Raw genomic sequence first — 144179 nt, 5'->3', positions numbered from 1 at the left:
AGGCTGGTCTTGAACCCCTGAACTCAAGTGATCCACCCACCTCGGCCTCCCAAAGTGCTGGAATTACAGGCATGAGCCACCATGCCCAGCCATGCCATTACTTTTAAATAGCAAAAACCACAATTACTTTTGCACCAACCAAATAGATTTTTCCCATGTCAGTAAAGTTTTATTGAGAAAGAGGTCAGTAAGAAATGATTAGAGAGATCAGAATTTACTTTCTTCATATGATCTAACATTTTAATGTCCATGTAGTTTTTCCCAGACAGCAAGAATAATTCAGGGTTGGTTTTTATCCCAAAGTTTCCCCATACTTAAGAGAAAAACCATTCATACGTGGCGATGGGGGCCCCTGAACTGAAAACACTTCTGATGCAAAAGAGTAAGAGACTAAATCGTTACGGAAGAGTTCGGGTCCTATTTCAATGACACTCTCTCTCTCAGATTCACCACAGTCAGCACTTCCAAAATGTCTTTCAAACATTTAAAAAACATGTATTAATGGCATTTGCATTTTAAGCTACAATTAAAACAAATGTTAAGATTTAATGACATATTTTAATATTTCCAAATATCACACTGGGCGCAATGGCTCGTGCCTGTCATCCCAGCCCTTTGGGAGGTCGAGGCAGGTAGATTGCTTGAGCTCAGGAGTTTGGAAGCAGCCTGGGCAACGTGGCAAAACCCCATCTCTACAAAAATTAGCTGGGAGTGGTGGCATGTGCCTATAATCCCAGCAGCTTGCGGGGCTGAGGCAGGAGACCTGCTGGAGCCCAGGAGGTCGAGGCTGCACAGACCCACGTTCGCACCACTGCACTCCAGCCTGGGTTACAGAGCGATACTTTGTTTCAAAAAAAAAAAAAAAAAATCATTTAAAAGGCTACATTTGGCCGGGCGCGGTGTCTCAAGCCTGTAATCCCAGCACTTTGGGAGGCCGAGACGGGCGGATCACGACGAGGTCAGGAGATCGAGACCATCCTGGCTAACACGGTGAAACCCCGTCTCTACTAAAAACTACAAAAAACTAGCCGGACGAGGTGGCGGGCGCCTGTAGTCCCAGCTACTCGGGAGGCTGAGGCAGGAGAATGGCGTGAGCCCGGGAGGCAGAGCTTGCAGTGAGCTGAGATTTGGCCACTGAACTCCAGCCTGGGCGACAGAGCGAGACTCGGTCTCAAAAAAAAAGGCTACATTTAGTCAGGCGCAGTGGCTCACGCCTGTAATTCTAACACATTAGGAGACTGAAACAGGAGAATGACTTGAGGCTGGTAGTTTGAGACCAGCCTGGGCAACAAAGCAATATCCTCTCTCTACAAAAAAAAGTTTTAAAAATGAGCTGGGCACAGTGACACATACCAGTTGACCTAGCTACTAGGGAGGCTGAGAAGGAGGGATCACTTGAGCCCAGGAGGTCGAGGCTACAGTGAGTTATGATTTTGCCACTCTACCCCAGAGCGAGACACTGTCACTAAAATAAATGAATATTTTTAAAGGCTTTATTTAATTTTATGATTTTCTCTTTGGGTTTTTTTTTTTTTTTTTTGTCATCAACTTTTTAGTTTGAAGCTTAAAAAATGAATTAAAATAAGCAAAATCTGAGACATCATACATACAGAAAATGAATAAAACAAACGGAAGACTGAATTAAAATGTACTACATTATATATTTATAAAGCAAATGCTGTATAACCACAAATCAGGTTCTGTGGTTCTATAGATTTCCTCTATTTTCATCTAAATTACACGTGTGCCGCTGGTAACCGTAACTGCAATGCAGCACATAAGGTACCTAGGCTGCTTCCTGATATACATTCAGTACTCAGTAGGTATTTATCCTAATTGTGAGTCCGTGATTCATTCAACAAACATTCACTGAGTTTATATTATATGCCAGCTTTGTATCAAGCACTGGAGAAAGAAAAATGGCTAGACATAGTGTCCCATTACAGCACCACCAGGGAGATAGACGTGTGCAACTGAAAGTGACTACAGCTCAAGTTAGTGGGGCCCCAGTGGCCCCAGGGCATAGAAGAAGGAGTGATTTTTCTACAGAAGGAAACGGAGTTTGCCAGTGAGCACGGTGGGAAGAGAGCTGTTGTTCCACCACAAGTAATGACATGAGCCGAGGTACAGAGACCTGGGTGAGCAGGCTCATCCCTGTGTGTGCACAGTGGGGCGGGAAGGATAGGGGTTGGGGGATGGATCAGGGGAAAGCTGAACTTTTTCTTTGGGAACAGGGGAACTAATAGAATCATGTAAGTGCATCAAACCTATGGCGAAGATTTTTCTCACAATGGAGTGGAAGTTTTGAGCTTATGTGGAAATATCATTTACCTCCACATAGTAATAATAATAATTACTGATATTATTATTAGCAATTATACTACTGCCGCTGAGCCTCCTGGGCATTGCATATGTATTATGCCATTTATCACCACAAAAAGCCCCTGAGGTGTCTACTATTATTACTGAGAGGCAGTAGAATTTAATTATTATGAATGCATGCTCTGAAGCTAGATTATTTGTGTTAAGGTCCTGGCTCCACATTTAGGCAAGTAGCTTAACCTCCCCATGACCCAGTTTTCTTATCTTTATAATGAGGTAATAAAAATGCCAAGCTGATGAGGTTGTGGGAAGGATTTAATACGATTCTACCTGTGAAATGTTTAAAAGAAGTTAACATTTAATACATTGTGTTAAATGAAGGTTGCCTTTTATTGACCCATTTCACAGAGGAGAAAAGTGAGGCTTGAGGAGAAGAGGTCACATTTCAAAGGTCACCTAGCCAGTAAGTTGAAAGTTCTGGATTCAAACCGAGGAATTCTCAACACAGAGCCCCATCCCTCCACCATCTAACAAGCCAGGTTTAGTTGCTAAAGTTGGGGTTTTCTCTGGCAAATTTTGACATGCTTAACTCTGTTTTAAGGACTTTCTTTCTTTTTTAAATTAAAAAAAAAGTTAAGAGACAGGATCTGGCTCTGTTGTCCAGGCAGGAGTGCAGTGGCTATTCATAGGAATGATCATAGCACACTGCAGCCTGGAACTCCTGGGCTCAGATTCTCCTGCCTCAGCCTCCTGACTAGCTGGGACTACAGGCATGCACCACCATGCCTGATTCAAGGACTTTCCTAAGTCATCCCCTGCCAAAAGGTCCAGCCAGAAGGGGATGAGGAAATGTACCTCTATTTGCTTCTTGCTACCTGAAGGAAACATTAATTAATGGATTTTATCAAACATTTATTCACTTATGGATATAGTTTCAATGTTTGCCACCTCCAAATCTCATGTTGAAACGTGATCTCCAATGTAGGACATGGGGCCTAGTGGGAGCGGGAGGTGTTTGAATCCTGTGGGCAGATCTCTCAAGAATGGCTTGGTGTCCTCCCTGCAATAATGAGCTCACTGGAGATCTGGTTGCTTAAAGGAGACTGGCATCTCCTCCTCTCCTTCTTGCTCCCGCTCTTGCCATGTGACACCACCTGCTCCACCTGCATCTTCTGCCATAATGGTGAGATTCCTGAGGCCCTCACCAGAAGCAGATGCCACCAGCATGCTTCTTGCATAGTCTGTAGAACCGTGAGCCAAATAAACCTCTGTTCTCTGTAAATTACCTGGTCTCAGGGAATCCTTTATGGCAATGTAAAGTGAACTAACACACTTACTCATCCTCTAAGTGTTCAGCATCGAATTTTGTCATTTCACATAAATTATCTCAGATACTGTCCACCACCAAAACTGTCTGACTATTCCCATTTTCTAAGTGGGGACATTGATGCTCAGAAGAGTTAAATAACCTGTTCAAGGCCAGACAATTGCTATTGACTTTGCAATGTCTACCCCACATCATCTGCACTGGTGGGGCCTAATTAATGTGAGCTAGTCACAGAAATCACATCTCCATTTCCAATGGGAGGATTCAGGCCTAAGCCAATTAGTGCAGAGCATCCTGCCAGCTGTAGGGATTAGTTCAGAAATGAGCACACATTTGAGTAAAAAAGGTGCAAGGGGAACGTTTCTGGGGCTTCTGCAGATATTGTCCTGTTTCTCTGGAGAAAGCATCAGCAGGAGACAGTTTGATCCTTTGACATTGCTGTATGTGGATTGGAGGTCTGGGGATGCTGCAGCCACCTCACAATAAGCTTGTGCATGACACTGGTGCAGGGGTGGGAATGGCCAGGTGAATCACAGCTACCACTGGATAAAGCCAATCCTGAAGCTTCCTGCTATGTGGGCCAACAGATGTCCTTATTGTTCCAACAGTCTGAGTAAGAATTTCTGCACAGTTTGCACAGCGCGGAACTTGGTTCCAAGTCCAAGTCCAAACTGGGGCTACTCCCCAATCTGCGCCTTCCTACCATGCACGGCTGCAGACACGGTTCTTCTACTTAAGTTGTTTACCATCTGGCAGGAGGTTTTTGGCATTCTGCTACAGTGGCAGATTTGGTCATCAGTCACAATGCCAAGCTGGTGGTGGTTTGAGTCATTGCTTTTCTGTTGGCCTATTTCTTTCATAATAAATATGTATTGCTTAGATAATAAAAACAACAAAGGGGAAAATTCCATGTGAGGCAGAGGTAAACAAAAACGCTGTGCTTTTAGGAGGCTTATATAAAGATCAAGCTGTATGATGTGCGTTAGCATGATTTAAAGAATGCTAAACTGGGTGGAGCCCAAGACAGATAAAAGATGCTAAGCCTTTTATCGTACCACTAGGCACTAGTGACTTTTGAGACCTGACCATTAATTAGGAAGAGCTCGTTGTAGTTATTATCAAACCTCCCTAATTTCCCCAAGTGAACGGATGAGGGCTGGGTTGAGGATAGATGGGGGAGAGGTGGTAAGAATCCTCTGAAGCCCATTTCTGGAACCTTGGTGTCTCAGCATCACTGCTTCCTTGGTGGATTTCCTTTCTGCTCTCCTGCAAGTGACCCTTGTGAGCCTCTGACTCCGTAGGACTGGCCCCAGCTACCCTTTTTGCTAAGGATGTATCATCTTGCTGGGCTTTACCAAGGGCATTACTAAACCAGCTTCTATGATTGTAGCCACACAAAGGTAGGCAAGGAAAAGACCCTAATTTGGAAAGCAGAAACCCACTCTCCAGCTGGAGCCCAACTCCTGATCTTTCCACCCCCAAAGGCATAGGCTAAGATTCCTTTCCCCTCACTGACTGGATTAATTTCAGCCTCATTAACAATTCCCCCCACCTCCAGACTCATTTACCTACTGTTGTTTTTAACCTCAAAAAACGTCATGGCAACAAAGATCAGAGGAAAGATCACAGTGTCTGGAGTCAGAGAGACATACGCATTTGCATCCCAACTCTGCCTCTTGCTAGAACTCTGATTTTGAGCAGGTTATTTGAGGTCAGCTCCCTCATCTGTAGGGGTTTCCGATGAAATAAATGATGCAATAGAAATCTTATAAATGCATGAAATTACTGAGGAATTTATGTGCTTTTGCAGAAATTATGAGGCAGGGAAGCAAGAGAGATGCCTTTATTTTCTCCCAGGGATGAGAGTGGAAGGCAAGGAAGAGTGTTACAGCTGAGGGAACAGACGGTGGAAGGCCTGGGGACAAATAAAGTCCAATATAGCTGGAACGTAGAATATAGGAAATAAATTAAGCCTGGAGAGCTAAGGGTAATCCAGATAGTTCAAAGCCATATAAGGAGTTTGCACATTATCCTAAGAGAAGGGAGGAGCCATAGAAGGGTCTTAAGCCAGAGAATAGCTTGACATGTGTTTTTAAAACTTTACTGTGCCTGTGTAGAGAATAGTTTGCAGGGGGTCAAGGCTGGAACTGGCAACCCAGTTAGGAAGCTGATGACCTAGTCCAGAGGATGGGTGGCAGCTTGAACCAGAGAGACAAAAGTGGAGTCGAGAAAGCTGGATGGCTGTGCCACTTGCTATGGCTTCAAGGAAGTTAACCTCAGTTGAGTTACTTAACCTTCACTGAGTTAAGTCTCAGGTTTTCTTCCCCATTGTTTATAGAGGACAGTAATAGCATCTGTATCCTGGAGTTTTTAGGGGATTAAACGAGAGAATGCATATAGAGCACATTACACAGCATCTGCCACATCATATGCACTGGCAAGATGGAAGCGACTATTACCATTGTTAGTAGTGGAAGTCATGTGGGCAAATATCACAGGGTGCATTCGGGGCATGCTGCTTAAATGAATGAAATAAGTGAATAGACAGTGAGTGCCAGAAAATGCCCTTTTCAAGACTGAAATCTTGTTTAAAAGGTATAAATAGTCCTGGTGAGGAAGGACAGAGAGAGGTAGGGAGGCTTGTTGTCTAAAGAGGTCAATGTGCTCTCTTGGTGAGCTCTTCTAAGAGTTAGGACACAAAGAGAATGTGTCCAAATGGTGAACAGGTGGGGCAACCAAGCTGGAGTCCTTTTGAAGAGGGTCAGGAAACAAAAGCCTGCAAGCAGCACAGATGTGTGAAAAAGCTATTTTTAGTCTGCTATAAGAAGCCCACAGGAGAAGTACCACCCCTAACCCTAGTCCTCTTTGTCTGTGTCTTCTCTGCCGGGAAAATCAATCATCATGTCAGGAGGGCAGGTGTTAAAATTGGTCAGAGGAAATAAAAATCCAAGAGAGATGAAGATATAGTGAGAGAATGTCATGCTCTGTTAAATGCATTCAAGTCTCATTGCTCAGAGAAATGACATGTTAGGGTTCAACTGAAAATACAAATGTTTTGTTGTTTTTGCAGATTTTAAAGGAATATATGCTCATTTTAAGACTCCAACTATCAACAGAAACTATTTTGAGCACCAACTGTGTGGCAGGAAGTAAGCCTAGAGCTTTATGTATATTTATGTCACTTTATTATTATTATTATTATTATTATTATTATTATTATTATTATTTTGAGATGGAGTTTTACTCTTGTTGCCCAGGCTGGGGTGCAATGGCATGATCTCAGCTCACCACAACTTCTGCCTCCTAGGTTCAAGTGATTCTACTGCCTCAGCCTCCTGAGTAGCTGGGATTACAGGCACGCACCAGCACACCCGACTAATTTTGTATTTTTAGTAGGGACGGGGTTTCTCCATGTTGGTCAGGCTGGTCTCGAATTCCCAACCTCAGGTGATCTGCCCGCCTTGACCTCCCAACGTGCTGGGATTACAGGTGTGAGCCACTGCACCCAGCCTGTCATTTAATTATCACCCAAATTTATTGTATGCCTAGTATCACTTACCCATTCTACAACTAACGAGCCCAAGATCAAGAGAGCTTAAGTGACTTGCCCAGAGTCACACAGCTAGTTCTATGACTTGCTCATTTGGACAAGTTACTTAATCTCCCTATGCCTCAGTTGGTTCAACTGTTACAGAGGATAAGGACTCCCAGTAGACTGAAGTGTGCTTAGACATTAGAACCACACTCTCGTTCAAAATCTTCTTTTATAACTTACTAACTTTATGTCTTTGGGCAAGCCATATAGCCGTGTGCCTCAGTTCCTCTTCTGAAAACTGGGAATCTTAATAGTGACAATGGGCTGTTGCAAGGATTAAATTAGCTAATACAGGCTAAATGCTTATAAAAGTACCTGCTCTCTCATAGCTAATAGCTCGTATTAATATAATTGGTAGCAGTAGTATTTCTATCCTGTCTTGTTAGGACAACATAACTTATTCCAGCAAGGCTCATTAGAAGAAAAAGAATGGACTTTCCAGGGCAGGCAGATCTCTTCTGAGAATTCAAGGAGCTCACCCTGTGAAACATTCAGAATAGTGCCGGGAAAATAGTCGCGCTTATGCCCATGTTTTGTTATTATTATCTATAAATTCCACAACACAAGCGCTTAACTTCTGTTTGCTACTTCTTCACACTGCATTATCCAATCTAAAAAAATCTCATCATCCAGAGACAAATAATAGTTTCTTTTTTTTTTTTTTTTGGACAGGAAGTAGAATTTATTGGTATTAAGTGGGGGCAGCATATTGGAAGCCCTCATGAGTGCAGGGCCCACCATTTGTCCAGAGGACCACGATTGGGGATGTACTTGACCCCACAGCCATCTGGGATGAGCCGCTTTTCAGCCACCATGTCTTCAAATTCATCAGCATTGAACTTGGTGAAGCCCCACTTCTTTGAGATGTGGATCTTCTGGCGGCCAGGAAACTTGAACTTGGCCCTGCGCAGGGCCTCAATCACATGCTCCTTGTTCTGCAGCTTGGTGCGGATGGACATGATAACTTGGCCAATGTGAACCCTGGCCACAGTGCCCTGGGGCTTTCCAAAAGCACCTCGCATGCCTGTTTGGAGCCTGTCAGCCCCAGCACAGGACAACATCTTGTTGATGCGGATGACGTGGAAGGGGTGGAGCCGCACGCGGATATGGAAGCCATCCTTGCCACAACTTTTTACCATGTACTTATTGGCACAAATTCGGGCAGCCTCCAGGGCTTCAGAGGACAGCTGCTCATATTCATCTGACACCATGTGGCCACAGAGCGGAAACTCATCCACTTTTGCCTTCTTCCGCCCCAGGTCAAAGATGCGAATCTTGGCATCAGGGACACCTCGGCAGAAGCGAGACTTTGGGTACGGCTTGTTCTTACAATACCGGTAACAACGGGCGGGGCGGCGGCCCATGGCGACACCAGGATCTTCAGTGGCGCGCCGAAGGGAAAGAGAGACAAATAATAGTTTCTAGTGTATCTTCGTTACTTTTGAAGCAACAGCATAAATGTGTTTCTATGCCATGTTCACATTTAACTGAGTTGAACATAGTGGGTGTGAACTCTGGCATCGGCAGATACTAGCTCTCCGACCTTAGGGAGGTAACTTCACTTGCCTGAATCATCGTTTCTTTATCTGCAAAACGAGGATAATAATCATAGTTTCCTTACCTGCAAAATGAGGATAGTAATCTCATAGAGTGGTAGTGAGGACAAAATAGAGCATTTTAAGGCACTTAGAACAGAGCCTTGTCACATAGGCTTGAAAAAAGACTTAGTAATTTAAAATAGGTGTTCTACACAATGGCCAGAGTAATCCTTATAAATCAGACTGTTACTTTTCTGCTTAAACTCTGAAATTTTCTTATTGTATTTGGAATTAAATTCATATGCCTTACCTTGGTCTATGTGAAGGATCTTGGTGTTCTGAAAATTGTTCCTTTCATTTCCTACCTTGTTCAGAACTGAGGGACATACAGATGAATGTTTGGTGTGTGTCGTTTAAATCTGTAGGATAGTGGGTATTATGAACTAAACTGTGCCCCCCACCTGCCCAAATTAACATGTTGAAGCTCTGAACCCCCAATGTGACCATATTTGGAGATAGAGCCTTTAAACAGCTCCAAAATATTCCAGTTGCAGTCCTAGCATACGGAGACACGAGAAGTGGGGGATGGGAATTTTCCTACTAAGAATCTGCAAAGCCAGGCTGGGCGCGGTGGCTCATGCCTGTAATCCCAGCACTTTGGGAGAACAAGGAGGGTGGATCACGAGGTCAGGAGTTCAAGACCAGCCCGGCCAAGATGGTGAAACCCATTCTCCATTGCTCCTGCCTGGGCGATAGAGTGAGACTCCCTCTCAAAGAAAAAAAAAAGAATGTACAAGGCCATGAAGGAGAGGCCCTAATTCAATATGACTGGTGTCCCTCTAAAGAAGAGAAGAGGCCAGGCACGGTGGCTCATGCCTATAATCCCAGCACTTTGGGAGGTCAAGGTGGATGGATCACGAGGTCAGGAGATTGAGGCCATCCTGGCGAACATGGTGAAACCCCGTCTCTACTAAAAATACAAAAAAAACTAGCTGGGCATGGCAGCACACACCTGTAGTCCCAGCTACTCAGGACACTGAGGCAGGAGAATTGCTTGAACCAGGAGGCAGAGGTTGCAGTGAGCTGAGATCGCATCACTGACTCCAGCCTGGCAACAGAGCAAGACTCCTTCTCAAAAAAAAAGAGATACCAGGGATGCACCTATAGAGAAAAGGCCGTGTGATAACACAGCATGAATGTGACCATCTGTAAGCCATAAAGAGAGGCCTCAAGAGAAACCAAACCTACTGACACCTCCATCATGGACTTCCAGTCTCTAGAACTGTGAGCGAACAAACCTCTGTTGTTTAAGTCATGCAGTCTGTGGTATTTTGTTATGGCATCCCTAGAAAACTAATACACTAGGCGTCCTAGGACAGCACCCAAAAAACAATCTTATATTCCAGATCACAGGCAAAGGTGGACATTGACAAGGGTGGACCTAGGGACTTAAACAATGGCAGGACAGCGTCTTTCTCTTCATATTTCAGATCCATCCACCTTCGTCTCCCGCAGGAGCTCTTACTGTAGCGGGTCAATGGCGACTGGCACTCTTTTTTTTTTTTTTTTTTTTTTTGAGACGGAGTCTCGCTCTGTTGCCCAGGCTGGAGTGCAGTGGCGCAATCTCGGCTCACTGCAAGCTCCATCTCCCGGGTTCCCGCCATTCTCCTGCCTCAGCCTCCCGAGTAGCTGGGACTACAGGCGCCCGCCACCACGCCCGGCTAGTTTTTTGTATTTTTAGTAGAGACGGGGTTTCACCGTGTTAGCCAGGATGGTCTCGATCTCCTGACCTCGTGATCCGCCCGTCTCGGCCTCCCAAAGTGCTGGGATTACAGGCTTGAGCCACCGCGCCTGGCCGCGACTGGCACTCTTAACCCTCCACCCTTAACAGGCCGTTTTGCAAAAGGAGGGGAGATTTGTTGTTTTCCAGCCACCTAAGATCAAACCTTAAGGTACTCTTTTGCCTTTCCCTGATTGGTTTCAATGATTATTTCTGGGCCAATCACTGACTGGCCAGACAGCCTCATGCTCTGGGTGGAAACAAAAGGGAACATGATTTTTAGCACGCTGTGAGGTTTTCATAAAGTGGGGATGGAGTTGGTTGTTGAGGGGAGGCGGGGATTCCTATGTAAGTCAGAGCTTAGGAAAATAGAGCATACTCCATGTTTTACAAGTAGCACGGGATTTAAAACAGAGCATTAGATGCTTCTAAAACTACAGTAAGGGGCAGAGGGAAATAAGAAAGGTCACAACTAATCTTCGTATGCTGCTTGTTTTCAAGGAAACAGGAAGATGGAGGGCCCTAGGAAACTGCTGGCAATGACAGATATCTTCAGTACTGTGGTGGGTGAGTCACAGGAAAATGCCTAGAGGCCTCTCAAAGTCTCACGTCTACTGAAGTTCATTATATCTTCTTGCTGTTTCCAAAGGAGCAGTGATTCTCTGTCTCTCTATCAATCATCTAGCTACCTAGTTACCTTCCTACTTACCTATCTAATTCTGGTCTTCCAAAACTTGTGTAAATTCCTCACAGTGGCAGACTCTAGTTTTCAGAGATTCTGGGATATGTGGCTCACAATCACAGGTTTCTGGCCCCTTTGATACATGGAAGGGCATAGACGGGAGGATGGCATTGAGTTGCTAACACACTCTGGTGTAGATCCTCAGAGAAAAGGATGCTGGACAAACAGCACCTATGCTACCCTGAGTCATAGATACTGTAAGTATTTCTCTCACATTATTAACTTTTTTTTTTTAACATGTAAGGGTTCTAAGGGAGCTTAATCTGTTTGAACAGCTTAGGGGGTCTTGGAGACATTAAGGAGAGTGGGGAGGGTCAGGTTACAGGAAAATATTTTCATTTCCAAATAGAGAAAGAAAATCGAAGTCATAAGCTATAAGGTGGTGGAAATTCTGGGAGAGTTTCTAGATGGGAACATCAAGAAGATGGTACATGAGGACTTGGAAAATAAAACAGTACTTACGAAAAGGCATCAGACATTTACAAAGAACAGATTGTACCAAAATCATCTTACTTATTTGTTTGTTTATTTATGAATGACTGAGGGAATTACTGGACCCATGGAGCATATGGATTTTCACGAGGCATTTACCAAAATCTCATTATGTCTCTGTGAACAAATGGCAAAATGCTGGTGGCACTACTGCTAAGTGCAATCATAACTGAAGGACTGTATCCTGAGAATGTTGACTAATGGACCCATGTCAGCCTGGAAAAATGGTCTCAGTTAAGGAGTCCTGGCTTTGGTTTTGTCCGGTTCAAACTTTTTATCATTGTTTTCTTTCAGAGCAACGATGGCTCTCTAATCAAATCTGAGGATGCACCAAGGCAGAGAGAAAGGATACATGGATTGTATAATAAAATTAGGATTCACCAAACTATCAATAGCCTGGCATGAAGGGCAGAAGGAGCAAGTTGAACTGTACTAGAAATAAATCTAGAACATTGCTTCTAGACCTCCAAACGGTACAATGAGGGGAAGAGGGGGTTGGCTTGAGAGCAGACTCTGGAAAAAGAATTGTTACTATTGTAAACCACCTTAGACTGTCGGGTCATATTAAACTGTCAAAATAATGAGGTGACATTTTGGGTTGCATTTATAGTATTGCTTTAAATAGAATAATACCAGGCACATAGTATATGCTCAACAGATACTATGTAAAATAGCGTATGAATTAATGTCTTTTCTGGAATATTATGTTTGATGCAGGGCAGGTTCTCAGCTTCACTCAGGAAAGGATTCGAGAGAGAGCCAGTGATGGAAGAAAGCAGCTTTACTGAGGCGGCCGCAGTGTTACAGCCCTTTGTGACTGCTCCTTGCACGGCAGGGCTAGCCCGTAGGCAGTGCATCAAGAGTAGCAGCATACGGGTGATTTGCAGTCATATTTATGCCCACTTTTAGTGACCTGCTAATTAAGGAGTGAATTATTCAGAAAAAACTAGAAAATTAGTGGTGACTTCAGGGTGTTGCCATGGGATTGATGGGAGTGTCTGACGCTGCTGGGCAGTGAGAACAACTGGAGGTGCTTCCGGCGCCTCTTCCCGGTTTCTGCCAGTCTTCAACCTGGTGCAGTCCTGCCTGCTTCCTACCTCATTCCCCACTTAGAGAACAGAACTTCTCCTTAATCTTCAGAGGGCTGCAGAAAGGCAGAGGTCCATCTTCCGTAACTGCTTCCTGCGGATTTATGGGCATAGGCCCTGCCTGGCATTGGAGAAGTAAAAATTTCTGGATTCCTGATTTAAGAGGCCTAAAGGCAAGATGCTTTTATGCTTTGGGTTGGAAGACAGGATAGCGTGGAAGCCTTGTGCCAGCATTTTCCTCACGTTGAACTGTTGTAACTTGGAAGACACAAACTTTACTAAGACGTTAAACAAGCAAGGGCCTAAAATTAGTAGTAACAAGACAACTTTCAAAGGTCCTAGGAGAGATAAAAACCAGGTGAGACTTGGGAGGGCATTCCTGTTGATCAACCAGATAGAGTTGGGGTTAGTTAGTGCCCTGTTACATGTATGTAACCAGGTATCTTGCTCATAGATCATTTGAATGTTAACCTCAACCTTTCTGGGGTTGTTCATTTGTGTGCAGCAGGTTTTATTAATACCTACATAGATTCCACCTTTTTCAGCTAGTAAACAATCCGATGCTAGTCTGTTTTTAAGAACTATATTTTCCAAAGAGTCTAAGGACTCTTGAATTTCCTTCAATACCTGCCCTGTGTTGGTGGCTTATGATTCTAATGATTCTAAAGTGTGAGTGAAGTTCTTTAGGGTTGACTTGTGGTAGGCGAAGCCACCCCAGGGGGCTGCTAGTCCTACTGCTGCCCTGATTTCTGCCAGAAGGAACCCCTTTGATCATTTATTTCTGGTATTCTTTGGTCTTATGGAATATAGATAGTGACGCCTGGAGGGGAAAGGGTGACCAATGTACATTCAGTGTACATTCCAAGTGTTTGTTATACAAGGAAAAACAACTTCTAAAATAACAGGTGGCTCCCCAGGGAGTCAGGAGTGGTTATGGGTTATGACATTTTCTCACTCATGACCACAAAGAAAATGAGCCCAGGTGGGGTGCAAACAGAGGCCCTATGGGGTAGGACGTCTATATTTTGCTGCTAAGTTGGGTCTATAGAGATATTCTTTTCCTGCTCCAATGGAGGTGGTCGAACAACTCCTGTTTTCCAGAAGTGGGCTGTACGCCCACTTTTCAGAGTAGGCCGTTGTTTTTCCTCCTGTATGTTCTGATCTGGGAGGAGGCACCATCTATGCTTTTCTTGCTCACATCTAGAGTAGGCTCAAAGCATTACAGGGAAAATTCTGCCTTTGTGTCATTAACACCACAGTGAGTGTGAAAGGTAGACTCATTAGTGCACTGGAGATACAGATACCCACCTTCCCACGTCCAGGTAACGGTGGTGGTGGCACGGGGACAGGTGGAATCCATTAAATTGGGAAAAGTTCCACCCAACATGTAGGGGTCTAGGTATTTTGGGATTGCTATGGTTAGTTAGGAGGTCTGGGGAGATGGCTGTGAGATTTTCCAGATAGCCAGCAAATGGAACCATCTATCCTGGGGTGTTGATGACAAATCCAGCATCCATGAAGATGATTTCCTGATGCTATAATTTTTGAAATATTTACTATAGAGTTTTGTTCCTACCTGCACTGGATTAGGTTAATTGGGAGAGTAAACAGGATTAACAGTGGCAGCGTGCTGTCCAGTTGGGCTTTGGAGTAACCTTTACACCTAGTGTATTAGGCTGTTCTCACATTGCTATAAAGAAATACCTGAGGCTAGGTAATTTATAAAGAAAAGAGGTTTTTGGCTCACAGTTCTGCAGGCTGTACAGAAAGCATGACCCCGGTATCTGCTCAACTTCTGGGGAGACTTCAGAAAACTTACAACCAGGTTGAAGGCAAAGGGAGAGCAGATACATCACACGGCAAAAGCAGGAGCAAGAGTGCAAAGAGGAAGGTGCCACACACTTTTAAATGACCAGATCTTACGAGAACTCACCATGTCAAGGACTGTCCCAAAAGGGTGGTATTAAACCATTTATGGGAAACCACCCCCATGATCCAATCGTCTTCCACTAGGCCCTGTCTCCAACATTGGGAATTATGATTCAACATGAGATTTGGGTGGGGAGCCACATCCAAACTATATCCTAGCAAGGGAAAAAGACATGTTTCCCAGGAGGAGGCAGTTGGACAAAGCATTACAAAAGAAGTATTATGGCTGGGCACAGTGGCTCATGCCTATAATTCCAGCACTTTGGGAGGCCAGGGTGGGAGGATCACTTGAGCCCAGGAGTTCAAGACCAACCTGGGCAACATAATGGAACCCCATCTCTACAAAATAAAAATAAAAATAAAAAATTAGCTGGACATGGTGGGATGCACCTGCAGTCCCAGCTACACAGAAATTTGAGGTGGGAAGATTGCTTGGACCTGGGAGGTCAAGGCTGCAGTGAGCCATGATTGTGCCACTGCACTCCAGCCTGGGTGACAGAGAGGGACCCTACCTCAGAAAGAAAAAAGAAAAGAAAAGAAGTATTACAATCAGGAAGAAGAGAGACAAAAAAGGACAATTCCCACCCACAGTATCTCATTACCACTTCTGGCTGAGTGTTGATTCTTTTAAATAGGTAGCGGCGGTCCTCCAAAAGTTCACAGATGTAGGCTGTGGTATCCTCCTTTTGCACATGTGACTCATAAGTAACAGGTCTAATCTTGGTACCCAACCAGTTATTTCCTGGAGTTTAACAGTAGTGCGGGTACTCATTACCACCTGATAATGACCTTTCTCTTTTGGTTGTAATTGATCTTCAGAGGATCCATCTTTATAAGGTTTCAGTAAGATTAAGTCTCCTAGTTGAATGGGAGAGTTTATTTTTTTCTCCTGTGGGAAGAGGCAATACTACATTTCCATATTCTTGAAGGGCCTTTTGAACCTGGTCTAAGTTGATAATGTGGGTGAACAATCTATGTGTCTCTTCATCAAACAGGAGGTCTAAAGTTAACAAGGGCCTTCCATTAAGTCATTTCAAATGGACTAAGCTTTAAGGTTTCCTTTGGAGCAAAAAGCGCTATGGGTAGGAGAGAAACTGGGCCTCTGAGGTCTCTTAAGAGTTTTGCTAATGTCCTTTTAAAAATATGACTGGCTTTTTCTACCTTCCTAGGGTATTGAAGACTCCAGGAGGAGTGAAGATGATAGGTAATGTCCAAGCTAAGGAAAACTGCTGGGTCACCTTAGCTGTGAAGGAAGGTCCGTTATGACTTTGCAAATATTTAGGTAACCCAAATGTTGGAATGATCTCTTTAAGTAAGAATCTGGACATTTCTAATGCTTTTTTTTTTTAATCTTTCTAGGGAAAGCTTTATCCACCCAGTGAACTGCATATGAACACTAGCAAATATTTTAGTTCCCTATAAAGTGGCATCTGGGTGAAATCTATTTGCCAGTTTTCCCCAGGGTATGTTTCTCAGTGTTCTATAGGTTTGAGTAGGGCGGGGGACATGGGGTGGCTTCCTGGGCTGTTATGGGCACAAAGTCCCCAGGCCCTGATGACTTTTCCCCCCTATGGTCCAGAACAGTTTCCCAAGATTTGAGAAGCCAATTTGAATAGATTCCTGTCCCAAACGTGAATACTCATGGAAATATTTAATTATTTTCAATTACTTAGCTCCAGGCAGAAAGAGTTTCTTGCTTTCTAGCAACCACCCTGAGGGGTCTTTTTGTAAGCCTTTCTGTTCTGCCCATTTAATTTTTTCAAGGGTATTGTAGGGTGCCACATGTAGAGTACCTGGTGTTAGTGCAGTGACCTGTAATGCTGGTATTTTTTCAGTTGTGGCCTTGGCTGCCATGTCTGCCAGAGCATTTTCTCTGATAATCGAGGTGTCTCCTTTTGATGTCCCTTGCAGTGGATAGCTGCTGTCTCCTTTGGGAGCTGAACAGCAGCTAAAAGTTCCAAGCTGTCAGAGAGATGTTGTATGGGGGATACCCTGGCTGTTAGTAGTCTCCTTTTTTTTTTTCATATGGTCACATGAGCATGGTGCACCAGGAACCCATATTTGAAATTAGTAAATATATTGACTCTTGCAGTAAAAAAAGTATGTATTTTTATATACTTAAGAGCAAATATGTATATATATATATATATATATATATATATATATACACATATTTGCTCTTAAGTCTCTCTATACACACATATATGCGAATAGTCATGGAAATATTTAATTATTTTCAATTGCTTAGCTCCAGGCAGAAAGAGTTCGCTGCTTTCTAGCAACCACCCTGAGGGGTCTTTTTGTAAGCCTTTCTGTTCTGCCCATTTAATTTTTTCAAGGGTATTGTAGGGTGCCACTGACACATGTGGAATACCTGGTATTAGTGCATATATATATGTGTGTGTATATATATCACTCTTAAGTCTTTTCCCAATTGGAGGACCTAATTAGAGTAATTAATTCTGCTTTTTGAGTGGAAATCTGGAAAGGTAAGTCTTTGGCTACCACCATGACTTCTTGCTGGATAACCACATCATAGCCTGCCTTTCTTTCCTTTCTTTCGTTCTTTTTTTTTTTTTTTTTTTTTTTGAGATGGAGTCTCATTCTGTCACCCAGGCTGGGGTGCAGTGGCGTGATCTTGGTTCACTGCAGCCTCCGCCTCCTGGGTTCAAGTGATTCAGAGTCGCTGCCTCAACCTCCAGGGTAGCTGAGATTACAGGCTCCTAATTTTTGTAATTTTAGTAGAGACAGGGTTTCACCATGTTGGCCAGGCTGGTCTTGAACTCCTGACTTCAGGTGATCTGCCTGCCTCAGCCTCCCAAAGTATTGGGATTACAGGTGTGAGCCACCACACCCAGCCATAACCTGCCTTTCTTACTCCCTCATGAATAAAGCTACTCCTGCCTGTAAACCACTCAATATCAGTATTATGCAGGGGCTCATCTTTGAGGTCAGGCCTGCTAGAAGAGGTCTGTTCTGTGGTTTCCACACAGGAATGAATGAGTTGGGGATCTGCTTTTTGGGATGTGAAGTTTGGCAACAGAGTAGCAGGGTTTAAAACTTGACATACTTTACGGGTAACATCTGTGGTGTCAAACAGAAGGGCCTGATATTTAAGCAACTGACTACCTGTTAGCCATTGATGTCCTTTTGCCTCTAGGACCCCCTGTACTTGGTTAGGGGAAGGGTAATGACATCTAATTGTTGTTCCAAGGTAAATTTACTGCCTTTTTTTTTTTCTCCCCAACAGAGCAGTTGTGGGCACAGCTCAAAAGCATCCTGGCCACCCAGCTGCCGACTGGTCTAGCTGTTTAGAAAAGTAAGCCACTGGTTTAGGATTATTCTTGAGCCTTTGCGCTAGAACTCCCAAAGATATCCTTTGCTTTTTTAGTCACACAGAGAGTGAAAGGTTTGGGACCTGTTCCCAGTGTTTCTTTTAGGGTTAAGAATGCCTGTTGTGAGGTTCTGTTCTAATTCAAAAGGCTTGTGATCACTCTCTTTTAGAGCTTTATAGAGTGGTTTTGATATGATCCCAAATCTGGGAATCCAAATCTAGCAGAATCTGGCCATTCCCAAAAAGACACTTAACTGTTTCTTAGTCTGAGTGGGCTGCAGTGCCAGGATGGTCCTTTCTATTCCTGGGCTAAGGTCTTTGTCCTAGGAGTAAACACACATCTCAGATACTTCACCCTTTAGGCAGAAATTTGGGCCTTGTGGGGGGATACCCAGTACCCTTGTGTATTAGTCTGTTCTCACACTGCTAATAAAGACATATTTGAGACTGGGTAATTTATAAAGAAAAGAGGTTTAATTGACTCATGGTTCCACATGGCTGGGGAGGCCTCACAATCATGGCAGAAGGCAAATGAGAAGCAAAGTCATGTCTTACATGGCAGTAGGCAAGAGAGCTTGTATAGGGACCTCCTTTTTATAAAACCATCAGATCTCATGAGACTTATTCATTATCACGAAAACAGCATGGGAAAACAACTCCCATGATTCAATTACTTCCCACCAGGTCCTTCCCATGACACATGGGAATTATGGGAGCTACAGTTCAAGATGAGATTTGGGTGGGGACACAGCCAAACCATATCACCTTGTTTTCCCAGAAAATTAAGAATCTGGATTTTGTTTCTGTTAGAGGATTTTAATCTTTCCCCTGAGTTATTTCTCTAATCTTGTCATAATAACTGGCTTGACCACACACTTTTTCATGCCTTCTTTTTTTTTTTTTTTGAGACGGAGTCTCACTGTGTCGCCCAGGCTGGAGTGCAGTGGCCGGATCTCAGCTCACTGCAAGCTCCGCCTCCCGGGTTTATGCCATTCTCCTGCCTCAGCCTCCCGAGTAGCTGGGACTACAGGCGCCCGCCACCTCATCCGGCTAGTTTTCTGTATTTTTTTAAGTAGAGACGGGGTTTCACCGTGTTAGCCAGGATGGTCTCGATCTCCTGACCTCGTGATCTGCCCATCTCGGCCTCCCAAAGTGCTGGGATTACAGGCTTGAGCCACCGCGCCCGGCCCATGCCTTCTATTAAACAAGTTAGCATGTGATTTCTGCATTCAAGATCTTAGGAACTGATCTGGACCTGCCTAACCCCCACCACACAATAAATGGTGTGGCCTTGGTTATGAGTAGCCACTCCATCTGCATGTTCATGGACAGTATCTAGAGTCTTTTTTTCTTTTCTTTCCTTTTTCTTTTTTTTTAGACTGAGTTTCACTCTTGTCACCCAGGCTGGAGTGCAATGGCACTGTCTTGGCTCACTGCAACCTCCGCCTCCAGGGTTCAAGCGATTCTCCTGCTTCAGCCTCCTGAATAGCTGGGATTACAGGTGCCTACCACCATGCCCAGCTAATTATTATGTTTTTAGTAGAGATGGGGTTTCTCCATGTTGGTCAGGTTGGTCTTGAACTCCTGACCTCAGATGATCCACCTGTCTCGGCCTCCAAAAGTGCTGGGATTACAGGCGTGAGCCACCGCGCCCAGCCTCTTTTGTTTTTTTCTATGGCATAACAAGTGAATATTTGCATGTCATGCCATTTTAAATCAAAGGACATGGCCTATTTAACAAACTCCTGTACAAACTTCCCTGGATCCTCTGAAAATTGGCCACATTTTCTTGCATAAAGCCAAATTGGACATGGAAATGGTACATATATTCTGATTTTTTCACCATCTCTGTCAGCTACCTCCTGATATGGACACAGGTTTGATTTGAGGGGCTGATATGGGGCCCTACTCCTGGTGGTACTGGTTGGGCTTACTTCCTTGGGTAGCAGGGGGCATAGGCTGGGATCTGTTGGATAAGGTGGAGAAGTTCTTGATGACCTTGGAGTGGAATTCTATGCTACAGAACTGGTGGGAACCTTCTTAGAACTGAAGGACTGAGGAAGTTCCAAGGCGAGCATGCAGGCGTTCTAGCTGGAGCAGCTAAGAAAGGGTAATCTAGGATATCTGGAGTAGCTTCTTGGTGCCAGAGGTGTTATGAGCCAGACACATTCTATAGCTATCTCTGAGGTTAGGATCTTGGTAGAAGGCCATAAAAACCTGCATATAAGGAACTTACCCCCATTTTCCTTTCTTTTTACAGAATAAATCTAATGGTAAAATAGCATTATAACATAAAGAGCCATTTGTAGGCCAAATTTGTTGATTCCCCAATTTGTTCTTGACCCAAACAGTGTTGCCTTTGAAAACAAGGGGTTTTTTCCTCTTTAAATCATCCGATTTGAATTTACTCCACTTGCCTAAAAGACATCCCAGTGGCAAGGCCTATGGGATATTCACTGCTGTTCCCATGTCTAGTAAGGATTTCTACAGGAGCTTTTTAGTTAGTCTAAGTCTAGCAAAAGCTTAGTCACATTTTCCTTTCGAATTTTCACTTTTGGCAAAGAAGGTGTAAGTATAGGTAGGAAAGCGTTACAAAAGTCAATTATGAGCTATAAATGAGTAGCAGAATGATGAGATTGAATTCTACAGAGAGCAATGAAAGCATCTTAGTTTGGGTAGAGAGGGGCTAAGCAGAAAGTAACCACAGAAGGGAGGAAGGGAAGGGGTGACCAGCATTTCTCAAGGAGAGACCTTGGGAGCCCTGATTCACGAGAGAACGTACTCGGCAATGGAGACACCTGTGTGCACGAGCCAAAATGGTGCCAGCCAGGCTTGTGGAACTGGGCGAAGGCCTGCTTAGGTGACCCCCAGCTTGGGTGGGCTTGGCTGCTGGAGGGGAACAAGTGTGGAGACCAGCAACCTGCCAGCTGAAGCGGCAGGTCCCACATGAGGCAGTGCTATGGCCACTTGACTGTCCTCTTGGCTCCACTGCCTGCCAGGATAAATGACGGCTCCGGCCAGGTGCGGTGGCTTATGTCTGTAATCCCAACACTTTGAGAAGCCGAGCGGGGCGGATCACTTGAAGTCAGGAGCTCTAGACTAGCCTGGCCAACATGGTGGAACCCTGTCTCCACTAAAAATACAAAAATTAGCAGGGCATGGTGGTGGGTGCCTGTAATACCAGCTACTCAAGAGGCTGAGGCAGGAGAATCCCTTGAAGCAGGAGAATCTAGGAGGCAGAGGTTGCAGGTTGCAGTGAGCCAAGATCACACCACTGCACTCCAGACTAAGGCTCCAGAACAAGACTCCATCTTGAAAGAAAAGAAAGAAAGAGAGAAAGAGACAAAGAGACAAAGAGAGGAAAAAGGAAGGAAGGAGGGAAGGAAGGAAGGAAGGAAGGGAGGGAGGGAAAATGATGGCTCTGAAAAAAGCTTTTGGTTAATGTTACATCTCTCTGCAGTGTTAGCAGCTCTTTGGTATTACAGTCTTAGTGGTACTGCTCTTGCAGTTTTGATCACCAGTTTCTTCACCATCTCTCGCTGTCTCACTGATGGTTGCCTCTGGCTGTCTCTCTCACTGCTTGCTGTCTCTTGCCATCTCTCACTGTCTCACCAACCATTATCTCTCACTATTGCCTCATCAATCACTGGCCACCATCTTCTCTTCGCTCCCGGCTGACTCATCACTGATGCAGGGCAGATTCTTGGCTTTGCTCAGGAAATAACTCAAGACCAAGGCTGGGCGTGATGGCTCACACCTGTAATCCCAGCCCTTTGGGAAGCTGAGGCAGGAAGATCTCTTGAGCCCAGCAGTTTGAGACCAGCCTGGGCAACATAGCAAGACCCTGTCCCTATTTAAAGAATTCAAGAGCAAGCTGGTGATGAAAGAAAGCAACTTTATTGAAGTGGCAGCAGTGTCACTTCTCTGTGACCGCTTCTTGTGAAGCAAAGCTAGCACATAGGCAGTGAGCTGAGTAACAATATATGGGTGGTTTGTGGTCATATTTATATCTACTTCTAATGACATGCTAATTAAGGGCAGTTCTATTCAGAAATAGCTAGAAAATGGGTGATAACTCTCTGGGTATTGCCGTGGCAAACGGTAGTAACTTCAGTCATCTCCAGGCATCGGTAAACTGTGGTAGTGTCTTAGGGGATGGGCAGCAAGAGCAATTGGAGGTTCTTTCAGCAACTCTTCCTGGTTTCTACCAGTCTTCAGTCTGGTCCAGAGATGAGTCCTGCCTGCCTCCTACCTCATGTGGAGTTACTCACTCAGGCATTCATTCAACAAATATTTTTTGAGGACTATAGTCAGAATTTGGTTAGGTGCTGGGTACACATACATGAAAAAAAACAGACAAGATCTCTACCATGGAGGAATGGGGACATTTATTGAGCATTCTATATGTATCATGCACTGTATTGAGACTGTGAAGACGAGTACAGTTCCCGCTTTCAATTTTTTTTTTTTTCTTTTTTTGAGACAGAGTTTCACTCTTGTTGCCCAGACTGGAGTGCAATGGCATGATCTCGGCTCACCACAATCTCTGCCACCCAGGTTCAAGCGATTCTCCCGCCTCAGCCTCCCAAGTAGCTGGGATTACAGGCATGAGGCACCACACCTGGCTAATTTTGTATTTATAGTAGAGACGGGGTTTCTCTATGTTGGTCAGTTTGGTCTCAAACTCCCGACCTCAGGTGATCTGCCCACCTCAGCCTCCCAAAATGCTGGGATTACAGGTGTGAGCCACCGTGCCCGGGCTTTGCTTATGGGGATGGGCAGCTTTGCTTTCAAATTCTTGTTAAAGAAACAGATATAAACAGCCACAGCCCAGAAATTTTACATGCCATTACTAGAAAGAGGAAGGGTTCCAAGAGTTGGGTACAATGAACTCATTACAGAGGGTGTCTGGGAAAGACTTGCAAACTATACCAGTATCACCTTGTTTGTAGGTTTGTTTATGAATGGGACATAAGCAGGTTGTTTTTTGTGCATGTGATGAAGAGGTATTTGATCATAATCGGGACCCACCTTTACAAGTTTGTTCAGAGTAAGGCAAGTAGAATTGTGAGTAAGCCTGAAACCTGTATCACGTAAAGTAAGAGTAGTAAAGAATTTGGATTAGGATTTTTTTTTTTTTTTTTTGATACAGAGTCTCGCTCTGTCGCCAGGCTGGAGTGCAGTGGTGCAATCTCAGCTCACCTCCACCCCCCAGGTTCAAGCAATTCTCGTGCTTCAGCCTCCTGAATAGCTGGGACCATAGGCGCACGCCACCATGTCCAGCTAATTTTTGCGTTTTTAGTAGAGATGGAGTTTCACCATGTTGGCCAAGATGATCTCGATCTCCTGACATCGTGATCCACCCGCCTTGGTCTCCCAAAGTACTGGGATTATAGGCATGAGTCACTGTGCCAGGCCTATTTCTTTTTTAAATACATTTTTTAAAATTTTATTTTATTTTATTTAGTCACCCAGGCTGGAGTGCAGTGGTGCAATCTTGACTTGCTGTAACTTCCGCTTCCTGGGTTCAAGCTATTCTCATGCCTCAGCCTCCCAAGCAGCTAGGACCACAGGTGCCTGCCACCATGCTCAGCAAATTTTTGTATTTTTTGTAGAGACGGGGTTTCACCGTGTTGGCGAAGCTGGTCTCGAATTCCTGACTTCAGGTGATCCACCCGATTCAGCCTCTCAAAGTGTTGGGATTACAGGCATGAGTCACAGTGCCCGGCCGGAATTTGGATTATTTCTATAACCTTGAGATGAGAAATCCTAGGGGTGGGGTTTGCTTAATGGGCACACAACATATGAAGAGCTGTTATATAAAATGAAGAATGGTCTTGTACTATGTGGCTGCAAAGGATGGCTTTAGGACATGGCTGGAAGTTCCAGGGAACACACTTAGGGTTAGATGAGGAAAACCTTTCTAACAGAGCAGTTTATCAGTGGAAAGATATATTTCTGAAGTAGGAGTTTCTGTGTGATTGAAGACATTCAAACCAAAACTGGACAGGCCACTTCTAACATGTGATGAAGACTTACTGGCTGATTTGTGTTTTGGACTAAATGGCCACTGAGGTCACAGTTAGCCCTGAAATTCTTCGATTTTATAAACCTTTATAGGTTGCATTTAAAAATTTTTATCATGCATTGCTATTTTGCTTTGTGTATGTAAATCAATATTTGCTTAATTAAATTGTGAACTTCCCCAGAGTCTAAAAAAAAAAAAGACTGGGTGGTGTATTGAAGATATCATGGATTTGAAATCTGTTCTAATACCAAAAAGTTGCATTCTTTGTGGGCAGGGTGCTCCCCTTCTGTGCAACCCAACTTTCACATCTCTAAGATGTATGTAGTCAAACTTAATTTATTCTGTTGCATTGCTATGGGACAAGATATAACGTGTGGTAAAGCACTTTGAACAGAGTGACACACAAAATGCATGCACATTTAATGGAAGTTCTATTTGCTTCACTTCATTCTCATATACTGCTACCCCACTGGCACCTGACGCTGTGAAATTCACAGATAAATTCTGTCCCCAAAGATATTGGAAGATGAAGGCCAAATACTGGTTGCAATACTGTGGCCCAAGCCAGAGAATCCAGGATGGCTGATTCTTTCCCCAAAGGTAGGGAGATGTTGCTCTGTATTCTGTTCTTTCATAACTCTCTCTTCTCCTTCTTTGCACTATTCCTTCCTGGGATCTTCAGTGTTCCTCACTTTAGGTACTGAAGCTGCTTGTGTCTGGATCAGTGGTTTCTGAGCACCCTCTAGAGACAACAGAGGGATTTGTTCCATTTGAGAGAATAGATTTTTCTCATCATGTAGTTGCTAGATCAAACGGAATGCATAGGAGCAAGTGAGGAGGACCCAGCTTTCTTCAGCCCAGCCCTCCCTAGCACTCCAGAGGGACTGCCTTCTCCTATATATCCAATCCCCAGGTGTCCCTGAGACAATGAGCAACTAGGATTAATAAAAAGGTTCCCTTCTCTTCCTAAGCACAAGTGGTCATTTAAGAGTGTGTCTCAATGGGAACATAACTGAATCTCTAGTGAATTCTGAACAAGCCAGTGACTCAAGTCCAGAGTTAAACTCACTAAATATGATGCATAAATTACCTCTTCTGACCATTCAGGAGGCATGTCTTGCTCAATCCTCAGGAAAAAGAAAAGAAAAACTTACTCAAGTACTGTAAACCACAGAAAGCAATATGAACTCTTATTCTTCTTTAAATATTTCATCTCTAGTTCTTTCTCATATTCAGTTCTTTTAAAGATCCACATCATTCCTGTCCCGAAACAAACTTAAAGAACAACGTTCCTGTTTCTAGGATAGTGGGGAAGACAGTGAGGGGTACGAGAACAAGGACCTGGGATAGGTAATAATAAGGAAGGTGTAATTAAAAAAAACCCTTCAGGATTGTCATGCCTTGAATAAGTAGCAAAAGTGATGGACTTACTGAGAAATCAGACCACATATCCCTTTCTGAAAGAAAACGATGAAATAAATTTCCTAGAGTCTCAGAGTGAGATATTGGGAGATAGAATTTCTGACATCTATCTTGGAATTCATTGAGTTTCTTGGCACTGTAAGTTAATGTTGTTCATCAAATCTGGAACATTTTGTCCATTCTCTCTTCATGTGCTTTGTACCCCTTTTCTTTCTCTTCTCTTTCTAGGATTCCCCTCGTGCATATATTAGTATGCTTGATGATGTTCCACAGATGTTTGAGGTTCTGTTCAGAGGAAAACCATTTTTAAATTATTTTTCTTTATTCTGTCTTTTTAAAAATAATTGCTAGCTTTGATGAGGCTGCGGAGAAATAGGAACGCTTTTACACTGTTGGTGGGAATGCAAGTTTGTTCAGCCATCATTGTGGCTCATTATGGAAAACAGTATGGAGATTTGTCAAAGAAATCCCTTTGACCCAGCAATCCCATTGCTGGGTATATAACCAAAGGAATATAAATCATTTTTTATAAAGACACATGCATGAGTATGTTCACTGCAGCACTATTCACAATAACAAAGACATAGAATCAACCCAAATGCTCATCAGTGATAGCTTGGATAAAGAAAATGTGGTAGGCCGGGCACGGTGGCTCACGCCTGTAATCCCAGTACTTTGGGAGGCCGAGACGGGTGGATTACCTGAGGTCAGGAGTTCGAGACCAGCCTGGCTAACATGGTGAAACCGTGTCTCTACTAAAAAATTAGCTGGGCATGGTGGCAGGCACCTTTAATCCTAGCTACTCGGGAGGCTGAGGCAGGAGAATCTCTTGAACCCGGGAGGCGGAGGTTGCAGTGAGCTGAGATTATTCCATTCCAGCCTGGGGGACAAGAGCGAGACTTCATCTCAAAAAAAAAAAAGAAAGAAAGAAAATGTGGTACATATACACCATGGAATACTATGCAGCCATAAAAAGGAATGAGATCATGTACTTTGCAGGGGCATGGATAGAGATGGAAGCCATTATCCTCAGCAAACTAGTGCAGGAACAGAAAAGCAAACACCACATGTTCGCACTTATAAGTGGGAACTGAACAATGAGGACACATGGATACAAGGAGGGGAACAACAATGAGGAGACTTGGAGGAGGGAGAACATCAAGAAAAATAGCTAATGTGTGCTGGGCTTAATAACTAGCTGATGGGTTGATAGGTGCAGCAAATCACCATGGCACACGTTTACCTATGTAGCAAACCTGCATATCCTGCACATGTACCCCAGAAATTAAATAAAAATTTTAAAAATTGCTAGCTTTTAATTGATATTTTCTATTTGGTGAGTCATAACCTCAAAAGACTATATATTCTATTATTCCATTTATGTAACCTAAGTAAATGATCAAATTTAGTGATGGAAAACAGATCAAGGATTGACAGGAATTAGGGATGGAGAGGTGAGACTACAAAGGGGTAGCATGAGGGAGTTTCTCTGGGATGAAGAATCAGGCTTTTATCTTAATTTTGGTTGTGGTTACATGCATGTATACTCTAATGCATTTTCATAGAATACTTAACAACAACAACAACAAGAAAACAAAAGAAAAATACAAAAGCATATGAAAACTGGTGAAATCGCAATAAGGTTTTATACTTGATTATTATACCAAGGTCAATCTCGTGGTTTTGATCATTGTATTAGAGTAATGTAAAAAGTCATCTGTATTAGTCCATTCTCACACTGCTAGGAAGAAATGCCCAAGACTGGGTAATTTATAAAGGAAACAGGTTTAATTGACTCACAGTTCTTCATGGCTGGGGAGGCCTCAGGAAACTTACAATCATGGTGGAAGGCAAAGGAGAAGCAGGCACCTTCTTGACAGGGCAGCAGGATGGATTGAGTGCAAGCAGAGGAAGTGCCAGATACTTAAAATCATCAGATCTCATGAGACTCACTATCACTAGAACAGCATGGGGCAAACCGCCCCTGTGATCCAATTACCTCCACCTGGTCCAACCCTTGACATGTGATTATGGGAATTACAATTCAAGATAAGATTTTGGGTGGGGACACACACAGCCAAACCGTATCATCATTGTGGGAAGGTGAGTGAAAAGCACACATGAGTGTCCCAACCCGCAGGACAGTCGAACGGGCCCTGGAAGGGGGAGTGGGAATGGAGGAGACAAGAAAACACGAGAAATGGGGACAAGACAAATAGCCTGATCAAGTCTCGTTTATTGAATGCAGTGTCATGCCTTATATAGGCTGGCAGAGGAAGAGGTTGAGCCAGGGCGGTGACGGGGGGCCGGGTCTTCTCAAATTACAATTGCGCACGCGCCGTGGGTTTGTAATTTTCCCGGGCGCGGGATCACGCCTGCGCCATAGGCTGCATATCTTCCTGGGCGGGAAAAATGCGCGCCGGAAAGGTTTGGGCGCAAGCGCGGGAAAGGTTTGGGCGTGTGCGGGAAAGGTTTAGGCACGCGCGGGAAAGGTTTAGGCGCGAGCGGGAACAGTTTATAATGAAGAACCCGGAAATGTGCCATTTTGTCTCCGCTTTGCGGAGTTCAAGCAACAGAGGTCAGCTAACTCCGGGCCTCATGGCTCCGGACAGGTAAGAAGGCACCAAGGACTATAAAGTTCACTGCTGATGTCCCCACATTTAAAACAAAAGGTCCATTTCTTAAAAATTATATACTTGATTTCATCTTTCACTTTCCTTTCCCTCAAAACTAAAAGTCTTTTAGCACATGTACCACCCCTAGAATTTCCGGTAAACCAGCGCCAGCCTGAAGATCATGTTCTCATCAAAGGGTAGAAAGGAAAACTCGAGCTGTATAAACATGTGGCTGCTGGGCCATTGCATGGTGGCTGTTGTGATGAGGTTCTGAATTTTTAATTGTATATATTTAAATTTATTTAACCATGAAGAGGCACATATTTGACTGAGAACCACACTAGACGGGACAGCTCCAGAGATCCAGAAATGAGGAAGACATGACTCCCTTATCCTGGAGTTTTTTTTTTTTTTTTTTTTTTTTTTTTTGCAGAATCATTTGCTGCTCTGATTCTAGCCTACATTTAAGGTTACTTCCTGGGCATCTGCACAAGGGTCAGTCACTCTGTGGGGCTGGGGAGATGATCATGAGGACAATATCCAGGTCCAGAGGGATTCCAGCAGGGGGCGCTCTTGCACCCAGTGGACGAGCATGGCTCTGCACGCCCTGTTTAGACAAGATCAGAGCAGCAGGAGCAGAGGGGTAGGGGCATCTCGTCCTCAGGAGCTCACCCTCATCTCCAGGGACCCTGACGCAGAAGCTGAGCAGGCTCCAGGATGAGTGTGGGGCTCAACAGGCTGAGAAGAAAACCCTTCCACACCTGCACTAGATCCCAGCCTGGGTGCGACCTAGAACTCATCCTAGGGGTGTGTTCATTAAAACATCCATTGGGCCTAACATGTCTACCCCAGGACTGAACTCTGGGATAAGGACAAACGAGGAAGAGACAGTCGCTGCCCTGGCAGTAAACACCCATGGCCAGGGTTCCTCTTCCATCTGCGGGAAGACCCCGAGTGTGATACTGATGATGTTAAACCATCTCCAAAGTAAGTGGAAACTGAGGTGTTGCGGATTCCACAGAAGAGTTGCAAGGATGACCTGGACTCTAGGGTCAGTCCCCACCCCTTTGCCGAGCTCACCCTCTGCTGGATCTCATGTCTCTCCCCACCTCCCCTGCTACTCGGGAGCGCTGTCACTGCCCTGGCCAAGAACTGGGGGGCTACGTCTAGTTGAAACACATTTCCGGCCCAGAAATGTGATTATGTTATACATAATATCATATATATTATATATTTGTATTATATGTAATATCATATATATTATATATGTATATTATATAGTATATATACAATATATAGCATATATAATGTTATATATTATATATAAATATATTATATATTTATATATATGTATATTTTTTGAGACAGAGTCTCGCTCTGTCGCCCAGGCTGGAGTGCAGTGGTACGATCTTGGCTCACCGCAAGCTCTGCCTCCTGGGTTCACACCTTTCTCCTCCGGAGTACCTGGGACCACAGGTGCCCGCCACCACGCCCGGCTAATTTTTTGTATTTTTAGTAGAGACGGAGTTTCACTGTGTTAGCTAGGATGGTCTCAATCTCCTGACCTCGTGATCCACCCACCTCGGCCTCCCAAAGTGCTGGGATTACAGGCGTGAGCCACCGTGCCCAGCCATATGTATTATATTTCTCTTATATATATACACACTTACAGTGGGCTGGGCGCAGTAGCTCACGCCTGTAATCCCAGCACTTTTGGAGGCTGAGGTGGGGGTGATCACTTGAGATCAGGAGTTCGAGACCAGCCTGGCCAACATGGTGAAATCCCGTCTCTACTAAAAATACAAAATACTAAAAATAGAAAAATAGCCTCATTTATAACACAAGCCCCCAGTATATTATGTTCCCCATGTCTTACCATGATTTCAAACAACTTTCAGATTTATTTTCAGTTCCTGATTTCTACCACTCAGACTGGGCTGGAGGAACTCTAAGAAGCGGACTTCGTCCAAATTTGGGCTCCTCTTCCTCGCTCATGCAAACGAACTCTTAAAGATTAGTCCACCAAGTCTTCTAGAGATGTCTACACAAGTCTGAATTTTAGGGTCAAAGTGGCTGAGGTTTAAGTTGAGAGTCAGTATGGCAGGTTCCTGACTCTTAAAGGTTTTTAGTTTGAAGAAGATAAAATGCATGAATCATACTAGGGCAGAAAGAGTTCACAATAGGTGTTTTGGTGACAAAGCACTTGTCCTACATAGCCCAAGGGTAAATGCCAATACGTATTCAGAATGGAGCAGGGAAATTGAAAAGAAATTTGAATCCATGTAATGTAAAGCTTCTGTTTCATATCCCGACTCTTAGCAACTGAGTGACCTTGGGCAAGTTATTTAACCTTTCTGAGCCTTCATTTTCTCACCCTAAAATGGAGGTAACAGTATTGTCCCTATCACTCCCAACCCCCTTACTGTTTGGTAAGAATTACATGAGATAAAAGGATATGTAACTAGTACAGTGCCTGGTACAAACTAAGGAGTCAGTTAATATTACCTGTTCTTCCTCCCCCAGCTCAGCTCCTTTCCTCTTCCTTATCCAGGAAACACAGAAATATATGGATTCACCGTAGAAGCTGGCCCCAGCTCCTCAGATGCAGCAGATGGACGGGCACACTCTGTAATGACCCAGGATGGGGCGGGTGTTCTCCTGCAGGGTGACTGAGAATGTGAGCCGCAGAATGAAATGTAAGAACACCAGGCTCCATGAGGCCTGGCTGCAGCCACAAACTGCAGGTCACTGTTCACAGGTGCTCAGCAGGAAGAGAAAGGGGTTTGTGATATATTTTTTCACCCAGATGGAAATATGCATTCATAAAATGATGGTAGCTGGGCGTGGTGGCAGGCGTCCGTGATCCCAGCTACTTGGGACGCGGAAGCCAGAGAACTCCTGGAACCTGGTAGGTGGGGGATTCCTTCAGCCGAGATTCTACCATCTCAGCCCAGCCTAGGGGACAAGAACAAGGCTTCGTCTCAAACAAACAAACAAAATATATGCACACACACACACACACACACACACACACACACACACACACTTACGGAGGTAAGCTTCGCGTCCCCTCTTTGCCTGCAATAGGAGAAAGGAAAACACTATGAGGATCAGATCACATGGAGTCCTGTTGGCACAGACCTTTTATTTTTTTTTGATGGAGTCTCGCTCTGTCACCCAGGCTGGAGTGCAGTGGCGCGCTCTTGGCTCACTGCAAGCTCCACGTCCCGGGTTCACGCCATTCTCCTGCCTCAGCCTCCCGAGTAGCTAAGACTACAGGTGCCCGCCACCACGCCTAGCTAATTTTTTGTATTTTTAGTAGAGACGGGGTTTCACCGTGTTAGCCAGGATGGTCTCAATCTCCTGACCTCGTGATCCGCCTGCCTCGGCCTCCCAAAGTGCTGGGATTACAGGCTTGAGCCACCGCGCCTGGCCAGTATTTGCTATTATAAATAGTGCTGCAGTAAACATGCATGTGCATGTGTGTTTATAGTAGAATGATTTATAATCCTTTGGGTACATACCCAGTAATGAGATTGATGGGTCAAATGGTATTTCTGGTTCTAAATCCTTGAGGAATCGCCACACTGTCTTCCACAATGGTTGAACTAATTTACACTCCCGCAGCCTTGCTCTGTAACCCAAGTTGGAGTGCAGTGGCAGGATCATGGCTCACTGACCTCCTGGGCTCAAGCCATCCTCCCACCACAGCCTCCCATGTAGCTGGGACTACAGGTGTGCACCACCCTGCCCAGCTAGGTTTTTGGTTTTTTGTAGATATGGGGGTCTCCCTATGTTGCCCAGGCTGGTCTCTTAACTCCTGAGCTCTGTGATCCTCTCACCTCAGCCTCCCAAAATGCTAGGATTACAGGTGTGAGCCACTGCACCCAGCCTCCACCTCTTATTTGACCTTCAGCACTTCTGTGGCCCCATTCTGCCTAGCCCATTCCATGCACATTATTGCTCACCTCTAAGATTTTTCTCAAGCAGTTATTCCCACCAGGAATGTCATTTCTATATGCCTCGATCTCTATGTTCACTTGATCATTTTAGCTCTCCTTTTCATCTCTCCTCCCTGAGTTCCCACTATGTGTCCAGCCCATCCTCTAGCACCGGGGTATCCAATCTTTTGACTGCCCTAGACCACACTGGAAGAAGAAGAATTATCTTGAACCACACATAAAATACACTAACACTAACGATAGCTGATGAGCTAAAAAAAAAAAAAAAATCACCAAAAAACCTTATTATTTTTAAAGAAAGTTTACAAGTTTGTGTTGGGCCACATTCAAAGCCAGCTTGAGCCACAGGTTGGACAAGTTTGTCTAGCACATGGCTGGACATGTGATGGATATGCTACCAGTAGCTCTTGAGCTGCCTGAGTTTTTCTGTTCGTCTGTCTTACTCTTCCTGGTGTTTTCATTTACATGCATGTGCATATTAGGTAGAAGACGATGCCTGTGTAAAGAAAAGTTGTATCATAGTGGAAGTTTAAACAGACCATCCCTGGCTGAACTCAGAAAGTGACCTTGAGTGATCACACATGCCTGTACCCCTCCCCTGTTGAAGATTTTGCCCCTACATGTACTTCAGTAGTATCCAGGAGTCCAGGATGGACCCAACCTCCAGATATGCCCTTGCCTGGAGCTTTGTTTTAATAGTGCCATGGACACCAGAATTAAGCCAGTCTCCAGAGGCATGACCAGAATGACCTATGGACCAAGTGGGTGTGACAAGCCAGCTGCAGAGAACTCAGCTGCTCCCCCTGTCACTGTGACCTTGGGCCCCCTTAATCTCTGTAAGGTGTAAGGCTCAAGTTCCCCCTCTGTAAGATAAGAATAACTGTGCTTCTCATATCTGCCTCACTTAGGCTGAGAGCAGCGTAAGTGATATATGTGAAGACTCTGTAAAAGTTGCATATTAATGCTAGATTGCATTACTATCATCATTGTATGTGGGAAGACTTAGGGAGCACTGGTGATATTCTTCTATCTCCAGGTTCCTTTCTCATTGCTTTGTCACTCCATTTATCATTTATGCAACTCAAGAAAAATTCCCTTTGGCCAAGATTGTATGATCTTCCAGGGGTTCCACTGGGATCAGAACCCTTATCTTCTTTTCCTTTTTCACCACAACTTAATCCCCAGAAAATTGTGGCCCCTGAGTAATAGAAACAGAAAAAAAGGAACTCACAATTATATCGGGATTGTAATTGTTTGAATGGGACGGGATTAAGCCAACTTTTTTTTTTTAATATCCAGACTCAGAGGTCATATAAGGAGAAGGTCCACAAGCCAAGCCTCTTTAACGTCTCACTGTCTCTTATTTTGGTTCCTTGTAGTCCTCAGTAATGTTGCCGATTCTCGGGTGGATCTTTGTCCCCATCTACATCAAGTCGGGGGTGAGTATCTGTTACCAAAATGCCAGAGTTCAGTCCTAGGCACTGCTGCTCACTGCACAGAAGACCACTCACTGAGACAATGAGTATTGCCAGGAAAAAAGGCTTTATTTGGGTGCTGCAGCCAGGAAGATGGGAGCTCAGTCTCAAATCCATCTTCCTGATGGACCAAAATTAGGGATTTATATTACAGGGAAGATATGTAACCATGTATAGGAAAACATGGAATTAAGGGTGGGGATAAGGAAGAGAAGTCAGTCAACAGGAAGCAGGTGGTGGGTTAGACAATTATAACGGGGGAGGGGTCTGGCTTCTCCCTGTCCAGGTGTGGTGATCTAGTGAGTTTCAGCTCTTTGACCCTATCTGGGAGAAGTGATGGCTGATTTCCTGAGAGAGGAACTCAGATAAGACAAACATAACTTTCTCAATTTGTAACAGTGGGAGGATCAGTTTCTATGCTTATTCAAATAAACCACAGACATCAGTTCTGTGGGAGAACTGGGCCAGTTCCATATCCTTAGTGTTTGGGTAAATCTGTCAGACATTCATTTATTTACTTATTTTTTCTCTTCAATCATGAAACATGGGTTCCTGCCCTTCACCTGGCCTATTGCTAGAAATACACAGAGAGACAAAAAATCAGATTTCTTGACTAGAGAGGTTTCTGGTATAGAATGTGGCTGCAGCCAGTGGGGAAATCTGTGGTGCACCTGCATAATGACCCTGGAGCAGAGATGACAGGTTTGATGGCAGAGTAAAGGTGAAGGCAGTGGAGGGGGAAGCATTATGATCAGCTCTAAGACTTGAAGCTCGAGGGTCGGAGTACACGAGGCCACCATTAATGGAGCCAAGGATTCCAGATCAGAGGCAGATGATGGATGACAAGAATGATGATTTCACTTTTCAACAGGATGAGTGTTTGGTGCATTCAGGACACTAAGGTGGAGATGCCCAGCCGGCAGTGGGAAAGTGAGGTCTGCAGATGGGTCAGGAGAGAGACTTTTGCTGGAGTTATCCATGGGAGTGTCCATCTCTTCAGAAGCATGGTTTGAGCACCCACCCTCTGCCAGGCACAATCATTGTGCCTGGCATCAAGGATGCCTCTATGAATAAGAAGCCATGGTCCCATCACCAGGAAGGGGCCATACACAGCACTTTCACTCATAGGTGCTTAGGAAATGCTGAGTAATCTGAACGCACAGGGCACTAAGGGTAAGTCCCTGTCAATGTCTGTCTCTGCAGGTGATGACGATGCCGGAATATCTCAAGAAGCGGTTTGGTGGGGAGCGACTCCAGGTCTACCTCTCCATCCTCTCCCTCTTCGTCTGTGTGGTTTTGTTAATTTCTGTGAGTTCAGAGCCTCCTGGCATTTTAACTTCAAGAGGTTGTCAGATGGGGCCAGAGTGCTAATATCAGCGAGCTGGATGTGTAGACTGTCAACAGCCTTTAAAGGGTCAAGGTTATGGATGTCTTAAATTCGCAGGGGTGTCTCTTCAAAGTCTTAATGAGAAAAAAGGGAGCTTCCAAGATCCTGTGTTCACAGAGTGGTAGACTTTTAAGTCGTGAGAGGCTCTAGGGTATAAATCTCCCCTCTTATCAAGGATATGAAAAAATGGATGTAAAGAAAGAATAAAACGTCTCATTCAAGAACTTGTGTATATCTGGGGAGGCTGGCAGTGGAGGCTGGCAGTGGAGGCTGGCAGTGGAGGCTGGCAGTGGTATAAATGCCAAACACAGCTCTTTAGTAGTAAAGAGAAGGACTTGGTCTCCTGCCTTTTCCATTGCGAGATAACCTTTATATTCTTTTCTCAGACCATGTCCAGATTTATATTTTCATTTTCAGTTTGATTATCTGACACATGAACCACAAGGAAAGTACTTTGTATTATTATACTGATTTTTCTTAAGTTCACTCTATCTAAGACCACCATGGTAAGACATATGTCACAAATAAGTGTTAAAAAATTTTAAAGTACATTTTAAGTACTTTTTTAATAAAGTCACATTATGGGGGGCCTGGTGCAGTGGCGCACACTTGTAATCCCAGGACTTTGGGAGGCTGAGGCAGGTGGATCACTTGAGGTCAGGAGTTTGAGACCAGCCTGGCCAACATGGTGAAACCCTGTCTCTACTAAAAATACAAAAATTAGCCAGACATGGTGATGCGCACCAGTAATCCCAGCTACTTGTGAGGCTTAGGCAGAATAACTTGAACCTGGGAGGCGGAGGTTGCATTGAGCCAAGATCACACCACTGCACTCCAGTCTCGGAGACAGAGCGAGACTCCATCTCAAAAATAAATAAATAAACAAACGTTACATTTTGGGGAGATAATCAGTGAGGAAAGAAGGAATCTGAAGATTCAGCAGCAGGTGTAAAAAACAAAGAGTAACTTATTTGCTCCTCATGTATCAGTGACTAACAAAATAATCTCAAGTTCACAGTCTAGGCAGGTGTCTGAGAGTTCATGAGAGAAAAGGCTGACCTTTCCTATTGCTTCTCTGTTGTGCTGAGTCATTGTTGGAAGTGAACTAGATGCTTAGATTAGATGGCATGAGCCTTCCCAATGCAATGTGAGCATTGCCCAGCACTGACTGCATATTATTGAGCTGTGAGTGAGTGTAGCAAAGATTCTTGAGCAATGGGAGTTTACCATATGGCTAAGGAGATAAGAATTCTGCACATGAAATAATTAGTCTCGTATGACAGTACATGCAAACGTACTAAAATACATGCTGAACTAGAGTGCACGGACACATACAGAAAATGTGCTCTGCACACCCAGAGAAGAGGATACTCCCTGATGGATGGCATTGGGGGTCGTACTCTTGGAGAGGGCACTTAAGTATTCCCCAGGATGGGAAGGTTAGGTGAGGCAGAGGGAAGCAGAGTAGCTCACAGGTGTCAGGGGCTTAGAGTTCACACATTTATTAAATCGTTGGACTTGCTAATCTCCCAGTTCTCCTCTGGTGCTGAAATCTACAGCTTTATGGTTCTAAAGCAGACCAGGGGCAGTGGCTCACACCTGTAATCCCAACACTGTGGGAGGCCGAGGTAGGCAGATCATGAGGTCAAGAGATGGAGACCATCCTGGCCAATGTGGTGAAACCTCATCTCTACTAAAAATACAGAAATTAGCTGGGCATGGTGGAATGCACCTGTAGTCCTGGCTACTCAGGAGGCTGAGGCAGGAGAAATGCTTGAACCCGGGAGGCGGAGGTTGCAGTGAACCAAGATCACACCACTGCACTCCGGCCTGGCGACAAGAGCGAGACTCTGTCTCAAAAAAGTAAATCGATAATTTTTTTTTTAAAAAAAGAACATGAGCAGGCATGAAGACAGAGGACAATGCACAGTGAAAGGGGCCCCCGAAGGATGCAACCTCCCAGGCTGGAGGGTTGCTGGTGGATGGGGAGGGACAGAATGTTGGTGATCTGAGTGTGGGTGCAGGGAAGCCATGTATAGGTCCGTGGCTGTGCAGAGTCCATGGTTGGCTGGAAAGACACCTTAGCAGGAGTCCATTCTTGCCTGCAAGTTTATGTCTTAAGTGACATTAATAATGATTAACCTTAGACATGACCTTTTGTGTACTCTTACACTGTGATAACGGATTGTGTCCTAGTTACTTATTAAACAGATCGTTATGAGACATTAGGACAGTACAGTTTTCATAACTCTCCTCTGCCCAGGTTGGAAAAGATCATCTTGTTCACTGGTTCTCAAACTGTAATAACATTTGTATTGAGATTTGATACAAACTATTATCTAATCTACAGTCTTTATTCAGATATTGACTATTGTTTTAATACAGTCCTTTATAGCAAAAGAAAATTCTGATCCTTGCAATTCCTCTTTATTATGAGAAATATTTTACAGTCATTGTTAGTGTAACTAATGCCACTGAATTATATACTTAAATGGTTAAAATGGTAAATTTTATGTCATACATGTTTTACCACAATTAAAAAAAAGTCATTGGTGGCTGAGCCCAGTGACTTCTGCCTGTAATCCCAGCACTTCGGGAGACTAAGGCAGGAGGATCGCTGGAGGCCAGGGGTTCCAGAGCTGCCTGGGCTAAATAGTGAGACCTTTGTCTCTAAAAAAAAAAAAAAAAAAAAAAAGGATTATTTAGCCAGGTGTGGTGGCACACATTTATTGTCCCAGCTACTTTGGCTGAGGCAGAAGGAGCACTTGAACCCAGGAGCTAAGTTATAGTGAGCTAAGATCATGCCACTGCACCCCAGCCTGAGTGACCTGGAGTAGTCCCTATTTCTTTAGAAAAAAAATCATTGATAATGTGTTGACTACTTATATATAATTTCAAAACCATGGATTTAATTCCTTAATAGTGCTATATAATAGAAACAAAGGTCAAGGAATCCATAATAAGATAGTGTGTTTTAATATGAAAATGATTAAGTAGAACTACACATCAAGTCAAAATGCTGTGGTGTAATACTCACCCCTCTGTGGATGAGGATAAAGCAGTATGAGTGAAGACAGCTATAAATGCAGGCAGAGGCAGATATGCATGTGTGGCACCTCCACAAGTAACACTCTTTCTGAAATGCTGAACATTTTTTTAAAAGTGAAATGTTCCCTCAATATTAGTTGGTATTCCTGGAAAACCCCACTGTGCATTAGAGTTACAGAAAGTACTTTGTATTTGTACAACTGAGTTGGGATCTAGGCTCAGAAAATCAAGAACAGGTTTTTGGCCAACATCAATATCGGGTGGGATGATAAAATGTCAGATTTTATTTCAAATCTTAGAGAAAAATACAACCGTCTCCTGCTACACTTGTTTCCAGTCCCAAGTTCTGCAAAGAAACAGAGGCAGAGTCTCACTATGTCCTCCAGGCTGGAGTGCCGTGGCGCAATCTTGGCTCACTCGGCTCACGGCAACCTGTGCCCCTCAGGTTCAAGCGATTCTTCTGCCTCAGCCACCCTAGTAGCCAGGCACGCACCAACACGCTTGGTTAAATTTTTGTATTTTTAGTAGAGATGGGGTTTCACCATGTTGGCCAGGTTGGTCTCGAACTCCTGATCTCAAATGATCCACGCTGCTCAGCCTCCCAAAGTGTCTCTCATATGTTTTTAACTATTTGAGATTGTTATATACATCATTGCCCTTTAACCCCAAAAAGTTCAATGTAAATTTCCCCCCAGATTTAACACTCATTGATGATTCTACCTGATCCAGTGATTTTTACCTGATCCAGTCTTTACTGTGGCAGTTGTAAAATGATGGGTTTTTTTTTTTTTTTGAGACGGAGTCTCGCTGTGTCGCCCAGTCTGGAGTGCAGTGGCCAGATCTCAGCTCACTGCAAGCTCCGCCTCCCGGGTTTACGCCATTCTCCTGCCTCAGCCTCCTGAGTAGCTGGGACTACAGGCGCCCGCCACCTCGCCCGGCTAGTTTTTTGTATTTTTTAGTAGAGACGGGGTTTCACTGTGTTAGCCAGGATGGTCTCGATCTCCTGACCTCGTGATCCGCCCGTCTCGGCCTCCCAAAGTGCTGGGATTACAGGCTTGAGCCACCGTGCCTGGCCAAATGATGGTTTTTTTAAACTAAGCCTTCCCTGTATATCGTTATTCCTAGGAGCAGGGATAATTTCTTGCAAAACCACAGTGGAATGATCAACTCAAGTAAACATAACATGGATACACTAATCTACCATTTACATTCCAGCTTTGTCAATTGACCCAGTAATATCCTTTTTATCATCTTTTCTTCTCCAGTGCAGGATGCGGTTCTAGGGTTAGGTGCCACATTCAGTTGCCAAAGGTCTTCAGCCTCCTTTCTTCTGGAACATTTCCATACCCCCTTTTCTGTCTTTGATGACACTGACATTTTGAAGAACAGAGTCCCTACTCCACCCTTCTTAATATGACAATCTTTATTTTGGATTTGCCTGATATTTCTTCATGGTTGGATTCAGGTTATGCATTCTTCTTGGCTGGAATACTGCATAAGTGATATATCCTACTAAGAGTATCCTGTCTAGAAGTATTCAGGGCCCATCTGTTCCTCAATGGTGATGTTAATTTTAATCACCTAGTCAAAGTATTGCCCAATTTCTCCACTGTAGAATTACTGTTTTATTTTCCCCTGTAACCAATAAGTGGTCTGTGATAGATGCTTTAAACCATTGAAATATCCCGTTCCTTTTCAAATTTTTCCAGTAGATTTAACATTCATAAATGATTCTTATTAGATCCAATCTTTACTATGATGGTTGCCAAATAATAATTTTCCAACTCTACCACTCCTCCCATAGTTCCCAGCCAGCATTCAGCAGGCTACTGAGGGCAGGAGTCTTCCCTTCTCTATTTATCTATTACTGATATCGGACTGATACATTCCTATTTATCATTGGTTTACCAATATTATTATATGAAGTTATTGGATACTTTTTTTTTTTTGAAATGGAGTCTCACTCTGTCACCCTTGCTGGAGTGCAGTGGCGTGACCTCAGCTCACTGCAAACTCCACGCCTGCCAGGTTCAAGCGATTCTCCTGCCTCAGCCTCCTGAGTAGCTGGAACTACAGGTGCGTGCCACCACGCCTGGCTAATTTTTTGTATTTTTAGTAGAGACGGGGTTTCACCATGCTAGTCAGGCTGGTGTCAAACTCCTGACCTCGTGATCTGCCTGCCTCGGCCTCCCAAAGTGCTGCGATTATAGGCATGAGTCACCACGCCCGGCCAGTTATTTTGATACTTATACCACATTTGGCCAGTGAGAGTTCCTCAAACTGGATTCTGTGTAAAGGATGGAGCATGATCCCATCATTTTGTTGAGCAATTTCTTAAATTCTGGCCTAACAAAATGTTTCAGACTCATCTTGTACCAGCCCTGCTCCAGCCCTGGAGTCATCTGTTTTTCTGGGACAGCCCTGGTTCCTTTAGTGGGGAACGGTATTAGAAACAAAAATCTAGGTGCTAAGTGTGCTTATTGGGTTGACTTTTTTTCTTGACTCTTTTAGCTGACAGAATTAGGAAATAACTGCATACATACACACATGTAAATGCATACACAGAAATAGATATATTCATACACACACATACATATACTTTCTAGGCAGCTATACACATACATATACGGTTTAGAAATCATGAGTTCACATGAATACCTCCAATTCCAATCCAGCTTTATAGAGTATTTTATTGCCTTCTGCAATTCTATATTTATATGTTCCTTCTTCCACAATTGAGAATCCTGGCCCTCCAAGTCATCAACATATATATATACACACACACACACAGATATATATATACACACACACATACACATACACACACACACACACATATATATAGTTTGTTTGCTCAATCCTATAATGCATGAAAAATGGTTTCAGAAATGCTTCAGGACATTGGCCTGAGCAAATATTTTTTTGGATAAGATCTCAAAACCACAGATAACAAAAGCATAAATTGACAAAAGACCTCAAGTGATCCACCCGCTTTGGCCTCCCAAAATGCTGGGATTACAGGCATCAGCCACTGTGCCTGGCCGAAACAAAAATAAGTAAATATTTTTAACAAGAAAATTATTTCCGAATTGCCTCACCCGTACTGTTACAAACAAACAAACAAACTAAAAATGAATTCAGAACTTATTTGCAGTCCTTCTCCATCCCCACCAGAAGACTAGTGTATCATCAAACATGGTGTTCCTCACTTCACCAAATTTTTTTGCCTTTTCTAGAGGTTTCTCCTGGGTGTAGGTCCCTGTTCTGAAAGGCAGCTTTGGCTGTTGGTTTTGAGAGCTTGTTTGACCCAGACTACTCTGAACCCTTTTGGAATTTACCAAGTAGCATTTATAGTTGCCCACTGGTTATTAAAGCAAAACCTCTTCTATGCTCTGCTATAGTTCTGAAATTGTCCCACTGTGCTTCTCAGCGGTCACCTGGTGGCTCTGTGGGGATGTCGAAGTTTCTTCAGATAAGCTACTGTTCCTCTCTGCCTCCTCCCAGATCTTGCTGTCATGCAGATCTTGCGGCTGAGGTTGATTTGCACCTGCCGTCTTGCCTTTTGGGCTTCATGGAAATACCCGGTCATCTAATTTTGTTGGTTTTGCCATAAACTTGCTCTGTCTAATGTAGAGAGTCATGGAAGTTCACAAACCATGCTGCCACATTCACCATCTTCGTAGAATAATTTGTCTATACTTCTCTAAGTGTTCCCCACATATTTCACTAAGTAAAATTCCATGATAACAGTATAACAAAGTGCTTAACCATGTAAGCTTCTGAGTCACACCACACGGGTTTAAATCCTGAGCTTACCACTTTCTATCTGGGTGATCCAGGACAAATTCCCTAAGCCTCCGTTTTCTCAGATGCAAAATGATGACAATAATGCCTACCTGACAGGTAGTTTGGGGACATGGAGAAGGGTAAGGGTGGATTCTGTCAAGGTTTCAAGGCAGAGATGATCCATGGGCAGCTTAAGTTTTTCCAGAACAGAGAAAAAAATGTTACCTAATTCGTCTCTTAAAAATGGACTCAGTTCTGTTAATAATTTTAGGAAAATTAAAACAAACAGATAATTATAAAAATCCTCATTGGCAAACAAGAATACTAATTTTAAGAACATGTATCTTATTAGTTTTTTATATATATGCACACACATATAATAACTAGCAGGAAATTGTCCTGAATTATTCATTATTCATGTTAATTATGCTGAGCCAAACATTGTAGATAGGAAAATGTACTTCCCACTGAAATATGTTTGCCTTAGAGAGATTTTTTTTTTTTTTTTTTTTGAGGCGGAGTCTCGCTCTGTTGCCCAGGCTGGAGTGCAGTGGTGCGATCTCCGCTCACTGCAAGCTCCGCCTCCCGGGTTCATGCCATTCTCCTGCCTCAGCCTCCGAGTAGCTGGGACTACAAGCCCCCGGCCACCATGCCCGGCCCATTTTTTGTGTTTTTAGTAGAGACGGGGTTTCACCGTGTTAGCCAGGATAGTCTCGATCTCCTGATCTCGTGATCCACCCGCCTCAGTCTCCCAAAGTGCTGGGATTACAGGCTTGAGCCACCGTGCCCGGCTGCTTGGTACATACTTTCTATCCAATTACCGCTCACTGCAGCCTCAAACTCTTGGGCTCGAGGAGAAGATATGTTTCTAAATACTCCATCATAGTCGGGAAGCTTCCTGTAAGCAATTACTCAGCCTCTCTAAGCCTCATGGTACAGAAAAAGTTCTCAGGACATGTCACCTCGTTTAATAAGCACCTCAACTGAGCAAAGAACTAACTTCTATGAGAATATAGAAGAGAGTGAAGACAGTGAAAATCAGTTTTGAGGCTTTATGGAAGGTATTCCTCTGGGGCCATCTCAGTGCCTTTCTTGAAGGATAAGTAGGAGTCTATCAGAAAAAGAAGGGTTAAGAAGAGTGGACATTGGGGCAGAGAAACCAGTGGCCTCAAATGCATGTTTCTTTCTCATCCTGACTGTTCCCTTTTTAGTCAGACATGTTCGCTGGCGCTATATTCATCAAGCTGGCCTTGGGATTGGACCTTTACCTGGCAATCTTCATCCTCTTGGCTATGACTGCTGTTTACACCATCACTGGTGAGTATGTTGTATATTCTGCTCACTCAGACTGTCTTTTGCTGATCCCACCCCAACCTGCAATTAGCATTCTCAGTGTTAGCCTTGTCGCTGCTGAGGTAAAGGCACCATTTCATTCCCACTATGAGAGTCAAGCACAGCACCAGAAACACAACTAGAGCATAGAACACAGAATCCTCCATATTAGAAGTGAGTATCTTGATGGAAGGGAATTATGTGGGGGATGGGGTAGGAAACAGGTCATTTGGTTCAGCTATGTGTTTGGTACCCAGACTGGCACTCAGAATTCAGCATGTCATCCCCACAGACGGTTGAGAGGAAATAGCAGCTCAGACAGGAGACTAGCAAATGAAAGGTGAGGTTCAAATGAACACAGGATGCCAGGGCATGGCCTTGGCCGTGAATGGTACAGTTGAGAGAGGAGAACTGGAGCAGTGGGTTGCTGGTGGGACATGATGTGTGACAATAGTCCAAGCAGGCCCTCGTGAACCAGGTATGTTGATATGCTGCTCATGCATACTAACATAAAAATTAAAGTATACCAGCTGAGTTGGAAGACGTAAGGAAAAATACCAGCTAGAACAGTCAAAACAGTTTGGGGCCATTTCGGTGCATTTGAGCTGTCAACCTAAAATAAGTGACAGAGAGACCAACTCTCCAAAATGAGGAGTTTCTTCGGGAATAGTGAGGGATTGCAAACAGGATACATATCCTATGGCAGACCATAGGACTTCCAAGGGGGTTGGGGCAAAGGGGAGACTTTTAAAGACAGAGAGCAAAAGTCCATATAAGCTGTTTTGAAACAAAGATGATTGTTTCACCTGCTTCTTGCAGGTGCTGGTGTTTGTTTATTGGTGGTACTGGCTGTTGCTAGGAGACAGTCTTCATGATAATGTCTTCCAACAGTTCCTGTTCCCGGAATAGGTGTATGAGGGCCCTACCTGCATGGCCTCCCAGCCCCATTTTGTTAGGGTTTAACGTAAGTGTCTCTATTTTGGTACAGACAACTTCCACAGAGCATGTGTTTTAGAATAAGGGAGCAATAAGGGCATGAGTCTCCTGTGTTCAGGATTCATCTTATTTTCTCATGACACTCTCATAAAGGGAATATCTTGTTGCAGGTGCTGGTGACTAACTAGTCTGACAGCCCAGTTAGTCTAGACTTGAAAAAGAAGCTGGGTTTGGGTTTTGTTGTTGTTCAACACTACAGCAAAAGACAAAACACAGTAACTATCTGGTACTGAATTAATGAAACAATAATACGTTCCAACACTAGAGCAAAAGTGGTTTCGCTAGATATTTTAGAGCAAGTGCACTGTGCTGAATGGGTGTAAATTGAGGGATTGTTAAGAGAAACTTTCAGAGTATTAAAGTGCTGCCTTTTCCCCTGCTTAATATTCAAAAACTGACACAAAGATGAAACTTCACTGTAATTCACAGAAACTTTGAATCAGGGCAAAGCAAGGGAATTAGGAGAACCAGTGCTGAGGAGATCATGATGTCAGGACAAGCTTGTGGCTCACCTAGGAGCTTTTGATGTCTTCTACTGGGTCATTTCCAGGGTTCTGGGTGGAGGAGAACCCAGTGGTGAAGGCAAATACATGGGAACACATGGATAAAATGCCCTGGTTCTTTTCTTTCTCTCACCAGGGGGGTTGGCCTCGGTGATTTACACAGACACCCTCCAGACCATCATCATGCTGATTGGCTCTTTTATTCTCATGGGGTTTGGTAAGTGATGACCCTGCGTGCAGTGCCCAGGGGCCAGAAGTCACGGGACTTGTTTCTGTTCAGTCTGTCTGCTCCTTATTGGGATGCCTTCCAGTTCCATCTGGTCACACTTTCTCGTCATTTATATAATCCCCATCACTGAAATAACTGCCTGACTTCTTTCTTGCTTTATTATCTCAGTGTAAGGAAATGGATGGTGGGGAAAAGAACATTACTTTCTTTTAAAAATTATTGCTGGCCAGGCGTGGTGGCTCAAGCCTGTAATCCCAGGACTTTGGGAGGCCGAGACGGGCAGATCACAAGGTCAGGAGATCGAGACCATCCTGGCTAACACGGTGAAACCCCGTCTGCATTAAAAAATACGAAAAACTAGCCAGGCAAGGTGGTGGGCACCTATAGTCCCAGCTACTCGGGAGGCTGAGGCAGGAGAATGGCGTAAACCCGGGAGGTGGAGCTTGCAGTGAGCTGAGATCTGGCCACTGCACTCCAGCCTGGGCAACAGAGCAAGACTCCGTCTCAAAAAAAAAAAAAAAAATTATTGCTTAGGTAAGTTATCTCATTTAACCTTAATTTCTTTGTGTGAAGGACAGACAAAATCAGTAGCAGTGGGTTGATAATTTTACAGAAGTATTTGTACATTAGATTCAAAGTCTAGAAACCTTTCATTTACACAGAATTTTTATGAAATGAAGGATTCAATAGTAGGAAAAAATTTGAGAACTGAATATTAGTTCAACTGAATCATACACAGACATAGAATACACAACCTATCTTTGTGTATCTAACAATGTATTGTAGTGGATTTTCATCCAAAACATCCATAACCTCATTATGACTATTTTGGATGGAAATATATTGCATTGTGACAATACACAAATATAGGTTGGAGTTTTCTTAATAATGCTCACTTATTAGTATCGTTCAGTTCATTGCCATCAAGCAATATTGACCTAATTTACAGCTTGCCAATATTTGTTTTCTCTTATTATGGTATTTATCTTTGCATAGGAAAACTAGCCATACTGGACGGCGTGGATACAGGACAGTTCTATCACTGCAGAATGTTTCTGTTGCACAGTGCCACTCCAGAGGCTAGTTGTTAGCACCAGTTCTTTGTGTACTTTCTATTCAGTTATCCAGAACTTCTGTGCTGTTCTTGTTCATGGTGCCTTGGTTTCTGGCCTCAGTGATGCACTCCCTGGCATTAGGTCTCTAAACCTCAATTCTGCCATCTTTAGGATGAAGAGGGGGACTCTCATCTCTTAGAGTCTCCTATGTATTTTTGTTACAATCCATATTTATCTAATCAAAGCAACTTCCTTGTATTGTCTGTATCCTCCACTCGGTTAAGTTCCTGCCTTGCACATTTATTTTGCACATGATCCTAGCACGGTGTTTGGCACATAGTAGTCCTTCAGCTAAATAATGAAGTAGATTAATGTTAACTCAACCCTATAATTGTATAATACCCTGATGAATTTTTCATCATTTAAAGCTATACTAAGCTACCCCAGATGCCTGGGCTCAGCTTTTTAAGAGCAATCACAATTCTCTTCTGTACCTGACTAGCCTTTCCAGACCCGAACAGGCTGAGTCTCATCATTTTCCCTTGTCACGTCTAACCTGCCACCCCCAATTTCTGCCTCATATCTTTCCAATTTTTTTTATTGTAACAGGCAAAATATAGTGTTGCACCAGAAAACCAGATTGCAAGTAAGATCAAAAGAGCCAAGCTCTGGGTCAAGAAGAGAGGCCTTTTCCTCCTGATCTTTTCAGAGGAGCTGGGGCTTTCTGATGGATAATTTCATGGGGCTCACTTTGTTAGTTCACCTTCCAGTTTGCTTATGCTCTAAATGGTTCTGAGATATCAGTGTCGGCCTGTTGGATAACAGCTTCGTTTTTACCTTAAAAGAGACACTAACTCAAAATTTCAAAGAGCAATATAGGAAGACAAGTCAGAGTTATTTGCTTTCTGTACTTCATGAAAGTCAATCTGGTAGCACAGGCAGTGCCAGTGGAGGTACCAGAAAGACATGTATCTGGGAGAGGGTCACTAAGGATTGGATTGGGCTGATGGGAGGTGCTTGTGTACCTCCACCAAAAAGTAGTCATCATAAACATTGGACGTCTTAGATTTCAGTAAGACATCTCATTTTACTCTGATGCCTTTTTAGCATTTAACGAAGTTGGAGGTTACGAGAGCTTTACCGAGAAGTACATGAATGCCATCCCGTCCGTAGTCGAGGGGGACAACTTGACAATCAGTGCCAGCTGCTACACACCTCGGGAGGACTCCTTCCACATCTTCCGAGATCCTGTGACTGGGGACATTCCATGGCCCGGAATTATATTTGGAATGCCCATTACAGCTTTGTGGTACTGGTGCACAAATCAGGTGAAGTGTGTGTGTGTGTGTGTCTGTGTGTGTGTCTGTGTGTGTACGTGTGTTTGTTGTTCTTGTCTCATAGAAAAACATTTAGTTTCCATTTTGCACACACATCGTTTAAAGAGTCAAAACTTCTTCATTTTTGTTTTTTGTGTTTTTTTAGGTGGAGTCTCACTCTGTCACACAGGCTGGAGTGCAGTGGCATGATCTCAACTAACTGCAACCTCCACCTCCCGGGTTCAGGTGATTCTCCTGCCTCAGCCTCCCGAGTAGCTGGGATTACAGGTGTGCACCACCACACCCGGCTAACTTTTGTATTTTCAGTAGAGACAGGGTTTCACCATGATGTTGGCCAGGCTGGTCTCAAACACCTGACCTCAGGTGATCTGCCCACCTCGGCGTCTCAAAGTGCTGGGATTACAGGGATGAGCCACCACACCCAGCTTAAAGAGTCAAACACTTCTACAAAGCTTGCTGCTTAAAAACAGCTGCATGGTACCCTGCTTTCTACCCTATTTCTTGTCCTTTAGAGGCAAATGCTTTCAGCTCTTTTAAGTAAGTGTTTTGGCATTTATTTCTGTTCCCTAAATCCTTGTGTTCAGTGTGCAGTCTGTGAGCCATCAACATGGACATCACCTTGGAGCTCACTAGGAATAAATGCTCTCAGACCCTATAACCCTATCTAGACCCTTTGAATTGGAATCTGCTCATTAACTTGATCCCCAAGTGATTCAGATAAATGCTTGTGTTGCTCCCTGTTGGTTTTAGGATTTTATTGTTGGCTTCCCTATGATGAAGGATGAGAGTTTAGCTGTCTTTCAACTTTCCCTTCCCAGCCCCATGGAAGCACACCTGTTCCCCCATCCTCCCAATAGCTGTCAATCACAATTTTGGAGAGATCAGCATTCGGTGCCACCATTTTTGTGACTACCCGAATGTAATTCACATGAACCATGTGATGTACATTCCCTGACTTTTCCTTAGCTTTTTTTTTGTTGTTGTTGTTCCTGGAATTAATAATTTTAAGTCTTGTTTTCTTTCTTTTTTAAAAAAATTATTTTTTGAATAGAGACAGGATATCACTATGTTGTCTAGGCTAGTCTCAAACTCCTGGACTCCAGCAATCCTTCTGTCTCGGCCTCCCAAAGTGCTGCACTTTACAGGTGTGAGCCACCGCACCAGGCCAATTCTTAATTTTTCATTTTGAATTTTCTTGCTAATTATTACTCATTGAATGAAAGGTTCTCCTAGAGTCTTTTGCCCTCTCACAGTCTGGCAGCACTCCCTCTGGTGCCCAACTAACTTATCCAATGACCCCTTCACTGTCATCTTTGGGAATTCATTTTTGCCCTACTCAGGTTATTTCTCCTTTTTCCAGTATCACCAGTTGTCTTCTTTCTTAGCTTATTCCGTCTTTTGGGGCAAATCCAAGCCTTCAGTATCTTCCTGAGCTAGGCCTCAAGAAGTGAGAGTGAGTGAGAATGTGTGATATTTGTGTTTCTGTGCCTGGCTTATTTCACTTAGCGTAATGACCTCCAGTTCCATCCGTGTTGCTGCAAATGACAGGGCTTCATTGTTGTGTGTGGCTGAATGGTTTTGCATTGTGTATTATGCACATTTTCCTAATCCACTCATCCGCTGATGGACACTCAGGCTAATTCCACATGCTGGCTATTGTGAATAGTGCTGCAGTGAACATAGGAGTGCAGATAGCTCTTTGGTATACTGGTCCACATCATTTCTTATGGCAACATTAAACTCTGGAAAGAGACACTCACTGCCTTGGAAATCATCCCCTGGTTGTTTCATGAGTGTGTCACGTTCTCCCGGCAGGTCATCGTGCAGCGCTGCCTGAGTGGCAAGGACATGTCTCAGGTGAAGGCTGCTTGCTTCATGTGTGCTTACCTGAAGCTGCTGCCCATGTTCCTCATGGTGATGCCAGGGATGATCAGCCGCATCCTGTACACAGGTAAGCCCTGAATCCTTATGTTCTCTCTTTTTTTTATGCTTGTATTCTGAGAAGTGTTCTTAAAATGTCATAAAGCCTTGAGAAAATCCATTCTGGATGGAAGTAAAAGCAGAATTCCAGGTGGAGGGCACAGCCTGCACAGCGGTCAAAGGCAGGAAAATGTGGCATATTGGACGCTCTGTTCCTTTATCCTTTTCATACCATCTGCCTGTCTCATAGACATTTGAGTCTGTGAGTTCCGTCTTCATGAGTTGCTTAGATTTAAGGAAGTCCAGAGAATATGGCAAAATGACACTGCCAGATGAGGTAGGATTGGGTTAATTTGAGTCGAGTGAGCTGTACTGTCTGAGTTTGGTGACATCTCTGACTGAGAAGGTCTTGGTCCCTCTGAGAAAACTGGAGAACTGAATTAGTTTTCACTGCTTTGGAATCAGGCTGTTTGAGGATATGTAAATTTCTGAGTCAGCTGAGAGTAACTGCTAGTGTCGAATTCAACTTCATTTATTATGAAAAGTGAAGAAAATATAACCAAATCTTTCTTGACTTATCGAGGAATCATTTTTATCGGGGTAATCCATCAGATAACACTAAATCCACGTCATGTTTTCTCAACTGGGCATCAGTTGATTTCACTGAAATATTGTTAAGTGAACATCAAGGGACCAGCATCCTTCTTATTGCAGCTTTGTAATATTCTTTATAAGGGTAAAGAATATTCATGCCTGTAATCTCACCTACTTGGGAGGCTGAGGCAGGAGAATCGCTTGAGGCCCAGGACTTTGAGACCAGCCTGAGCAATACAGCAAGATCCCATCTCTAAGTAATAAGATAAAGTAGCTAGGCATGATGGTGTGTTCCTATAGTCTCAGCTGCTTGGGAGGCTGAGGCGGGAGGATTGCTTGAGCCCAGGAGTTCAAGGCTACAGTGAACTATGATTGCATCATTGCACTACAGCTTGGGTGACAAAGTGAGATCCCATCTCTTCAAAAAAAAAAAAAAGTGTAGGTATCTAACTAGTGGGGAATGGCCAAAGAAATTATTGTGCACCTCCTTTATGGAAAAATGAAAACAGGAGACTGAAGACTATCTCAAAACTTGGGAAAATACTGAGGTTAGGATACTAAGTGTACAAAGAAACTTGAAAAATAATGTCTCAACAACTACCATAGTTTTACAAAAAAGACATTTCTCTATGGAAAAGGATTAGGAAGGAATGAAAAGAAGCTAATGTGCTGAGGTGTTATTTTTCTGGGTGATTGTTTATCAAGCCTCCCTGTCTGTTGTCATAATGTCGTTTAAGCAAAAACAAAAACCAACAAGGTATTGTGCAACTGCCACAGAGGTGAGGCATCATGACACATGGGACAGTCACCCAACTGACCATCACAAGCGACACCTCTTCTTAGATGCAGGTGCAAGATACTAGGCTAAATGTGACTGCACTCAGGACCTAAGTTCCCGTTGCTATTGTTGTCAATCTCTTGAGTTCTGTGTTCCTGGAAGAATGTCTTCTTTTGCTGTTTTCCCAGAGGATGGGGTCCACTCCCTCTCTTTGCTCAAATGCTCTTGCTAGGCCACGTCCCAAGAGAGCCCCTGTCCCATTGGTCAGTGCAAGGGGGCTACAGGGATGAGATACTTAGGGTTGTGTTTTGGGAATAGAGGGGCCAGATCTATGGTATGGAGTTCAAAGTTGAATCTTCAGTTTCCAGGCAAATATCTTTCCTTCCTTATGATCTTACAACTTTTCTCTTTGTTTAATGGTTGTTGGTTTTGCCTATTTGGGCCTCACTGGACTCACTTCTGAATTCTTCCTCAGATAAGGTAGCATGTGTGGTACCTTCTGAATGCGTGAAACACTGTGGCGTTGATGTCGGCTGCACTAACTATGCATACCCAACGATGGTGCTGGAACTGATGCCCCAAGGTAGGAAAATGTCCCTGCTGAGACAGCCGCAGAGCCCTGTCTACAGACGGGTCTCGTGGAAGGGTTATGGTGCAATTCTTGTACCTTCCATTAATTCAATCCTACTCATCAGACATTTCTTGAGCACCTTCCACAGGCTACCAGCTCTGTGCTAGGCCTGAACATTTCAGAGATGAACCAGGTACAACTACTGTTAGAAGAATTCTTACTCCTTCAGATTCAAGACTGTTTTCTGAGGCAGCCAAGAACAAATTAAATGATCCATTTGTCAATAAAAGAGTTGCATAGTCATAAACTTGTAAACACAAGACCTAGAGGTAAACTATTTTTTCTGCTTTTTGTGGGCTAGTGATAACCAAATAAACCAAACAGAATAAACTATTTATCCTTCTTTTTGGAGGGCATTTTTGGGGCTAGTGATAACCGAATAATAGATCTCAATCTATTTAATCTGCAACTATTTATTGAGTGCCTACTAAGTGCCAGGCACTGCTTTGGTGCTAACAAAACATCATTGAAATAGGCACAAAGTCCCCTACCTCTTGGAACTCAAAATCTAGTAATGTGAGATAGAAAATAAACCACATAGGAAATATGTAAATTATTAGGATGCCAGAAGGTGATCATTGCTGTGGTGAACAGAAATGGAGCAGGGTACAGAGCTCAGGACTTGACCAGGTGATCTCGTACCCCATCAAGAGTTGGCTACACTTCTTCCACGTTCCTCCACCCTGACACACAGGAGGGAGGAAGGGACCAGGGCTCACAACCATGACACCACATACTCCCCATCCACACACACGCTGTCCTAGGAGGCCTAGGGCCATTACTGATGGGCAGAGGGAACTGGAGGATGAAGTTCCCATCATGGCTCAAAACTCTTGGCTTTGCCCCTCCAAAGACTTGTTTAGCAGAACCACCTACTGGACTTCTTCTTTTCCAGTTCTCTTAAGTCTTCAGGAAGCCAACAGCCCCTACCCAAAGAAAGACAGTGTGATGTTGTTTCCTGTCTTCTAAAACTGGGGTTCCAGTAGATGATCTCTAAGTTCATGTTTAAGACTAAAATTCTTTTTGCTTTAATCTGTCCCCTCAAGCATTTATTTTTTGAGTTACAAACAACTCAATTACACTCTTTAAGTTATTTTAAAATGTACAATTAATTTATTACTGATGATGGTTACCCTACTTTCCTATCAAACAGTAGGTCTTATTCATTCTTTCTCTCTTTTCTGTACCCATTAACCATCCCGCCACCACCCCTAGTCCCCCACTACCCTTCCCAGCCTCTGGTAACCATCCTTCTGCTCTCTATATCCATGAGTTCAATTGTTTTTGATTTTTAGATGACACAAGTAAGTGAGAACATGTGATGTTTTGTCTTTCTGTGCCTGACTTAGTTATACTGGATTATTCTCAGGTGACCAGGAAAATATGCAGGAAACTCCACATGCTGATGTGTATTGATAAGGACATCAGTTAACCAATGTTCCCGATGGTGCTTTTACCTTTCAACGCTCTCTGGTTTAGCAAGGCGCTGTCCAGCCACTAACCAGTGCTTGTACCCTCTCCCGGCTCCAGGACTGCGAGGCCTGATGCTTTCGGTCATGCTGGCCTCTCTCATGAGCTCCCTGACCTCCATCTTCAACAGCGCCAGCACCCTCTTCGCTATTGACCTCTACACCAAGGTGCGAAAGCAAGCGTCGGAGAAAGAGATCCTGATAGCTGGACGGTGAGTTCCCACCTAGAATCCTCTGGAGAAGTGCAGATGTAGAAGTGAACTAGAGTTCCCTTGCCTTTGACTTTGGTGAAAGTAATCCTAGCATCTGGGTGCAGTGACGAGACATTGGAGTACATCGAATTCAAGTGATCACTTTCCAGATACAAAAATTTGAACCATATCTTTAAATGAAATAATCACTTTTTCAGTCTTTGAAATGCTTCTGAATGAATGGCTCTTATTTCTTCCCCTCCTCACATCACCCCCCTATTCACAGCTTCATAAAACTCCACCAGTATTTTAATGGGGTGTAAAATTCCCACCTACTCTGATAGGTGAATGCATTGTTTCTAGCAGTTTCTGTGTATATCACATGGAGGTAACAGAGTACGTCTTCTACACATGAATACAGAGGACTTTATCAGTCATATTCATGAATGATTGGGCTGTGTTACAAAGGAGCAGAGAAGAGACTAATTCCAAGAGGATGCTTGGAGAGTTAAGTCAACCCAGGGGACCCTGAGCAGCCTGGGGGCCTTGAAGATAGTGGGAGTGAGATGGAAGGAAATGAGGAAAAAATGGATACCAGAATGTCCTTCTTCCCCTTCACAATTTTCGAGAAGACCCTATATTATCATGGCTTTTTTTTTTTTTTTTTTTGGACAGAGTTTCACTCTTTTTGCCCAGGCTGGAGTGCAATGGCACACTCCCAACTCACTGCAACTGCCTCCCAGGTTCAAGCGATTCTCCTGCCTCAGCCTCCTGAGTAACTGGGATTACAGGCGCCCGCCACCATGCCCAGCTAATGTTTTGTATTTTTAGTAGAGATAGAGATTCACAGTGTTCGCCAGGCTGGTCCCAAACTACTGACCTTGGGTGATCCATTCCCCTCGGCCTCCCAAAGTGCTGGGATTACAGGTGTGAGCCACCGCCCCGGCCTGTCACAGCATTTTGTAAAATGTTTTAAAAATCAAAGTACAGCACACATAAAGAAAACACTTAAAACATGGATGCACAGCTCAGAGATGCGTCACAAAATGAGGACCCATGTAACCATCGATCAAGTCAAGACATGGAAATTGCCAGCACCCAGAAGCTCGTCTTGGGCTACATCATTCCAAAGCTAACCACTGTGACTTGTGACGTGATAGCTTAGTCTTTTCCAACTTCATGCTATTATAAGTAGAATAATTGCATTTGTATCCCTTGAAATACGATTTTTTTTAAAGATGGAGTCTTGCTCTGTCACCAGGCTGGAGTGCAGTGGCACGATCTTGGCTCACTGCAACCTCTGCCTCCCAAGTTCAAGCAATTCTCCTGCCTCGGCCTCCTGAGTAGCTGGGACTACAGGCACTCACCACCATGCCTGGCTAATTTTTGTATTTTTAGTAGAGACGGAGTTTCACCATGTTGGCCAGATGGTCTTGATCTCTTGACCTCGTGATCCGCCCACCTCGGCCTCCCAAAGTCCTGGGATTACAGGCGTGAGCCACTACCACCTGCCGAAATATGGCTTATTTTGCTCATGTTATGTTTGCAACATTCATTCAACCGTGTTGCTATGTGTAGTTGTAGTATAATCATTTTCTTTCTCTGTGATGTTCCGCTGTAGTCAGATATCGGAATTTGTCTAGTCTTTTCAAAGAAATTGGTATGAGGAGAAACTGACAAACTATTTAAAAGACTGTCCTTTGTTGTTGACAGTAACAATAGCTTTAGCAAATTAAACACTTGGGGAAAAACCCAAAGGTCTCACTTGGCCCAGAGCTTGACTCTGGACAAATGCTGTAGGAGAGGGAGTACAGGAAGGCAGGAGCATACTTGTAGTAGAGAAAGTACTGGTTGGTGTTCAGGAGGCCCAAGATGCAGTCATCCCACTAATAGGTGTATGATCTTGGGCACACATCCTCCTTAAGTCTCAATGATAAAGCAATGACTTGTTCTTTTCCCCTCTCTCTCTCTCTGTGTTATCAAATGCCTACTATCTCACAAAACACAAATAGGAAAAAAACACATATGCTTTTAAAATTCCTGCCTCATAGAATGTATGCATTTGTCAGGAAGATAGATAATTAATAAAGGTATGCTACCTCAGGTGACCAGAGGCGCTAGAAAGACAAAGCAGGAAGAAAGGATAGAAGCAACCTCATCCAGGTGTTCAGGGAGTCCTCTCTGAGGGGGTGGTGTCTGAGCAGAGCCTGCAGGAAGTGTGGGAGTGAAGCCCATGGTGCTCTCAGGGAAGGAACAATGAGGGCTGCTTTCCTCCTACAGTCACGTATGTGGTATGTTTGAGAACAACCAGGAGTGAGGTTCGCCCATGAGAAGCCAGTGGGAGAGTGAAGATGAAGAGCAAGGTCAGAAAGGTGCCTGGAGGCGAGGTCATGCAGGGCCATTGAAGTCATAACAAGACAGGATTTTATTCTACATGTGATAGGAAACTGGAACTGAATGAGTTGGGAAAGCACGTGACTTGCCTTCCAATGGTGATACAGAATAAATACCAACAGTAAGTGTAATTTATTGAATCCTTAGTGTGGTTTAGGCATTATGCTAAGACTTCCCATAGTTTATCACATTTAGTTGTTGCAAGGATGCAGTGATTTTGTAATGTTTAAATGAGACACTTGTCTCCTTCAGTCTCCTGCCCAAATACTTGTTCCTTCCTCCACCCCACAACTGCTTCTCTGTTTCATGTGAGCAGAGAGATGAATGGCCTTTTATGCACATTCTAGTAAATTACGTTGGTTCATTTACTCACACAACAAGCACAGACAACGCTGGAGCTTGGAAAGGTGAAGAAGTCATGCTCCCTGGACAACAGGAGCCTTTAACACGCTTTTTACCTGCTGAAGTACTCAAGTAGTAAAATGCGCAAGTTAGCATTTCTTGCTGATTTACTCAACATTCTGAGGTAGAGCCTGTTTCCATTCTAACCTATGCAAACCAACTTTGTTCCCTGCAAGCTAGGAAAAGAACAAAAAATGGGTCTGCTTTCTTTATTGTACAAATAATTGCTGGTTAATAGAAACAGTGTGGTACTTATTTCCAATTGATACACTACATATAGTGTGTTGGAGTTATTAATCGCTGATATTTTAACTTCTTATGAATAGATATTTAATCTCATAGATGAAGCTATTATGATTGATTATAGACAAGCAATTGCTTTATGGCATTTTACTAAAAGATCACCATTAAGCACAGCATGGGTGTATGTATGGTCAAGGAGCTTGATTTTGTTTGGAAAATCAATGAATGGCACAAGAATGAACTCTAGAACTAAAGCACAGTGGAAGTACCTATAGTGCTTTTGTTTAATGTTTAAATTATGTTTTCTTCTCAGAATATTTGTTCTTCTATTAACTGTTGTGAGCATTGTGTGGGTCCCATTGGTACAAGTGTCTCAAAATGGACAACTAATCCATTACACAGAATCAATTTCTAGCTACCTTGGACCTCCAATTGCAGCTGTCTTTGTGCTTGCCATCTTCTGTAAAAGAGTCAATGAACAGGTAAATGAAAACTGGAAAAAAATTTCCCTGCTGGAGTGAGAAAAAATTGCTTATTTCACTGGGGTATCAAAATACATTCTTTCTACCCTATTTATGCAAGTCATGGCCCATCTTAATTTTAGTTGAGGTCAGCCACAATTCCTGATCCTTACTAAAGTATAAAAATATAGCACGCATTCATAGTACAGTCTTTATGTGTTTATTACAAAGTATTACATACATACACGGTGCAGAGTTGAGGAACATGTTTGGGAGGCAGACTGCCAGGGCCCAATCATGGCTATACCACCTAATCGTATTGTGATCCTAAGCAAATTACTTGAGTCTCTGTAAAATGAAGATAATGATAGCACCTATCCTGTGGGATTGTTGTGAGGATTAAGTGAGATAAAATATGTGAAATTCTTAGAAGAAAACCTACCACACTAGTAAGAATTCAAAATATGTTCATTGCTATTTTGATATATGTAATTAATTGATTATTGTGCATCATGTACCCTTAATCTTTCCATGTTTCCTAAGTACTAGCCTTACTATTATGATTTTCAGATGAGGAACAGGTGCAGAGGGGTTAGTATCTATGTGCTTTCCACATGTTACTTAGTATTAGTAAGTGGGATCTTGGTATTCAGGCTTAGATCTTCTTCCATCCAAAGCTCACACCATTAGTCTCCATGCGATACTGTTTTTCTAAAACATAACATCTTGAGCAAAGGAACAGACACATGTTTCCACCCCCATCAACTCCTCACAGACATAAATTATCAAGAGCTTCACAGAACTGTCAAAACTACCTAATACCAGCTCTGGAAATTGTGTAACATAATTGATACTTTTGCTTATTTTATCAAATAAATCACAAGTGTTTTGATCTAACTGTGAAACGAAAGTCAAGGAAAACTTCAGCTTGGGTCAGTGTAGACAGTAGTGTCCTGGTATTGGAGAATCAACAACGGTGCAGTGGTATGTACAGTTCAGGACCATGGAAAGCAGCATCCAACTAACAAGCACTGGTATTTGCAATTTTCTCTACTTCAGTAACCTTGTGCCCAAGGTTAGCCATTTGTGGGTCCTTAACTGAGAAAGCAGGCAGGATTATAATTATGACTTACTTGAATAAGCTTCTCACATTTTCTAAACATTCTGATTTTCTTCTTGCTTCTTTTGCAGGGAGCATTCTGGGGTCTAAGGGTCGGACTTGCCATGGGCCTCATTCGTATGATAACAGAGTTTGTTTATGGAACAGCGAGTTGCTTGGCTCCAAGTACCTGTCCCAAGATTATCTGTGGAGTGCACTATCTCTACTTTTCCATCATTCTCTTTTTTGGGTCCATGCTGGTCGTCCTGGGAATTTCCCTCTTAACAAAACCGATTCCTGATGTACATGTGAGTGATGAGTAATGGATATATGCTAATTTTAAAATAAGAGTTATTTGCCTTTTAGTGTATGAGTGTATGAGTTCCAGAAAATGTATTTATTGTACCTCTAGAGTTAGAAGAACCCTAAGATTATCATTCGGTCATTGAAATAAAGAACAGTTTGCACCTAGTATGTGCAAAGCACAGTGAATTAAAAAGTAAGAGATTAGAAAATGGACATTATATTCTGTAAATTTCACAATGTAGTTGGGAAGTCATTCTACAGCATTGTCATAGGACACCAGGAAGAGAATAATTGGTGTTTCCAAAGACACTAGGAAAGACTTCACAGCAGGGCTGTCATCTGGGCTGTGCCTGTTTGGGCCAATAGGATTTCATATACAGCACGAACACTGACTGGCACAGAGATGGAGGGAAAGTACATGGTACCAGGGGGCAGGAAAAGAAAGAATAGAATAATGAGATGCATTTTTGCCTTTCAATTTAGCAAAAATGTTTAATATGAATAATATTTAATGTTAGTGGTTAATATTAGCATTGTGGGAAAATTCTCACAGTCCAAACCTGTTGGAAAGTACATAGATTTTATAATTTATAGTAGAGCAATTGGGTAGTATTTATGGATAAATACTTACGAATACTTATGAATCAGCAATCCCAGTTTTAGGAGTTTATTGTGTATAAATACTTGTTCAAGTAGGAAAAAATGTGTATAAGGATTTTCTCTGCAAAAGTTTTCAAACAGGAAGTAGCTGGGAGAAAAATCCAGATTTCATCATGAAGGGAAAGATCACACAAACACAGTGCATTGAACATTATACAGCTGTTTAGAAACACGAGGGAGCTCTATTATTTGTTTTGAAAAAATGTTCATAATATGGTTAAGTGGAAAAAAATGTGCAGAATAATATAATGTATAATAGCACTTTCTGAAATAAAACACATGTAGGCATATAGATGTTTGTCTAAGCATACAAAAAAAAAATCCTAGAGCATATCCACCTAAGATTTTCAACAAGAGGCATTTCAGGGAGTGGGGAGACACTATAGGGGCCTGGCAAATATTAATTAATTATTTTTAAAATGTAAACACTGCTTATATACTAATATTGTTTGAATTGTTTGAATTTATGACTAAATATGTGTAGCTTTTATATATTTTGAATGTATCACTCATAATTTTTGAAGCAATGCTTCTTTATGTATTTTCCTGAGAAGTGGCCAGTAGATTATGTGTGGATGGGAAACCTGAAATAAGCACAGTTCAAAATGTTTTACCAAGGACATGTCACTGAAATTCCTAACTAAATAGTTACACTGAATATTGAGTTAGATGAAAGAACACTAGAAAACCTAGTTTTTCAATAAATATATATGTTAAATTCTTACTTGCCAATAGGAATAAACAATTTAATTTTTTGTAGGAAAAATTTTTTTAGGAAAAAATTTTTAGGAAAAAAATATTGCCTGAAGGACCAAGTGAGACCATTTTTCTGATTTGTTTCTGTTTCATTAATATGCTGCGAGGTTTAACTTTCAAAATAGACTTGATAAATATCATGGTTATTTCAGAGAAAGTCATGAAAACTGTTGTGAATCTAGCCTAACAGTGCAGAAATGAGATGTCCCAGGATGATAGTCTTTCAGCAAAACTAGTAATTACGCTATGCAAGTTAAAAAGAAGTTGAAGGACTCCCAAGAAGAGAGTTTTAACAAAGAAAGTGGATCTAGTACAAGAAATCCTGTGAATAAGAGCTTATGAAGATATGATTAGGAATCTTACTGAGAAGGTGAAGGCATATGTCAAGAACAAATAAAACCAATTACAAATTCTAGTAAATTTGTACAAGAAAGTCATGAGCCAAATTAAAATGAGGCATAACTTAGAATATGATAGATTATAAAGGTTTAAAACCCATTGATAGAGCCGGGCACGGTGGCTCACGTCTGTCATCCCAGCACTTTGGGAGGCCAAGGTGGGTGGATCATCTGAGGTCAGGGGTTTGAGACCAGCCTGGTCAAAAACCTAGTGAAACCCCATCTCTGCTAAAAATACAAAGATTAGCCAGGCGTGCTGGCAGTCCACCTTTAGTAATCCCAGCTACTTGGGAGGCTGAGGCAGGAGAATTGCTTGAGCCCAGGAGGTGGAGGTTGCAGTGAGCCAAGATCGCACCACTGCACTCCAGCTGGGCGACAAGATAGAAACTCCATCTTATTAAAAACAAACAAAGAAAAAAAAGCCATTGATACTTAGAGCAATTTCCTTAGAATGACCCAGGGCTGATACTTCTTGTGTCCAGTTGGTACATACAGCATCAATTCTATTTATTTTCAAATGCTTAAATCAACATACAGACTAACTATGGAAATCTTAATATATTTACAGAAAATAATAAAAATTACATAAAGCATGATACTTTAAAATGATGGTACAGCTGACAGCAGTTTGGAGGTGGGTTAGGAAAAGGGGTGGTGTGTAAGCGTACTAATTGCAACTGGAATTCAAGAATAGCACATAGATACCAGCCAAATGTGATGAATCCAGAAATGAATTTAAGAAGATAGTTTGAAAGTTATAAAAGCAAAGACTAGATAAACTGAATTAAATAATGATGTGGCTAATAACTGTTGGATGTTAAGGACAATGAGTGAAGCTGGCGTATAGTGTAGGTTAGCTAAATCTTCAACTTTGCTGAAATTACAAATCCAGAAGTAGGTTATTTTTAAGTATATCATTTGAGGTTCTGAATAGCAACCAGAAGAATTAAAAACAGAAAAAAAAAATTTTAAATGATTAGTGTGTTTTGGTGAGTATAGTAGGAGGCCTTTTCTTTGCGATCTATATTCTCCTATGTGGTTTGACTTTTTAAAAAACCAGACAATAAACAAAGGTACCATTGCATTATATTATTGCAAACATTTACCTATTACTAATGTATTTTTGTATGGTCCCTGTTCAGCTGTACCGCCTGTGCTGGGTTCTTCGGAACAGTACAGAGGAGCGAATCGATATAGATGCAGAAGAGAAAAGTCAGGAAGAAACAGATGATGGTGTTGAAGAAGGTAATATTTGATTTACATTTGGTTTTCATGTAGGAACTCTGTGCACAGGCTTTCTAAATGGTTTTCTTTTAATGTCAATAAATCCAGCTTCTGAAAAGGCTGTTAGATTTATGATAAACTGAAACTTAAAATTTTTACCTTTCCAAAAATCAAGACAATATTATTAAATCCATCTATTCATCTGCCTGTCCATTGGTTTGTCCCCCCATCATCCATCCGTAGTTACTGAGATCTCAGACAATCAGTTACAGACTCGCCTGTTCCTAGTTACATAGTAAGTGTTCAATCTTTTTTTTTTTTTTTTTTTGAGACGGAGTCTGGCTCTGTCTCCCAGGCTGGAGTGCAGTGGCTGGATCTCAGCTCACTGCAAGCTCCGCCTCCCAGGTTTACACCATTCTCCTGCCTCAGCCTCCGGAGTAGCTGGGACTACAGGCGCCCGCCACCTCGCCCGGCTAGTTTTTTGTATTTTTCGTAGAGACGGGGTTTCACCGTGTTAGCCAGGATGGTCTCGATCTCCTGACCTCGTGATCCACCCGTCTCGGCCTCCCAAAGTGCTGGGATTACAGGCTTGAGCCACCGCGCCCGGCCAAGTGTTCAATCTTGATTGACTGCAAATAAGCATCTAGCCCCACCTTCTCTCCAACTTTATTTCTCAGTATTTTCTCTAACAGACCCTCTATTCCAGGCAGACAGCTTTTCTCACTTTTTCCCACATGTGCCAAGCTCCCTAAAATATTTCTACCTCCTGTCCGAGAGAAAAAAATGCTTATTCTTTAAAACTAAGTTCTAATCTCACTTCCTTCATGAAAATTTCTCCATCAAGTCATCCCTATGGCTCTTTGTTTACCTAATATTTTTTAAGCCTCAGATAAGGTTTAGCACTTCACAATATGTTGTCTTAAATTGGACAATAATTGCTTTGTCTGTTTTGGTTTGGTTTCTTCAAAGTGAAGGAAGAGTCAATGCTTTCTGTTCTTTTTGATTTTTTATATCAGTGTTCCTGAGTATGACTGGCCTATCATTTTCTGGTTTTGTACTAAGTTTTTGGTTTTTGTATTAAGATTATAGAGTTATCACAGAATGAATCAGAAATTAGCCCATTTTTCCATTTTATGAAAATATTTCAATAAGATTGAAATAATGTTGCCATTGAATGTTGGTATTTTGCCAATAATACCATAAGGGCTGTGTGTGTGTGTGTGTGTGTGTGTTGCACATCTTAATTACTGATCACATTTATATAATGGGTATGGAACTATTTAGAGTTTCCATTTCGTCATTAATCACTTTTGGAAAATTATGTATTTCTAGGATTGTGTCCATTTAGTGCACATTGTAAATATATCGGAACAGAGTTATTCGTAGTGTCTACTTACCCATCTATGCTGCCGCTATAGTCGTGTTATCCTTTTAATCTCTAGTATATTTTGTGATTTATCTTTTTTCTTAATCTTACTAAGGATTTGTCTAGTTGGCCGGGCGCGGTGGCTCAAGCCTGTAATCCCAGCACTTTGGGAGGCCGAGACGGGCGGATCACGAGGTCAGGAGATCGAGACCATCCTGGCTAACACGGTGAAACCCCGTCTCTACTAAAAAATACAAAAAAATTAGCCCGGGCGAGGTGGCGGGCGCCTGTAGTCCCAGCTACTCGGGAGGCTGAGGCAGGAGAATGGCGTGAACCCGGGAGGCGGAGCTTGCAGTGAGCTGAGATCCGGCCACAGCACCCCAGCCTGGGCGGCAGAGCGAGACTCCGTCTCAAAAAAAAAAGATTTGTCTAGTTTACTTTTCTCAAAGAACTAACTTCTGGCTTTGTCATTTCTATTATTTTCCTTCTTTTCTGTTTCATCCTTTCTGTTTTTATTTGTATTCCCTTCCATTTACATTATTTGGGTTTATTCTCTTATTTTTTTACTAAGTTGGATATTAACTCATTCATTTCCTCTGGAAATTTGATTTTTCTTTTGATTTATCTTTGATTGTTCTTTTCTATATAAATAACTAAGGCCATGTAAATTTCCCTCAAAGCAATACTGTTTTAAATCTGACAGCTTTTAATTTGTATAATTTTCATTATCATTTATTTTGAAGTATAATCTTACTTTATGACTTTTATAAACATTTGAGTTTAGAAGTATTAAATTTTCCAGTGCTGCAACAGATAGCCATATATATGAGTCTTTTTGTATTTTTGCCCGTATAACTTGGGGATAGATTTTGTGGAGTTTAGTTGTTGGGTCAAAGGGTTCATGCCTATATGATTTTTGCAATATGCTACTAATTCCCCTACTAATTTCCATGCAAACTCACTAATTATGTTGTGAAACTTCGGAATGTTTCCCACTGATAGATGAGAAAGTGGTATAGGTTTAGTTTAAATCTCTCTTTTTTGGGTGAGCTTGAGAACCATGTGTCTTTTTTCTTTCAGCTCTTTATTCATCTCTCTAATATGCTGACATGGGCTGTTGATAGCCTTTTCTTACCGATTTTTAGAAACCTGTTATATATTAAAGATATTAAACCCTTTGTAATAGAATACACAAATGTTTCCCCCATTTTGTCGTTTGTTTTTACTTTGTTTATTGAACTTTATGCCATGCAAAAGTTGCCTGTTTTTATATGATTAAATTTATCTACATTTTCTCAGGGATTCCTCTTAACATTCCCAGGTGATTGTAATCATTTTTTACCGTCATAGGTACTACACTGACAAGGATTTCTAGTTCTTTTGTGATCTAGATCTTCTGCAATCATTTGCTTATCTTTGTTCCAGATTATCCTGAGCAATCACGTGGATGCCTCAAGAAAGCTTATGACTTGTTCTGCGGTTTGCAGAAGGGACCCAAGCTAACCAAGGAGGAAGAGGAAGCCTTGAGAAAGAAGCTCACAGACACATCTGAGAGGCCCTTGTGGAGGACAATAGTGAACATCAACGCCATCCTCCTCCTGGCTGTGGTGGTCTTTATTCATGGCTACTATGCCTGAACTGTATCTGAGCCATTGGAATAATGAATAATTCTTAATAATGAACCAAAGGATAAGTTGAGTGATTTTCATTTTATAGTGTGTTGTGTGGCAAAAAAAATCAGCAGTTGGTAATTTTATCCAATGAGATGACTACAGACTTGATATTTTGCTTTTGTTGTTCCTTTGTGTCACTAAGAGTTGATATAAAACTGTGAAGTGACCTCTACGTGTGTAAACAAGGCACACAGGTCTAAATTTTATTTTTCCAGCTTTATTGAGGTATAGTAAACAAATGAAAATTGTTTATATTTAGGATGTATGATGTGATGATTTGATATATGTATACCTTCTGAAACAATAACCACAATCAAGTTAACACATCTATCACCTCACATGTTTACCTTTTCTCTGTGTGTGGTAAGAACAACTGAGAGACTCTTAGTAAATTTCCAGCACACAATACAGTATTATTAGCTATAGTCACCATGCTGTCCTTTGCACCCTCAGAATATATTCATCTTACGAGTGAAGGTTTGTACTCTTTGACTAATACCTCCCCAGTTACCTACATCTTCACCCCAGGCAACCATCATCTACTCTCTGCTGCTATGAGTTCAACTTTTCACTGCAGCACTATTCACAATAGCTAAGATACAGAAACAATTTAAGTGTGCTGTGATGGATGAATGATGAGAATGTTATATATATATACTTAATAGAATACTATTCAGCCATAAAAATGAAGGAATCCTGCCACTTGTAACAATGTGGATGAACCTGCAGAACATTATGCTAAGTGAAATAAGCCAGACACAGAAAGACAAATGCTATAGCATCTCACTTATATGTGAAGCCTTAAAATGAAAATGACCAAGTGATATGGTTTGGCTGTGTCCCCATCCAACTCTCATCATGGGTTGTAGTTCCCATAATCTCCACGCGTTGTGGGAAGGATCTGGTGGGAGGTAATTGAATTGTGAGGGCGGTTATCCCCATGCTGCTGCTGCTGTGATAGTGAGTTCTCATGAGATCTGACGGTTTTATAAGGGGCTTTCCCCCCACTTCACTTTGCACTTCTTTCTCTTGCCACCTTGTGAAGAAGGATGTGTTGTTCCACCATGACTGAAAGTTTCCTGAGGCCTCCTCAGCCATGCTGAACTGTGAGTTCACTAAACCTCTTTCCTGTATAAATTACCCAGTCTTGGGTATGTCTTTATTAGCAGTGTGAGAATAGACTAATACACCAGGCAAATTGCCCCACCTCATACTTGCTTTCTGAAGTTTCCAGAGATTTCCATTTGAAAAGAATGCCTCTTCCAACTTTGCCTCACTTAGTAACCTCCTCATCTACACAACAGTGACTTCTCCTGTGGAGCGACCTTCACTCAGTTACTTCAAGGATTTAAAAAATAAAAATATTTTCTAATAGTTGATGGGGGTGAACTAGAAATATCCATTGTAAATGTCTTTTAAATATACTGGAAATTATTGCTTACATCTTAAAGTCGTTTGTCACTAAATACTAAAACATCAAACCATTGATTTTTAACTGCTTCATTAAAATATAATTCATATAGTATAAAATGTATCTATTTAGAGCATATAATTCAGTGTATTTTAATATATTCACAGAGTTTTCCAATAATTGTCAAAATCTAATTTTAGATAGTAACATTTATTGGCATCCTTGAATATACGTATTTCTCTGTTTTTATTTCTGTTTTAACACAGTGAATGACAATTATCTCTGTAGAATTGTAGAGAGGTTTAAAACACCTTTTTGTAAGCAAGTCAACAAACTAAAATATGTTTTAATAAATTACATAAGAAACATGGAAGACGGCCAGGCTTAGTGGCTCACACCTGTAATCCCAGCACTTTGGGAGGATGAGGCGGGCGCATGACAAGGTCAGGAGTTCAAGACAAGCTTGGCCAACATAGTGAAACCCTGTCTCTACTAAAAATACAAAAAATTAGCTGGGCGTGGTGGCACACGCCTGTAGTCCCAGCTACTCAGGAGGCTGAGGCAGGAGAATAGTTTGAACCCGGGAGGCGGAGGTTGCAGTGAGCCGAGACTGTGCCACTGCACTCCAGCCTGGGTGACAGAGTGAGACTCCATCTCAAAAAAAAAAAAAAAAAAAAAAAAAAACATGGAAGAGAGAGCACTTTCAGCACATGCTGGAGACTGTCTCTTCCTGGGTAAAAATAATAAAAATTAAACACATCTATCATATTGTTATAAAAATCCAAACAATGCCCTTGGGTCTGTAGAATTAAATATAATACTCTTCACTGACAACCCAATCCTCTCATCTACTGTCACTAACTTCCCAAAGAAGTGTTGACAGGTTAAAACATACGTTCCAGTAAGTAATTTTTCTATTCATTTATATACATATGTAAACATACACATACATTTACAAAATGTAATCTTCCTTTATGTGTTAATTTTGTGACTGGCTTTTTCACATAAAATATATCTTGGAGATCTTTGCCTATCTGTACAAATAGATCTCCCTCATTTTTCTTATACTTGCACTATTGTTCCATAGGATAGTTCACCATAATTTGGCCACTTTTCTACTGAGGAACATTCATGTTGGTTTCAATTATTTGCTATTATCTACAATACTCAAAGAGACATACCTGTATATTCATCTTTTGACATACTTGCTAGTTTTATTTTCTTTAACTCTTATTTTCCTAGAAATAGAATACTGGAGCAAAGGGTACAAGCATTAATATTTTGATTAAAAATTATGTTTCAAAAAGGATTCGCTAATTTATATTCTCATCAGTGTATGAGAGTTTTTATTTACTCACATGCTTAACTGCAGGGTATATTATCAATCGTCAATTTTTGTCAGCTTGATTGAAAAATAATTTCATTTTTTAAATTGGTGTTTCTCCACTTACTAGTGAGATTGTATATGTTTGCATGTATTTATTGCTATTCATATTTTTTCTGTGAATTACTTGATATCCTTTACCAACTCTCAAATTCATTTACAGATATTCTTTACATATTCTGTATATTATTTGTATATGAATAGCAAATATTTTTTCTTAGAGTCTGTGTCTTGCCTTGTAACTTTATGTTGTCTTTTATTGTACAGAAGCTTTAATTTATATTTAGTCAAATTGCTTCATTTTCTTATGGCTTCTGGGTTTTGTGACTTACTTTCAATTGTCTTTTTAGGGTTTTGTTGTCTTTGTTTTGTTTGAAATGACATACATGAAATCCTACATTATACTGCAATTCACTTTTTTCTCTTTATACTGCAGTGTGGACATTACTAAGCCTAACTAATGTAGATCAAATGTATTTATTTTAATTTCTGCCTAATAATTTATAATATTGAGTGTATTTGATTTCCTTAGCAATTCCCCCTTTTTCTTTTCTTTTTTTTAAGACAAGTTCTTGCTCTGTCGCCCAAGCTGGAATGCAGTGGTACTATCACGGTTTGCTGCAGCCTCCAACTTCTGGGCTCAATGATTCAGTAAGGCCAGAAATTAAAAGAAAAAGAAAAACTTCTGGGTCAAAGAAATCCTCCTGCCTCAGCCTTCCAAGTATCTGGGACTACAGGCATATGCCACCACACCCTATTTTTTTTAGAGATGGGATCTTGTCATGTTGCCCAGGCTGATCTTGAACTCCTGGCTTCAAGTTACTCACCTCAGCCTCCCAAAGGGCTGCGAATACAGGCATGAGCTACTGCACCCAGCCAACAATTCCCCTTTATATGGACATTCAGGTTAAGTACCCTTTGCCACTACAAATAGTGTTGTAGCAATCATCTTTCACACTGGATGATTTCATTTCTACAGGATAGAATCTTTGTAGTGGTATGACTCAGCCATAGCTATGTTTACTTACACTTTTAATAGATACTGATTAGTTACTTTCCAAAAAGTTGATGCAATTCACATTCCTATGAACAGGGAACAAGCAGGAGGACTGTTTCCCCTGTAGGCTCAGTAGCAACAAAAGTTGTTGCTTTTTCAAATATATATATATATATATATATATATGTATAGCTAATTTTCTTGGTGAAAAATCTCACAGGAGTGCTAACTAATCAGTTATTTTAACTTCAGTGAGTTTCCTATTTATAACCTTTTCCTATTTTTCTATCAGGTGGTTTAAGGTGAGGAACATTCTTAAAACAGGAAACCTAAAAATAATAAACCATTGACATTTTGTATATCAAAAGGCAGCGCAAACGAAATTGAAAATGTGGAGTCCAAAAGATACTACAAAACATGAAAAAAAGAGCTCCCATAAATAAATGAGAAAAAGACAAACCCAATTGTTGAAGTGCATTTGCATTTGGATAGGAAGAAACAGACTTGGGCTTCCCTGCACTCTCTCTATATATATATGTATGTATAATGTATATGTATGTATATGTATATTGTGTGTGTGTGTGTGTGTGTATATACACACATTGTATATATTCACATTGTTGCCCAGGCTGGTCTCAAGCTCCTGGGCTCAAGCAGTACTCTTGCCTTGACCTCCCAAAGTGCTGGGATTACAACCCTGAGCCACCACACCCGGCATATACCCAAAGGATTGTAAATCATGCAGCTATAAAGACACATGCACACATATGTTTACTGCAGCACTATTCACAATAGCAAAGACTTGGAACCAACCCAAATGTCCATCAATTATAGACTGGATTAAGAAAATGTGGCCCGTTGGCCGGGCGCGGTGGCTCAAGCCTGTAATCCCAGCACTTTGGGAGGCCGAGACGGGCGAATCACGAGGTCAGGAGATCGAGACCATCCTGGCTAACACGGTGAAACCCCGTCTCTACTAAAAATACAAAAACTAGCTGGGCGAGGTGGCGGGCGCCTGTAGTCCCAGCTACTCGGGAGGCTGAGGCAGGAGAATGGCGTAAACCCGGGAGGCGGAGCTTGCAGTGAGCTGAGATCTGGCCACCGCACTCCAGTCCGGGCGACAGAGCGAGACTCCGCCTCAAAAAAAAAAAAAAAAAAAAAAAAAAAAAAAAAAAAAAAAAAAGAAAATGTGGCCCGTATACACCATGGAATACTATGCAACCATAAAAAAAGGATGAGTTCATGTCCTTTGTAGGGACATGGATGAAGTTAGAAACCATCATTCTGAGCAAACTATCGCAAGGACAGAAAACCAAACACCTCATGTTCTGCTCATAAGTGGGAATTGAACAGTGAGAACACTTGGACACAGGAAGGGGAACATCACACACCGGGGCCTGTTGTGGGGTGGGGGCAGGGGGGAGAGATAGCATTAGAAGATATACCTAATATAAATGATGAGTTAACGGGTACAGCACACCAACATGGCACATGTATACATATGTAACAAACCTGCATGTTGTGCACACGTACCCAAGAACTTAAAGTATAATAATAAAAAAAAAAAAAGTAAAAACAAAAAGAAAATAAAAGAACTTGGCTTCTGGACTGTGGGTGTGAAGAAAGAAAAGCTCTTTGCAGCCAGCACTGTGCCTTTAACTACCCTCTGGGTGAGTCCCGGGCTACACAGGGTAGGTGTTTCCCTGGATATGGGTATGAGAATGATTTCCTTTTATAACATTAATGATGGGAGCCAAATCTTTACATTCACTAAGATTTCTGCTACAGAGCCACTGTGCCCATTGTTTGCTCTTGCAGATTCAATGATTGATGACCAAGGCTTCGTGAGTATCTGTCCTGTGATTAATCTTGGCATTGACAAATCTACAGTTTCTCCTGAGCAGGGCAAATAAACTTTTAGCCACAAAACCATTTAGACACTCACTTTACGCTCAATGCTAGAAACTTTTCTGCTTGGTACAAGATAATGGAACAAAGTTACAGCAGAAAAATATGGAACATCTCAAATTATGAATGCCAATTAAGTAGATTAATAAGAAATTGCATTTTAAATACTAAAAAGTATTGTTACAGTTGTCCTTTGGGTTTTATGGGCCGTGGCTCCGTGTCCCTCCCACACCTGTCCGAGTGGCTTCTGCTGCCTCTCTGTGCTCTGGCTGCCTCACCCTGCACTGTGCCGCTGTCTCACTGACATCACAACTCTTCTGCAAATCTATCTTGCTGTCTGTCTGTTCCTTCTTCCCTGGAGCAGCTGACATTTCATAAGTCATTCTCACACTCTTTACGTTGTATCCAGCCTGGTTTTGGCAGAAAGTTTTTCTCACATACAGGATACGCCCCGGTTGGACTGTGTCTTTATATGTGTATGTGGAGTGACCCAGAATCCAGCCAAAAGCAAACCCCAAACGGTTACTTTATGACCGGAATCCAATTCATTCCAATCACCTAAAGTTCACCTGGCTCCCCACACACTGTCTCCCAAGCTTTGTTTTCTTGTTCAGACACTGAATCCCGAGGAGTGATCTCGTCCCATTGTACGCCATTTTTAATAGAACTAAATACAGGTCTTTTAAAAATATACATACAAAGAAAAACTCTTCATTTAATATGTGATACACTTTAGAAGGGGGAAATAGATTATATTCAAGTTATTTGAAATTTGAAAACAAAGCTATTATTTTATGAATTAAGTACAAATTAAGTGCTAACCTGGCCATTTCCACGATACCTGCAGATTCGTCAGATCTCTCGGTCAAGACCTGAACCTCAGCCTGGAGGACATGATGTTAAGCAAAATAAATCAGGTCCGGAAAGATAAATACTGCGTGTTCTCACTCCTATATGGGAGCTAAAAGAAAAATGCTGAGCAGAGAATAGAATTGTGGGTGTAGAGGCTGGGAGGGTAAGGGGGAGGGGAGCTTGGGGAGAGGTTGGTTATTGGATACAGAATTACAGCTAGATGGGAGAAATGGGCTCTGGTGGAGGCTGGGAAGGGCAAGGGGGAGGGGAGCTTCGGGAGAGGTTGGTAATTGGATATAAAATTACAGCTAATTGGGAGAAATGGGCTCTAACACAACTGTAGTTTAGGTAAATACGGTTACTTGTACATGCTTGCGTATTTTCAAAAAGCTAAGAGGATTCTGAAGGCTCCCATCACAAAGAAATAATAAATGTTGGCCAGGCATGGTGACTCACTCCTGTAATCCCAGCACTTTGGGAGGATGAGGTGGGAGAGTCACTTGAGTTCAGGAGTTCAAGACCAGCCCAGGCAACATGGTGAAACCTTGTCTCTACAAAAAATACAAAAATTAGCCACGCATGGTGGCGCACAACTGTAGTCAAAGCTACTTGGGAGGCTGAGGCAGGAGGATTGCGATTGCCCAAGCCTGAGCCCAGGAGGCAGAGGCTGCAGTGAGCTGAGATTGCACCACTGCATTCCAACCTGGTTGACAGAGCGAGACTCTGTCCAAAAAAAAAAAAAAAAAAACCAAAGAGAAAGGGAAAGGGGGAAGTCCATAAAAAGAGAACATCGTGTGCAAAGGCACAGAGGCCAGAAATATCATAAAATGTGCACAGAAATACCCACAGTTGTTAAGATCTTCTTTGGCCTAGTCCCTCTAATGTATAGAAACTCCAGCAGAAGATATATTGCATTTATTCAAATACAGTTCACATTAAATATAAATTATATTTAGGCCGGGCGCGGTGGCTCAAGCCTGTAATCCCAGCACTTTGGGAGGCCGAGACGGGCGGATCACGAGGTCAGGAGATCGAGACCATCCTGGCCAAAATGGTGAAACCCCATCTCTACTAAAAAAATACAAAACCTAGCCGGGCGAGGTGGCGGGCGCCTGTAGTCCCAGCTACTCGGGAGGCTGAGGCAGGAGAATGGCGTGAACCCGGGAGGCGGAGCTTGCAGTGAGCTGAGATCCGGCCACTGCACTCCAGCCTGGGCGACAGAGCGAGACTCCGTCTCAAAAAAAAAATAAAAATAAAAATAAAAATAAATAAATAAATAAATTATATTTAACTATGATGGGGTTGAGTTGTGTGACTCGTAGCCATAATGTTACTTTTTGTAGGCATGTACTGATGTTAATTTTTCAGGATTTTTTGGTATATGTTTTGAAGCCAATACATTTTTTTTAAACCTCAGGTCTATATGGTACCTGATGAATAAAACAGCATAGCACTGAGCAGTTCAGAGTTAATGAGGATAACATTCAAAGTAGAGAATGAAGAGATGAGAGCAGAGAAGCAACTGGAAGCCAAGGCACAGGAAGGCTCATGTGCCATATAAGTGACTTGGACTTTATCGCAGCACTACATAATGTTAATTAGTATTAATATCATTCATTTACTTATGAATACTTATGGAGCCTGGAACTGTTCTAGACAAAACAGATAAAATCTCTACCCTCAAGACACTCACATTATCACAAGTCATTATAGAATTTTCATCAGGAGAGTGTCTCCATCAGACATGCCTGTAACATAGCTCCCCCTGGGGATGGTATAGAAGATGGATTGGAGAGGGTCAAGAGTGGAAACAGGGAGATTTGTTAGAAGGCTGATGCAGAAGTAGGGCTCTAGACCTGTGCAAAAGTGAGCCATAGAAAGCTAAGGGGAAAAGCAAGATATGAAAAAGAGAGCTCCGGGATGGGCGTCAAGAGATCCAAGTCCCAGTAACAAATCCGCCATTAATATTTCTCCTCTCCTCAGTTTCTCCATCTGCAAAATGAAGGAGTCTTTTCTATTCATTACTATTTCTTCATAGTATTATTATTATTGCATAGAAAAATCACGTGTGTATATTGGGAGGACTACTTATAGATCAGCTCTTGGCAAAACTGGGAAACAGACAACGTTGGCCTTGAGTTTTCTTATGAAAATTCCCTTAAAATATCAAGCAACAGGACATGCTGTCACTCAGCCTTACCAAGCTGGGAGAGGGGTCAGGGAGGAGGACTCCCTTCTACTTGGACCTACAGCAAGTGCTCTGTTGATATTTGAAAAAGAACATCAAGGACATTATGTGCTGTTCTAACTGTTAGCATTTCTCTTCCTAATAAAAGTGGCTCATATTTAGAGTTATAAGGATATGCTAGGCACAGTTCTAGGCATCTTATGTGCATCATTTCATTCAATTTTCACTACAGCCCTGTGAGGCAGGTATTGTTCTTTTTAATTGTATTGTTTAATGGACATGTCATAATTTTACATATTCATGGAGTACCTAGTGATGTTTCAATATGTATCAATATGTATAGTGATCAGATCAAGGCAATTAGCATTGTCTGTTATCTCAAACAATTTGTCATTTATTTGTGTTCAGGGTGTTCTATCTTCCCTCTAGCTATTTGAAACTATACAATATATTATTATTAACTATAGTCATTTCACATATTCTTATTCATATTTCATAGTTGAGAAAATTAAGATCCAGAGAGATTAAGTAAATCTACAGAGTTGGCCGGGCGCGGTGGCTCAAGCCTGTAATCCCAGCACTTTGGGAGGCCGAGACGGGAGGATCACGAGGTCAGGAGATCGAGACCATCCTGGCTAACCCGGTGAAACCCTGTCTCTACTAAAAAAAAAATAAAATAAAATAAAAAGTAAATCTACAGAATTAAAAAGAGGCAGAAATGGGGTTACTAACAATTACACTGTACCTTTCACATCAGACAACTTTCTTAGCTAATGCTTCCCTTATGTGCAACGAATGAACAGCTAAAAAAATCGTGTGAGTAATGTGGCTTTCTGAGGGGTGTGGCCTAGACTGGTCATAGGATTTAGCGTCAAGTAGATTGGGATTACAAGGGCTCAGGGAAGTGACAAGGCTGAGTTCAGAGCCAGAAGACCTGAAAACTGTTTCTTAAGATTGTTCTACATTCCAAGTTGCCAAAATTAAGTCCCGTATAGCAAACGCACTTGGGGAACCTACCCTGGTTACAAATCCAAGCCCTAAACTATTCCTGATCTGCTTCTTAAGCAGCAAAATATAGGGGTAGAAGATGTAATAGAACTCGATGTCTTCCCAATTTTATTTGTGTGTGTGTGTTTTATTTTTGTCTATTTTTTTTTTTTTTGACAGGGTCTCACTCTGATACCCAGGCTAGAGTGCAGTGGTGTGATCTTGGCTCACTGTAGCCTCCACCTCCTGGGTTCAAGCAATTCTCCTGCTTCACCCTTCCAAGTAGCTGGGACTACAGGTGCATGCCACCATGCCCAGCTAATTTTTACATTTTTTTTAGTAGAGTCGGAGTTTCACCATGTTGGCCAGGCTGGTCTCAAATTCCTGACCTCAAGTGATCTGCCCACTTTGGCCTCCCAAAGTTCTGGAAGTACAGGCGTGGGCCACCATGCCTGGCCTTGTGTGTGTGTTTTTTATAGTGACTCTTGAGCTAAAAATATCCTTTTACTTTTTGGTTTCTTTCTACTACGGCTGTTGTTTTTAAATTTACCCTCCTTTAAACTTTTCTTGTTTTCTTTTAGATTCCGCCTTGCTTTGCCAGAGTCCAATCGCAGCAATATTGAGGTAGGAATCTGAGCTCTTGGGGTTACCGGACACTGGAAGAACAAGGATTCTCCTACTATATATAATAGCGAGTTAATTGTTTTCTCTGTCTCGGAGTCCTTGATTTCTCCATAATTGTGGGACTTGACTTTGAAATTCTGTATGCAGCTACTCATCAATTGAGCCCATTAACCATTCAAGAGAGGAACTCTACAGTTTACTTTTATTTATGCAGAAATACTTTTTTAAAAACTCAAAAGACTGTTGTTGAGACACTGTATAATGCTCATATAGTAAAATGCTCATATTAGTAAAATGTATAAGACAATGTATAAGGCATTCTCAGGGAATACCTGTTTTCTCAATAAAATAATCCTCCACGGTTAGAGACGAGAATCCCAAAGGAATATGTAAATTATTAAGCCATGATTAGGTTTATGCTTTGAACACTTTCTGCCCATCTCCTAAAATTAGGTCAATGCTGCTTGTATGGAGACCTTTGTGGGAGGGGGGTTCCCAGCCTGATGACTTTCTGATGGGAAGAGGACACCCCAACATGTGACTTGGAATCCCCGTTCCCTCACGCTTCAGGAATATCAGCTAAATCATTACCTCATAGTGCAATGGATGGCACTATCATAGAGAAGTTAAGTGGATTTTGGTGTCAGAATGCCCGGGTAGAATACTGCCTAGTTCATGGGCAGCACTACATAATGTTAATTATTAGTATTAGCAGTATTCATTTACTTACAAATACTTACTGAGCCTGGAACTGTTCTAGACAAAACAGATAAAATCTCTACCCTCAAGGCACTTACATCCTAAAGCAGTAGTTCTCAACTAGTGATTCTCAGCTAGGAACATTTGGCAATGTCTGAAGACATTTTTGGTTGTCATATCCTGGGATGGAAGGAGAGATGCTAATGACACTTGGTGGGTAGAGGCCAGGGATGCTGCTAAACATCTCACAGTGCACAAGACAGCTCCCAACAACAAAGAATGATCCATCCCAAAACATCAAGAGTGCCACTATTGGGAAACCTGTTCCAGAGTGTGTGTGATTGTGCTTATGTGTGCGTGACAGTCTGAGAGTAGCAGAAAACAAACAAACAAATATAGTTTTTACTAAAAACTACTATAGAGAAAAAGAAATCGGGATAGGCAGTGTGAGTAGGTATGGAGCTGAAATTACAACCTTGGGTTTTTTTGTTTGTTTGTTTGTTTTTGAGATGGGAGTCTTGCTCAGTCACCCAGGCTGGAGCGCAGTGGCGCGATCTCCACTCACTGCGAGCTCTGCCTTCCGGGTTCACGCCATTCTCCTGCCTCAGCCTCCCAAGTAGCTGGGACTACAGGCACCTGCCACCATGCCTGGCTAATTTTTTTGTATTTTTAGTAGAGATGGGGTTTCACCATGTTAGCCAGGATGGTCTTGATCTCCTGACATCGTGATCCACCCGCCTCAGCCTCCCAAAGTGCTGGGGTTACAGGCGTGAGCCACCATGCCCGGCCCAACCTTGGGGTTGTTGAAAGGATTAGCTGAGATTATACATGAAATGCACTTAGCACATTGACCACATAGTAGGCATTAAAGAAACAGTGGCCACTATTTTCATATTTGCAGTAACTATTTCAGTTACTGTCACTTCTGTGTTTTCATATTTACAATAATTATTTCAGTTATTGTCATTTTTATGTCAAGAGCAGTGTAGCATAATAGTTTCATACATAAACTCTGAGGTCAAACTGCAAAAGCGAATTCCCACTGCCCATTTTCACGCTGGTGATAAAGACATACCCACTGCACTCCATCCTGGGCGACAGAGTTGAGCCTCCATCTCAAAAAAAAAAAAAAAAAAATTAAATTTAAAGAAAAAGATAAATTTGGTGTTCTGGGGACGGCGTTAGATTTGGAGCATGATGTAGTGCAAGGGAACTCCTGTGGCTGAGTCTCTCAGTAAGTAAAGCGAAGATTGCTAATTGGGAAATCTAATAGTTGTTCTTGATTGTCTTGGTAGATATCTGAGCTGCCACGTTTGCTGACACCATGTAGTCCCTCTGAATTTGTATCACCAAAATCCAGTGCAGAGGGAAGCAGAAGTGTCCATCCTCAAGAGGGAAAAAGTTAGAAAACCCTGAAATATGATTTTCTACAAAGCTAGTATATCCCTCTGAGAAGATCCTACTGCACTCCAGCCTGGGTAACAGAGTAAAAAAAAAAAAAGCCCAATCTGGCAACTGATTCTATTTCCTCTTTTATTTTAGGTCTTGAGGTTTGAAAATATTCTGTCCTCTATTCTTCACTTTGGAGTCCTCCCACTGGCCAATGGTAAGGGATTATTGGAAAACAATGTGACTGTAACATCGGCTAACATCTAACATCTGCATCAGTTGCACTGGGGATTGTTTGGGACTTTTCACCCTGAAGCTTGTACTTCTATCATGTTATCATGAATCCAGGCCAGCGTCAGAATTTGCAAAGTTTGTACCATCAATGACGTGGTTGCACAATTAGTTATTCTAAATCCAAGCCCTGTTAGCAATTCTATTTGCAAACTCAGCAAGATCGGCTAACACTGGTTGAGTTAAGGAGATTGAAACCATGCCCCTTAGGCAGTAAAGAATCTCCTTCCAGTCAACCGGAAATGAGATTATTTTCCCTACGGGTTATCTTTGTGGGTCTTATGCAAGGACCACTAACTGGATAGACACAGTTTTCATGAATGATAATCCTGGGCCTTCTCCTTGCATAGCAGTTGTTCATAAACTGCAGTATCTGGGGTCTGGCCCAGTTAAAATATTTTTTATATTAGACTCCAAAATGTTCTCAAGACCCAGTAATTAGGTATTTTCAAAATATACATTGGGCAGGCTAAAAATGGACAGCATTTCTCTACTGTCCAAATGAACGTAATTGTAGATGCATTTTTTATTAATCACGGATTAATGAGCAATTCTTCCAGGAAAATTCTGGGGACATATCAGAGAGATGCAAATGTGGAACCAGGGAGAATGAAAAGATCAATTATTAAAAAGCTATCCACACCAGGCACGGTGGCTTACACCTATAATCCCAGAACTCTGGGAGGCCAAGGCAAGTGGATTACCTGCGGTCAGGAGTTCGAGACCAGCCTGGCCAACATGGTGAAACCCCATCTCTACTAAAAATACAAAAATCTTAGCCAGGCATGGTGGTGGGCATCTGTAATCTCAGCTACTTAGGAGGCTGAGGCAGGAGAATCGCCTGAACCTGGGAGGCAGAGGTTGCAGTGAGCCAAGATCATGCCATTACATTCCAGCCTGGGTAACAAGAGTGAAACTCCATCTCAAAAAAAAAAAAAAAAGGTGTCAGTCTCTTACGAAAAAGCTTGCTAAAACCTCTGTGCTTGTGCCCAATTATTTTATGTCTTGTTCTATATATATATATATATATATATATTTTTTTTTTTTTTTTTTTTTTTTTTGAGACGGAGTCTCGCTCTGCCACCCAGGCTGGAGTGCTGTGGCCAGATCTCAGCTCACTGCAAGCTCCGCCTCCGGGGTTCACGCCATTCTCCTGCCTCAGCCTCCCGAGTAGCTGGGACTACAGGCGCCCGCCACCTCGCCCGGCTAATTTTTTTGTATTTTTTAGTAGAGACGGGGTTTCACCGTGTTAGCCAGGATGGTCTCGATCTCCTGACCTCGTGATCCGCCCGTCTCGGCCTCCCAAAGTGCTGGGATTACAGGCTTGAGCCACCGCGCCCGGCCTTGTTCTATATTTTAGCAAAATTGCAGCAAAGATTTCCTCTGCCCAATCCGCACAAAATCTCATTCGTCAATTCAGATATTGAAGTTCTTGAGGTAAGAATGCAAAGCTCACCTCTTAACTGACTCATTTCTTTTTATAGTAGACTCAGCCTCCTCCTGTTTTGCTTGTTGTTGTTGTTTTTGTCCTGCTTTGCTTTTTCCCAGACCAAGGAACTTTATAAACATGTTTAGCTCTTAAATTACAATTAACAGAAAGTATTTACAGTTGAGTTTAAAAATCAGACCAAGATCAATTCCACTTAGCAGCCAAATCCACAGTACAAGAAGATGCCCTTTAGCATGCTTTATTTTACTTATTCCACAAGATGATGTGTGAGGCTGGGATTATTACTCCCATTTTACAGATGAGGAAAGTAGGACTCATAGAGAAGTGGCTCAGGCAGCTGGAAAGGAGCATGGCTGGGACAGGACTGGCTCTTCTGATTCTCGCAGTCAGATGACTTTCCCCTGAACCAAAGACACCCCTCTGAGTTCAGGAATCGAATTGTTTTCTGGCTAATCATTATGAACTCACTGCAGAATACCTTTTTCTTTCTTCCTTCCTTCCCTCCTTCCTTCCTTCCTTCCTTCCTTCCTTCCTTCCTTCCTTCCTTCCTTCCTTCCTTCCTTCTTTCTTTCTTTCTTTCTTTCTTTTTGGCGTTGTTGTTTGTTTGGGGAGGTGGAAATATGTTTCTAAAGAAATTCTCCAATCCTGTACAGTCCAGGGGTCCCCAACACCCAGGCCCAGGACCTGTCTGGGTGTGTGGCCTGTTAGGAACTTGGCTGCACAGCTGGAGGTGAGCCGCCGATGAGGGAGCATTATTGCCTGAGCTCCACCTCCTATCAGATCAGCAGCAGCATTAGATTCTCATGGGAGCACAAACCCTATAGTGAACTGGGTGTGGGGGGGGTCTAGGTTGCACTCTCCTTATGAGAATCTAATGCCTGATGATCTGAAGTGAAACAGTTTCATCCTGAAACCATCCACCAATCCCAGTCAGTGGAAAAAGTGTCTTCCATGAAACCGGTTGCTGGTGTCAATAAGGCTGGGGACCGCTGCCCTACACTACCGTGTATGCTCTCCCACCTCCCTGCTTCTTCCCCACTGCTTCTACAATGGCTAAGTCACATCAGGTGACAGTACTCCAACATGGCCTTTCCTTTGTCTGGGGCGTTCACAAAGCAGGGCAAGGGTAGAGGAGGCCCTGCCTCTGTAGGACCTGGTAAAGAAACCATCTCTCAGTCAGGCATGGTGGCTCATGCGTGTAATCCCAGCACTTTGGGAGGCTGAGGTGAGCGGATCACTTACGGTCAGGAGTTCGAGACCAGCCCAGCCAAAATGGTGAAACCTCATCTCTACTGAAAATACAAAAATTAGCCGGGTGTGGTGGCGTATGGCTCTAGTCCCAGCTGCTCGGGAGACTGAGAATCACTTGAACCCAAGAGGCGGAGAATCACTTGAACCCAAGAGGCGGAGCTTGCGAGATTGCACCACTGCACTCCCACCTGGGTGACAGCCTTTGAGACTCCATCTCAAAAATTAAAATAATAAAAAAAGAAGCCATCTGTTCCTTACTCAGACAAACCCAGACATGCCCAAGGTTTGATGTTATCTTCATTGTCACATCCTTTCCAGGGTTTCCTTTTGATTTCCACCGACCTGAAGTATGAAACATCCTCAAAGCAGCAGCCAAGTTTCCATGGTTGGGAAGGTCTGAACCTGGTAAGTGGACAGTGGAGGGGGAAGTCAGCCCCTTGATTGCCAGTTTGCAATTCACCCCAGGAAGTAAATGGTCCTTAACCCCACAACTACCGTAAACCCAGAAGGGGAAGACAGTATACACTGGAATTGTAAAGCCCTTGTGAATTGCTTAGGTAGAAGGTTTTCTTTCTCAAGCCTTCAGAAACCCAGAATAAGGCAGACTGTGTTAAAGGGCTAAATAGAGGTGTATGAATGTGAGTGTATGCATGCTGCGTGTGCCTGTGTTTATATTTGTTTGGGGCAAGAAAGATTCTAGGAACAAGAGCTAGGCATGTACTTCTGACCAGGTGGGTAAGAAACTCTTAAGTCTGTATTTGTATTGGTCATTCTCAGTGGAGATCCCTTAGGCCCTCTAGGGGTTTCCACTACCTGCATATTGGATTTCATGTTTTATATTCACTGTTACTGTCTTCTGTGTTTAATTAAAATTGTTTTCTATCAACTTCAATCTTGGTTTTTTTATTTGAGAAATGTCCTGCCCTGAATTTTTTAAAAATGAAATAAGAGGCCAGCCACAGTAGGTCATGCCTGTAATCTCAGCACTTTGGGAGGCCAAGATGGGTGGATCAGGGGTCAAGAGGTCAAGACTATCCTGGCCAACATGGTGAAACTGTCTCTACTAAAAATACAAAAATTAGCTGGGAGTGGTGGCAGGCACCTGTAGTTCCAGCTACTTGGGAGGCTGAGGAAGGAGAATCGCTTGAACCTCAGAGGCGGAGCTTGCAGTGAGCCAAGATGGCGCCAGTGCCCTCCAGCCTGGCGACAGAGTGAGACTTCGTCTAAATAAAATAAAATAAGACATAGAAAAGGGAAGAGACCTAAGGTTGCATAGATGTCAAGGCTTAATTTTAAAAGAGAATTCTTTACGTCTGAAATCTTTCCAAGAAGAAACAGGGTAACCACAGGAAACTCTAAAAGTTGCATCACTTCAAGCTTTACGATTTTTCACCCACCACAGATTCAGTGAAATGGCAGTGTAGAGTACTAAACTCAGACAATTTATAATTGAGAATGACATCAATGTGTCAGAGCACCTAATCAATGGGGAGAAATTGGGGCAGAAGAGAAGAAGAGCGGAACCAGTGTAGGTAATGGGAAAAATGAATGTAAACTACATACTGGTTTTTTTGCAGCACTTACAGTCTAGTGGGGGAATGGAAGGAGGAGAGCTGTTTACAGAGTGCTTGCTGTGTGCCAAACCCTGTGCTGATTACTCCTCCGGTGTCACTTCATTTAGCCTTCTACTCAAGAAAGAAGTATGATCCCATTTTAGAGATGACGAAACAGAGATAAGAAGGGTTAATCCACACCAAGCCAGTAAATGGCACAGATAGAAATGGAATCTTGCACGTCTTTCTAATCCCAAAGTTGCAGTTGTTGACATGAGGCAGAACTCGAAACTGAAATCACTTAAAGCTCACCTACCACTATGAACAAGAGAAATGGCGTATAAAAGCATGATTAAAGAGGTCTTGATCATCAAAGGATGCTAGATTGAGGAGTTCTGGCGATCCATAAGGGCTGTGATTTGATCATTTTGTAGTACATGTCTGGCCATAATAGATGCATCCACAAATGTTTGTTAGAATAAACGATAAGGTGCCATGCTTCATTCTTTGGGATGCTCCTTTCCGATAAAAACAAAAGTTATTTGATGTATATCCAGATTAATTCCGAAACATAAATGTTCAGCTATGGTATCTATTCAAACAGGTTTTTCTTTCTCAGCTGCTGGCGTATCTTTTTCCCCTCCCAGCTGAGGGTGTAAACTCCAGGACGATGAACCGGACCTGACCCAGACTCAAGGTGTTTTCATAAGCTGCTGAAAAGCATCTCCAAAACAAAAGATAACTACAATGGAATTTAAACTCCTGGATTTCGCTTAGCTGTAGCTTAGAGGAAATCGACTAATAAAGATCCTAGCTATACACTAGAGGACAATACAACTTAACCAGAGGAAAGACAGTGGCCTGAAGAGTTTCGAGCCTCGGCGCTTGCCGTTGCTCATCCTGTGCGGCGCTGGTCGCGCCTGCGCTTTGGTTGTTGGAAGGCGGTGCTCTGGGAAGCCGGACGACGCGGCAGCCGGTCTTCAAAGCCGAGCCGGGAGTTTTCGCTACCGTTGTCGCCGCCATGAGTCGCAGCTATAATGATGAGCTGCAGTTCTTGGAAAAGATCAGTAAAAACTGCTGGAGGATCAAGAAGGGCTTCGTGCCCAACATGCAGGTAAGTCAGGAGAGCAAATGGCGGGGCCTTCCCTGCTACGTCCCCGGCCCGGCCGGCGTCCACCGCGCTCTTTAGTCCTCCCCTCGACCACTGGGTCCTCCCCGGCCCCTTGCAGAGTTTGCCTCATCCCCTCCTTCTCCCCTCATGGTTCTGGGGCCGCCCAACCTGTTCCAGCACCACCTCCCGCCAGGAGAGGTCCCCGAACCACGAGGACAAGCTAAGCGCAGTGGATATGGGGAATCCAAATAAATACGAAATTGGGGTTTCCAAAGCGTTTTCACAGATCAGTCTCATAAACGCATCGTGAGCTGGTTTACGTTCCTGGTCTTCAGAAACTTCCGTGATCTTTTCCAAGGTGGAACTGCCAGCCCTGGGTTCATTTGCTGGGACTGGAATTCACCTCCTCTGAGTCATGCTGGTTATTTATATAACGTTTACAGACCTTTGTTTACTGAACCAAGTTTTCAGCATTCAGTATTCCATGTTGGTTTTTAATTAAGCGATGTCATTTCTTGCAGTAGCACAGGGGAGGGCCTGATTGATTTTAATACTTCACAGAAGGACCTCGAGGATCTGTCCGTGACATCGTTTCCTCTACCTAACTAGGAAGAAGCTCAGCCAGGACTTGATGTCCAGTTTACTAGTTTTTCCTCTGACGTCCCAAATGGAGACTTGAGGGCTTGGGATCATCAGATAGTTTGAAAGCCTGGGCTCTGTATCTCTCGGCCTTCATCACCATCTGTGCTCATATTTTTCATTAACGTGAAAAAAGAAAACGTTTGTGAAGTTTTGCAACGTATTTTAAATAGTTTTTGAAATCCCTGAAGATGCCAAGTAAATGCTTCAAAGGTTTACCGTCTCACGTCTTGGTAAACAGCTCCCAATAGCCACTCCCCTCTTTTATTCGGAATCAAAGCTTATTGAGTTTCCCTTGTTGGCAAGTCACTTACCCTGAGGGAAGAAAAAGCCCACAGGGATAAATCTGTGTTCTATTTGCTGTTTGGCCACTTTCTTTGTGTGGAAACCGATACCCTGAAGGAAGGAAACATAAGGGGAGTGCAGTGGTTCGTGGCCTGTAATCTCAACACTTTGGGAGGCCAAGGTGGGAAGATCCTTTGTGCTTAGGACTTCGAGACCTTCCTGGGCAATATAGTGGGACCGCGTCTCTACCAAAAAAAAATTTAATTAGCCAGGCGGGGTGGTGTGCACCACAGCTGCTCAGGAGGCTGAGGCAGCGGGAGCCCTTGAGCCTGGAAAATCGAGGCTGCAGTGACCCGTAATCATTCTAAACTGTACTCCAGCCTGGGTGACAGAGTGAGTCTCAAATAAAAAAAAAAAAAAAAAAGAAAACACCATGACATGATCATCTGTAGGATCTAATAATACAGCCTTCATTGTCTGGCAGGTGTTCTGACTTAGCCTTTGAAGCACACACTGGTGCTCATTGATGGGGCAAGTCTAATTTTGCTAGGCAGTTCTAGTTTAAGTATGTATACAGCACTTTACTACCACCTTTTCTTTGGGAATAGAGACTTGGAATGTTGATGCATTGCTCTCAAAACGCTGTTAACTTCTAAGCACGAATTGTGCTTCCATCCTCATGGTAGCAGTGAATTTCATATGGATAATCATCTCTGTTACTAAATCTCCATTTCTCCCCCAAGGCCCACATCTACTTGTTGGACTAAAACTTTCTCTTTGTTCCCTTAAAATGCTCCCCTCTCATCTTTATGTCATTTTTGCCTTTGGCTCCTAAATGTTCTGCTGCACCAGTGATGTCTCTTGTCTTTAAAGAGCCAGCTCTACAGGATCTCTGTGAAACCTCTCCCAGCTCCCTAGACTGTTGAGGCACTTCCTCATCAGATTCTTCCATAGCACTGTGTACTTAATGTTATGGCACTTGCTTCATTGCACTCTGATACTCTTATGAGAATATAAGGGCTGTATTGGCTGGGCGCAGTGGCTGACGCCTGTAATCCCAGCATTTTGGGAGGCCAAGACGGGCGGATCACGAGGTCAGGAGATCGAGTCCATCCTGGCTAACACGGTGAAGTCTCTACTAAAAATACAAAAAAATTAGCCGGGCGTGGTGGCGGGTGCCTGTAGTCCCAGCTACTCGGGAGGCTGAGGCAGGAGAATGGCGTGAACCCAGGAGGCAGAGCTTTCAGTGAGCCGAGATTGTGCCACTGCACTCCAGCCTGGGCCACAGAGCGAGACTCAGTCTCAAAAAAAAAAAAAAAAAAAGAAGAAAAGAATATAAGAGCTGTATTGTGGTGTACTGGGAGCTCCTTGAAAGCGAGATTTTATCATATTCTTTGTATCTCCCCTAGTGCCCGGGACAGTGCTTCATGCATAGTAAATCCTCAGTTAATGTTTGGTGAATTAATAAATGTGACCCTTAAGAAGTTGTACTGGAAACATTTTCCATCAGTGGATATTAATTGTTCTTTATGCAGTGGTCATGAAGTCATCTTTCTGGTAAAAACTACATTCAGTTGATTAAGTGTTAAATCTTTGGTTCTCCGTTACTGGATAGCTCCTTCAAAATATTTGACCTATGATAAAAATGTTCTGCTCTTTAGTGTTACATAAGTATGTCTTCCATTGCCTTTTATGTGCCGCCTCTATTGTCAAGCTTTAAAATTACGTAGATTTTTTTTTTAAGTATATAGCTCATAGAACTGAGCACACAGCTACATAGCTGTATGTTAAATTTTTCTTCTCACTATTTACCTAACTAGAGATTTGTAAGTCACCACTAGAGCACAATAAAGTGTAAACCAGCTATTGGCTTAAACACAGAATAAATATACTAAGGTTAGATGACTATGTATTATGTTTAGAATTTGAGTTTTTTATTGATCTGGGTTTTTTTTTTTTTAATTTTCAAAAATCCATTGATATTTTTGAAGCTTGAGGATTAAGACCTTTGGGCTTTGTGAGAGCATAGTTGGAAGATTTTTCTTTATCACACAAAAAGATGCTTAGTCTGTTGAATTCTTAAAGGTGGTTTTGAGGGTATAATAATTAAAACGATTAATGAACATTGCAAAATTTTTCTTAAGGTATATTTTATGATGGGAGCAGCTCATAGCCTTTGATAGGAAGTTTTCTGCATGCGTAAGGTAATGTGAAAGTGTTTGGTAAAGGGTAAAGCACAGTAAATACTGCATACAGCGTATTCTGTCCAGTGCCTACACTTGCCATACGTGTACTCAGACATTGCTTTTCACTTTTGGTACCAGGTTGAAGGCGTTTTCTACGTGAATGATGCTCTGGAGAAATTGATGTTTGAGGAATTAAGGAATGCCTGTCGAGGTGGTGGTAAGTACATTAGAGTGTCACTTATATTAGTACAGTAGTGCCTTCCCTGTGGCCTGAAAGAGTGGTAACTCAATTACAATTTTGAAATATTGTCAAGGAGTGATTACAACTTAAGGTAAGACCAAAAGAACTTACTTATTTGTGATCACATTGTTAGCCAGTTCATGTTATAGAAAGGATTTGAAAATGGGTAGAACTCGTTCCTCAGCTAACCTTGAACAATAAGAGCAAGTGACCTACCATTTGTTTTACACTTACTATATTCCAGGCATTTTACTAGGTGCTTTGCATAGATTATCTCATGTAATACTTGCAGTAACTCTAAAAGGAAGATATTATCTCCAGCTTATAGATGTGTAAGTCAGAGCTCAGTGAGGTTAAACGTAATAACAGAAAACCAAACACTGAATGTTCTCACTCGTAAGTGGGAGCTGAACATTGAGAACACATGGATACAGGGAGGGGAACATCACACGCTGAGGCCTGTCGGGATTGGGGGGTAAGGGAGGGATAGCATTAGGAGAAATAGCTAATGTAGATGACAGGTTGATGGCTGCAGCAAACTACTGTGGCACATGTATACCTATGTAACCTGCATGTTCTGCACATGTACCCCAGAACTTAAAGTATAATAACAAAAATTTAAAAATTTTAATTTGCCCAAGGTCACATAGCTTTTTGATGACAGCCAGAATTCAGATCCAGTAGTGCCTGATTTTAAAGACAGTGTTCTTAACCAGTACACTAATTAGGCTTACTGAAATTCAGTTGTCTCATCCATAAAACAGGTATCATTACACCTATCTTAGAGGGCTGCAGCAAGGTTTAGAGATAAAATGCATGAAGCCCTATGATAATCTAATGGTGATAGTATAGAAATCATCTAGTGTTGGGCCGGGCGCAGTGGCTCACGCCTGTTATCCCAGCACTTTGAGAGGCCGAGGCGGGCGGATCACGAGGTCAGGAGATCGAGACCATCCTGGCTAACATGGTGAAACCCTATCTCTACTGAAAATACAAAAAAATTATCCGGGCATGGTGGCGGGCACCTGTAGTCCCAGCTACTCAGGAGGCTGAGGTAGGAGAATGGCGTGAACCTGGGAGGCAGAGCTTGCAGTGAGTGGAGATCGAGCCACTGACTGCTCTCCAGCCTGGGCAACAGAGCGAGACTCTATCTCAAAGAAAAAAAAAAAAAGAAATCGTCTAGAGTTATCCCTTTCATTTTTTTAGATCAGCAAACTAAAGCCTTCCCTCCCCAACCAGGGTATGCTCACTTGTCTAAAATAACATAGCTGCCAAGTGGCAGAAATGGGACTGGAGCCCCATATCCCTTCATTCTCAATCCAGTGTTTTCCAGAGCTGCCACATTGCCCTTCTTTGTCACTTAGAATAAACCAGCATTGATTTTCTTTATAAAGGGAACTGCTGAAAGAATATTTTTTTCAGGCCAGGTGCCCTGGCTCACACCTGTAATCCCAGCACTTTGGGAGGCCGAGGCAGGTGGATCACAGGTCAGGAGTTCAAGACCAGCCTGACCAACATGGTGAAACACCATCTTTACTAAAAATACAAAAGTTAGCCGGGTGTGGTGGCCCACGCCTGTAATCCCAGCTACTCAGGAGGCTGAGGCAGGAGAACTGCTTGAACCCAGCGGGTGGAGGTTGCAGTGAGCCAAGATCAAAAAAAAAAAAAAAAATTTTTTTCAAATATTAATAACGTAAAATTTGGTATTTGTATTTTACATCGCAGTACAACATTTGCAAGCAGCCTTCTCATGGTATATGCAGAACACTGGCAGCACATTTGTGGCTATCTTTCCTCTTTGTCTACTTCCTTCTTGAAGAAGCTCCCTTCCATCTTGCATCTCAAATATCCTTCTAGATTTTGTTGTCTTAGTAGCCCTGGTGACTACCTCTTCATGTTATACAGTCTAGAAACATGAATATAATTAATGCTAAAACTCAAGTGTGTTGTCTTTTCTAATACCCAATTTTTGTCTTCAGGTGTTGGTGGCTTCTTGCCAGCCATGAAACAGATTGGCAACGTGGCAGCCCTGCCTGGAATTGTTCATGTAAGTCAGAGTTCAGAGCTTTAATCATTTATATTTCTTAAAGTCCATTGAATGGATGAATGGCCATGCTTGATAATGGTGTCATTTGTACAATGACCTTTGGACAGCCCAACATAACTGTGAAGCCTGGTTCAGTGGCTCATGCCACCCGCAACACTTTGGGAGTCCAAGATGGAAGGATTGCATGAGCCCGGGAGTTCAAGACTACTCTGGGCAACATGGCAAGACCCTGTCTATACAAAAAAAATTAGCCAGGTGTGATGTCACATGCTTGTAGTCCCAGCTACTCGGAATGCTGAGTGGGAGGATCACTTGAGCCCAGGAGTTCCACACTGCAGTGAGCCATGAATCACGCCACTGCACTTTTAGCGTGGACGACAAAGTGAGACCCTGTCCCTAAAAATAAAAAATACAAAGAAATAACCATGGACCTAAAGAAGTAATTGAATCTGGATGGCATTTCAGTTTCTGGATGCTTTTGGCTAGAATCTGTAAGTGTTCAAGAACCTTTGAAGTAGTTTTTATGTTTTGTTTCTTTATCATGGTGGCATCATTATTCCTGGATTGGTACACCACCATTGTAAGTTTCATTGTAAGTTTCACTTCATTGTTTCAATGTCCACCATTGTAAGTTTCATTGTAAGTTTCACTTCATTGTTTCAATGTCCACCATTGTAAGTTTCATTTTAAGTTTCACTTCTTTGTTTCAATGTAAGTTTCATTTCGTTGTAAGTTTCACTTCCCATGCAGAGGATCATTGAAGAAGAAATGGCAAGGAGTTTAGGGGTTAGCACTGAGCGGGAGGAAGAGAGGACAGCGTAGCCCCCACCAGTCTAACATTCGTATTCTGTCATTAGAGGTAGATGTTGAAAATGGATCTATTCGGCAGACATTTTTCAGGTCTTCTTTATGCCAGTTACCATGTTGGGCACTTGGTGGAGGGAATGAAATGGTATGGCTTGTGTATATAAGGAAGTTGTTAGTGTCTGGGTTGTCTGCATGTCTGCTGCGTTTGACCTGCATGCTTCCTGGGTCAGGGTCCTTTCCTAGGCTCTGCATATAGGAAGTCTACAGTATTTATACCATCAAATGGATTACATTTGGCTGTGATTACTTAAACTGATGACCTCTATAAATCAGTTATTTTCCTCTTCTTTTTTTTTTTTTTTTTTTTTTTTTTTTTTTTTTTGAGACGGAGTCTCGCTCTGCCGCCCAGGCTGGAGTGCAGTGGCCCGATCTCAGCTCACTGCAAGCTCCGCCTCCCGGGTTCACGCCATTCTCCTGCCTCAGCCTCCCAAGTAGCTGGGACTACAGGCGCCCGCCACGTCGCCCGGCTAGTTTTTTGTATTTTTAGTAGAGACGGGGTTTCACCATGTTAGCCAGGATGGTCTCGATCTCCTGACCTCGTGATCCGCCCGTCTCGGCCTCCCAAAGTGCTGGGATTACAGGCTTGAGCCACCGCGCCCGGCCTATTTTCCTCTTCTTAATCTGACAAACCAACGTTTGTCAGTGTCTTAATATTATTTTTAAAATGTGATAGTACATTAAACTTAGTATGTGTTACTCCTGTATCATGTTATTTTGAGGCTTTTCTGTTTTGGATTTCCTTAACATTCACATCTTATAAAAAGGTTTTTTTCTCACTGTATTTAGCTTTGTGATTAGGAGTTCTTACTCCCATTTATTGGAGACATAAGTCAACTGATGTTGTAACAGCCTTCGACATTTGTGGATGTATTTGTGATAACATCATATCCACCAATGTTTATTGAGCACTTTCTATGCTCAATCCAGGAAAAGTGTAGTTTTTCCTGGCAGTGTTTTAGATGTTTTAGATGAAGATTAAAGTTTGTACCCTCGAAAGATTTAATGTACGTGTACTCAGCTTCAAAATGGAGGTGCAGTAAGCCATTCAGAACTTCTGTGAAGATGGGAAAAGAGCTTAAAATTTAACCTGTGTTGTCTGAGGAATTCTAGATACCTCATTTATTTGACTGTAATTCTTCATAAATCATTAAGGTGTGTACCTGGTGGAATTAGTGGTTAGAGAGTGATAGGTGATTAAGGTTACAAAGTTGTTGTTGATGTTATTGTTTTTTGTCTACTTAATCACTACCTCATGGAATTCAGGATCAGAGAGGCAAAACTGAATATAAAAAAGATTTGAAAATTAACAAGTAGCCATATAAATGTCAAGTAGAACTACAATGATGTCTAATAGGGCATTTACCATTTTATGTTGCAATTATTTATATGACTGCATTCCTCAAAAAACCAGTTACTGAGAGCTTCAACTTTGTATCTGACTTAAGGCCTGGAACACAGGCGATAGTAAATGTCAAGTTTTTCTCTGCCCGGTAAGATGTGATCATCCTTAGGTTTTGCTCTGCCTTGGTTGTGAAATGACTAGTGCCTTTTATACTTATCCAGAGACTTGGAGGAGGCCTTGGAGATGGGGGTGGACTGGTCCTTAAGAGAAGGGTATGCCTGGGCTGAAGACAAGGAGCACTGTGAGGAGTACGGAAGGATGCTGCAAGCTGACCCCAATAAGGTTTCTGCAAGAGCTAAGAAAAGAGGCCTTCCTCAGGTAACTCACTTTGGAGGGGCAACATATTAATTATTTTTCATATTTTGTTTTTATTGGGGGAAATAGCTATATCTTACATTTAGCAGACATATTCGCAGGTTTTTTTTTTTATGGTATATCAAAAAATACAATTGGTTTATGCTTCATTTTTATTCTAAAAAACCATCAGGGATGGATGCGGTGGCTCACACCCACTTTGGGAGGCCAAGGAGGATCACTTGAGGCCAGGAGTTCGAGACTAGCCTGAGCAACATAAAGAGACTTAGTCTCTACAAAAATTTAAAAAAAAAAAAAATTAGCCAGGCATGGTGGCAAATGCAAGTATCCCAGCTACTCAGAAGGCTAAGACAGGAGGACTGCTTGAGCCTAGGAGTTTGAGGATGCAGTGAGCTGTGATCACGCTACTGCACTCCAGCCTGGGTGACAGAGCAATCAGGAGCTTGCAAATATTCAATAAAATAAGAAATAATGAATTAGAAGTGAATGGGAGAAAAATAGAATGTTTATAAGGGTCATAGTCAAAATTATATATATACATACTTTGACAGTCTATGGTATCCATAAGATACTAGATGTTTGAAATTACAGCTAGTTGTGAAGGCTTTGCCACTAATTCAGGGTGACACGTGGGCAAGACTGTCTTCTTCTGGATCTCATTTTCTTATAGAAAACTGGGATGGTTAAAACTAGGCAACCTCTAAAGACTCTTCCAGCACTGACATTCTCTGGTTCTCCAAATCATCTGTTAATATTAGCTCTAGTTGTGGTATATGCTCTTTCAGTTATAGATAATGGTGGACGTTCATGAACTCATAGATGTTTCAAAATCATTTGAACTTGGACCTTGTCTAAGAGTCAACATTCACCAACATTTATCCCAAAATTTGACTCTTCGTGATGTTTAAAATGTCCCATGAACCATTTAAAAGCTTGATTTTTTGTTTGTTTGTAAAGCTTTTGTTTTAAATTAATTTATTTACTTTATGTTCTGGGATACATGTGCTAGTTTGTTACATAGGTATACATTTGCCATGGTGGTTTGCTGCACCTATCAACCCATTATCTAGGTTTTAAGCCCCACATGCATTAGATATTTATTCTAATGCTCTGCCTCCCTCTTTCCTTCTACTCCCCGACAGGCCCCGGTATGTGATGTTCCCCTCCCTATGTCCATGTGTTCCCATTGTTCAGCAACTACTTATGAGTGAGAACATGTGGTGTTTGGTTTTGTGTTCCTGTATTAGTTTTTTATATGTATATACCAAGCATATCATGATATAATACAATTTAGGAGCTAGTCTATGTTATTTTGTTGTGTAGAATATTGTTGTAAATGAAGCACTTCTATAGCTTAGGAATTTTTTTGTTACAGAAACACTGTTTCTATGGTTATTTTGTTGTTAGTTTGTTTTTATCTTTTTGGTTTTTAAATAGATTTTTTAAAAAAACTGGAATCAAAACTATCTTACCAGACATTTTTACATTTGCAGTTGGGGACCCTGGGAGCAGGCAACCATTATGCAGAAATCCAGGTTGTGGATGAGATTTTCAATGAGTACGCTGCTAAAAAAATGGGCATCGACCATAAGGGACAGGTGTGTGTGATGATCCACAGTGGAAGCAGAGGCTTGGGCCACCAAGTAGCCACAGGTATATTCTAGACCTCGTACTAAAATGTACATTTTACGGGCAACCAGATAGAAATTTAAGAGCGAAACCTCTGAAATATACTGCATGGGTTTTATCCTGAGTCCTCAACAACCAAATAACTTGAACAAATTAACTTCACTGGGCCATAACTTTCTTTTTTTTTTTTTTTTTTTTTTTTTTTTTTTTTTTTTTTTTTTGAGACGGAGTCTCGCTCTGTCGCCCAAGCTGGAGTGCAGTGGCCGGATCTCAGCTCACTGCAAGCTCCGCCTCCCGGGTTACGCCATTCTCCTGCCTCAGCCTCCCAAGTAGCTGGGACTACAGGCGCCCGCCACCTCGCCCGGCTAGTTTTTTGTATTTTTTAGTAGAGACGGGGTTTCACCATGTTAGCCAGGATGGTCTCGATCTCCTGACCTCGTGATCCGCCCGTCTCGGCCTCCCAAAGTGCTGGGATTTCAGGCTTGAGCCACCGCGCCCGGCCAGGGCCATAACTTTCTTGTCTAAAAAAATGAGTATAGGCCGGGCGCGGTGGCTCAAGCCTGTAATCCCAGCACTTTGGGAGGCCGAGACGGGTGGATCGCGAGGTCAGGAGATCGAGACCATCCTGGCTAACACGGCGAAACCCCGTCTCTACTAAAAAATACAAAAAACTAGCCGGGCGAGTTGGCGGGTGCCTGTAGTCCCAGCTACTTGGGAGGCTGAGGCAGGAGAATGGCGTAAACCCGGGAGGCGGAGCTTGCAGTGAGCTGAGATCCGGCCACTGCACTCCAGCCTGGGCGACAGAGCGAGACTCCGTCTCAAAAAAAAAAAAAAAAAAAAAATGAGTATAATAACGATTTCATATAGGATTCATGGAAAGATAATAATATATGTAAGGCACTTAAATCGGTGTCTGACATTAGTAAGCACTCGATAAATGTTAGTTGCCGTTATCGTTATGTTTACTCTTATGAGTTACTAGCTGGCCAAGAAAGAGCAAGAAAATATTTAAAGAGTGGAATTTATGAAATAGGCATTCATTTGGCAGATAACGTATGTATTGCATACCTGCTCTGCAACATTAGGTGTTATGGTGGATTTGCTGATGAAACAGGCTGATACTTTGCACTCAGATTGTCTCATGAAGTACAAGTCATGTCCGTTTAAAAGAAAAAATAAATATTAAAAGGTAGCAATTAATAATATGGGAGAGTCAAACAAAACACATCTAGGAAAAAGATTTTGGAGATGGCTTCATGGACCCAGTGTTGAGCTCAGCCTCACAGTTTGGACAATTACACACAAAGGATATTGGTGACAAAGGCAGCATGAACAAAAGCAGGAAGCAGCGAAATATTGGATAGGTCCTTTTGGATAGTGTGTGAAATAATGTATGAATTGTGACGGTTGCTACAGGACTGAATGAAGCAGGACGAATGCAGAAATGAAAATAAAAAAACAAAAGAAACTGTTTTAAAGGAGTCAGGGGGCTTCTTGCTTCTAGTGAGCAAGGGCCTTGAGTTTCCACAGCCCTTCATATTTATTGGGTAGAAAAAGCAGGGAGGAGGAGGTAAGGTTGGTCAGCTGCTTGATTGATCGCAGGTTGATATTATTGCTAACAGGCTTCACATGTATCTAATCACAAGAAACACGTGCCTGGGGTGTGGCTGCCCTCAGCATTCCTTCTGGACGGCAGACACAGTTGTCAGCTTGCCAACATCCTGCATTTGTGAGAACAGTTTGCTGTTTACTCACATAGCCGCCGGTGGTATACTGACTTGTTCACGACCCTCATTCTTTCGGCTTCCGACAATGAATAAATGAAAAGGTATACAGATGTCTGGAAATTGTTATAAGCTTTAAATTTCATGTTACAGATCAGCCTCTAGTGCATTGTATTGTGGGAGAATTTAGTAATTTGTGCCAGCCTGACCCTTTAGACTGTTTAATCTAGCAGATGTATAAAGCGTCGACTAGTGGTTCAGAACATTCCCCTGGATTCGGTTAATCATGAAGGCAACAAAATGTGTTTTACTGCTACTATTCCTATTCATTCACATGTAGAGAAAGGAGTACTGAAGGCCATACTGTGGCTATTCGTTTTCACATCCCATTCTCTTTCAAGTTCCTAGAGGGCAGATGTTGACTTTGTGTCCCACAAACTGTCTCTGCACTCTGCACGATTCTCAAGTACATCTTGACTGAGCAAATAGATGAACTCAGAAACACATTAAAGGGAAAGTTGGCTTTCACTTGGCTTTACTGTGGAATGAATTTGAATGTAGCCTGCCTTTCTACAGTAAATCTAAACTGTTCATTTCAGGGAAAGCTAACTCGTTTGGACTTTGCTGCTCTTGTTCCAGATGCACTGGTAGCTATGGAGAAGGCCATGAAGAGAGACAAGATTATAGTCAATGATCGGCAGTTGGCTTGTGCTCGAATCGCTTCGCCAGAAGGTCAGGACTACCTGAAGGGAATGGCAGCAGCTGGGAACTATGCCTGGGTCAACCGGTCTTCCATGACCTTCTTAACCCGTCAGGTACAGTCGACGTTGCTCTTCTGTTCCAAGTCATTTATGATGATGTTAAGTGCTTTAAAACATAGTGCAGTCCAGGCCGGGTGTGGTGGCTCATGCCTGTAATCCCAGCACTTTGGGAGGCTGAGGGAGGCGGATCATGAGGTTAGGAGATCGAGACCGTCCTGGCTAACACAGTGAAACCCTGTCTCTACTAAAAATATAAAAATTAGCTGGGTGTGGTGGTGGGCGCCTGTAGTCCCAACTACTCGGGAGGCTGAGGCAGGAGAATGGCGTGAACCCGGGAGTTGGAGCTTGCAGTGAGCCGAGATTGCACCACTGCACTCCAGCCTGGGCGACAGAGCGAGACTCCCGTCTCCAAAAAAGAAAAAACATGATGCGGTCCAGTCAAAGCCTATGGTGTTTCGTTTTGGAAATTCACATAGTTAATGTTCAAAATACCAGAGAAGTGTCCAAGGTTTTGGTGTCATCATAAATTAAATCATCTGAGTATCGAGCATGAGAAGTGAGAGAAGAGAATCAAAATTATTCCTAGAATTTGTCTTGAACACCATAGAGAATCGAAGTGCCATTGACTAAGATTCAGAAGGCTGGGGAAGAAGCAATTTTGAAAGGTGGGATCAAAAGTTGCCAGGCAGCTTTTCAACCAAAGATGAAAATGATGAAGATGAAAATGATGTGGTGGCATTGGCTATGTGGTCTAAAAGACAGCTTTTGTCCTTTACGTGAGATAATCTTACGACTACTTTTGAGCTTTTACATCTTTTACTCCCTTCAGAAGAGACTACCTGAAATCAGTGAGATAAGTCATGAAGAGCTGAAGATGAGTCCTGAAGTTCTGGCTGCTTTTATCTTCTGTGTTTTCTTCTAGGCTTTTGCCAAGGTCTTCAACACAACCCCTGATGACTTGGACCTGCACGTGATCTATGATGTTTCTCACAACATCGCCAAAGTGGAGCAGCATGTAGTGGACGGGAAGGAGCGGACACTGTTAGTACACAGGAAGGGATCCACGCGCGCTTTCCCTCCTCACCATCCGCTCATTGCTGTTGATTACCAAGTACGTAGCACTGCGTTTGTTGTTTCAAGCAGTGGGAGCACGATTTAGATCATTGCAAATGTGAATTATATTTAAAATAAAAAGCAGCAATTGTGAAAAGAAAATACTCTGTCACCCATGACAACAATGATTCCCAATCTTCCCTGAAGCAGTAACTCCTCCCCGCATCATTTGTGCTTGCAGTGGTGCCATGTGCTAACTAGAAAGTGCTGCAGGAGGTGTATTTTACTCCACTCCTGTGAACTGAGGCCTGTGAATTAATGGAAGACAGGATTAACTCAGTTACAGAACACAGTAAACTCAGTCTGTTTCATTCCTCCTGTCCTCTTGGTGTCTGGCTGTGGTAGAGTTAGAAAGATCCCATAGTCTGCTGGCTCCTTTTACAGATGAGAAACCCAAAACGGAGAAGACAAGCACCTTGCTCAGGATGGTGGTTCTAGCAGCACTTCCCTACACTTTTGGATTTTGCTTTGCTTTTATTTTGACTCTTCTGCATTTTTACTGGTTCTCACATTTTCACTGTCATCCACTTCCTTCCCCTCCGAATTATCAAAGAGTCAAAGTACTATCTTAATATAGTTTACAAGCCGCGTGTTTAGAAGTCTGGGTTTCTCCTACAATCCTACAGTGCAAGAGAAAATTTAAATTTTATGCATACAAAGCTTATGCTTTTCTGAATTTTAACATGTTTAATTTATGTGCATCCTCAGCTCACTGGACAACCAGTGCTCATTGGTGGCACCATGGGAACCTGTAGTTATGTTCTTACTGGCACTGAACAGGGCATGACTGAGACCTTTGGAACAACCTGTCATGGAGCGGTAAGGAAAACAGAAACTTCCTTAGAAATGCTCTCTTCAGTTTAGCTATTGTTTTCCATTTTGACTGGTAAGTGTAGCCGACTGAACATTAACAGAGTTGAGACTTGGGTCTATCATGTCTTGTACTTCAAATTGTTCCCCATAATGTATACTATTTAGTAAACTGACTGGGGTCATCTAGTATCTCTACCGTAGTGAGATCTGGTAGGGTTAGGGACCGTTTCTTATCTCTGCAAGTCCAGAAAATCCAGACTGGGAAATTGTCACACTAGCTGAGCTTACCGTAACTAGTTTATAAGTGGTGGAACTTTAACGGATGCAGATATCACAGTTGATCTCAGCGATTGGCTGGACTTGCTCATTTGTTTAATTTACCCCTTCCTATTGTGTAGGCCCACTCAGGACTGCAAGGATAGGCCCTATTTGCATATTAGAGCCCATGTACAGTCTACACACACCCCCATTTCAAAACACTGCCTTTCATCTTCTAAGCGCAGGAGTCAGTAAACTCTTCCCATAAAGGGCCAGACCGTAAGTATTTTAGGCTTTTGGGACCAGATGGTCTGTGTACCAGCTATTCAGCTATGCCATTTCAGTGCAGAAGCAACCTTAAGTACTGTGTAAATGGGCAATGCTGTGTTCTAATAAAACTATTTTAGGCCAGGCATGGTTGCTCACACTTGTAATTATAGCACTGTGGGAGGCCAGGGCAGGAGGAGCACTTGAAGCCAGGAGTTCAAGACCAGACTGGGCAACATTAGCGAGACACTATCTCTACAAAAACTTTTTTTTTTTTTTTTTTTTTTTTTTTTTTGAGATGGAGTCTGGCTCTGTCACCCAGGCTGGAGTGCAGTGGCCAGATCTCAGCGCACTGCAAGCTCCACCTCCTGGGCTTACGCCATTCTCCTGCCTCAGCCTCCCGAGTATCTGGGACTATAGGCGCCTGCCACCTCGCCCAGCTAGTTTTTTGTATTTTTTAGTAGAGACGGGGTTTCACCGTGTTAGCCAGGATGGTCTCAATCTCCTGACCTCGTGATCCGCCCATCTCGGCCTCCCAAAGTGCTGGGATTACAGGCTGGAGCTACCGCGCCCGGCCTACAAAAACTTTTTTAATTAACCAGGTGTGGTGCCACACCTGTAGTCATAGCTACTCAGGAGGCTAAGGCAGGAGGATTCCTTGAGCCCAGGAGGTTAAGGCTGCAGTGAGCTATGATTATGTCACTTCACTCCACTCTCAGTAACAGAGGGAGACCCGTTCTCAAAAAAACAAAATAGTTTATTTTAAAAAGCAAGTGGTAGGCCAGATTTGGCCCATACACTGTAGTTTGCCAGCCCCTTTTCTAAGCCATCCAGAGTGTTGAGCCAGTCTTGAAATGGTAAAGAGAAACTGTCCAGAATACCTTCTTCTAGGACAGACCTTCACAAATGTATTTAATCCTACTTTTTTCTCTGATTGTTTCTCATTTCTAGCTGCCTCCCAACTCCTAATTTTAATGCAGTGGTTTTCTTTCTTTTTTTTGAGACGGAGTCTGGCTCTGTCGCCCAGGCTGGAGTGCAGTGGCCGGATCTCCAGTCACTACAAGCTCCGCCTCCCGGGTTTACGCCATTCTCCTGCCTCAGCCTCCCGAGTAGCTGGGACTACAGGCGCCTGCCACCTTGCCCGGCTAGTTTTTTGTATTTTTTAGTAGAGACGGGGTTTCACCGTGTTCGCCAGGATGGTCTCGATCTCTTGACCTCGTGATCCGCCCGTCTCGGCCTCCCAAAGTGCTGGGATTACAGGCTTGAGCCACCGCGCCTGGCCAATGCAGTGGTTTTCAACAAAGGTGTTCCTGCTACCCCCACGGGGACATTGGCAATTTCTGGAGGCTTTTTTTATTGTTGTGGTTTAGTGGGAGTTGCTATTGGCATTTAGTGGGTAGAGGCCAGGGATACTACTGAATACCCTGCACAGCACAGCCTCCCAGCAAAGAATTCTCTGGTCCAAAATCTCAAAGGATATGATGAGGCTTACAAGGCCTGCTACCAGTTTGATAAAGTAGAAAAAGATGGTTTTTAAAGCTCCTTTTTTTTAGTGTAAGAGAAAATCAAGGAAAGGGCGTATAATCTTAGGATTTGAAGTGAAGTTCATTCCTTTCCCATTCTAGGGCCGTGCATTGTCCCGAGCAAAATCTCGACGTAATTTAGATTTCCAGGATGTTTTAGACAAATTGGCAGATATGGGAATTGCAATCCGTGTTGCCTCACCCAAACTGGTTATGGAAGAGGTAAGTGAAATTCTGATAAATACATGAATATTTATTGTTCCCCATTTGTAATTTATGTCAGTCTACAGAGATAGCAATTTAGGGTATTACTAACAGAAATTGTTTCGGTTTTTTTTTTTTTTATGACCTCAATTTTGTCTTATGTTCCTTGCTTAGCTTATTTCAGTTTTATATTTTCTTTTCTTTTGGCTGAAATTATGAGCCAGGTCCTTAAGAATGATTTTTACTGTTCATTTTATAGTCTCCATCTACATATTAAGTTTTTCAAAAGTAGTTTGAGCTGACTCTTGCTTTTGCACAATTGTATACTTAGGTTTCAATTTGAAAGCAAATTTGAAAAAGGAAGGCATAGGCTGGATGTGGTGGCTCACGCCTGTAATCCCAGCACTTTGGGAAGCCGAGGCAGGCGGATCATGAGGTCAGGAGATCGAGACCATCCTGGCTAACACGGTGAAACCCCGTCTCTACTAAAAATACAAAAAACTAGCCAGGTGTGGTGGCAGCGCCTGTAGTCCCAGCTACTTGGGAGGCTGAGGCAGGAGAATAGTATGAACCCGGGAGGTGGAGCTTGCAGTGAGCCGAGATCGCACCACTGCTCTCCAGCCTGGGTGACAGAGCGAGACTCCGTCTCAAAAAAAAAAAAATAAAGGAAAATATAAATGTTTGAAGCGACTTTTATTTGACTCACAGGAGAATAGATTTTGTTTAAATTCTGTATATATGTGTACATATATGTACATATTTAAATTAAGAGCAATTTAATTCCTTAATGATTTAAGAGAAAAGAAAAAGTCATCCAGAAGCTCAATGCCCTAACACAGTTATTACTTGATCTTTTAGAATACTTACTATTGTTGGCCGGGCGTGGTGGCTCACGCCTGTAATCCCAGCATTTTGGAAGGCCAAGGCAGGCAGATCACTTGAGGTCAGGAGTTAGAGATCAGCCTGATCAACATGGCGAAACTCCTACAAAAATACAAAAATTAGCTGGGCATGGTGGTGGACGCCCATAATCGCAGCTACTCAGGAGGCTGAGACAGGAAAATCACTTGAACCCAGGAGGAGAGGTTGCAGTGAGCCAAGATCACGCCACTGGACTCCAGCCTGGATGACAAAGCAAGACTGTCTCAAAAAAAGAAAAAAATATAGTTTTTTCCTATTTTTTTTTGTTGTTGTTGAGACGGAGTCGCCCTGTCACCCAGGTTGGAGTGCAGTGGCGCGATCTGGGCTCGTCGCAAGCTCTGCCTCCTAGGTTCGCGCCATTCTCCTGCCTCAGCCTCCCCAGTAGCTGGACTACAGGTGCCCGTCACCACGCCCAGCTAATTTTTTGTATTTTTAGTAGAGGCGGGGTTTCACTGTGTTAGTCAGGATGATCTCGATCTCCTGACCTCGTGATCTGCCCGCCTCGGCCTTCCAAAGTGCTGGAATTACAGGCATGAGCCACCGAGCCTGCCCTTTCCTAATTTTTTTTTAAAGCTAATCATAACTATAGTTAAAAAACATTTTGTAGTTATTTTTGAAATTTAGCACATTATTCTAAAATCGTTTTTGTCACTTTTTAAAATCATTGCTGAATATTCCACCAGCTGAGTACCTTACTTTCTGCCTGTAGTGGACATTTAAGTAGCTTCCAAATGTTTGCTACTATAAATTAAATTGTAATGATTATCTTCATGCATGCAGCTTTTTTCCAGTTGTTTTAGTAATTAGAACAAAGTCTCAAAAGTGGAATTACATGGTGGCTCATGCCTATAATCCCAGTACTTTGGGAGGCCAATGCAGGAAGATCTCTTGAGGCCAGGAGTTCAAGATTAGTCTGGGCAAAGATTAGTCAGGTGTAGTCCTAGCTGCTCAGGAGACTGAAGCTGGAGGATCGCTTGAGCCCAGGATCTTGAGGTTACAGTGAGCTATGTGATTGTGCTGCTGCATTCCAGACTGGGCAGCAAAGCAAGACCCTATCTCAAAAAACAAGGAAAAAAAGTGGAATTACTGAGTCAGTATGACAAAGACTTATTTTTTTTTAAATAACGATTCATTTTTCCCGTGATCTTAAGAATACATGTTTAGGCCGGGCACGGTGGCTCAAGCCTGTAATCCCAGCACTTTGGGAGGCCGAGACGGGCGGATCACGAGATCAGGAGATCGAGACCATCCTGGCTAACACGGTGAAACCCCGTCTCTACTAAAAAATACAAAAAACTAGCCGGGCGAGGTGGCGGGCGCCTGTAGTCCCAGCTACTCGGGGGGCTGAGGCAGGAGAATGGCGGGAACCCAGGAGGCGGAGCTTGCAGTGAGCTGAGATCCGGCCACTGCACTCCAGCCTGGGCGACAGAGCGAGACTCCGTCTCAAAAAAAAAAAAAAAAAAAAAGAATACATGTTTAATTTAAAAAATTTGGAAAATACTGGCCGGGCGCAGTGGCTCACGCCTATAATCCCAGCGCTTTGGGAGGCCGAGGCAGGCGAATCACGAGGTCAGGAGATTGAGACCATCCTGGCTAACACAGTGAAACCCCATCTCTACTAAAAATACAAAAAATTAGCTGGGCGTGGTGGCGGGCGCCTGTAGTCCCAGCTACTCAGGAGGCTGAGGCAGGAGAATGGCATGAACACTGGAGGTGGAGCTTACAGTGAGCTGAGATCGCACCACCGCACTCCAGCCTGGGCGACAGACCAAGACTCTGTCTCAAAAAAAAGATTTGGAAGATGCAAAGAAGAAAACAGAAAACATTTAGAACTCAATCAGCCAGAAATAAGTACAGTTAACATTTGCATTTTTAGTTTTTTGGTTTGGTTTTGTTTTTTCATCAGCACCATGTGATTGTTTCATTCACTCATTCAGCGAACGCTTACGAACTATCTGCTATAGTTAGGTACTGTTCTGTGTGCTAGAGATACTGCAGTGAATGAAAGAAACATGAATCGCTTCCTTGTGGAGCTTTCCAAATAATAAAACATACAGTGTGTTAATGACCATACGAGTTCTATGAAATAAAAATGAAGCAAGGAAAGGGGGGGTTGGAGAAGACTTCCGTGAGGTGACTAGAGCAAAGACTTGAAGAGAGAGAGGAAACAGGCTACCTGGGCATCTGGAGGTGAGCTTTCGAGGCAGAGCGAACAGCAAGTGCAAAATCTGTGAGCCGAGGTTATGCAGGAGTGTTCAAGAAACAGCAAGGAGGCCAGGCATGAAGAGCAAGCCAGAGGGTGATGAGGTCAGAGAGGTAGGGGGCACCAGAGCATTTGGACTTTTGCTTTTACTCTGATTGAAATGAAGAAACCCTGGAGGATTTTGAGCAGAATAGTGACGTGATGTGACAAATGTGTTTGCATGTTGATGAGAAGAATTTACAAGAGAAATTAATGATGCAGAAAAGAGGGAGGAAACTGCTGGAGAAGTGTCCTTGAATAGATGAGAGGAGATAGAATCTGATGTACAAGTGCATGGGGTTGCTATTTGCTAGAAGCACAGATAATGCATCCTTTAGAAAAGGAGAGAAGAGGCTGAGCACAGTGGCTCACACCTGTAATCCCAGCACTTTTGGGAGGCTGAGGTGAGAGAATTGCTTAAAGCTAGGAGTTCGACACCAGCCTGGGCTACAAAGCAAGACCCCCCCGCCATCTCTACAAAAAATAAAAGGATTAGGCACAGTGGCACATACATGTAGTCTCAGTGAGCTATGATTGTGCCACTGGACTCAACCTTGGGCGACATTAAAAAGTAAAAGGAGAAAAGGTATTATAGATACAGATACGTGGAGAAGGAAGATAAAGTGAGCGTTATTTTGAATATTTTGGCTGCTATTTTTTTCAGTGTATTACATAGTAGGGTCAGCAAGTGAGAGTGAGGATCTGAGAAAAGGTATGAAATACTCATCTAGGGGAGAGATAGTCATTGGCCCAGTGGAATTTTATCTGATTTCCAGGAGCTAGAAATCGTCAAGTAATGCTGGGGAGTGATTCAGGCTCCCACAGATAACTACAGCCAAAGGTAGTTTGTGGTACGATGTAGTGACTGCAAGATTCACAACTAGGAGTGCCTAGGGAGAAAGGGAGAATAGAAACAACCTTGAAAGCCAGGAGCACACCTGTCCCACTCCTGGGACCAATGGCATGACCTGGTTTGGGAGAGAAAACAGCCACCACTTCAGAAAGTTGGAGGTGAAAGTGATGTCCTCGGGAAAGATCCATGTTTCAGTAAAACAGGAAGATGAAGGGAACGTTCAAAGAAGGGAAGGAGGGGATTTTGCTCCTTCTGGATGGAGTTCCAGAGGCCCCAGTGGGGAAGTTTCAGAAACTGGAAGGGAATGGGAGGTGGGATAGAAAAGGATTTTATGTACAGAACCATACGGGAATCAGCATGGCTGGCCTGAGCTTGTATTGACAGGAATGAAGATAAAGTGAGTGTGTGATGAAATTAGTGCTTATGGTGGCAAGGCAGTGTGGGTAGGATGGAAGGGTGGGAATGTTGCTAGAAAGTCACAGAAATAAATTGTGTGTGAGTGTAGGTACACACATATACCCACATACACACGTGCACACAGTTTTAGTTTGTTTTAGACATATATGAATTTTATCACTTACTGTGACGGTACTACATGTTCATTCCAGAAATTTTGATAACTGCAGAAATATATAAAGAAAAAATTAAAAGTGCCAGTAATTCTACCATCAAGAGATAATTACTACTGACATATGATGGTTTGGTGCTGTTCCTTCCTATCAGGTTTTGGTGTGTGTTTTATTTAATTACATTGACTGCATTTCCTAGTTCTACGTGTAATGTAATACATGTAGTAATACATGTTCTAAGTAATACATGTTCTTTAGAGACATTTTGAAAAATACAGAAAAAATATAAGACAAGATGAAAGTGTTTTGGAAGCTACCACTGACCAACATCAGGCTTACTCCTTTTTTAAATTTTTGCTAATTTGATAGGCAAAAAAACTCTCTTATTTTAGTGTGCATTTATTTAATCACAAGTGAAGTTTGTTGCTTGTAAAGACTGTGTTTTTGGTGGACTTGTACAGTGTTTAATTCCTCTCCTGCAGGCTCCTGAGTCCTATAAGAATGTGACAGATGTGGTGAATACCTGCCATGATGCTGGAATCAGCAAGAAAGCCATTAAACTGAGACCAATTGCTGTGATCAAAGGATAGAACCTTGGACAGCAGGGCTGCCAGACACCACCAGCCCTCTGAAGTGGAAGTGGACTGACGTGCTTTTCTGACATCAGACTCAAGGCAGGACAGGTTCCAAAGTGCGCAGCTGTAACTGCTCGTGCCAAAATGGCTGGTGCGGAGGCTGCTGCTTTCAGGGGCTCGTGCTTATAAAATAACCTTCCAGGAAGAGGCACATTGGCCACCTTTGGAAAGGGAGGAACATGCCTTCTCCTTGGTTGTTCCACAGAGTTTTAGGAAAATCTGTTAGGCATGGGTAGGTGTCAAACTGCCTTAGGCAGTCATACAGATCTTTAGCCATCAGATTGAACTTCTTTCCACCAAGTTCTGTTTACATTCCGAGAGGTGTCATGAAGAAAGTTCTATTAAATAAGGTTTTGGAATGTTTCCTTTTGTCCGTTGCTTTGTCAGTTTGTCCATTCATCCACCCGTTTGGGCACCACCCCTCTTACTAAATACCCTCTTACTTGGAGAGCACCCGGGGGTTGTAATCGGGCTGTTAGATGAATAGATAGTGGAACACATTGAAGAGGGAGTATGTAGAGGCCCAAAGACAAAATTGTTTTTCCTAGCCTTGCTACCTTTCTTATTCTAAATACAAGGCAGAGTTTTTGAATCCATGGGGCCAGGTGAACAAAATGTAGGTGATGGTGCTGGTGATGGAGATGGCAGCAGAACCCCAGGCCTGGCCTCCTTCCTACACATACCTCACAGGGCGCTTTATTGTGCCTGCTGCTGCCTGTGTAGAGGACAGCTCCACTCCACCCCTAGCCGTCTGTGCTGTCTTGGCAGAGGCAGGCCTGGCCATGCAGCAGGGCTGTACAGACCCCTGTGGGCCGCAGCTTCCCACTGCCATTCTCTTCCCAAAGGCCCTGGCACATAGCGCTGAGCACCTGGGCACTCAAAACTGCAGCTCCAGGCAGATTTGTGAGCAGGTTGCTCATCAAAACTCCAGCTCTGGGCCACTTGGTGCTTGGGTTGGGAGAGGCAGATGTGGGAGAAGCATAGATAGGAAACCACTGTGCTGGGGATGGTTTTCTTGGAGGTCAGCCCTGGCCACAGCCTCCACTGTGTTTTGCTGGGGACCTAAGGCCCCATCTACAACTCCTTTCCTCTTGCAGAGAAAGCCCCCAGATCTCAACTTTCTCATGGGAATAATACGAGGTATGAGACCCAGGGATTTTTTAGTCTCTCCCAAGCTACAGTCCACATATTTCCTCCAGCTATGTTTGGGGGTCAAAAGACCCTTCTTCAGAACCCTAAATCCACCCAGTTTATACTTGTTCCTGGGCTTATGTCATCCTAGTCAGAACCTGGGAAGATGCCACTGTACCTGGAGGAGGCCATGAAGCTGTCACATGTAAAGTTCTGTGGATATGACCTGCTGATGCTGTCTACTGTGAATATCTGACGCTTCAAGTAGAATTGAAGCCCAGGCATTGTCATCTGCTTTCTTTACTAAATTATGCCAAGCCACTGCAAAAGTGACTGCACAAATTACATTTTTGATATGTATCTGTTGAATGAATGAACCTCAACCAGAACCTCTCCAGATACCTGAGTGAGCCTGGGGCCCCTCCTTCAGGACCCAAGGGACCCCTGTTCTGTCTGTGTCAAGGACAAAGACCAGTTAGAAGGAATGACAGACATCCTTTACAAATGCAAAAACAGATTTGCTTTCTGTGTGCTTTTCCAAACAGAGGTATATAGGCCATTGAGACAGGATGCCCAGAACTCCATTGAAGGGAAAGAGAATAATAAATGTGAACCATAGCATGCCCAGCAGCCCCTTCACAGAGCCAGGCACTTGGGACCTGCTTGCCATGCCTTAGGCCATTTAGTTCCTACAAGAACCCTATGAGGTTCATCTCACCACTTCACTTTACAAAGGAGCAAACAGGCTTAGAGGACTTTGGTGACATCCTCAAGACACAGCTAGTCGGAGACAGTCACCACTGTCAGTTGGAGGTGATGGACATTTCACCTGGTAAACAGTTCCTCCATGAAGCTCGGCACAGTGATAAAATCCCAGGAGGGACCCAGTCAGATGGCATAGGAGGAGACGGTTCTACCCAGAAATGCTGGAACCAGGGCTTTCACTAGCTTCTTCCCTGTACCTATTTGGAATGTTCGTACCCTGTAAGTGTCATTTGCATACTGGGGTGACAAGGAGAGACATGTCATCGACAACACCATGAACCACCAGAGGACTGGGATCTGGAGCTCACACAAGGAATCCCCAACCCTTCGGGGACTTGTGGATGAGGAGGACATGGGTGCCCATGGTAGAAAAGGTTCTAGACTTTCAAAGTAAAATTTGACCTAAGACTAGAGAATGGGGCCGGGCACAGTGGCTCATGCCTGTAATCCCAGCACTTTGGGAGGCTGAGGCAGGTGAATCACAAGGTCAGGAGTTCGAGAACAGCCTGGCTAATATGGTGAAGCCCCGTCTGTACTAAAAATAAAAAAATTAGCCGGGCCTGGTGGCATGCACCTGTAGTTCCAGCTACTTGGGAGGTAAGGCAGAAGAATCGCTTGAACCCAGGAGTTGGAGGTTGCAGTGAGCCAAGATCGTGTTACTGGACTCCAGCCTGGCTGACAAAGTGAGACTCTGTCTCAAAAAAAAAAAAGAATTATGAAAACATTAGTGTCTTCAAGGCATTGTCACAGTGTTTGTCAGCTGTGGAGCAGCGGCACCTGCTGTATTAGTTAGTAGCCTACAAGAGCATCACTCTTGTGAGTCCTCAAAAATCATCCTCATGGTAGAGATGAGGGGACGCAGGCTTTTGGGTGTCAAATGGCCACGCAGCAGCTCCTGGGTCAGAACTGAGCATCTTTCAGAGGGAGGGCTACATGAAATCCCCTCTAGGCCGCCTGAAGCTCCACTTCTGATACGGAGGGAAAGGACCTGGGGAGACCTCATCCTCTCCCCATTTTAGAGACAGTGCACAGGAGAAGACCTTCTAGAAGAACGCTTAGACTTAAAAGGAATATAATTGGATTTCATCCTTTAACATGAAAGGGAGTCTGGAGAAACAGCTGAGGCCATTTCAGCCCTTGGCAGGGGGAAAATGCCGGAAGACTCCAGGGTGGGAGAAAGCCCATCACAAGGCCCAGGATCTGAGAGGAGACTCACTTCTTCTAGGTCCCATCCCCTATGCTCCCTCCTTCCGTAAGACCTACTCAAAGGCCCCACTGGGCTACTGACCACACACCAACCCCCTGTTCTTACCTGTTCTTACCAACTTCTTACCTGTTCCAAATTATGCAAAAAGAGTGCCCCTTCATCACCCTGGGAAGACCTGGAGGCAACTCAGGCCCTAGGTTTGAGGAGACAGTGCTGGGTCAAACCTCCTTGACCTTACCAGTTCTGTGACCCTAGAGAAATTTTTGGTGTTTTGGGGCCTCCCCAGCCCTGCAACATGCACAATGGGGTTATGCTAGCGTCTCCTTCCTACTGAACTCTGATATCAGGTATGTTTGAGATAAATCTTATAAAACTCATTGTTTGGTGTCCCCTGTAGATATTGGACACACTTAGAGACGGAAGAATTTCAAGGAGTGAGGGGTGAGAGGTAGCATGGAATACAACTCCAATGGGCCTGGGGTCCACAGTGTGATCTCGGGAAAGGCACTTTTGCTCTGGGCCTCGTTTTCCATGCTGCACCAGTAGAGGTTGAGATTAAATGCAATTCAGCCATCATCATCCTCTGACACTTTCCAATGCCTTCTGATTCTATTTAGAACCAGACCCTATGCCTCATCTCAGCCTATAGTGGGCAGTGTCCACAAAGGCTCACAGCACTGAGGGGTTAGTGACTCCCTTCTGAATAGAATACAACAAAGATGATGGGATAGCACTTCTGTGCTGGTTCAGGCTGTTAGAGCAAAGAGCCATAGCCTGGGGAGCTCATCAAAGACAGAACTGTATTTCTCCCAGTTCTGGAGGCTGGAAGTTGGATATCAGGTTGCCAGCCCAGCCTGGTCGGGCCCTGGTGAGGACTGTCTTCTGAGTGGCAGACTGTAGACTTCAGGTTGTGTCTTCGCCTGGCAGAGAGAGGGGAAGAGAGCTCTCTGGGGTTCCTTTTAATAAGCCAGCAATCCCAATCATGTGGGCTCCACCCTCAGGACCTCATTACCTCCCACCTCCTGATACCATGAGATTGAGGGTTAGAATTTCAACATATAAACATAGGATCAGCCATGGTGGCTCAAGCCTAGAATCTCAGCACTTTGGGAGGCTGAGGTGAGAGGATTGCCTGAACCCAGGAGTTTGAGAGCAGCGTGGGCAAAATAGGGAGCCCCTGTCCCTACAAATTTTAAAAGAAATATATTAGCTGAAAATGGTGGCACATTTCTGTGGTCCCAGCTAATTGGGAAGCTAGGACAGAAGAACCACTTGAGCCTGGGAGGTGGGTGCTGCAGTAAGCCATGATGGCACTGCTGCATTCCAGGCAGGGTGTCAAAGCAATACTCTATCTCTAAACAAGTAAATAGATTTGGAGTGGGGAGCATTAGGCTCACCATTCCTTGCCTAGGCCTCCTCATCTTCCCAGCCTCTGGTAACCACTATTGAACTTTCTGCTTCTAGGAGATAAATTTTTTGGATTCTGCATGCCTGAGATTATGCAGTGTAGATCTCTCTCCAACCAGAGTCATTTCATAGTTTACCTAATGTCCTCCAGCTTTCTCCACCCAGCTACAGAGATGATAGGATTTCCTGGAGTGTTATGGCTGAAGAGTATTTCTATATATATATACACACACACGCACACACACACACACACGGCATTTTCTTTATCCCTTTGCCTGTAGGTGGACGGATAGGTTTATTCCGTGCCTTGGCTGTCGTGACCAGTGTTTCAGTCACCATGGGAAGGCAGATATCTCTTTTGAACATGAGGATTTCACTTGCTTTAAAGGTGTACCCAGTGATGGGACTGCTAGCTGAAATGGTAGTTTTGAGAAACCTTCAACTGTTTTTCACAGTATTTAGAGTGATTTAATTCCTACCCATAGTGTATGAGTTTTCCTTTCTGCACGTCTGCCCTGGCCATCCCCTTCAAAAATTATTGCTTTTGTTTTGGTAATATGCTTTTTTTTTTTTTTTTTTTTAGATGGAGTCTTGCCCTGTCACCCAGGCTGGAGTGCAATGGCACAATCTTGGCTCACTGTAACCTCCACCTCCCGGGTTCAAGCGATTCTCCTGCCTCAGCCTCCTGAGTAGCTGGGATTATAGGCACGTGGCCCTACATCTGCCTAATTTTTTGTATCTTTAGTAGAGACGGGGTTTCACCATGTTGGCCAGGCTGGTCTCGAACTCCTGACTTCGTGATCCACCTGCCTTGGCCTCCGAAAATGCTGGGGTTACAGTCATGAGCCACCACACCTGGCCTGGTAATAGGTATTTTTAGTGAAATAAAATAGTAACTGAGTGTGATTCTGATTTATGTTTTTGTGAGAATTAGTGATTGTGAGAAACTTTTCATTTGTGTCAATTTCATGTCTTCTTTTCAGACAGGGTCTATTCAGGTCTTTTAGGCTTGGGTATTTGAAGTTGCAGGGGTTTTTCGTTTTGTTGTTGCTGTTTATTTCACCTTAGTAGTGTCAGTTTGCTGTACGTGTTAGATGAGAATCCGTTTCAGAGATAGAATTTTCTTCCAAAATTCTCTCTCAGTTTTTAGGGTGTCTTAACTGTTGGTTAATTGTTTCCTTTACTCTGTAGAAATTCTAAAGTTTTACCTAGTCCCACATGTTTATATTTGCATACATTCATGGTAATTTTCTATGCACCCATTTCCAATCCCTTATCATCCCCCTTCTTCCCCCAAGCTCTAGTAACCACTGTTGCACTCTCTAGGTCTTTGAAATAAATTTTTTTTTTTTTTTTTTTTTTTTTAAAGATTCTGTGTGAGTGAGATAATACAAGGTTTGTCTTTCTCTGCCTGGCTCATTTCATTTACCGTCACATCCTCCAGGTACAACCACAGGGCTCCCTATGAGGTGATGTCATTGAGTTTTCCTGGCTGAAGAGTCGTCCATTGTGTACACATGGGAGTTTATTTTTTCATCTGCATATGGACGGTAGGTGGATTCATTTCCCTGACTCCCGTGAATAGTGCTGCAGTCCACACCAGAAGGCATCACCTCTCTCTTCCATGTACCAATTTCATGTGGGTTGAATGTATACCTAGCAGTACAGTTGCTAGTGGAAATGGTCGTTGTAGTTTTAATGTTTGGAGGAAGCCTCACGTTGTTTCTGTAGTGTATGTACTAGTTTGCTTCCCCAACAAGTGTGGAGAAGAATTCCCCCTCTCTAAAACTCCACAGCGGCCGGGCACGGTGGCTCACGCCTATAATCCCAGCACTTTGGGAGGCCGAGGTGGGTGGATCACCTGAGGTCAGGAGTTCAAGACCAGCCTGACCAACATGGTGAAACAATGTCTCTACTAAAAATACAGAAAAAAAAAAAAAAGAAAAAAAAAATTAGCCAGGCGTGGTGGTGGGCATCTGTAATCCCAGCTACTCAGGAGGCTGAGGCAAGCGAATCACTGGAACCCAGGAGGTGGAGGTTGCAGTGAGCCAAGATCATGCCATTGCGCTCTAGCCTGGGCAACAAGAGCAAAACTCCATCAAAAAAAAAGAAAGGAAAGGAGAGGAAAGGAGAAAGCAAAGGAGAAAGGAAAGGAAAGGGGAAAGGGGGAGGATATCCACACCAGCGTTTGTCTTTCTTTTTATGTTTTTTTAATCTTTTTTTGTAACATTCAATTCAACTAAAGAGAGATGATCTGATTGTGGTTTTGATCTACATTTTTCTCATGATTACCGATGCTCTCCAAGTTACTGTGTACTTGTTTTCAATTTCACGTCAAAGACTAGGCGAAGGGACCCGAAGACATGGGATTGAGGCACAGGGAAAAGCAAAGATTCTCTGCATCACTGATCCTCACAATAATGTGGATCAAGACCACACTCAGATGCCGCCTCACTGCAGTTAGAACAAATATTACCGAAATTGTATGGCAATTTCACTGCCATTGTGTACATGCATATAATGGGAGGGTTGGAAGGATGTTTTGATCTATATATATATAGCACGAGGATGAAATTACAGCATTTGGCATCTCTGTGACCTTCTATAATTATTTCTCTGTGAAGAGAACATTCAGAATCTTATTTTCTAGCTCATTTTTTTTTCTAATGCAAAACATTTTAACAGGTTGTCAAATATGCAGTTTTTAGAATTATGTAACTATCACATAAAAATTGGTATATCACATTAGATGATTCTATCACATCATCTAATATATAAAATAAATATGTAAATATATATTATATATATAATGAATAAAATAAAAACACAAATCACACATTGACAATAACCCCTGCAGTCCAAGTATACCCCCACAATAGTAAAAATTACACTTAAAAAAGAAAACTCTAAAGACATTTATACATTTAAACCAAAGTAACTGTGACTAGACTAAATACATTCATTCATCAAGTACAAAAAATTTAGCATTGCTGCTTATAGTCACTAATAACACAATTTTAGGTGCAATTTCACATGCTTTCATAAATCTTCCAGTACAGTTCCCATAGTAAAGTGTCTTTGTGCATGCCATTTTCATTTATATGCAGTTGCATCATACATCATACTTAAAACTATTGCATGTCACCAACTGTTAATATACATTTTAAGTGAACAGCAGGTAAAAAATTTCAACCTCAATGATGACAAAATTTAAGATTAAAGTCTTGAAAGCCTATAGTGATTTGTTTACTTGCATAAATACTATTTTCACTTAGTATAGGCTATTAAAATAAGCAGAGAATTTAAATATTAACTCAAAAAAAGATAGAGGCTCCAAACCTTCCTAAGAAATTAATGCGTTTTCAAAGTAATAATATATGTGAGTCTGTAAGTCAAAAGGAATTTCATATTTATTCCCAAATTTAAAATACCAGTGATGTGAAGAGAAGATTGAGCCCTAAAATTGTTGTACCAAATTGTAAAATACAGTAAAGAAAATGCAGCTCATTTGCTTGGGAATATGTAATGGAATATTTTTCACAGTAATGTTATGTTAAACACTAAATGGACGGTCTAAATAAATGTACCTTTGCGAGCAAGGAAAGGGAACAATTAAGGCTTTTGATGCTCTCCGTAGCTACCACCCAAGCTTAAGTTAGATAGAGGCTACAAGGCCACACAATATTACTTCTCACTTCTCTAATATATTGTTAGATGCTTCATTTCAACCCCATACTTATTATCTTATTTAGATGCATATTTTTCTATCTCTAATTTAATTAAGTCCCCAATCCCGCCCCATCTAAACAGAATGCTGAAATGGTTAGGGCCTTATCTGTTTGGTTCACGGTTGTAATACTGGGGGCTAAGAATGCTTAACATATGCCATAAATCCAAGAAATATATATATATATATATATATATATATTTTTTTTTTTTTTTTTTTTTTTTTTTTTTTGAGACGGAGTCTCGCTCTGCCGCCCGGGCTGGAGTGCAGTGGCCGGATCTCAGCTCACTGCAAGCTCCGCCTCCCGGGTTCACGCCATTCTCCTGCCTCAGCCTCCCAAGTAGCTGGGACTACAGGCGCCCGCCATCTCGCCCGACTAGTTTTTTGTATTTTTTAGTAGAGACGGGGTTTCACCAGGTTAGCCAGGATGGTCTCGATCTCCTGACCTCATGATCCGCCCGTCTCGGCCTCCCAAAGTGCTGGGATTACAGGCTTGAGCCACCGCGCCCGGCCCAAGAAATATTTTTGAATGAACTAAGAAGCCTGGCCTCCACAGGCAACCCTATTTGTTTTTCCGAAGCATTAAGAGATAATTGTTACCTCTTTAGATAACCAGATTGACAATTATTAAAAAGGAATCAATGTTTCCTAGGCTATGAAAACGTCAAAAACATGTAATAGGAAAACTGAGGGTACAAACGTATGAAATCAAGACTAAAGGCACTGGAGAAAGAAGGTAAGCATTGTAAACAATTTTTAAAACAAATCAAGTTTTAAACTATAAAATGCCAAACTACTAAGAGAAAATGTACTAAAATGATGACAATGCTCTACCATAGTGGACACAATTCCTATAATATCACAAACAGAATTCTTTTGTGATTCTATCATTTTCTTTCATCCTACATCTTCTATAATATTCCAAACCCTAGAAACAAATGTATTTTCAGTTGCGTGAAACAAAAAATTCCAACTGAAATGTCTGTGGAAATTCCTTTTTCTTAAACGATGTTATAAATTTGATACATAGACTTGATAGACATAAGAACATCATTTTGGAAATCATAAAATACTAAATTATGCTCAATCAAAATACAAAGGTTCTTACTCAGTTGAACACAGTTCAGAGCCCCATAAGAGCAAATTGTAATGTAAAGAGGAAAAGTAAATACAATCTTTCTAGACACACAAAACAAAGAATAATGAATACTGAGTTGAAATATTACAAGCTCCACATTACAGTCATTTAATATATACATTTTCATAACTGTTTCTTGAAAAACTATTTAGATAAAATATATTTTTAATTTTTTTATTATACTTTAAGTTCTAGGGTTTCTAGGGTACACGTGCACAACGTGCAGGTTTGTTACATACGTATACATGTGCCATGTTGGTGTGCTATTTAGATAAAATATTTAGCATTTATCATTGATTTTAATTTATTTGAATCTATGCAATGTCCGCCCATATTAAAATATCAATTCATGTAAATACTTTATTATAAAACTATTATACAATTTAAATTTTTATTAGAGAAAGATATTATTCACATATACAATTTCTTTTTTTTTTTTTTTTTTTTTTTTTTTGAGACGGAGTCTAGCTCCGTCTAGACTGGAGTGCAGTGGCGCGATCTCGGCTCACTGCAAGCTCCGCCTCCCGGGTTTACGCCATTCTCCTGCCTCAGCCTCCCGAGTAGCTGGGACTACAGGCGCCCGCCATCTCGCCCGGCTAGTTTTTTTGTATTTTTTAGTAGAGACGGGGTTTCACCGTGTAGACCAGGATGGTCTTGATCTCCTGGCCTCGTGATCCACCCATCTCGGCCTCCCAAAGTGCTGGGATTACAGGCTTGAGCCACCGCGCCCGGCCTACAATTTCTTAAACTCCTTTTTAAATGAGTATATTCCATAAGAAATACACTAAAATCATTACTTATGTTTCATAGGGGAAAAAAACTATGAGAATCCTATTAACCCAAACTATATCCGTATTATACTTATTTTTTAAGCATTTACATGTTCAAATGCACATGATAAATAGTGATCATTCATCCCCCACAGTGGTAAATTTCAGCATACTATTAAGTGACTGAGAGAGACTGAAATAATCACATGTAGGTTAGAATAAACAGATACTTATTCTGTTATACCTAAGCTTACTTATAAAGCGACATAAAATGAGCATTGGATAACAATGATAACAAATGTAAACAAACAGAATTAAATGTTAATCCCTTCCCTGAAAAACAACACATAAAAGGGCTTCTTGCTTTATTAAAAATAAACCATGATCTATTGTATCAAAAAGGTAAGACACTGATTTACAAAATTATACTTCCAAATACAGATAAAAAAATCTTAAACAGTTACTCAGATTTTACTGAGCTAAAATGTGTAAAACATATGATAATACTTTTTATTAAATTCATTGTACAAAGACTGATATCATCCCATACAAAAACAGCCTCAGTATCTTGTTAAGATTCAAAATCGTGTTTAATTGTCTGAACTTAAGATTTATTGAATCACTATACAAAAAATAACAAAGTCCATATTGTCAAAGAAAAAAATAAAACTAAAAATTTCCTGATGATTAATTATGACCTGAAATTCATTCCCATTAAAACATAAGACTATAGCCAATATCCATTTGAAAAGTGAAGAAAAATTGGAAGTACCTATGAAAAATAACCAATTCTAAATAAAAAAGTAAAATCAAATTTTGCTGTTACAAAACACACATGATCTTTTCAATTACTCAGGTTTAATAGTTTACTAAGCATAGAATTCATAGAGCAATTATTTGGTACTTCTGTCTGGACTCGGGTATTTGCAAAGTACCCCCAGAGAGGGTTGGGAAGGTAAGATAAACATAAAATTGTGATGCTTTTCTCCACACCTCAACAAAGATGCTTGGATTTAAAAATACAATTTGCGGCCGGGTGCAGTAGCTCACGCTTGTAATCCCAGCACTTTGGGAGGCTGAGGCGGGCGGATCAAGAGGTCAGGAAATTGAGACCATCCTGACTAACACGGTGAAACCCTGTCTCTACTAAAAATACAAAAAATTAGCCAGGCGTGGTGGCGGGCGCCTGTAGTCCCAGCTACTCGGGAGGCTGAGGCAGGAGAATGGCGTGAACCCAGGAAGCGGAGCTTGCAGTGAGCCGAGATCGCGCCACTGCACTGCAGCCTGGGCGACAGAGCGAGACTCTGTCTCAAAAAGACAAAAAATAAATAAATAAATAAATAAATTGTAACTCTAGAAGAAAAAGAGAAGAAACAATTTACAACTTCAAAATGTTTTCCAGAACTAGGACAAAACTGCTAACTACTTAGAAATGTTATTTGTGAATCGAAGTGCAAGTGATGCATTAACATCAAATGTATTTGAAGACTCAAAGTTTTAAATGTTTTCAATGACACATAACTAGCTGATTTTTTTAAGGTGGTGGGTGTGAAACAAAGATAATACAAATCTGATTTTTCCAGGAGCTGTAGCACTGCCCCTGCCCCCATGAAATTAAATTATAATTTCACTGGTGAACATGAAATAAAACCGTTTTGAGTAAGAGTGAAATAGAAGCAGGAATTTAGATACACACCAAATGCCATATGATGGACTAATTTAAACATAGTATTTTTGGTAACGACCTAACTAGATACTGTCTTTCATAGCTTACCATAATTCTGAGAAATGACTTTTAACAACATACATTTACACTACCACTTAACTAAATGGGAACATACAAGTACATAAATTTTTAAAGAAAAAAATTCAAGTTATTTAGAGGAGAAATAAAACTTCAATTATTTACTTTTTTGAAGCTGCATTTAGATAAAAAGGTATACGGTTTATGCTACTTTTCACAATGTAATAAATTTATATTCCAATTTTCTCATAAATGAAAGATTGTAAAGAAAAATATTTTGTTCGTTGAAAATAACATCTCTCTTCTCCTAACCCCGGTAAGAACAGTTAGTGTGCCCTTAATTTCAAGACTTTTGTTTTTGTTGTCATCCATGTCAATTGTCTTTTTCATGAAGTATAATATTTTAAGAAAGAGAGAGATGTAAAAATCAAAGAGAAAACATGCCTTTGGGGCCGGGCGCGGTGGCTCAAGCCTGTAATCCCAGCACTTTGGGAGGCCGAGACGGGTGGATCACGAGGTCAGGAGATCGAGACCATCCTGGCTAACATGGTGAAACCCCGTCTCTACTAAAAATACAAAAAACTAGCCGGGCGAGGTGGCGGGCGCCTGTAGTCCCAGCTACTTCGGAGGCTGAGGCAGGAGAATGGCGTAAACCCAGGAGGCGGAGCTTGCAGTGAGCTGAGGTCCGGCCACTGCACTCCAGCCCTGGCGACAGAGCAAGACTCCGTCTCAAAAAAAAAAAAAAAAAAAAAAAAAAAAAAAAAAAAAAAAAAAAAAAAAAAAAAAAAAAAAAAACATGCCTTTGGAATGCAACAATTTTAAATCATTTCACTAAGAAGCACCCTTTGATATGCTGTCTGAACTTTTAATATAAAACCTAAACAGTACTTATTTCTGAAGTAGAATTTTCTCCAGTTTTAATAACTTCATACATAGCAATACTAAGGACATCTACCTGTGCTTTCGAGATTTTGGTAGGTGTTCTAATAATGTAATAGTTTAGATATGGCTCGTTGTCAAGGTTGGGTGGGCAGAGATCTCATGAATTGGCTACAGAAAGCTAACTAAACTCTTCATGACTGAATAATGGTTTGCATTTTGCTTGAGCCAAAAAGATGTTTAAGCCATGCACCACCACATTCCCTGCTTAATATTCCTAAGTTTCTTTACTCTTCATAGTTTTCTAATGAACAAACAATTAGTTTTCCTGAGTAAGATTATGAAAAAGTTAACCTTTCTTCCGAAAGTATAAAGACAAATAAAATGTCAACTCACAATACAAATTTTTTACGTAGCATTACAGGTGCAGAGAGATATTGGCTGCTGCTCTTCATTATGATTGACCTACCCCTTAAAAAGACTGCAACAAACGATCCAATTGTCTAAAATACTTCAAAGTACAGAAACTAAATGCTTTAGCCCATAAACATATCCCTCATCTACTGTGTTGCTAGGGTACACTTGAGCAAAATCTGTCATTCCCACTTACACTTCTGCAATCTCTTGGCAACCAGTGGGAAGATGGTAGAAAACTTTTTCCAGATGGGAAAGTACATTTCCATTTAAATGTTCCTGTGACATGCTTTTCCACGCATTGTCTTGCTTCAGATTTTCAACTTTCAATGAAGTCTGACTGTGATGCTTTTTTGTATACATTTTCCTGTGATGAGCATCCATCTTTGATAAGCTTTTGCCTCCTGAAGCCTCTCTTTTTCCATTCACTGTGGAACTTAACACATGAAAATTATTGTACTCTAGTACTTCTGTGTCTGGCAGTTGTCCTTTGGACAAAAACTTTTCTGCCAAAGTTCTGTCATTCAATTTTGGAGTGGTTGGCTGAGATGAACCTTCATAAACGGTAATGAACTTGCATAAAAATTAAGCTGCTTCTGGGCCAGGCGCGGTGGCTCACACCTGTAATCCCAGCACTTTGGGAGGCCAAGGCAAGTGGATCACGAGGTCAAGCTTTGGAGACCAGCCTGGCCAACATAGTGAAATCCCCTCTCTACTAAAAATACAAAAAACTAGCTGGGCATGGTGGCGGGTGCCTGTAATCCAGCTACTTTGGAGGCTGAGGCAGGAGAATCACTTGAACCTGGGAGGCAGAGGTTGCAGTGAGCCTAGATCGCGCCACTGCACTCCAGCCTGAATGATAGTGCCAGACTCCGTCTCAAAAAAAAAAAAAAAAAAAAGTTAAACTGCTTCTAGTTTTCAAACCACTGCAGTTTTCTCAAGCTTCTGAATGCTAGCAGCAACAAACAGCATCTTTTCTTAAGCAGTACCCATTATGAAAAAATCTGGAGACTCCATCCTTTATAGTTTCTTTTGTTAAGCAGCTTCCTTAATTCTGGTTTTGTGTCTCATAGCTGTGGGAACGAACATGATAAACCCTCATGCCAAGGAGCAGGAACCCAATCTCTTCCATTAATGGGTACTTGCTGACCTGTTGCTGAATGTTCTCAGATGAGGCAAAAGGATCAGAGCTTTTTTGCCGTTATCTTTACATCCATTATACAGGGCTTATTAAATGTATGGGTCGCATCTTCCAGTTTTAGGTATAAATCGTTTGGTGCAGTGGGAGGTGACTAGATACCAAAATATTTTGGCAAATATTTTCGTAGCATCAATACAGTCAGCAGCATAAACCGTATTATAGAATTCCAGCGCTCTTGGGCCCCTTGGAGGTGGTCGTAACTGTTTCTCAACCGTGCCATCTGGATGTTGCAGTATACCCACTTTGTCCTTCCCGTACATGTGCCCGGCCACCTGATGCGAGAGGGGCACGCAGCCGTTTAGGAAACGGAGTCGGCCGTCCGCCGGCCGCAGGGTGCCTTCAGGGGTGGCCTCGATCGCTGGTGGGGTCAGCATTTCTGGGGGACCCGGGGCCTCGACCTGGAGGTGGGGTTGGCGGCTCTGTTGCCGTAACTGAGAAGCAGAAGCAGTAGCGGCACCGACAGCAGAAGCGGTAGCGGCACCGAGAGCAGGAAAAAAAATAGGGCGAGGGAGGGGGCGCCGGAGAACCCCGGGGCCGCTCAGGCTCGGGCGCGAGGAGGCCCGGGGGTTGTCGCGGCTGGTGCTCGCTGAGGCCCGGGGAGGGGCCCCTGATGCCGCGGGGGCGCGGGCGCTCCTCTGCCCAACTCTCGGGGGAGCGCGGCTCTCGGCTCCTGCTCCTCTGCTGCCAGCCCCTGCGCTGCCCAGTAGACAGAACCGAGCCGAGGAGCCTTTCCAGCTAATGAAAAAACAATTGTTATTCAGTATTGTTAACTCTGGCCACTCTAGTCTAACATAGAACACCAGAATGGATTCCTCTCATCTGAGCGTCACTTTGTACCCATTACCAATCTCTCTCCAGTTCCCCTCCCCCTCCCAGCCTCCGGTAACCTCTATTGGATATTCTGTTTCAGAAGATAATTTTTTTTTTTTTATCCCACATGCCAGAGATCACGTGGTCAGGTTCTTTCTCTTACCAGGTTCATTTGATTTCACCCAGTGTCCTCCAGGTTCCTCCACATGGCTGTAGATGACATGATTTACTGAAATGCTATGACTGAAGAGTATTCCATCGTGTATATACTCTTCAGCCATAACATAACATACATACACTCATTATGTATGTTACTGTGGTTCCTTTATGCCATCATCTGTGGATGGACAAGTAAGGTTGATTCAGTATCTTGGCTGTTTTGACTGGTACTGCAGTCACCATGGGAAGGCAGATATCTCTTCAACACAGGGATTTTGTTGCCTCTAAATGTGTACCCAGTGGTGGGATTGGTATCTGGAGTGACAGTTGCACTACCTCTACCTCAAACTAGAGTTTGAAGAAGCTCAAACTAATTTTTATAGTGTGTCTACTAATTTACATTTCCACCCATGGTATACAAGAGTTTTCCTCTCTGCAAGTCTACACCAGTAGACAGAACCAAGCCGAGAAGCCTTCAACAATTTTTACTTTTGTCTTATATGATAATATCTATTGTAAGTGGAATGAGATGGTATCTGAGTGTGGTTTTGATTTCTGTTTTTGTAAAGATTAGTGATGATGAGAAATGTTTCTTTAAGCTGTGATTCAATTTCCTGTCTTTCTTTAGACAGGACTGTTCAGGTCCTTTAAGCTTGGGTATTCATCATTGTTGGTTTCCAACTTCGTGGTGTCAGTTTATTTCATGTGTTGTATGAGAAACTCTTTCAGAGATAGGAATTTTCTCCATAATTGTTTCCCAGGCTTTACAGTGCCTTGTCTCTTGGTTTATTGCTTCCTTCTCCCTGTAGAAATTATCAAGTTTGGCCGGGCGCGGTGGCTCACGCCTGTAATCCCAGCACTTTGGGAGGCCGAGGCAGCCGGATCACGAGGTCAGGAGATCGAGACCATCCTGGCTAACACGGTGAAACCCCGTCTCTACTAAAAAATACAAAAAATTAGCCGGGCGCGGTGGCGGGCGCCTGTAGTCCTAGCTACTCGGAGGCTGAGGCAGGAGAATGGCATGAATCCAGGAGGCGGAGCTTGAAGTGAGCCGAGATCGTGCCACTGCACTCCAACCTGGGCCACAGAGCCAGACTCCGTCTCAAAAAAAAAAAAAAAAAAAAAAAGAAAAGAAAAGAAAAGAAATTATCAAGTTTTACCTGGTCCTATGTGCTTATATTTGCATATGGTAGTGGTGATTTTTGTGCTCCCATTTCCTCCCTAGCCATCCCTCTTCTTCCTTCACAAGGTCTGGTAATGACTATTGCACTCTCTAAGTCTTAGAGATAATGTTTTTTAGATTCTGAATGAGTGAGATGACTCAAGGTTTGTCTTTCTCTGTCTTCCTCTGCCTGGCTCGTCTCATTTACCATCGTGTCCTCCAGGTGCAACCCTGTGGCTCCACGTGGTATGATTTCCTTATACTTTTCTGGTTGAAAAGCATTCTGATGTCTACGCATAGGACAGCTTCTTTATTCCTTATCTGTAATGGACAGGTACACGATTCCTTATCGTGGCTCTTGTGAATAGCGCTGGAATTCATACAGGAAAGCAGACCTCTCTTCTGTGTCCTGATTTCAGTTGCTTTGAGTGTATACCTAGTAGGAGAATTGCTGGTTGAAACAGTAGTCGTAGTCCGAAGGTTTGGAGGAAGGTCCAAGTTGTTTCTGTAATGTGTATACCGGTTTACCTTCCCACCAACTGTGGAGAGGAGTCTCTGGAAACTCACACCAGTAATTGCCTTTCTTTTACTATTTTTCATCTTTTGGGGGGTAACATTCATTGCGACTAGTGTAAGGTGCTGTGAGTGTGGTTTTCATTTTCTTTTTTTCACGATTAGTGATGTTTACTGAGTTACTGTGCACTTGTTTCACTTTGATATGTAAGACTGGGTGAAGGACCTGATGACATGAGGTTGATAAAAGAGAAGGTAAAAAGCAAAGATTCTCAACATCGCAAATCCTTACGAAAACATACATCAAAACCATACTCTGATACTGTCTCGCTCCAGATAGAATTAATAGTACCAATATTTGATGACAATTTCATTGTTATAGAATTTGATGACAATTTCATTGTTATAGTCTATAACAATGAAAAAATATATAACGAAATATATAAATGAATGAATATATAATTAAATATATAAAATGAAAAAAAAATATATATATATATATATTTGAGATGGAGTCTCGCTCTGTTGCCCAGGCTGGAGTGCAGTGGCGCAATCTCGGTTCACTGCAAGCTCCGACTCCCGGGTTCATGCCGTTCTCCTGCCTCAGCCTTCCCAGTAGCTGGGACTACAGGTGCCCACCACCACGCCCAGCTAATTTTTTGCATATTTTAGTAGAAACGGGGTTTCACCGTGTTAGCCAGGACGGTCTCGATCTCCTGACCGTGATCCGCCTGCCTCAGCCTCCCAAAGTGCTGGGATTACAGGCGTGAGCCACTGCATCCTGACATTTTGATATATTTTTATGTAGCCTCATGATCAAATCATCATATCTGGCATCTCTGTGACCTCCCACAGTTATTATTTCTCTGTGGAGAGAACGTTCTGAGCCATTCTTTCCAGCTTATTTTGAAAAATTTGCTTTGATACTGTTGACCTGAGTCACCTTGCTGTGGTATAGAATGCCAGAATGTATTCCTCTCATCTGAGTGTCACTTTGTACCCATTACCAATCTCTGCCCAGGCCCCCTCCTCCTCCCAACCTCTGGTAACCACTATTGGATGTTCTGCTTCTAGGAGTCAATGTTTTTTGGATTCCACGTTCCTGAGGTCATGCAGTGTGGGTCTCTCTCTACCAGGCTCATTTCATTTCACCTATTGTCCGCCAGGTGTCTCCACATGGCTGCAGATGATATGATGTCTGGAAGTGTTAGAGCTGAAAAGTATTTCATCGTGTACATGTACTGCAGGTCCTTTATCCCTTCATCTGTGGATGGACAGGTAGGTTGATTCCGTATCTTGGCTATTGTGACTAGTGCTTCAGGAAACGTGGGAAGGCAGATAACTCTTAGACACCAGGATTTCATTTCCTCTAAATGTGTACTCTGTGGTGGGATTGCTAGCTGGAGTGGTAGTTATACTTTTAATATTTTCAGGAACCTACAAGTACTTTTCATAGTGTGGTTTTTTTTTTTTTTTGAGATGGAGTCTCGCTCTGTAGCCCAGGCTGGAGTGCAGTGGCCGGATCTCAGCTCACTGCAAGCTCCACCTCCCGGGTTTACGCCATTCTCCTGCCTCAGCCTCCCGAGTCATAACAACATCATTGTGTTCTTAAATTAGACAATTCTTAGCACATATAAAAGCATATTAACCTCTTTCAACTAGGACAATGTCAGGATTTATCGAAATTCTTCACCATCATCAATGTTTTATTTCAAAATCTTGATTGTTAAGTACTATAAAAATGCACCCTAATCAAATGATGTGTTTTTGGTCTGGGAAATTCAAGGAAAAAAATACTTGTACAATTAAATTTCATATCCTAAACATTTAAGTATTTCAGCCTGCCTCTCTAAACTTAAGAAATATATCAGTTCCTCTAATAGGATGGATACATTTTCTCACTGTATTTCCTACTTCTTTTTAAATTTTCTCTTCCAATTGGGCATTCAGAAATGTGAATCTGTTTTTTTTTTTTTTTTTTTTTTTTTTTTTAGTTTTGCTGCATTTCTGAGTATACAAATACACTTATTTTTTTTTTTTTTTTTTTTTTTTTTTTTTTTTTTTTTTTTTTTTTTTTTGAGGCGGAGTCTCGCTCTGTCGCCCGGACTGGAGTGCAGTGGCCAGATCTCAGCTCACTGCAAGCTCCGCCTCCCGAGTTTACGCCATTCTCCTGCCTCAGCCTCCCGAGTAGCTGGGACTACAGGCGCCCGCCACTTCGCCCGGCTAGTTTTTGTATTTTTAGTAGAGACGGGGTTTCACCGTGTTAGCCAGGATGGTCTCGATCTCCTGACCTCGTGATCCGCCCGTCTCGGCCTCCCAAAGTGCTGGGATTACAGGCTTGAGCCACCGCGCCCGGCCGACAAATACACTTATAACTATAGTATCAATGTATGTGCGTGTGTATATATATATATAATTTGTGTATATGCATATATTTGTTCAATCTGGAAGCCACTGAAATTTTCTGTTTGTAACAACACAGAATGACCTATCCTTTCAGCACCTACCCCCATTATACCCTCAGTTTTATAATCGCTGGACAAAATACAGCATCATCTATATTAATGCAGATGGTATACATCATTCGTGACCTATTTATTTGTTCTAGAGATTTGTACTTAGCAATGATAGACATTAGTACTATAATATTTACATCATGAAAGGTACCTATTCTCTTTGAAACATAGCAACTCTCTCATCTTAACCCTAAAATTTTCATTTGTTCTATTTTATATTAGGGCAGGTCATGTTCCTTTCAACAACTTGTTCCCTTGAGCATATCATAAAAGGATTTGCAATTGGGTGTTGATTTATCAGCCGGAATACACATGCAGTTATACATTTTGAAAGCTATCTAAAATTCTGCATTCAGAAACACTTTAATTATATGTGTTAGGCTGGGCGTGGTGACTCACGTCTCTAATCCCAGCACTTTGGGAGGTCAAGGTGGGTGGATTGCTTGAGTCCAAGAGTTGGAGACCAGCCTGGGCACCACGGAAAAACCCTGTCTCTACGAAATATTAGCTGAGCGTGGTGGTAAGAACCTGTAGTCCCAGCTACACAGTAGGCTGGGGTGGGAGGATCACCTGAGCCTGGGAGGTCAAGGCTGCAGTGAGCTGTGATCACGCCACTGCACTCCAGCCTGAGTGACAGAGACCCTGTCTCAAATTTTAAAAATTATATGTTTTCACCCAAAGTGTTCACCCCCCCAAAAAGATTCACTGGTGAAAATATAGTGATTTTTTTGCTTTAAATACTCAGTGAATGGCCAGCTATTTACATACACAACGGTAGACAAATTCCTCTGTGAATTCACAAAGTTTGGGAGATAAATAATTGCATAGTAATATATAGAGATAAGTGGAAAAATTAAGTTTGATAATTATATTGTAGAGAAATATGATTTTTATAACTTAATATCAACTAACACTGTCTTTTATCTAATTCTGAACAGTTTATTGGTTCTAGAAACAGTAGATCACTCAGGAATGGTAGAAATATGACTTTTTAGGGAACTACAACTTTTCAAAAATGTGACTTTAAAAGATGTCACTTTTTACAGAAATATGACTTTTATAACTGAATATCTATTTATGCTGTCTTTAATTTAATTCTGAACAGTTTGCTTATTGGTTCTAGAAATACTAGATGACTCAGGAATGGTAGAAATATCTGGCAATGGAATTTCAAATTGAGAATGGAACTTCTGGTTGTTACTAACATATCGGTTTTGCCCCTGCTCAGTTTGAAATTCTTGCCATTGAGTATATTTTGGGGTACACAATTTCTCCTCCTAAAACTTATTTTAATAAGCACAGAATAATAATTAATGAGCTTGGGTTTTTTTTTTTTTTTTTTGAAGTAAAACGCCTAATCTTTAATGACACTCCTGTGCGTGTGAAAGCACTCTTGTTGGTGAAGCAGAAAGTGGACCTCACAATACGCATTGTGACTTTACCCTGAGACGTTGATGATGCTCCTGTCGCCATGGTTATGTGATTGGGTATATCTTGCCCTCAGTCCTAACTGCCACTGTCTGTTCTGAGTTTTTCAAAGCTCATAGCAGGTTGAACATGCTTGCTGTCATTTTCACAGATTCTGGTCTTTCTTATGGCGAACCTGAGTTCCTGCATTAAAGGAATGTTGACATTGGCCTGGTGAATGCTGTCCCCTCCAATGTACTAGTTAATATTTAAAAATATATTTCATTTAAAAATTCTCCTCTGTATTTTTCATACGCAGTTATACATGTGTTTTCTGGTTGTATTTTATTCCTCAATTTATATATTTGAGTCTAGTATCAAGCAGGATGCCTTTGAACTTTTCCTTTATTTAAAAGACATGTCTTATTTCTTGTTATATCTGGCACCCCTCAAACCGCCCAATTAGGTATCCTTCTGGGAAAAATATGGCAAAGTATGTTTTAATGCAGTTTTTACCTAATTAAGAACCTATTAAAATCATTAATTTTAAAAATTAGAAGCAAAGCCAGAATGATGCAGATGTCTTTGAGGCTTTTAACACAACAGAGCGTATCTTTGTCTTTTGTTGTTGTTTTTTGGTTTGTTTGTTTGTTTTAGAGATGGAGTCTCACCCTGTCGCATAGGCTAGAGTGCAATGGTGTGATCTCCGTTCACTACAACCTCCGCCTCCTGGGTTCAAACAATTCTCTCGCCTCAGCCTCCTGCGAATAGCTGGGATTTCAGGCACTCGCCATCATGCCCAGCTATTTTTGTATTTTTGTAGAGACGAGGTTTCACCATGTTGGCCGGGCTGGTCTTGAACTCCTGACCTCAGGTAATCCACCCGCCTCAGCCTCCCAAAGTGGTGGTATTACAGGCGTGAACCACTACACTGGGCCCTGGCCTGTTTTTAATATGTTCTTCCTCTCTCCTTTTTCATGAAATGTGTATTCAGTTTAGTAAATTTGGAATATGTCATTTATATTCACATATTCACTTTTTGAAAAGAAGTAAGACTGTGTGTTGTCTGTGTGTTAGTGTGTGAAACAAAACACACTTTTATTTTTATGATTGGATTTTATCCAAAATCATAGAGATAACAATTACAGTCAATCACCCAACCTACTTACCTTTCCAAAGGTAAATATAATCAAGTATAATCATTTTTTCTCATCCAAAGAGTAGTTCATATTTCAACAAAGATAGAGAAGTGAAATGAACTGGTAAACACTACTAACCAAGAACGTACAGATTTACTCACACCAAGAGACACATAGGTCATATACATATACATAAAGATACATTTAAAAATAATAAGATGATAATTGTAGACGTTTGCGTATAGAGTGTAGCTTTGAAAAACTGTTAGTACTGTTTTTGATGGATTGTGTGACTTAGTTCTCCTGACTTATCATTCGGAGTTCTTTCCAAGGAGGTTGTTGCTTCCATGACTCAGAAACAATAGAAAGTTAGAGGCACTTAACATTTGTTAAGCATAAATAAGGTGGCCGGGTGCGGTGGCTCATGCCTGTAATCCCAGCACTTTGGGAGGCCGAGGCAGGCGGATCACCTGAGGTCAGGGGTTCGAGACCAGCCTGACCAACATGAAGAACTCCCGTCTCTACAAAAAATGGAAAATTAGCTGGGTGTGGTGGTGCACACCTGTAATTGCAGCTACTCAGGGGGCTGAGGCGCAAGAATCACAGAACACAAGATACCGCTTCACAATTAGCCTCAAGTGTCACCCTCGTGGCAACTCTCTTGTACAGCTGGGTTAAAGAGCCTCGGTGCTCACATGGGGTCATCTCCTCACCCTGCCTTCCCTCACTGTGGGTAGCTTGGGCTGAAATTAGACCTCACCTTGCTAGGTGATCTAGACCTGGCTGAAACTAGGCCCCCTCAAGCAATGATTGCAAACACAAGGGATAGGAAGGGAAGACTAGAAGGAAAATGTACGATTTACAGTGGACATTTTAACATGTATTTCAGTATTTTCTAGTTTTTAATAAATGATTTATAACAAAGAATTGAATAAATATAATTTAACCCTGGTACCTGATATTGAATTTAGTTCCTCAATAAAAGTTTACACGTAAACAGGGGCTGAACCCTATACCAGATGTTAAATGTTACAGCAGCGGATGGGGGTCTGTGGAGGCTGAAAGGGAGTTGGTCAATGTCAAGGAGTCAGTGGCAGTTCTGCTGGACTTTAAAATGGGCTGAGGGAGTGACAGGACTCTGTGGTTGAATGCTAGCATGTATTTTAGTATTTGCTCATTTGAAGTTTGATTATTTCGTGATGCTTTCATTTGCTATTACCTAGAAAGACGAAGGTTCTATTTCCTTTCTGCCCATCTCTCTGCCTTCCCTGGTCCTTGGAAGAGGATGGCCCAGGAGAAACTCAATTCATACTGGTTAACCAACCACATCCATAAGTTCTAGCCTTTCGTTCGTGTCACCACCAATGAACTGACAGTCATGCTGCATCTTTTCAGGTTCCCCAGAAGATCAACAGAAGGCGGATTCCAAAGACTGGGCAAGTGAGGACCCCTTCTGTATGACCAAGGTAAAGTAGCCTGTCTTTGCCTAAAAGATGTGTTATTTTCTTGCTTATTTCATTTTTCAATTGATATCAGATAGGGAAAAATGATCAGGTGCATTGTAGGTGTTAGATAATGTTTCCTTGGGGATGGAGGGGATGCACCTCACCCACTGACACCTGATTCAAGAGGAAATCCTGAACTGGCAGGGCCGGGTCACACACGGCATGTTAGGGTGCACTTCCTTTTTTTTTCTTTTTTTTTTGAGACGGAGTCTCGCTCTATCGCCCAGGCTGGAGTGCAGTGGCGTAATTTTGGCTCACTGCAACCTCCGCCTCCTGGGTTCAAGTAGTTCTCCTGCCTCAGCCTCCTGAGTAGCTGGGATTACAGGTGTGCACCACCATGCCCAGTTAATTTTTGTATTTTTAGTAGAGACAGGGTTTCACCATGTTGGTCAGGCTGGTCTCAAACTCCTGACCTCGTGATCCACCCACCTCGGCCTCCCAAAGTGCTGGGATTACAGGCGTGAGCCACCGTGCCCGGCCAGGCGACACTTTCTTCTGCAACAAGTTTTCCACTTTAAGAATTTTGTGGCTGGGCGCGGTGGCTCAAGCCTGTAATCCCAGCACTTTGGGAGGCCGAGACGAGGGGATCATGAGGTCAGGAGATCGAAACCATCCTGGCCTACACGGTGAAACCCCGTCTCTACTAAAAAATACAAAAAACTAGCCGGGCGAGGTGGCAGGCGCCTGTAGTCCCAGCTATTCGGGAGGCTGAGGCAGGAGAATGGCGTCAACCCGGGAGGCGGAGCTTGCAGTGAGCTGAGATCCAGTCACTGCACTCCAGCCTGGGCGACAGAGCGAGACTCCGTCTCAAAAAAAAACAAAAGAATTTTGTAACTGCCACCCCAAAATTGTCTTGACAAAGATATTTTTCAACAGAAGCTGTTGTGCTTTCTACATATGAACTCTACTCTAGATTTTGGGACTTTAGACTTAAACATTCTTTCCCATCTTGGTTACCGAGAGCCCCTAAGAGAACGAAAGACCTGTGCAAACAGCCCACAGTATGATCTCATCCTCAGAGTGTTTTCTTTCTTCTAATTGCAGGTGACCCCAAAGAACACAATTAATGGTATGTATTCTGGAATCATTCACCGAGTGTAAAAAAAAAAAAAAAAAAAAGTGTATGTATAAGAAATGTGGAACTTAGTTGCTGACTTTCGTCTAGAGAATCTCTGTGATCCAAGACACCTGGAAAGAATGAGAATTTGGGGTGGACTAAAACTGGTTTTGCAGGTGAGAAACTCTTGTCACCTACGTGCAATCCCTGGAAACAGGTGTATTCACTTTAGGTGGTGTGGATTTGTGTGCACCAAGGCAGAAGGTGTCTATGTGTAGGTCTGTGATGTCTTTGTGAATGTGTGTCCAACACACAGGTGGGTGCAAGCTTAAGGGGTCTGCACATTCAATGAAAGTGAGACTGAACTTCATTATTCATACATTTTCAATAATCTATTGTCTCTGTAACATGAAATTAATGATGTAATACCATAGAATATTTCCCTAATATTGAATCTTGTCTCTCAATAAAGAGTTGCTTAAAAGCACATGAGAAGTGCTACTCAACAAATGATATGTGCTGTAGCTGCCGTGAAAGCATTCATTTGGGAAGTCATAAGACTTATGGCTAAAGTTATGACTTATGCTCTAAACTCAGCCATGAGTTTTGTAAGACAATTGAAGGGGAGGATAAAAGACCCGATTTGCCTCCTCTGTTCAGTGGTTCTGTTATATGCCTTGTGGAGTACAGTTACACGGGAAGTTGATGGAGTAAACACAACAAAGAATTGAACAGGTTAACTGAATCCATAAGACTGTGGTGAGGTTAGTCAATGATATGGGTCATTTATTTTTTAACTTTTATTTTAAGTCCAGGGGGACATGTGCAGGTTTGTTACACAGGTAAACTCATGTCACAGGGGTTTGTTGCACAGATTATTTCATCATCCAGGTACTGGGCCTAGTATACAATGGATCTGTTTTTCTGATCCTCTCCTCCCACCCACCCTCCACTCTCAAGTAGACCCAAGTCTGCTCTTCCCCTCTTTGTGTCCACATGTTCTCACCACTTAGCTCCCACTTATAAGTGAGAACATGCAGTATTTGGTTTTCTGTACCTTTATTAGTTTACTAAGGATAATGGTCTCCAGCTCCATCCATGTTCCTGCAAAGGACATGATCTCATTCTCTTTTACGGCTGCATAGTATTCCGTGGTGTATATGTACCACATTTTCTTTATCCAATATGTCATTGGTGGGCATGTGGGTCTTTGCTATTGTGAATAGTGCTGCTGTGAACATATGTGTGGATGTCTTTAGGGTAGAATGATTTACATTTCTTTGGGTATATACCCAGTAATGGGATTGCTGGTTTGAATGGTATTTCAGTTTTTAGCTCTTTGAGGAATCACCATACTCCTTTCCACAATGGCTGAACTAATTTACACTGTCTCTAACAGTGTGTAAGTGCTCCCTTTTCTCTGCAACTTTGCCAGTATCTGCTATTTGACTTTTTAATAATAGCCATTCTGATGTGTGAAATGGTGTCTCATTTTGTCCCACCAGTTTTTTTTAACTGTTAAGTTCAGGGGTACGTGTGCAGGTTTGTTACATAGGCCAACTTGTGTCACGGGAGTTTGTTGTACAGATTATTTTGTCACCTGGGTGTTAAGCCTAGTACCCATTAGTTATTCTTCCTGATCCTCCCTCCTCCCACCCTCCCCCTTCCGATAGGCCCTGTGTGTGTTGTTCCGCTCTGTGTGGCCCTGTAAGATTGGTCATTTTTAGGTCAAATTTTACACAGTGTGTTCTTTATGTGCTTTCTTCTAGTACTTTCTATTTTTTGTTAATAACTAGGCCACTGCTGCTAAAATCTCTACTAAAAGTGGGCACATCTTTGTGATAACAAATAGAAGCCTGTAAAGTTGTGACACCTTAAATTTTGCCAAGTTATGAGGGCTTTGCCTGAGACCTGGATGACAGAGTTGTGTAAGAATGTGGGGTTCCTCTGAAGACTATGGAACTTTCTGAGAATAAAGATCTTATTTGTTTCTATTACATAGAGTTAAAGCATGGACACGGTGGTCTCTGAGGCACATAAGAGGCTCTGAGAGTAGAAAATGAGATCTCTCCAAACTGGAATACAAATCTCTATTTCTGTATTTAGGATCCCTCTGAGAGCAAGCAGAGGTTCACAGAAGGATACAGATCACTAAGAGAAGTAAATAATGGGAAACACAGGTTTATAGCATTTAGAAGAAAATAGCAAGATGAACATATTAATATCTAAAGTGAGTTTTGATGAAAACAATTTTAAAATTTTTTTTAAACTCAAAATGTAAATATCAGGACCATGTGACTTACTTTTATTTCTACCAAATAATACAATAAAGACTGGCAGTCCTGGGCACACACTTCCGGAGCACACAGAGTCCTGGGCACACACTTCCGGAGCACACAGAGTCCTGGGCACACACTTCCGGAGCACACAGAGTCCTGGGCACACACTTCCGGAGCACACAGAGTCCTGGGCACACACTTCCGGAGCACACAGAGCAAACACAGCCGTAGTGCTTTGTCATTTTAGGAGAATCTTGATTCCACTCCTGCAATAATAGACTTGACTGGAAAGGGGAAGGACAGAAACATTCCTCTGAATGTAGACCCCAAAATCTGAAAACAGATGTTAGTGATCTAGAGTCGGACTTAAAAAAAACAGTAGGATGAACAGTGGTATTTTATGAGAGGACTTTCATAGGGCTCACGAGAGAGAATCAATGGCATTTTCTTTTTTTTTTTTTTTTTTTTTTTTGAGACGGAGTCTCGCTCTGTCGCCCGGGCTGGAGTGCAGTGGCCGGATCTCAGCTCACTGCAAGCTCCGCCTCCCGGGTTTACGCCATTCTCCTGCCTCAGCCTCCCGAGTAGCTGGAACTACAGGCGCCCGCCACCTCGCCCGGCTAGTTTTTTGTATTTTTTAGTAGAGACGGGGTTTCAGAGTGTTAGCCAGGATGGTCTTGATCTCCTGACCTCGTGATCCGCCCGTCTCGGCCTCCCAAAGTGCTGGGATTACAGGCTTGAGCCACCGCGCCCGGCCAAATCAATGGCATTTTCACTAGTGAAGGATTGGGAGAAGAGGCAGAGCCACTGGGTTAATGGAAGGGACATCTGGAGACAGAGGGAAAGGGGGATCAGAGTAAACCTGAATGAGAGTCCTGGGGCAGAGGTTTCCAGGCTGTGGCTCTGGAGGGGCCTTTTTTTTTTTTTTTTTTTTTTTTTTTTTTTTTTTTTTTAAAGACAGAGTCTTGCTCTGTCTCCCAGGCTGGAGTGCAGTGGTGCGATCTCAGCTCACTGCAAGCTCCACCCCACTAGGGTCACGCCATTCTCCTGCCTCAGCCTCTTGAGTAGCTGGGACTACAGGCGCCTGCCACCACGCCCGGCTGATTTTTTGTATTTTTAGTACAGACAGGGTTTCACCGTGTTAACCAGGATGGTCTCGATCTCCTGACGTCGTGATCCGCCCACCTCGGCCTCCCAAAGTGCTGGGATTACAGGCATGAGCCACTGCACCCGGCCAGAGGGGTCTTTCTGAGAGGAGATAGGACTGTCCCTTGCCACAGCAAGGTCAAGGAATGAATGTGGAGTTTGTAAAATAGAAAGTGATCTTTGATGAGGAAAGAATGAGCTGATAAGGGGCACACGCCATGCTGGTGCATGTGCTGCCCATTCTTAGCCACATCTTGTTCCAGGTGGCTCAGATCAGCAGTCAAGGAGAAAGTGGGAGTGGCAGACTAAAGTCATTAAACCACCAAAGCACCAGCCCAGATGGCCACTTTTTCAGTTAATTCGCGTTAAGTACTTATTGAGGTTTGATAAGTAGGAGAGAAGTTGTTGCTTGCAGAAGCAGCTTGTGATAGATGTTTGGCATAAGCCTGAGCAGTCTTGGAGACAGGCAGACACTGGCCCCTCACTGTGGTCACCGGAGGAAACAGTTACTGAGAGACAGCTGACGGGGTGAAGGGAGTGGGGGAGGAAGGCCACGCATTTGTGCTTCCAAAGGTCCCACAGATGACATCCTTTAAAAGAAACTGTGTCGTATTTGGGGTGGAAGATTTGAAAGGCAGAGGAAAACAATGCTTTATAATTAAGGACCTGTCTTCATCTCAGGCAACTCTTCCTGAGCAGGAACTCTTGTCTTTCCACACACCTTGGAATAAAAGGATTGGAGAAAGAGAGTGAAGGGGTCCCTCTGATCAGTGATCTGGGGCATGATACAGAGGTCTCAGTTGTTCAGGAATCTCTGTCTCTAGGGAACCAAATTCATTTCCCCCCCAGATCCTTCACTCATTGGAATGGGATTCTGCAAATCACTCACCATCTCTAAGTGATACTCAGTGCCCTCCACTGGAAAATCTGAGCGGCGGCCCCTCCTCTGCCCACCCTGCCGGGCTGGTGTGGGAATTCCAGGAGATAATAGCAGATGTCCTCCAGAAGTTGTAAGGCATCACACCCACGTAAAAGTTGAGCAGGGACCCATCCTCCACTGGCCTGGAGCCACCCAAACAGCCTCTCCGTGTTCAGCCACTACTAAGTGTCCAGCTTATTCCTTCTGGCATTTAGTAAACCCTTACATATCACTACTGAAATTCTGATTCTCTTTCTTAATATTCTCCTGCATGTAGTGATTTTTCTAGCCCCACACTGTGACATTAATAAGTAGGCCCTATGAACGTTTTAACATGACAGTGAAGAGATCTGAGGACCAAGGGATTGCGTGACCTTTCCTCGTGTCTCTAGTGGGACTGGGGTCCAGGCCCCCACTACACCAGCCCTCTGCCTTTCTGTATCGCCTCATCTATGTGACGGTATCGCCCACGCAGTCTTTCTAATCCACGTATAAAGTGCTCACTGAACTCCATGATCTTCCTGAGACCCAACTTTGATTCCCATGACCCTGTTTGGAAGCCAGTAAACAATGGGATCAGAAGTTAGAACTCAGAACCAGTGATCGCAATTCTCCCTCTGGTCTTTCTGTCAGTAACATATCAGTGGCTGTCTGCATTGCAAAAAGATTAACCAGGATCTTCTCTGATAGAGATTGTAAGAAGATACAGCGTCTACACCAAGAGGCACATGACACAACCTGGACTCTGGGCAAACCACCGGGTGCACCTACATGAAGGTACCGTGGAAATTTATTAAGTTGATTTAAGAATAACAATTGTGGGTTATATTCAGTGTCCCATATGTTAGAAGAAGCTACAGAGGAGGTTAAGCCATATGTTCAAATGTGCCAAAATTTTTATTTGCCTAGTCAAGAAGTATTGCTGAAATCACAAAATTAAATATACATTTAAAAGTCAATTTTGGTTCACATTTAATAGTAAGACAATCTTTCAAGCTAATGTCTAGACATGACTCAATTGTTGAACATTATTGTGAAGAGATCTCCCTGAAACAGTGGAGCTATAATTTTATATTTCTTTAACCAAGAGAGTTTTAGATTGACATAAAAATCGAGCATGTAATACACAAAGTTCCCATATCATTCCATTCTCTCACCCTACCTTATAATCCCACCTAGTGTTCCCATCTTACATTACTGTGTTACATTTGCTAAAATTAATGGGCAAATATTGATACTTTAGTATCTAAAGTCTACCATTCACAGTGTTTTTTCCTGTTTTACATTTCTATGAATTTTGAAATATTTACTATGTTGTTTACCATTTTGATCTCATAAAGAATACTCTCACGGCTCCAAAAATTCCCTCTTCTTTACTTATGAATCTGTCCTCGTCTCCAGCAACCTTGCCAACTACTGATATTTTTACCATCCCCTTTGTTTTGCCTTTTCCAGAATGTCATATAGTTGGAGTCACTTATTAGGTTGGTGCAAAAGTCATTGCGGTTTTTCCATTCTTTAAATGGCAAAAACCACAATTACTTTTGCACCAACCTAATATTATGTATCTTTTTCAGCTGAACTTATTTCACTAATCGATATACTTAGTCACCCTGCTCTGCTGCCTTTCTGTACAGTCTCATCTACGTGAAGCCATGCCCTCACAGTCTTTCTGATACATGCCATTGTCTTTTCTATGCCTTGATGGAGAACTCCTTTAAATCACAGAATAGTATTGTGTTTTACAGATGGTTACTTTTTCATTCACCTCTTGAACATCTTGCTTCTAGTTTGGGTGGTTAGAGAGAAAGCTGCTGTAAACATTCCTGTGCAGGCTTTGTGTGGACATAACTTTTCATCTCAACTGAGTACATACCTGAGAGCACAATTTTTGGATTATATTGTGAAAATGTGTTGGGATTCATAAGAATCTGGTGGATTTCATAAGAGAAATCATTTGGTTCTGGTGTTGTCTTTTTTGGAATGTTCTTAATGTTAATTCACTTAATAGACAGAGGCTGTTCAGATTGTGTATGTTCCTAGTGTGACCTAGGGAAGATTATGTCTCTCAAGGAATTGATACATTTCACCTAAGTTATCAAACTGTGGCAATAGAGTCATTCATAACAGTCCCAGATTATCCTTTTAATGCCCAACAGTTTGGTAGACATGGCCCCTCTTTTATTTCTGATATTAGTAATGTGTGTTATCTTTTTTTGCTTTGTTAGCCTGCACAGAGATTAATTATAACAATTACAATTAATAATTACAATAACTAATTGGGGGGAATTATCATTGTTAATGTAGATGAACGCACATCCAGGAAAATCTTAGCCACACTGAGCAATGATGGCGACAACTTGTCTTTTCAGTTCTGGATAGGACAGAGGCATTTATCCAGCTCTCTGTTCAAATACACACACATGCACCACACATGCACACACACACTCATGCTTTTACTGTGAATAAAATCTAGTGCACTCCTATCATTTGGAAAATCACATGATCCATTAGGTGATATCCAAATGTTTATTTGCCTCATAACTTCTATAATTTAAACATTAATTTGAACTTACAGAAATAAAAAAGTAAAGCATTTGGAAATTTATCCCAGAATACAGGACATTTCTATAGGAAACAAGATGTGAACATAAGACTCAATGGGTTGGATGGTGGCAATAATACTTAGAATTCAATAATCTAAACAAATTAGATTAAATACAGATTATAGAAATGTCCCATATTTTTCTCCTATGACTCTGTATAATGCTTTTACCAAGTAGAAAGTTCCTAAGTCTACCCACCCTAGTAATTTTCTGACCCTGTTTTCTTTGCAGTGAGGGCCTATCTGGCCTCCCCAGGATGGACCGGAGCATCAATAGTGCCTGAGTTCATCACAGGACAGCTACTCAAGACACCCTGATCACCATTAGGTAGAATTGAAGGAGGCAAAAACGGGTGCAGTAGCTCCTCAGCAGAGACTCTCCTGAATGTATAGACATGGGAACCACCTTTCGTATCAAAAAAGGAAATGTTCTGCATGCCCATATCCAGAAAAATCCCCACTCACTGTAGCTTGCAGTCTACGAAGAGGAAAGTCGGCGGCACCGTGCTGGCAGAGAGGCGGCCTCCAGTCCTCAAACTCACAGTCCAGAATCCACGCTCTGTGGTCAGCTGGATCCTCCTTTTGCGGTGAACAGATTCGCTGCAGACTCCCAGGTCCCATTCTGTACTTGTTCCCACATCCACCTCCCAGTAGTGGTGGCCACAGGTAAAGCAAGGGGAGCCCAGGACACAAATGGACAAGTCACATCTCTGGGCAAGGCCTTGCCGATTCTGTCTGATGCGCCCACTTCGGACGCTCCTGAGGTCATCAGAAATGAGGAGGAAGTTGTTGGCTGTGTCGCCATCCAAGGTCATATCCACTGTGAAAAGGAAAAACAGTTGCTCAGCAAATGGACAGAAGCCAACCCCATGCCTCTCCTCTACTTCCAAGGCCCAAATATCTCTTGACTTTAGTTTAATTCTGTTTCTTCCTCCAAAATCAAAACTTTTCGGCCAGGCGCAGTGGCTCAAGCCTGTAATCCCAGCATTTTGGGAGGCCGAGACGGGCGGATCACGAGGTCAGGAGATCGAGACCATCCTGGCTAACACGGTGAAACCCCGTCTCTACTAAAAAAATACAAAAAACTAGCCGGGCGAGGTGGCGGGCGCCTGTAGTCCCAGCTACTTGGGAGGCTGAGGCAGGAGAATGGCGTAAACCCGGGAGGCGGAGCTTGCAGTGAGCTGAGATCCGGCCACTGCACTCCAGCCTGGGCGACAGAGCGAGACTCTGCCTCAAAAAAAAAAAAAAAAAAAGAGAAATCTTCCCTATTTCAAATTCGCATAGTTATGCTTTGTGGCAATATGTGACTCTTATTTGCAGTAGCAATTCTTATTTTACCTTATGTCACGTGTTTGCTTCATTGAACTTTTCTTCATTTAGAGTGGAGGGTCTCTGAAGGCAGACACCATGACCCCTTTTCTACCACCTTGATGCAGGAACAAATAAATAATAATTAAGACAATGCAAGTGGTCAATATTAAATATGTTTCTGCTTCCACATGTTATTACTCCAATTCAGTATATAGAGCGTGATTCCAGGCTTTTGTTATTTTCCATGTTTGTAAGTAAATTAACTGTGCCCAGTTCTGACAGCAGGTAGAATATCTCTGCAGCTGACGATGTGATGACAGAAGTGCCGGTCCTGGACATTAGGAGGCTCCAAGGCCAGGAGGAGGAGGGGGCCTTAGATGAAAGAATGTTTTCCATCCTACATGGGAGGTGAGACCTTAAGCAAAGCAATGGTAAATTTTGGAGCCAGGAGAAAGGTATTTGAAAGTTGTTTGTCATAACCGACTGATTGCAGAGAATAAGGGCAGCAAATACAAAGGTCAATAATTTAAGGCACTGGGTATGTGGTTGACAGGTGAAGCCGCCGGTTCTCATGGAGGAGGCAGTGTGATCTGGCCTAGAGAAAATTAATTGTCCAGAGCATTCTGAAAACATTTCTACAAAACATATTATCCTTCAAGTCAAAAGGCTGATACGATCACTAATACAGGTTTCACAGATTACAGTAAGACTTGCGGGGATTGACTGCTGTTTAATGGTGAATTAGGGAATGGACATGGACAGGGAAGGAGGAAGATGGTTCCAAACATGACTTGGACAGGGTGAATGTGTCCTCCCTATTTCTGCAGAGAGACAGTCAGGTATTGGTAGGTGGAGAAGTAGAGATCATGAGTGTCAGGGCAGAAGCTACCAGTGTCGGGGACATCATAGGGGCCCACCACCATTTATAGGTGTAATTCTTTGCTCAGGCTGACCGTAACCTCTTCATTTAAATGTCCCTTTTCTCCAGAGTTATGGAGACTTTTAGTATTTTCTGTAGCCAGGACCACTGAGCATTTCCTCTAAATTTCATTCCTTGGACTCCAGTCTGCACCCAACTGCCCAGTGGGCCCTCTCAAGGGCCAGGATGGGGCCCACATGTGGCAACCCTGAGAGAGGCTGCGGGAGATGGACCTGAGTGAGCTCTGCACCAAGGAGGGGCCCCCACCAATGCCATTCGGGAAGGAGTGACTCTGGTGCTAAAAGAAGAGAGAAGACGCTCTTAGGGTAGGGAGGTGTTGGTCTGTGGTCAGCGATTGGGGGCTGAGGCCCCCAGGTCCCAACCCTACCTTGCTCCAAAGGCCAAGCAGGCAGGATCTGAAGAATCTGGGGGTTTTCCTTCTGCCCCCGCCTCACCTGGGCTGAGTGACAGAGTCAGACTAGACAGTACTGCCCAGAGCCCTGGTGCCTGCTGCACAGGCTGGGAAGAGCACCCTGCATCCGCTTGTGTGCTCAGCTGGGGACTCCAGGCTCCGTGTGCGAGCGATGTGGGCAGGGGAGCTGGACAGAGCAGCCCCAGTGCCCACACTGGCAAGGGCGTCCCCCTCTGGATGAGCTGTGGGGACCAGATCATCCGTTGCTGGGAAGGCCCTGTCCAAGCTTCTGCTCTTCTGCTGTCTCAGCTCAGGGGTAAGTGGCATTTAACAGTCCCACAGAGACAGCCCTGGGGCCACTGTGGGCTGCTGTAATCTCCAGAGCTGAGTTCCACGAGATGGGTGGCGGGGAGGCTCCCTTAGGAGGAGATGTCAGCAGGTGAGGGTTGATGTGGGCTGGGAAGACCGAGGCAGGGAGCTTCATGTGAACCCCACAAGTTTGAGGCCCCTGGGAAGGCACCTGAGGCTTCTGGAGACTCAAGTCAGGGGAACCAATTTGTGCTCTTGATCCCTGTCCACACCTGGTGCTGTGCTGAAGGCTCGGGCCATATCCCAACAGCGGTGGGAAGGAGGCCTTCTTCTCAGGAGACCTCAGATTAGTGTTCCCAGGAGAGGAATCTGGGGTCACAGGGAGTCATGTCTGGGGCAGCCAGCTTGACATATCATCCAGCTTCGTGCCCCTTGGCCACTTCCCTGCCACCAGACCTCAGGGAGGGCTCAGCAGGAGGAGCTCTTTCATTACTTGCCATTTTCATTTGTGTTCCCTTCCATTTACATGATTTGTTCTGTTGTGGTGGTGTGGTGTGTTGCTCTTTTTTCTTTTTCTTTCTTTTTTTTTTGAGACAGAGTCTCGCTCTGTCGCCCAGGCTGGAGTGCAGTGGTGCAATCTCCACTCACTGCAAGCTCTGCCTCCCGGGTTCAAGCCATTCTCCTGCCTCAGCCTCCCATGTAGCTGGGACTACAGGCGCCCGCTTCCACGCCCGGCTAATTTTTGTATTTTTTTTTTTTAGTAGAGACAGGGTTTCACCGTGTTAGCCAGGATGGTCTCGATCTCCTGACCTCGTGATCCGCCCGTCTCAGCCTCCCAAAGTGCTGGGATTACAGGCGTGAGCCACCGTGCCTGGATTTCTTTTCTTTTTTCTTTCTAAAATATTGCTTATTTATAGTTTTAAAATTTGTTTTGTGCAGGCCGGGTGCGGTGGCTCACGCCTGTAATCCCAGCACTTTGGGAGGCCGAGACCGGCGAATCACGAGGTCAGATCGAGACCATTCTGACTAACTTGATGAAACCCTGTCTCTACTAAAAATACAAAAACTAGCCAGGCGAGGTGGCGGGTGCCTGTAGTCCCAGCTACTCAGGAGGCTGAGGCAGGAGAATGGCGTAAACCCGGGAGGCAGAGCTTGCAGTGAGTGGAGATGGCGCCCCTGCACTCCAGCCTGGGCAACAGAACGAGACTCTGTCTCAAAAAAAAAAAAAAAAAAAAAAAAAATTTTGTTTTGTAATACATGTCCAAAATTAGGGGGTGCAGTGGGATTTTTTCCTGTTTGTATACACTGAGGAATGATGAAATCAGGGTGTTCCTCACATCTGTTCCCATATCTAGTTTTTATTTCTATGTGTTGTGAACCTTCATTGTCCTTCTTTCTAGCTCTACTGAAAAAGAAGCTGCCATATTGGTACCACCAGTCACCCTGCTGTGGAGAAGCCTCAGAATTCATCCCTTCCCTGGAACCGCAGCTCTGCACCCATTACCAATGACTACCCCTTCCCTCTCCTCCCTGCTGCCTCTGCTAACCACTATTGTACCTTCACCTTCAATTAGATACTTTGTTTTAGCTTCTACATGGTTTAGATGATACAGTGTTTGTCTTTCTCTGCCTAGCTGACTCAGTTTATGACTTCCAGGATCATCCCGGGTTGCTGTAAATGACATCAAGCCATGAATTTTTAAGGGTGAGGCATATTTCACTGTGTCTGTGTGCTGAGGTTCCTTCATTGCTCTGTCAGTTGATGGACAGGTTAGGTTGGTTTCATACCTTGGCTCTGGGAGTAGTGCTTCCCTAAACCTGGGAGGGCAGCTATCGCTTCAGTATACTGATTTCATTTTCATGAAGTGTGTACTCACTATTGAAATTTCTAGATAAAATGGTAGTTTCTTCAATATACTGATTTCATTTTCATGAAGCATATACTCACTATTGGAATTTCTAGATGAAATGGTAGTTTCGTTTTTGGTTATATTCTAATTATAGTATGTGGTATCTGATGGTGATTTTTATTTACAGTTTTGAGATGATTAATGATGTTAAGAACCAATTTTTTTTACCTGGTATTGGATTTTTTTTTAACCTGTTACTGGATTTAATATCACTTTCTTTTCTATGACATGAGGCCCCAATTCACCCCACAGGCAAAGCTGGTCTGTCAAGAGCCCAGACAGAAGAACACAGAACAGAGCAAGTCTGGGGGACCCACATGCACCTGGCAGACAGACAGAGGAGTCTCAAGAGGTCACCATTTCAATGCCCTGCCTCTGGGGTCAGAGGTGAAGGGGTCACAGTGACCAGCTGAGGCATACAGAGGTTTAAATAGGGAGAGGAGAGGTCAGCCTCTCAGAACCAAGGTCCAGAAGGAAACCCAGGCCACAGGCTGTGAGAAGTCACAGAAAAAGATCAAAACCAGCAGGAAAAAAAAAAAAAAAAAAAAAAACACTTGACAAGAGCAGGGAAGGAAGGGGAAAAAGCGACTCGCCTAGGACAGTCAGCTTGGTCTGTCTGCTGAACTTCAAACACTGTGACATAGGCTCATATAAAAACTACTCCCTAGGACCCCCATGCCCCCCTCCCCAGCCCCCAGCAGCAGCTGTGATGCAGGAAAGCTGAACCACTGACTCCGGCGGGCATTTGCTCAGCAGAGTGTCTACACCCCTGCCTGCCCTTCTCAGGCTGAGATGAGACAGTCAGCCCCACACACGCAATGATGGGACATCTGGAAATGCAGAGGCCCAAGCATATCAGGATCAGGTTTTCCCTTTGTGGCCCAGGAATGGGAATGGGCTCCTGGGAGGGCGTTTGCTTCCCTAAGGAGGGAAGTGGCATAGAAGGGGACAGGGATTCTCTATACTATAGGGTTGTTGCAACCCTGATCTCTTGGTGTGACCACAAAGTAAGAGCAGGGAGGCATCCTCAGGTGTCCCCAATGCCCCAGAGAAGGGACAGCTTGTCGCAGAGTCTCAGCAGCCATGGGAAGGTCCAGTCTGACCACAACCATAGCTCCAGGGTTCTCCCTTCCATCCTCCCTGGTGTTGTCTTAGTTTGCGATGGGTCTGGCCAGGTGTTAGTAAGAAATTCCAGCCTCAACCTCCAGGGAGAAGTTGGAAGCAAGACTCTGTCACCCTCGCAAGGTCTCGTGTCCATTTTGAGTGTCTGACCCAAAAGGGCTGTGTGAGTAGCAGCCCAAGTGTGATCTCTAAATCCCGCTTCCCACTTTAAGGAACCAGTGCACTCGGGGTTAATGGGCAACTTTAGATATGAAGCAGGAGAAAGTTGCAGCCAGGACAGATTGTGAATAGACAACAGAAAGTCCAGGCCTACTGGGTTCTCTCAGGAGGATCCTGGGGGCTACCAGAAAGAGGAATAGTGGGTCATTGTCATCAGAATCAGGGAGGGCATAAGATCAGCCTGGCCTGAGCAAGATGCCATGCGGGGCTCCAGGCTACAGTGGAGTATGGAGGGAAGGAGTGACCAGGTAATGAAGGGCCTCTTTGGATGATGCACTCAGATAGATGAGAGCCTCTTCCTGGAGGTTGCAAAATTGAACATGAGATAAAAAATAATGAGATGGAACAGGATTTCTTAATTGACAATATTTATTGAGGGTTACTTGGATGCAGGGAGAAGGGCTGGATGCCTTGGGGTGAGAGAGGAGACCCCTGCCCTGGGATCCTGCAGCTCCCAGGTCCCTGTGGATGGGGTGAGGGTCGGGGGCCTGAGTGCATTCCTGCAGGGGCCAACTGTCAACTCCACAGTGGTCCCTTCATGTGTGACCTGGCATGCTGTAGCTTCTGTGGGACCACCATTGGTCAGGTATCAGACTCAGGTAGCTGCTGGCTGTGTACTTCCTGTTGTTCTATTTGGAGGGCTTGATGGTCTCCACGCCCTGGGTGATGGCGGTGCCGTCCTGCCTTCCAGGCCACCATCACGGCAACCTGAGGAGAAGTCACTGATGAGACACAGCATGTGACTTTGTTGTCTTGGAGCTCCTCAGGGAGGGGCAAAACAGAGTGGCTTGTAGAGGGCCTTCTGCTATCCTGTGGGGTGTGTAGAGTGTCCTGCACTGGAACTGGGAGACCTGGCCCTGAATCCCTCAGAACAGAGGAGTCAGGTCACAAATCTCCCCAGCATAGACCACACCAGAGGATCTAGGGGTCTAAATAGGGAGAGGAGTTTCTTGATAGCATTTCTGTGTCATTTTAGTGACTGGTTGTGCGTGGTGTGGTTCTTGGACTTGGCCATGTCTGCACCTTCGGGAGCCGTGCCTCCTGAAGCACCTGGAACCTGAAGGAAAAAAAATCCTGACTCAACTCCTGGCTTTACATTTCAACCCCTTACCCAAAATGCAAGACTTTCACCCAAATGAAGCCCTGTTGAAGGCTTGGGAGTCCAAATTTGTCTCTGTCTCCCCCCGACTTTACTCTGTAGCTGCCTTGTGGGGAGACTTCCCTGTGGTCGGGCGACCACCCTGAATGACCAGTAGCCACCTTGACTCCCAACTAACCTGGAATGCGGAATGTTCCTAGCCAACTGCCCACATGACAGTTGGACTCAGATTCAGATTCGCCTTCAACTGACCAAACCAGGGTGCTGGGCAGTTAAGATCAGCCTCTCTAGACAAAGTCAGAAAGAAAGATCCCTCGGCATCATCTAGATTTCCTCAGCAAAAATCTGTCCAGTGACTTTACCAGAATACACATGATTTTTCTTTTCTTTTTTGTGTGTGTTTTGTTTTTTCTTGAGACACCTGCAATTACAGAAAAAAAACACTGTGAGAATCAGCTCATACTCTGTACTGTTTGTGCAGGCCTTCTTGGTGGCTTTGTAAAACAAGATGGGAAATGGTGGTCAAGTCAAGGAATATAAAAGAGAGCAGAGAAAACCTACCTGTGCCAAAGGACACACACTTTTCTGGGGGATGTTTCTCTCACATATTTTGGTTGGCAAGTGCAAAAATCTGAACCCAAGGGGAAAAATTGCAACTGAGGAAAAGGCACCATCAACAGCTTAGAACCTGACACTCCCAGATGTGAGTGTCCTCTTGCATTAGGGATCATTGGTAAGAGACTCTCCTTCCAGCCCCAAGAGGAAACTGTCATAACATCTGTAATGTACATGATCGAGTTTTCATATCTGAATCAACTGATAAAGAAAAAAAGATAAAGCAACACTGCTGTCTCCGACAAAGAAGGCAATCTTAACTTGGCATTAGATGAAAAGTCATGCTGAACTTAGTAAACCTTTCTGTTGAAGAAACCCTTTGCAGGTTTGATGCTGAACAGGTGAACATCAAACACTGTGACAGGCTCACGACTGTTGAAATGATGAATCCTCGGAGGGACACGGGCATTTGCTCGGCAGAGTGTCCACACCCCTGCCTGCCCTTCTGTAGCTGAGATGGGAGAGTTGCCCTCACACACGTAAGACAGGACATCTGGAAATGCAGAGGCCCAAGGAAGTTCGTGTCGGATCAGATTTTCCCTTTGACTGTGGCCCAGGAATGGGAAGGGCTCCTGGGAGGGTTTGCTTCCCTAAGGAGTGCATGGAAAGGAACAGTAATCTCACACACAGGGTTATGTACCCTGATCTTTTGGTGTGACCACAAAGAGCGACAGGGAGGCATCCTCAGGTGTCCCAATGCCCAGAGAAGGGGCAACTTGTCCCAGAGTCTCAGCAGCCATGGGAAGTCCAATCTGGCCACAACACAGCTCCAGGGTTGCCCTTCCATCCTCCCTGGTGTTGTCTTAGTTTGGGGATGGTCTGGCCAGGTGGAGTAAGAAAGTCCAGCCTCAACCTCCAGGGAGAAGTTGGAAGCAAGCTCCTATCCCTCTCCGGGTCTCGTGTCCCTTTGGGTGTGTTCAGGGTGTCTGACTCAAAGGGCTGTGTTAGTAGCACCCCGAGTGTGATCTCAATCCCACTTGCCAATTTAAGGAACCGGTCCACTGGGGTTAATGACCAACTTCAGGCATGAAGCAGGAGAAAATGCGCCCAGACAGAATGTGAACGAAGTGCAGAAAGCCAGGTCTACTGGTTCTCTCAGGAGGATCCTGGGGCCACCAGAAGAGGCACGGTGGACACTGTCATCAGAATCAGGGGCGGGGTAGGGGGGATTGCAAGATCTGCCTGGCCTG

At 42.9% G+C, this 144179-nt stretch overlaps 3 protein-coding genes and 2 pseudogenes across 4 annotated transcripts; 2 read left to right on the top strand and 3 right to left on the bottom strand.

The window, feature by feature from the left end:
• Positions 1-7894: 7894 nt before the first annotated feature.
• LOC115892870 (60S ribosomal protein L10-like) lies at positions 7895-8662 on the bottom strand. Its single transcript, XM_030915415.1, has one exon. The coding sequence runs from the start codon at positions 8606-8608 to the stop codon at positions 7964-7966; it is 645 nt and encodes a 214-aa protein (XP_030771275.1). The 5' UTR covers positions 8609-8662; the 3' UTR covers positions 7895-7963.
• A 24874-nt stretch (positions 8663-33536) lies between these two features.
• LOC104676730 (solute carrier family 5 member 4) lies at positions 33537-64145 on the top strand. 2 transcript variants are annotated; one of them, XM_030915413.1, is made up of 13 exons: positions 33554-33613; positions 34521-34584; positions 34853-34957; positions 43082-43187; positions 44838-44918; positions 47093-47313; positions 49138-49273; positions 51090-51197; positions 52776-52926; positions 56258-56426; positions 57597-57812; positions 60767-60869; positions 63640-64145. In XM_030915413.1, exons 2-13 carry the CDS (start codon positions 34522-34524, stop codon positions 63849-63851), a joined length of 1671 nt encoding a protein of 556 aa, XP_030771273.1. In that variant the 5' UTR covers positions 33554-33613; position 34521; the 3' UTR covers positions 63852-64145. The 2 variants fall into 2 exon arrangements, with proteins under 2 accessions (XP_030771274.1, XP_030771273.1); XM_030915414.1 differs by lacking the exon at positions 34521-34584 and having other exon boundaries at positions 33537-33613.
• A 17656-nt stretch (positions 64146-81801) lies between these two features.
• LOC115892825 (tRNA-splicing ligase RtcB homolog) lies at positions 81802-103841 on the top strand. The gene is made up of 11 exons (XM_030915294.1): positions 81802-81985; positions 85231-85309; positions 87313-87380; positions 88131-88198; positions 89811-89967; positions 91458-91617; positions 93957-94132; positions 95001-95189; positions 95900-96010; positions 98155-98274; positions 103324-103841. The coding sequence occupies exons 1-11, from the start codon at positions 81893-81895 to the stop codon at positions 103429-103431; spliced, it is 1329 nt and encodes a 442-aa protein (XP_030771154.1). The 5' UTR covers positions 81802-81892; the 3' UTR covers positions 103432-103841.
• A 12868-nt stretch (positions 103842-116709) lies between these two features.
• Positions 116710-126952, bottom strand: LOC115892824 (annotated as a pseudogene).
• An 8360-nt stretch (positions 126953-135312) lies between these two features.
• LOC104671264 lies at positions 135313-137975 on the bottom strand (annotated as a pseudogene).
• Between the last annotated feature and the right edge of the window lie 6204 nt (positions 137976-144179).

Source organism: Rhinopithecus roxellana, chromosome 13, assembly GCF_007565055.1.
Source record: "Rhinopithecus roxellana isolate Shanxi Qingling chromosome 13, ASM756505v1, whole genome shotgun sequence".
In the NCBI taxonomy this organism is placed as follows: domain Eukaryota; kingdom Metazoa; phylum Chordata; class Mammalia; order Primates; family Cercopithecidae; genus Rhinopithecus; species Rhinopithecus roxellana.
The sequence above is the reverse complement of the archived record's forward strand: the minus strand, read 5'-3'. Positions and strand labels throughout refer to the sequence as shown.

What these genes read in the sequence shown, in the direction of transcription:
- LOC115892870 (XM_030915415.1), bottom strand. Translation starts at nt 8,608, where the DNA reads ATGGGCCGCCGCCCCGCCCGTTGTTACCGGTATTGTAAGAACAAGCCG.
- LOC104676730 (XM_030915413.1), top strand. Translation starts at nt 34,522, where the DNA reads ATGAGTGTTTGGTGCATTCAGGACACTAAGGTGGAGATGCCCAGCCGG. An exon ending in GTGTGGTTTTGTTAATTTCT is followed by an intron (nt 34,958 to 43,081) that starts GTGAGTTCAGAG and finishes TTCCCTTTTTAG; the next exon opens with TCAGACATGTTCGCTGGCGC. An exon ending in GCTGGAACTGATGCCCCAAG is followed by an intron (nt 51,198 to 52,775) that starts GTAGGAAAATGT and finishes TCCCGGCTCCAG; the next exon opens with GACTGCGAGGCCTGATGCTT.
- LOC115892825 (XM_030915294.1), top strand. Translation starts at nt 81,893, where the DNA reads ATGAGTCGCAGCTATAATGATGAGCTGCAGTTCTTGGAAAAGATCAGT. An exon ending in GCTTCGTGCCCAACATGCAG is followed by an intron (nt 81,986 to 85,230) that starts GTAAGTCAGGAG and finishes TTTTGGTACCAG; the next exon opens with GTTGAAGGCGTTTTCTACGT. An exon ending in CCCTGCCTGGAATTGTTCAT is followed by an intron (nt 87,381 to 88,130) that starts GTAAGTCAGAGT and finishes CTTCCCATGCAG; the next exon opens with AGGATCATTGAAGAAGAAAT.